At 43.5% G+C, this 143,442-nt stretch overlaps 5 protein-coding genes and 1 long non-coding RNA gene across 11 annotated transcripts in view; 4 read left to right on the top strand and 2 right to left on the bottom strand.

Annotated features, from left to right (window-relative positions):
- Positions 1-17,460, bottom strand: part of ATXN7L2 (ataxin 7 like 2) — a 22,930-nt gene extending 5,470 nt beyond the window's left edge. Inside the window, exons 1-9 of one of the 4 annotated variants that reach the window (XM_081195104.1) lie at positions 17,274-17,460; positions 13,490-13,558; positions 11,078-11,182; positions 8,730-8,934; positions 6,461-6,759; positions 5,331-5,413; positions 2,731-2,975; positions 2,038-2,230; positions 1,368-1,489 (exon numbers count right to left, since the gene is read on the bottom strand). In XM_081195104.1, the coding sequence (XP_081051230.1) occupies positions 1,368-1,489; positions 2,038-2,230; positions 2,731-2,975; positions 5,331-5,413; positions 6,461-6,759; positions 8,730-8,934; positions 11,078-11,182; positions 13,490-13,558; positions 17,274-17,415 (1,463 nt within the window). In that variant the 5' untranslated portion in view covers positions 17,416-17,460. Of the gene's footprint in view, positions 1-1,367; positions 1,490-2,037; positions 2,231-2,730; positions 2,976-5,330; positions 5,414-6,460; positions 6,760-8,729; positions 8,935-11,077; positions 11,183-13,489; positions 13,559-15,859; positions 15,954-16,909; positions 17,050-17,273 lie in introns of those variants that run through there. The other 3 variants (XM_081195101.1, XM_081195102.1, XM_081195103.1) reach the window with 3 other exon arrangements.
- An 84-nt stretch (positions 17,461-17,544) lies between these two features.
- LOC308587469 lies at positions 17,545-23,826 on the top strand. The gene is made up of 3 exons (XR_014008403.1): positions 17,545-17,567; positions 18,362-18,479; positions 23,465-23,826. It is a non-coding gene; the product is annotated as an uncharacterized lncRNA (long non-coding RNA).
- A 4,442-nt stretch (positions 23,827-28,268) lies between these two features.
- On the bottom strand, positions 28,269-47,106 carry SYPL2 (synaptophysin like 2). Of its 2 annotated transcripts, XM_081195105.1 has the most exons (6): positions 46,589-47,106; positions 46,313-46,384; positions 40,879-41,003; positions 35,252-35,456; positions 34,111-34,302; positions 28,269-31,722 (listed from the first exon to the last, which is right to left on the bottom strand). In XM_081195105.1, the coding sequence occupies exons 1-6, from the start codon at positions 47,078-47,080 to the stop codon at positions 31,594-31,596; spliced, it is 1,215 nt and encodes a 404-aa protein (XP_081051231.1). In that variant the 5' UTR covers positions 47,081-47,106; the 3' UTR covers positions 28,269-31,593. The 2 variants fall into 2 exon arrangements, with proteins under 2 accessions (XP_081051231.1, XP_081051232.1); XM_081195106.1 differs by lacking the exon at positions 46,313-46,384.
- An 11,546-nt stretch (positions 47,107-58,652) lies between these two features.
- On the top strand, positions 58,653-74,759 carry PSMA5 (proteasome 20S subunit alpha 5). Its single transcript, XM_081194225.1, has 9 exons — positions 58,653-58,837; positions 60,632-60,698; positions 64,010-64,136; positions 65,253-65,320; positions 66,857-66,964; positions 67,072-67,130; positions 69,856-69,958; positions 70,487-70,573; positions 74,481-74,759. Exons 1-9 carry the CDS (start codon positions 58,809-58,811, stop codon positions 74,556-74,558), a joined length of 726 nt encoding a protein of 241 aa, XP_081050351.1. The 5' UTR covers positions 58,653-58,808; the 3' UTR covers positions 74,559-74,759.
- A 5,869-nt stretch (positions 74,760-80,628) lies between these two features.
- On the top strand, positions 80,629-134,262 carry SORT1 (sortilin 1). 2 transcript variants are annotated; one of them, XM_081194164.1, is made up of 20 exons: positions 80,629-80,868; positions 107,265-107,324; positions 108,894-108,967; positions 113,316-113,418; positions 114,316-114,480; positions 115,830-115,903; positions 116,409-116,458; positions 117,272-117,399; positions 118,119-118,263; positions 118,817-118,972; positions 120,014-120,120; positions 120,820-120,922; positions 121,148-121,316; positions 122,747-122,937; positions 123,904-124,093; positions 127,450-127,566; positions 128,271-128,379; positions 129,097-129,203; positions 130,511-130,622; positions 130,864-134,262. In XM_081194164.1, exons 1-20 carry the CDS (start codon positions 80,686-80,688, stop codon positions 130,876-130,878), a joined length of 2,358 nt encoding a protein of 785 aa, XP_081050290.1. In that variant the 5' UTR covers positions 80,629-80,685; the 3' UTR covers positions 130,879-134,262. The 2 variants fall into 2 exon arrangements, with proteins under 2 accessions (XP_081050290.1, XP_081050291.1); XM_081194165.1 differs by having other exon boundaries at positions 80,635-80,868; positions 117,269-117,399.
- A 5,629-nt stretch (positions 134,263-139,891) lies between these two features.
- On the top strand, positions 139,892-141,320 carry LOC308587596 (galanin receptor type 3-like; the record flags this gene model as incomplete). The annotated part of the gene is made up of 1 exon (XM_081195262.1): positions 139,892-141,320. The coding sequence occupies one exon, from the start codon at positions 139,892-139,894 to the stop codon at positions 140,897-140,899; it is 1,008 nt and encodes a 335-aa protein (XP_081051388.1). The 3' UTR covers positions 140,900-141,320.
- Positions 141,321-143,442: the final 2,122 nt, after the last annotated feature.

Below are 143,442 nucleotides of genomic sequence, written 5' to 3'. Positions count from 1 at the left end.
GCCTCTGTGTAAGGCAGGTCCCTATGCTGCTGCATCTCTAAATAATGCCCATGTAAACAGGATGCAGGAATGGACTGGACCCTTATCTCCCTCACCCCTACACCCATGGGGCCACCCGTCTGTCAGTTACCTGACACCTCGGTAATGGCAGGTGACCCATTTTCACCTGCGTGGTTTGAAATTAAAACGAGACAGGCATAAGCAGACTGCGCGAGCTGCTTTGAAGCCCCGACAGTTGGCTGGTTGTTGTGGCTTCAAAGCCCTGTGTGTGGCTTTTTGCAAGCCCTGATGATTGTCAGGGTTTGCGAACAAGAGCGCACGGGGCTTGGCAGGCGGCACAGATCAGAAGTGCCAGCAACCCCCCTTTTAACCCTTGGAATACAATCCATTTTTTAATGTTGATTTATAAAGTTGCTGTTCTTAGTGCTTTATGCACTGACTACTTCGTTATTTTAGTATGAACCAGCCTGATAATCTGATGCAAAGGCAGGTTATAAAAGGAAGGAGATCTCAATTTCTGAATCAACTAGGTCAGTTGATTCCGTAACAGGGGGATTAGATTTCTGAACACAAGGATGGGAACTTCTAGGTGGTGTTGGACTCAGTAACTCCTGTCCGATCCAGACAGTGTGGCCTATGGTCAGGAGGTAATGGGAGTTTGAATCCAACAGCATCTGGAGTGCCTATCAGAACAGAAAAATGGATAAACACATGGGACAGACATGCAAAGGTTGGGGGGGGGGAACCACACTCCAACAAAATACCATATCTCATAAAAACACTATGTTTTGTAGCCTCCATTCTAAATATATTTAGACCTCACCGCTACCCTGCTATGTCCTGGTAAACAGCAGCAATGTCAAGTGTTGGGAAGATAGCAGGAGGCAATCGGGAGTTGACCCGCAAACAATCATACAAACTTGTTTCTCTGAAATTTGGTTTGTTTTCCAGTTGCTTTTGCCTCAGAGGACTTTATAGCGTCCCGAGGTGGGGTGGTGAAACAAACCATGGTTCAGAAGGGTTGACAGTAACACCAAGCCATAGCTAAAACAAACCAAGGTTCATAAGCCAATAACAAACCATGGCTTCAGACATGTTGGCAGTAAACAAGCAATAGTTAAGCTGCTGGGCAGAGTTCGGATGATCATATATAAATAAATTATTATTATTATTATTATTATTATTATTATTATTATTATTATTATTAAACAAACCATGGTTTAATAAACCCAGTTTTAATCAGCCATAGCTTAGTGTTAAGTGCAAACAAGGGCAACACACATGCCCATCTTCAGCTGTTTGCAAGGGGCAATAACATGCCACAATTCATCACAGGATTTTCTCTACTTCCCCCTAGGATTACTTACTTCCACATGTGTGAGCTGAGATGTCTCTCCAGCATGGAACTGAGTGCAGAGCAGAACCGATCCAGCCGTCGACTGAAGACGTAACATCCAGGGCTCACCAACCTGCTTCCGAAAGTGCAGAACTGTTGTGGGGAGATGGAAGCAGGGATAAAAGGCATTAAGAATATTAAATCACGCAAACGGCACGTTCTGAAACCTTTTGCAAATGGCAATGGGATGCTAACACCAAGAGAGTTGTTTCTTCTGCCCACTTCATCACCTGAGCAAAGGAAGGCAAAACATCGCCACACACACCCCTTCACACCTGGTCTCATTGATATCAACAGAACAAGAGCAACGAACCTAATCCTGGACTGAACCCATAGGTAAGTAGCAGAGGATTTGTTTAGCATGTGTAAGGTCACAGAGTTTAGACCTTGGTGTATCCAGTTAAAGGGATCTCAGAACTCAGGAATACATCTTCTTGGAGCCTTTGAGAACTTCTACTAAATGTCATTGGGTCAGATGGACCAGTGGTCTCACATGGTATAAAAGCAGCTTCATTTGTCCAAGCATCTGACATTTCCCTCCCCCTTGGCATTCTTCTTGCAAGACTTGGGGTAAGCGTTTTTCTCCAAAGGTGTAAAGGACCCATTTCACAGAGCCACACCAGTTTTAGCCTGGCACTTACCGCCTGGGGGCGTGGCGACCGCGTTGCATAATGGCAGTCCACCTTGCGGGAATCATCCACTGCGTCATCCTCACTCTCCTCGCTCGAAACCCGGCCGGTGCTCTTGGGTGCTGGAAAAGGGTAGAGCCCGTGGTCGACTTCGCTAGAGGTGGTAGGCAGGTCATCGGGCTCACTCTCTGAGGAAACCCTAGACCTAAAAGCAACACAGGAGGTTAAAGCCCTCTTCAAGGGGAGAGTTTCCTGAATCTGTGGTAGAAATATTACTGGCTTCCTTACTAGGACTAGCAACCATATGACCCTTGCTGCTAAGGAATTCTAAGAAACTTCAAAATTAGTGCAATTTTGAAAAATTTTGTCTGCCATTTGGATTCAAAATGGCACCCCACTGTATCCAAACAAACAAAAATCATCTCCTTGATCGCAGGAACTATTGTACGAAAACTGGTTATATCTTAAGAAGTGTCCAAATGTATGGCTAACAAACCACTTCCAAAACATATAGTAGATACTGAATATCTGTGGATAGAGCCTGCTTTTGCAGTGGTACAGAAGGTGGTACAGTGCCACCTTTTCTGAGGTCCTGTCCACATCTGTGGTTGAGCCAAAAAATCTCCCAGACAACTTTAATTAGAAAACTACACAGTCAACTTCCTTCCTGTGCTTTACCTGGGACACTATCTGCCCTTGTTTTACCTGGAAAGTGCACAGTGGGAGTAGGGTTGCTTTATTCGGCAAAGAGAGGTGTTGGGCAGGACCAGCGATGGCTGTGAGAGTAATGAGGAGTCTTGCGAGAGTCGTTCAGAAGGCGCTTCCTTCCTCACTGGGCTCTTGTCTTTGGGCGACTCGCCTTTCCTGGCATTGGCCTTCAGCTCGGCCACTAAGACGTCAAAGTCCTTGGCGCGGCCCTGCACCTCACGGCGCTGGTGGACAGAATGGATCTGAGGCACAGAGAATGGTTAGAGGCATCAGCTGACAAGCGACAAGCACATCCACCGCTGCAGGACTTCACGACATTCGCTTATGGAGGTGTGACAAGAACAGGGCTTTTTTCAGCCGGAACTTGCCGGAACTCAGTTCCAGCATGTCTCAGAGAAGAAGTCCATTTTCAAGCCTATTTTATGAGAAGCCAAGCTGTGACGGGGGATGGGAGAGACCGTCACATGGCGGGTGGCTTTTGAATAAGAAATTTCCTACGTGATCACTAAGGTGCTACAATGGGGAAACTGGTGCTCTCAACCACTGAACATTTCAATAAATCCAAGCGGCTGGCTCTTAGACAAGTGCTGGATGAACCACTGGGCAGAAAACAAGAGCTCATACAGTTATTAAATTGGATTTTAAACAGGCCCACCTGGAATAAATCTGACTTATGGGTAGAAGGCAGCTGATCATCAAAAAGGTTAACATTATTTACAGTGGCTGCAGCAAAAGCACACTGTGAAATTACCCAGTGTTGTCATGGGGATGACTTGACACACTGTGTTTAGCTTGCTTATGTTTTGCTGTCCTGGCTACAACTTCTGCTATGCCTGGATTTTACTAGTAACGCTTCATTATAGCACGTATCTCAAACTGCCCACCCAATATCCCCTCTGCCTGAATCAAATGTCCTGAATGTTTGGAACAGAGAAACCCCAGTTCCCATTCTTCACACAGGGTAGCTGGCTGTAAGAATACCAAGCTGTCTATATGGAGCCTTAAGACTACCTCAACCAAGTTAACTTGAAGCTACAAACTTTTCCACCTATATATGATACCTGGCTGCCTTCCAGAGAGAGATGAGAGGCACAATTCCCCCCGGGGAAATTCTCCAGAGCACGCTTTATTGCAATGTACAGGAGCTGAGCAGGACCATCCTCAGTGCTCTGGCACAGCTCCCATTTATTTAAGAGCTTTCCAGCAGATTATACCTTAGGTGACTCTTCCCCAACCTGGCATCCTCCAGACTCCAACTCCCATTAGCCTCAGACAACACAGCCAATGGTCAGGGATGAAGGGAGCTGTAGTCCAGCAACAGCTAAAGAGCCATAGATTCCCTGTCCCTGGGTTTATAGCAAAGTATTTTCCACTTGAACTTTTCTACAGAGCTGGTGTTGAGACACTGCTGAACTACAGTTCCCATCAGCCCTAGCAAGCCCTAGCAAGCATGGCCAATGGCCAGGGATGATGGGAATTGTAGTTCAGAAATATCTGGCAAAGGTTCCCCACACCTGCCAGTGAGAGTCAGGAGCTTCCACTTGATAGGGTGACCACTTCTTCTTTTTTTCTTTTAGAACCTAGTCTTGCTCCTATGCCTGACAGCAGCCAGACACAAAGCCACAAAGCAGGCATCTGTGTTGGCAGACTGATGTTGACGGCGCAGCAACAGGTAAGCCGTATCACAGCACATACTAGCCTTCTTGCAAATGCAGAATTCCTTCATTGGCCACTTGCTTCCAGTAACTCACAACAGTCTTAAGAGGAGGTAGGCAGCCAATAGGGCTCAGGAACCTGAATAAAGCTGGCAGATCAAGGGCAGCCAACTTTGTGCCCTCCAGATGTTCTTGAACTGCAACTCCCATCAGCTCCAGCCAGCATGGCCAATGGTCCATTATGGTGGGAGCCACAGCCCAACAACATGATAAACATCAACACCCAGAACTGAAGCTATGCTTGCAGCAGGGGACGGGCTATGCAGAAAGGCCTCTCTACCTTGGAAAACCACAGGCAGTGGCGGAGCAAGCAGATCGGGCGCCTGGGGCGGTGCACGTGCCCTGTGCCAAGGGACGGGGCCAGCTGCCCACGGGGCGAGGCGAGCTGGGGCAGGAAGCTCCGCGGGGCCTCTAAGGAGTCTGCCTGTCTCCTCCCACTCAGCCGCCCGACAGCTGAGGGAGAGGTGGCGGGCGGACAGTTTGGGGCAGCGAGGAGCCTGCAGGCCCCGCGGTGAGTGCCGCCCAGCATTTTGTCACCCCTCTGAGTGGTGACACCTGGGGTGAACCACCCCCACCGCACCCCCCTTCCTCCACCCTTCACCACGGGCACTCCAGCAAGGTGTGTTGACCAGGGAGGGGAACACTACGAAGCGCACACACAGAAGGGGCCTCTTTCCACCACTGAACAGGTGATGCCTTTCTGAGCATGGACAACCTTTTGCCTTCCAAATTTCCAGATTTAGCAAATGGAAAGGCGCCTTTGTCAGGCAAATGAACGGGCCCAATTGCGGGGGGGAGCAAAGGCTGGTCAAAACTCTTTCTTATGCTGAACTACTCTTTTGCCCCCATTTCACGCCAATTTCATCACATGAAGCATCATACCTTGCAGGTCAGTAACCGAGTGCAAACCTTCTTGGTTTCGGGGTTCACCACCCCACACTGCCTGTTTAGGTCACATTCTTTCCCTGTGGGAGCAAAACACAGAATTAAGATGCAGACGGGAAAACAGAAGACAAGACACTCATCCTGCCCCCCCCTATGTTTCTTGAGGCCTGGTTTTATGCCTTCCCCCTTCCAGTGCCTCAGCTTCCCTCTCATCATTCAAGGAAGCCCTTATTCAAAAACTCCATATTTCAAGGAACTCTTGACACCTGCTGTCAGACTAGCACAAACAGGTTATTTGTCCAACAATATTTCTTTTCCTGCTGCTTTTTAATTTTATTTTATGGGCATCCTGTGAGGAGCTCTGTCTTTAGCAATCACTACTTCGATGTGGGTGGCTCTCTTCTTATTCAGCATTTATTGTCCTGAGAAGACAAATACTTTGGGGTCATGAGAAGAAAAAAAAGATGGCAGGAAACTCCTCTTTCTGTCTCCCTTGGTCAACTGAGCCCCAAGTCACAGATTATGCACAGTGTTCCCCTTCTTCCCAGTCACCTGGAGGCCAAGTGCACAAACCTGGTCAAGAGATACTGGCTATGCATACCCAGCTTCAATTTGAAATGGGTCGCTTCCCCTTTTAAAAAAGGGTGCTAGTTGGTACATACACCTGGTCAGAGACTATCAAGCTGGCAGCTTGGCTTTCTGCTAACCCTTTCCCCCGCTGTATGCTCCCAACGAAGTAGCCCACCCAACAAGGGAGATCAATCAAAAGCATGCTCCAGATAAAAGAATCCAGAGATATGAGTCTGGTGCACTTCAGAGTCCAATGCAAATGTTCTATCCTAGTCCTCAAATACCTCTCTGGGGAGTAAACCACCGTTTCTCCCAGCGGAAGCTCGGAAGAACCTGGATTTTAGGGTGTGGCATGCCCAGGCCGTATTCCCTTTGATGCCCACTCTTCCAGAATTTGGGAAATTTGGAGATAATGCCGTGAGCAGTAATGCTACCAAACTGTTTGGCGATATCAGAAGCCAGGCCTGCTCTGCTGTGAAATGGAATACAGGAAGGAACCCCCTATGCCTTGGCTAGGTGCTATGTTGCCTCCAGATACAGGACACTACGGTACTCACGCGGCATCTTCTTCAGAGATTTCACAGCACCAGTCTCTTTCTCTCCCAAGACAGGAGCATTCTCCATTTTCCTGCTCAAGCCGTCAGTGGGTATGATGGAGTTGCCACTGGCCTTGGCTGACGTCAGGGGTTCTTTCGGTGACGCCACTAAGGAGGGCTTGCCCAGCGTCTCTTTTGAGCTGGCAGAAGACTGTCTGGGGGTGGCAGAGTCAGAAAGCTTTGGGGGGGCCTTGATCCCATCGCTGTCTGACTTTGGAAGGCTGGAGATCTTCTCTAGGTTCACAACAGGCACAAACAAACTGGAAGAGAGCAAAGCAGAGCCACAAGTCAGAAACATCGGAAAAATTGGTCATCTCCCACTTCAGTTGACCAAGGTGACACTCTTACGTCTTCATTGTTTTGGGTTCTAGCTACACTACTAACACAGTGTCTGGAGGAACATTAGAAGAAGCTGGGCTGATGCTCCAAACATGAAAACTGGAGCCTTAAGATGCCAGCCAAACAGACAGAGTGAATAAAAGGAGAGGCAAAGACAAGAAAAGAGCAGGTGCAGTTTCCACATTGGTACCACATGAATCTTGGAAGGCACGAACAGCCAAATCTCACAGGTCTTCCCAGTGTCCTGCAACAACAATGTGTCTGGCCATCAGCAACAGACCAAGATGAAGAAAGAAAAACTCTGAAGTGCCTTCAGATCATCTTCCTGGTATGCCCCACAGAGAAATTTACGGTCTTCAAATAAAAACATCTTGAAGGTCCCAGGCCACAGAGAAGTTAGGCTGGCCTCAACTAGAGCCAGGGCTTTTTCGGCTGTGGCTCCGATCTGGTGGAACACTCTGTCACAAGAGACCAGGGCCCTGCGGGACTTGACATCTTTCCGCAGGGCCTGCAAGACAGAGCTGTTCCACCAGGCCTTTGGCCAGGGCACAGCCTGACTCCCTCCCTCGGCAATCTTCACGGAGCTCTGGCCCAATGGTTGCCAGTGGCTTGATTTGAATTAATTTTATAATGAATGATTTTAGAGTGTTGTTTGTGTTGCACTTTTGTACTGTTTTATTGTTGTTAGCCACCCTGAGCCCAGCTTCAGTTGGGGAGGGTGGGATATAAATAAAAAATGTTGTTGTTGTTGTTGTTGTTGTTGTTGTTATTATTATTATTATTATTATTATTATTATTATTATTATTATTATTATTCCACTCACATCGGCAAGGATGCCCCAGTAGTGGACATTGAAGGGGGCTCCTTTCAACTTTAGTGCAGCCTTTAAACCAGGATTACTCCACTGTGCTGGCCATCTGACCTCATGAGTCTCTAGAAATAGACTGCAGGGGCTGGCAGGGGGGAGAAGCAAGCTTGCTTCTCCCCCCCCCCCGCCATCCCGCTATTCCCCGACCTGATCTGGAGGCTGGCGGGGGGGGGGGAGAAGCAAGCTTGCTTCTCCCCCCTGCCAGCCCCACAAGCTCGGGGGATAGCGGGGAGGCGGAGCGCCACCACCCCGCTATTCCCCGACCTGATCTGGAGGCTGGCGGGGGGAGAAGCAGGCTTGCTTCTCCCCCCCCCCCCCCGCCAGCCTCCAGATCAGGTAAATATACGGTAAGTTTGCTTAATTCTGCCTTGCTTTCCACAACAAACCTAGAGTCACTAAAAGTGACTAAAACCATCAAGGGGACATCAAACAGATTATATCCCTTCTTTTGCTTTTCAGATTCTTTTTTGTTGAATTTGTTATTTATTGTTGCAATTTTTAGTGAAGTTGTAACTGTCTCAGAGAAGGCATTTTAATACAAACAAATAAATAAAATAACCAGATGAAACTTATCAAAATCCATAAAAACACTCCCCAAAAATAACCTCAGTAATAGAATTCATTCAGACCCATCTATGTGTCTGCGCACACACACACATTAAAAACTACTTCTAGCTTCACAGGTCTAGAGGTTAATTTAGCCCTTATCTTTTTATACAAAGAACAAAAAGTAAAACTTTAGCATCCCTAGATAATAAAACTTTAGTATCCCTAGAGCTGCATGTAGATTCCCCGTACCATCTTACAAAATGGAGAATTACACCAGGTTGCACCTGCCATTCTGAAGGGCGCAATTTCTCCAATACCTCTCCCCCAGTCACCCCAGTAAGCACAGCACTGGGATACTTCCCCCAAAAGCAATGGAGTGAGATTCCATACAGCCCAAGAAGAATTGGTTGGGCTGTGCTCTGTATCCTAAAGCTCAGAAAGGTCCCCTGCCAACAAACCCAACCCCTCCTTACCAGAGGTTGTCCTTTGACATCTTGTCTGTCCTCTCAGGCGTGTGCTGGGCTTGACTGAAGGAGCCCTGGGACCTCTCCCGCCAGGACTTGGTGGATCCGTGACCTCCACTGGCAAGGGACCGCCCATTGACCGCATGGCACTTTTGTAAATTTGAAGAGGTCTGCACCCGGCCATAGAGCTTGCTGGGAGGTCCATGTCGTCTCTCTAGGTGGGAATTAAGATGCTGTTACTGAAAATATTGCAATCAACTATCCAATGCGGGAATCTGGATGGCAGCCATCATACTGCAAATGGCAAGTACTGGCCTGGAGTACAGAAATGGGAAGCAAAAGCACCCAATTTATGGATTTTATTCTAATACGAAATTTGGAGGTTTACTATTCAAATGGTGCTCAGTGCCAAATTTGTGATCCCCTTAAGGTTTCATGGGCAATGCTCCAGAAGCCCCATACTGTTATTAGAAAACTGTATCCACACCTCCGTCTCTCCTTTCTGTTGAGAACTTGCTGAACCAAAGTTAGTGGCTACATCCAGAACTTCACAGTTAGAGCTTCCTAGCTCCAATTTACCAAGTCATGCATTTTGGAACTAATCCTTTCTGCACCACAGAACTGTGAGAGGCGGGCTCCAAAAATACATCCTTCCAAGACCTGCTCCAAATAGTGGGTAGCAGACAGCCAAGCAGCTACTCTCTCATATAGCCATTTCCCACTTAGGGTGGCCCATAACCTGATCATAGTCAATCACCAGGAAGTAGGCACAGGGTCCAAAAGGGGGCAATCAGGACCAGCTGGAAATCTGCCTAATCTTAGCTGTCACCACCATCTATGTGTTGCTATTCTGTTCCTCGAGGCCTGATTCAGAAAGCCCAAGGGAAGTTGTGGAGGCAAATAAAATAAACACAGTTCATTTATATATCCTGCTTCTTCTCCCATGATGGAATTCCAAGATGGTGTGGATAGGGTTCCCTCATCCAGGTGCTCAGCAGGCCTAGACCTGCTTGGCTTCAGCAGAGCTGCGGCATCCTGCACCTTCAAGCCATGCCCTGGGACACAAATACCAGCCTACCCCACCCTCTTTGCAGGTTCCTTGGCAGGAGGTCAGACTGTATATTGCCCCCCCCCCACTCCATAGGGTGAGTCGCTAGAGCAGTCCATCTCCAGCCCCTCCGCTCTCCCCACTTCTTGCTCAACAACCCCTTTCAAAGGCAGGCGGATGGCCTTGGACAATCCCAGCGAGATTACTGCTCCCCCCCCACCCCAGGGCACCAGGCCAAAGGAAAAAGTCTGGATACGGACAAATCATTCACAGATGGTGGCGAGAGGAGGTTGCTTAATGTTAGATTTCCTTCGTTGTGCTTTAAGAACTTGGGAGGAGAAGCAGCTAGAAAACGGCTGGGCCTAAGTCACTAGTGTAAAGGCTGAAGGGAGAGAAGTCTGTTGGGAGGATGGGATGAAGGAGAGAAGGAACAAACGGTCCATTTAGAGCAGAAATGACCCATCTGCAGGGCAATGGTTTTCAGGCAGAGATATATTTGCCAGATCCTGTACCTGTTACCCTTTATGGCAGCCTTCCCCAAGTCAGTGCCCTCTTGACAGGTTCCTTTCTGTGCCCGCTCCCCCGCTGATGGGAGTGCTATGCTAAAACATCCAGGGGGCGCCGAGTTGGGGAAGGCTGAGTCAACCAGAGGTTCAATTTGAGACGTTCTCCCCAAAGCATAAGCTGAGCCACTCAGTTATGGCCCGTCTCCTTTCGAGATGGGACATCACAGGAACGTAGGAAATCGCCTCATACCAAGTCAAACCAAAGGCCCATCTAGCTGTGAATGGTCAACACTGACTGGTAGCAGATCCCTGGAATTTCAGGTAGGCGACTCTCACAGCCCTACCTGGAGATGCTAGGGACTGAACCTGCTCAGCAGGCAAAGCAGATGCTCTACCTGTGAGCTAGGGCTCTTGCCCGCAGCTCAAGTGTCTCTCCATTCTGATGTTACCTGATGTGTGTACGACCCTTTCCTAACTGCCTCCCCGCATTCTTTCCCCAAAGGGCAAAGTTGTGACATCGGAAGCGACCCTAGCATGACCAGAATTCTGCCTTTCCGTCTCTCGGGCTGCTTGCTGCCCTCGCAGCGGCTTCCTCGCTGGTTGAAAAGAAATTCAAGGGAAGACGACCTTCCTCTTCCCCCACCCCGCCCCCCATTTTCAGGAGGAAAACAGAAAAGGTCCTTTCAAGCCCAGGCACCACCCACTGGGCCGGTGCCTGAGGCGGCAGCAAGCAGCCCTAATTCACAGCTCTCCATCCAGAGGCCACAGAAATTCAATTGGCAGTTTTTGGCTGCTTCGCTTACCGCAATGCTTCTGAAAGGCTTGAGGTTTGACCACTTGGCCACAGTGGTTACACACCACCAGGTAGAACTCATCGTGAGCTGGGCAGTGACCAAAGATAGACATGTCTGAAAGGACAAGAGAGGCGAGTGATGAGAGAGCACCCTGGAAGAAGCCCCGTGAAACTTTGTCTGTTCTTCAGGCTCAGAAACACTTCAAATAATAGCGGTAACAAGACCCCACCATTAATTCTGACAAAAGATGGAACAAGAAGAAAAGTCCGCCAGGTAGCTTAAAAAGGAAGAGAGCTGAGAGGCACATGTTTGCGCCCCTGCCACAACTGTCTGGTGGGGTGGCACGAAGCATGCCTCACACTTCCATCCTCAGTTTTCCCAGCTGCAAACTGGGAATAAGTACCAGGCTGCTTGTCATGCAGGATTGAAAGATCAAGGAGACACTGACTGCAAAGCAGGTCATCCATTCATAATGCCAGAAGGAGCTTTTATACAGACTTAGACCATTGTTCCATCAAACAAAGCCCTCTTTGGCTGCCTCCCCAAGATTCTTCAAGCACAGATACAAGGAGTTTCATACTGGGCTCTTATAAGAGCAGAGCATGTGGTATATTACGGAGCCAATGCAGCACCTAGATGTGAATTGGGGGAACCGCTTGACTGGCAGCCCAACGCTCCAATGGCACCGAGCTGCACAAGCAAAGATATACACAATTATTTTACATGTGACTTATGTCAAGACTTATCTGCGCAAATGGCTGTCTAGTTCAGAGAACAGCCACTGGGCAAGGCAGCCTCCCCCATCCAGCCTGCTGGTTCAGGCACAGCCCACTTCTCCCAGGCCTGAGACGTGGGCTCACGTTTTAGCAAACACACACAAAAAGGCAGCAGAACAATCGCTTATCCTTGGGTGATGGGGCCGTCACACGCTCCAACTTTGTCAGGAGGCAGCCCCACCTCCTAGCACAGCTGGGGTGGCAGAAAAAGGGGAAAACAAAGAGACACAGACAGGCTGGGAAGCAATGAAAAAAGACCGAGGGCAGCAGGGCAGGGGAGGGGAGCTGTCGGGAGAGGAGGGGAGGGGCAAGGCTCAAACTAACTATGGGCTGAGGGTGAGCGCAGAAAAGAGCAGGACGAAAGCCCAGCAGAAGCTCATCTGGAAACTCTGGCCGGGGAGCTCAGTGGAGAGGACAGGTGGCAGCTCACATTTCCAAGGGCTCTGCTGAAAAAGCCCAAGGAGGGAGTTAGTGTGACCGATTTGATTTAGGAAAAATACAGGCCACCATGCAGGGGTCCCACAAAAGACCTGATATCCTTGGGGAAGTCGACCCTTCTTACCTTCTGCTGCAAGCAGGACCTTCCATTTGAATCTCCACCCTGCCCCCACCACCCAAGACTTCTCTGAGAAACACACACACAGAGAAGAGACTTTCTGATCTCTTGATTGAGGGTAGACAGATGGTGGCTCAGGGTCTTTCCCCCCTAACAATCATTGAGAGAGAGAAAGAGAGTGGAATGGGAAGAGTCAGCACATCTTCACCCATCCTACTATATTGGAGTCGCACCTGGAATCCTTTCTTTGCGATGAGCTGGTGAGCATGTTTTGCTGGTGGCCAGAGCACGGCTGATATTCCAGCTCAGGAAAAAATTTGGCCGGTGAGGCACAGACAGAAACATGGCTCATTTGCATGAGTCCATCAGCAGCTATTGCTCTGGCTGCTTTTTGTGACATGCTGTGGTCTAAGTCATATGGGCTGATCAGGAGGGAGGCTGTGGGCAGGAAGGGGTGGAAAGCCAAGGGCCTTTTGTTGTGGACGTCTCTTAACATCATGTTGCTAGAAACCATGGAGGCAAAGGGTTCTCAAAGCAAAGAAACATGTATGTGAAAGTTCCGCAGCTTTCGGTTATCCCGAAATGCTTGCTAAATCCCTATAACTAAATGTTGGGTATGGGACAGGGCTGCAGAGGATCACAACAGGACTCAAGGCAAAGTCCACAGACTCATTCATAGGTCATGGAAGATGCAATGTATTCAAGTCTAAGCTTGGAAGAGTATGAATTTCCTGATGAACTACGAGAGACTTCATCCATCATATTCCAAGACCCAGTCAAGGTTTTGAGCTCTAGTAAGGTATAGCCAGACTAGCTCTTGGGGCCAGAATGCCAGCCCTTGGTGGCGTGTGTGAATGCAGCTATCAAAAGGGATAGTTGTCTTCTGCTTTTGTCAGGATGCTTTCATCTAAGGGTCACTTGCTGTGTGAGAATGCAATGACTGCTACACCACACACACACACACACACACACACACACACACACAGAACTCCCAGCTGCCCTTGCACTTCTCTCTTCTGCAAAGCATTCACCAGACACAGGGCAGAGGTCTCAACAACTCAAGTCAGACTCAAAGAAGTCTGTTCTTACCTTCTTTAATGAGGGTCATTGCATCCAGCTTCTTGCTCCCATTCCTACCGTTTTCTTCCACATCAGACCCTAATAGATACATAGAAAAAGAAATCCCATCAGCAACACTAATAACCCTTTGCAGATCCATCATCCAACAAAGCTATTGAGAACCCATGACATCTAGACACATTAAGATGAATCATTCTCTCCCCCCCCACCACATGATTCGAAGTAACGCTTACATAGAAGCAAATCAACCTGAATGCAATGAGACTTACTAGGAAGTAAGCATGCTTAGGACTGCAGGCCTTAATAGGCTTGAAAAGAGCTCAGGAAAAGCATCTATTCCAGTCACAGCTTCCTCAAACTTGTCATGTAGTGTTATGTAGGTCACATTGTGACCCAGAACAGAGAAGATCTATCTGCAAGCCTCAGCAGACAGGACACTAGGACCAGTAAATCTGTAGATCAGGATTTCCCCTCTTCGAAACCCCATAAGAATAAACATAGCATGCATGGTCCTGACCCCTCTTTGAAATTTTTTACTATACATGTATACAGGCTTTGAGGAGGTATTTGCAGGGGTATTCTATTTTATCCTCACAACAGCCCTGCGAAAAAAGGTTAGGCCAAGCATGCAACGTGCCCAAGGTCACTCAATGAGTTTCATAGGGGAGCAGATTAAGAACAATCATTTCCATTTGCCCTAAAACTCCAGGTCTTAAAAGTTGCCAAGAGAACAAGGATCCCTAAGAATCAGTTCAGCTAACATGGCAGATGTTCCAGGGCTTCTGCAAACATACAGTAGTGGACTTGCTGAGTCTCAGACTCCACTGCCTGCTGCTTCAGCAGAACTGCTCTGCCAATCCGTATCAATCAAGAGGTGTTTGGAAGACAATGACAAGCACACAGCACCATCCCCTGACTCCTTTCCAAAATACAATGTGCAGGGTAGAAATGTGGCTCTCTCAACTCCACTTGAGACTAGCTGCTTTACAAACTCTTGTTTTCCCATTTCAAAGGGTGGCATTCAAATATCCACGGCCCACCAGAATTCTGTACATGCCCAGGTGTATATGCATGCAGAAAGGGGGCATACTTGCATGACAGGGGATGAGAGGCAGCTCTTTCTATTCCATATACCTTTCACATGAGCTTTTCTGCTCTGCTAGTTGGGAACACAAAGCTTCAAAGAAAGACACCCCAAGATGGACTTTGAAACGGAATCACCAAATTCCGAGTTAAAGAGATACCCCTGGTTTTTAGTTCCGGAAGCCAAATCCTTGCCAATGCCAAATTATATTATAGTTTCGATCACAACACCAGTGATATTTCCCTGGAAACATGTTAATGCTGACAAGCTTTTCATTATAGCAGAACCATTTTCTTATTATGCTGTGTTTGTGTGTGTAAGCAAATGCCTAGAATGATGTGGTTTGTAACCTAATCCCAACATGCATATAAGAAATCAAACACATGGAATTCAGAACTAATGTTTCCCCCCCCCCCTTCAGCTTTCACCAACCTGGTAGCCTCCAGATTTTTGGACTACAACTCCCTGTGTAGTCTGGGGCTGATGGGAGTTGTAGACCAAAAATCTGGAGGGCATCAGGTTGGCAAAGGCTGCCGTAACTCCTTCTGTCTGCACATCGACCTGAAGCTCACAGACATTCATGAAATGCCTGCAAACTCCTTGCGATGCAGATCAAATACTACCAATTGTGGGGAGGGATCTGGCACAAGGGGCTGATTTGTCTCCAAATTAACAGTGTGAAAGCAAGTAGCAGAGCTGGTCCCCAAAGTCCTGACTCCTGTGCTTTAACCATGACATGATACTCCACTTGCATTTAATAGATTTCACACCACATGGTGCCCTCACAAAGACAAGATGTACCTGTTACAATGCATCAACTGTTTCAGCATCAAAATACAAAACGGAAATCCAAAATAGCTGTGCGTTTGTTTGTTTTTTAAATTGCATTGACACCAAGAACATTAATCTCCCTCTCTCTTTAAAAAAACCAGAAAAACCCCTAACTGAATTAAAACGCACATACAATTAATCCCATACCACAACCTGTCAAGAGACAGGGTGGGGGCAAAAGGTGGAAACTAAGCAAGCTCTCCCCCCATCTACGAAATCCTTACCATTCCATATCTATTAGCAATAAATAAATAAAAACAATCCATTCAGACAGCAACAGGAAGCTGTCTGCAAAGGACAATTTACAACCTGCTTCTTAAATCCCTGAAAACACAGGAGTCATTATGTAAACTCTGTTGGAGCTGGAAGTAGATGAGGAAACATACGAAGCACTAACTATATCAAGTGCAAAGGGAAGATAATGGAGGGGGATGGGAGAAGCTCAACAATATAAAAAGCATCACCAGGGACAGCTCCGTTGAGTCTCACCGCCCCTTCTAGAGTCTGCCATCAGGCTGCACTTGAGAAAGTCAAACATTCTAGGGAGGTGCTCCCGAGCGGTTTCTAGGATTCCAAGGACAAAAATCACAAGGGGCCAATCCATCCACCCACCATTTTCATACAGATATACCACCACCCCCTTAGTAAAGGAGGGCAACAGAGCAAGGGACAAGACAGAAGGGGGGGAGCATAGGGATGCCAAATCAGGATGTCAGGGAGGAGGATGTGCAGTTTTTCAAGAGAAAAGGGGAAATCCTAGCGAGTGGTAAACTGAGTGGCCAGGTCAACAGTGCAAAACAAAAAAGAGCTTCATGTAAAAGGCAGAAGAGAAGATAGAAGGAAGGCAAAGCAGATGGATGGGCGGGGACCAGTTTCAAAGGCCTAGGCACAGATCCTAATGGAAATGGAACAACTTCAACAAGAGGAAATCCAGAAATGCAGCACAGCTGGGGGAGAGCAGCAAACGGTGGGTTGCTGAAAGCACTTTGAAAGGAATCAGTTGAGGAAAACTGTAACGGGATTTAAAGATCAAGACCGATGGGGAAAATGTGGTTAAAGAGGAAGAGAAAAAGAAAAGTGGTCAGGGGTCACCTAGAAGATGACCAAGACCCATACTATCCAGGGAGTCACAGAAGATCAAGAACCTTGCTGCCCACAAGTGTTCCAGTGGCACCTCAAGAGTGCGTATTATTTGGGGGGAAACAGAAAAAGTGAATATGTGGAGATCAGGAAGAAAGAATGCCCAGGTGAAATGGAAGCAGTCGACATGAGGGCTGGAGGTGCACGAGAGTCAAGGCGCAAATGTTAGGAAACCTGGTGAGATCACTATGTAATAAATAAATTATAAACAGACAAGTCACGCAGCCTTTACATAGCATGTTTCGGAGACAATCGTGGGCTCGATGACAGAAGAGATCAAAAGTCCGGGGAATCTTGCGAATATGGCTTTAAAAAGCACACACACAAAAAGCCATGCTCGTGTAATAAGGGATTAAAGTAGGAACGAGAAGCACATAAGGAGCTGGGAAACGCGTGGGACAAAGATCCTGCCTTGATCACAGCATGCCCCTGGTGAAATCAGGCTGGGGGAGAGGGGATTCCATTAGGGGGATCGAGAGATCCTAGGAAACCCGGTCGAAGCGGCAGGAAAAGGAAGGCAGGCTCCACCGGGCGGGAAGCGAGGCGGCGCTAGGACCCGGCGGCTCCTTTGTTTGGGGCGGGAGGGGTGAGGGAGGGGGCGCGGGAGGAGGAGGGGAGGCGAGGGAGGGAGGAAGCTCGACGGCGGCGGCGGCGGCAGCAGAAACGGCGACGGAGGGTCCCCTGCTCCCCGCCGCCTGCCGCCGCCTCCGGGCCCGCGGGCAGGGCGGGCGCGCTCACCTGTCTCGGCAGCGGGCGGCCCGGCCCTCTCCACCCAGGCGCTCCAGCTCTGCCCCGCGAAGTCATCGAGATTCGGCAGCCGCCGATCCACAGCAGCCATTGCTGCTGCTGCTACCACCGCCGCGCGTCCACGCACCGCCATCACCGCACGGGAACGCGCAGCCCTCCCCGCTGGCCGCGGCCCAGTGCGCAGGCGCCCCGCGCTCCGCGCACCACGGGAAACGTAGTCCTCGCAACCCGCGGCGCGCTCGCTCTGCGCATGTCCGAGAAAGGCCAGGGGCGCGAGAGTGGCAGGTTCGAATCCTTGCCTCCCTTCCTCGGCCTTCCCGCCGCCGCCAGCCATTTTAGCAGGACCGGGAGCTGAAAACGCCCCGAGTTGATGCCCGGGCTTCTGAGCCTACGCTGGAGTCTCGCCCCGAGAAACACAGAATAAAAGCCAAATGGAGCAGACCGAAGGGTCTCGCAGTCTGGCGTTGCTGCCCCCAGCGGCTGCCAAGTGCCTGCCGGGCATGATCAGCATCACACGCTAATCCACGGAGCTATCCAGCTGATGAGGGCAGGACTCCGATGCACTGCCTCTGACCCTGGAGGTTCCGCTAGCTGCTAGAAGTCAAGAGATTGTTCTTCTAGCGGTCGGTAGTTAACTAATAGCAGAGCCCTACTGAGTTTATCAAATTCCCTTTAAAGGTATGTAAGCTAGTAGCTATTTCTCCATCTGGAGGAAGCCGATTTTGTTTGTTTATGCAGGATAACTCTTGCACGCATTTAACTTGCGTGCATTCAGCTTTACACGCTTGGCAAAAAAATAATAAAAAGGGGGTGGAGGAAATGACTTTGGCAAGCCCCACCCACCATTGAACCCAATGTGTTTTGACTACTTGTGATTTTAGCTTTATGCACTTGCCCCAGAATGCAACCCTTACGTAAGTGGAGAGTCATCTGTACCCCATTTTGTCCGGCTTGAAATGAATCTACTGTACTGCCAACCACTGTTGTATGGCCGCAATTTCTAGCAGTAAGAATGTAACTCCGCTACTGGATTGGTCCAAAGGTCCATCTACTAGGCCAATGTTTTCTTCTCATGGTAGCTAACCAGATGTCTATGGGAGGGCTGCAAGCGGAACACTCTCCTCACTTGTGATTTCCAGAAGCTGGTATACAAGAACATACCATCCCCAACGCTGGAGACAATATAAAGCCATTATGGTTAGTAGCAATGAATGGCTGCTTTCCTCCACAAATTTCTCTATGCCCTCATTTAAAGCCATCACTACATCTTATGGGAGTGAATTCTATAATTTTAACTATGTACTGTTTGAAGTTCCTCTCAAAGAGAAAAACTGCTCTCAATCCACTTTCTCTACATCATGAATAATGTTAGAATCATGTGCCCACCACCCAAATCCAGTCACTTCCCCCTCTTCATAAACCAAAAATACCCAGGCACTACAGCCTTTCCTCATGAAGGTGATGGTCAATCACTTGTTTCAGGTATCTTTTCTGTACCTGTCCTAGCTCTAGGATTTACGTTTTGAGATGGGACGATCAGAACTGTACACTGTTTGAAATACAGACACGTAATAGCTGGCTGCTTTGTTTTCAGTCCTTTTCAAGTAATTCTTTGCTTAGAATATGCTTCCTTCCTCTCATAGGACTCCTTTAGCCATAAAAATGCCATGCATTTCTTCACACTCGGAGGGTAAAGATATATGCAACATAAAATATATGTTGTAGACATGCAGTTCTCTCTCCCACACATAAACATGCTGGGGACATGCTGGCGCCACACAGTACATGGTAGTGTAAAAGTCCCTACGCATAGCAAGACAGTTTATATAGGGCAGGTGAATTATGTTGCTGGGAGCTGGAGAGGTGTGGATAGAGCAGGGGTCAGCAAACTTTTTCAGCAGGAGGCCGGTTTACTGTCCCTCAGACCTTGTGGGGGGCCAGGCTATATTTTTTTGGGGGGGGGAGAATGAACGAATTCCTATGCCCCACAAATAACCCAGGGATGCATTTTAAATAAAAGGGCACATTCTACTCATGTAAAAACACGCTGATTCCTGTACCGTCCGCAGGCCGGATTTAGAAGGCGATTGGGCCGGATTCGGCCCCCGGGCCTTAGTTTGCCTACCGATGGGATAGAGAAACAGTAATGACTGAAGATTAAGGCACTTGTGAACGCCCCAATCCTAAGTGCATTTACTCTGAAGTATAAGTCTTGTGCAGTTAAGTGGAGTTTACTTCCACATCAGTGCTGTGGGACTGCACTGCAGCCAGAGCGTGCCCGCCAAGCAAGGTGCGCGCTCAGGGACGTCTTTCCCATAGAGCTTAGTGGGCGCTGCACCACAGCGCCGCCCTCTAGGGGCGGCCCAGCGAGTGGGGGAGTTGCGCGGCTTTGCCTCCCTTGTTGTGCGGCCTCCCTTTTCCCTGCACGCCGGAGCGTGCAGCTTGCCTCCCAAGCCCCGAAGAGGGTGGGTGGGAACGGTTTCGTCGGGGAAGCTGAAGCCTCTCCCAGCAGCTCCCTGCCAAAGCTCCCCACCAGCAAGCGAAGACCTCGCCTCTCCCTTTTCGGGCGGCTTCCCGGCAGGCAGAAGGGAACGCCAAAGCGTTTGCAAAGACTCTCCTCCTCACCCAGGAGCAGAAAGAGCTGCTTTGGCTGCTGCCCCTGCGACTCAGTCCGTGCTCTTTTCTGGAGACCCAGCTGAACTCTGAGCGAATTATTTCATGGGGTCTGCCCAAGGCGTTTGGCTACCCGCCCCCCAGACCCGTCCTTAGTTGTGCCCAAGTGCACTTTTATTTCTCCCTTTAAGTAGCGTGGTGAAATGCAGCGGGCTGCAAACGCTCCCCCCGCACGCTGCGTGTGTGGTCGTGGGCGAGGACAATCTGCTACTGTCCCGCCTCACCCACCCGCCCACTCACTTCGAGGGGATCAGGGAAGCCTGCGTGGGCGGGAGGAGCGGCGCTATTTCTGCCCCGGCTCAGCTTCCTGACCACCACCCTCCTCTCCTCTCCGTCGCTGGGTTAAATGCCCTCTCCTTCCTGCTTTCCTCTGTCCCACTTTCTATCCAGTAAAGGAAGGGGTAGGTTCCCCCCACCCCCAGCTCTTGTCTCTCCTTCCCTGTAGTGAAATCTTGTGGAATTCCCAAGCCCAGGTCAACAACTCTGGGGAACCTTTCCTTAAAAAGGTCAACAACTTTGGGGTCCGCCCCCCCCCCCTTAAAAAGGTCGACAACATTCTGTTCCTGAGAGCACTAGGCCTGCTCAGCCGGTCTGGATCTTCTGCCACAGAGACAGAAGGCTCCCACGGGTATGGGAAGAATTGCAAGCCAGGGAACCTTTTGCATCCCTGAAAGCTTTTCCACTGCTCCACAGACTTCCCCCCCACCCACACGTGAAGATCAATATCTTGCGTGCCAGCCAGCATCCTCCCGTCCAGCCTGCACAATGAATTCATCCATCACTTTGCTCTTTTCCTAATGAATATTTTCTCCCTTGTAAGGGTTGTTGCTAAAGTCTCTGCACGGCAATATTTCTCCTTCAGGATGTCACTCTGCTTAGGAGGCTGTGGTAGAGTTTAATAACAGGGCCTACTGCTGCTGCTGCTCCTTGGTGATTTTTCCCTCTCCCAAATCCATGCTCCTAACCCCCCATCTCCCCCACTTCAGTGCCAATATTTAAAATAAGAGTTATAATACATCTCCTCTGTGAGGTTTTCTGCCGTTAAAAGGTTATTATAATGAATCAAGATAGGCTTCAAAACGCTGTGGAATGCCAGAATTACATTGCAGGGAAGGTTTTCTTGCTTATATGCCTATGCACACAAGGTGCAAGGAACTGCTCTAGGTCCCTGCCCTCCTTACTAAGAATGCATATAATGCTGCATTTTGTATTACCTCGTGAAACTCAAAAGACAATGCTGTTCAGTACAGATGTTATTTCGTTTACGTCTTTTGAAGGCACCCACATACTAACAATGGGGTTAGCCTGCAGTTAGGCCTTTTAAACAGCAGCGGGAGTCACCTGCGGAAAGAACAAACTGAATTTCTCTGAAGAGGGTTTCGGGGGATGAAGCACATGGTCAGAGTTCATAGCAAGCTCTGCGGGAAGGTTAACATTGTAACAAATGCTTTTAAAAATGTGCCACACAGTTTAGAGATGGTGATAGTGCAGCAGTTTTTTAGACATTCATGCACGCAATGTCCTCTAGCCATGACACAAACCACATTATAATAAGGGGGGGGACACCCACATGCATTGTAGACCTTGAAAGTTCATGCTATAATAAATTTGTGATTCTATAAGATGCCCTCCTTTGCTATGAACCACAACCCCTCAGATTATTTTGTATTGTGATTTCATTATGGTTTGGGGTTCCCTGGTTGCTTTTCTTGTTGTTAAAGTTCATTGTGCTGTCTGTGTCATACTTATTTTGTAAATGCCAGTCATTCAGTTTGGAAAATTGGAAGGAAATTGACACATGGCAAAGAACACCCTAATTGTTGGGATTCTTTTGTTTGTTACGAGGTTTAAAAATATTTCACACAGAAAAGGCAAACACATTGTCTTTTTTCTTTTCTGCCTAACTTCCCCTTGATGTTTTAAATTTATATCCCAACCTTCCTCCCAAAGCAGCTCCAGGGTGGTTAGCAACAAATGATAGAAACAATAACAATGTTTTAAAAACTTATTTTATTGGATGATGTGAAAGTGTGCTTGATTGTACGAGAGAAATGCCTGCTAATGACTGTTGAAAAACATTTGTACATAAAATCTGTGGATTTCTTTCTGATAATCAAGCTGTAAATTATCAGAGTAGGCAATAGGAAGCGTTTCCTCACACAACCCATAACAAACTTGTATAGCTCAGTTGGTTAGAGCGTGGTGCTGATAACACCAAGGTCACAGGTTCCATCCCCATGTGGGACAGCTGCATTTTTGCAGGGGGTTGGACTAGACAATCCTCAGGGTCCAACTCGACAATTCTGTAACTCACTACCACCATATGTACTGAGAGTTACATAAATTCATAAAGGAAATGTCTCTGAGTGATATAAAGCACCAACAGTAACTGGAGCCTCCAAGTTCAGAGGCAGCTTAGTTTTGAATAGAAGATGCCTGGGGAGAACAGTTGACCTTCATGCCCTGACCGTAGCCTTGCCTCATGGAAGCATTTGCACAGCCACCGTTGAAATCAGAATACTGGAGAAGAGGGACCATTGGAATGATCCAGCAAGTCTCTCCCTCTGTTCTTATGCAGTACCCTGTGCCTGACGGAAATAAACTACACATTCAGGAACACAATCGGATAGGCCAGATTGGATTACTGTAATGCACTCTACACGAGGACGGTTTGAAATGTAAGAGCCCTGCTGGATCAGGCGAAAGATCCATCTAGGTGCACTCAGGTCTTCCTTGCAAATTTCCCATAGGCAACAACAATCACCCCACTTGCAATTCCCAGCAGCTTGTTCAGAGGGATATTGACACTAGTAGTAAAACATAGCTGTCATAGTGAGTAACCCTCAATAGCATTATCCTCCATTAATTTATCTACTCCTCTTTTAAAACCATCCAAGTTGGTGGCCATCAGCACATTGTCTAGGAGCAGATCCAGTTTAACTGACTGTGTGAAGTACTTATTTTGTCTGACCCAAATCTTGCATCCTTCCACTTTATTGGATGCACCTGGCTTATAGTATCATGCAGGAGACTTCAGATTTGAGCAGAACATGCAAGTCAGCATGTTAACCAGAGTATCTAAAGCATCACTTGAAGCCCTTCCCCAACTGCCCCTCCTGTAAAATACATCATGGGTGGACAAAACAGGCCAGAGCCTTTTGGTTGAACTGCCAGAATTTGGAATAGCCTCCCAAGAAGCCTACCTGGCTTCATCAGTTTACCTGTCAGCAAGCCTTTTGGGATGCTGCATTTAAACAAGATTTGACTTTTTTACCTGCTTGTTTTTAGTGATAGTTATTATTTTTTAAATATATTATAAATTGAACATGTTCATTTCCCTGATTAATTCTCATAGACAGGCAGGATATAAATATTGGAAACAATATAAATAGGACAACCAGGAAATTTCCTAGCATGCCAAACTTCATGCTAGGGATTATTATGAAAGGCACTGACACTGGAATTAAATTGCTAGTTTTGTAATGCCTTGAAATAAATCTGCCCTACAGCTAAACGTGGAATCCTGGTCACTCCCTTGCACAGAGTTGGAAGATGACAAAATTATCCAAATGGAGAATTCATCCTCAAAACAGCTACTATCCTATACACACCTACCCGTGTGAGTATAAACCATAAAAAAATTGGGAGTTACTACACGATTGTAGGCAGGTTTTTGTAATTAGCATTTTGTGTGTATTTCCTCAGGATGGCTTCTGCTACACTATCTGGCCCTAATGTGCTATAAAAGGGAACGTTTATAAATCTTGGGTACAGAGCTGCAATGGCACCCCATGCAGGCATTGGACTGAAATTTCCCTAAGTGCACAAATACAATAGGAGACCAGTCCCCTCTGTTTCGTTGCTCCACTTTTTGATTTCCTGATAATATTCTGAAAAGCAAACTAAGATAATAACACGCCTTGCCACTGTTGACACAAGCTCAAACTGCCCCAGGTTTAAGGAGGCAGGAAGAGATACCCATCAGCACACAGGATGTTGCAAAGCCACCAAGGAAAGCAAGATATATTTTTCTTAGTCTTTAATGGAAACAACCTCAACGGCTTAAGCATGTAGAAAATAATACTGTCAAGTTCTCCTTTCCTTTCTTCTTCCTCCTCCACCCCCTTTTCTTTGTTTAGGAAGGATGATAATACAGTTGTTGCATGCTGGAAACTGTACATTGTATAACCACCAAAGAATAGCAACAAAAAAACCCAAACCAGAAATGAAAGCAGAAACAGGATATCCTTTACAATGAGGAACATGCAAGAATCAGGGTTAGTGTTAATAGAGTTCCTCAGCAGAACTCAGGGTTTTTAATGCATTGCTCAGATTTTGATTTTGCCCCTTCTGGAAGACGCTCATGGTGCCAATAATGGTCTAAATGTTCTGGAGCAGCAAGGACATGTCAACATCTTCACTTTTTAAGGCACGGATAATACTTTCAAAGGCCACATGAATGTACAGGAGGGCAGGCATCTTGTTCCTTTCATGCTGGCAGCTGAATAAACAAAGCCTGATATTCATTCTCTAAATAGTAAATCAGATATATTTAAGTTCACAGCATTTGAAAAACCTGTAGTTCTTTTTTTTTTATTTGCCTTCTTGCTTCTGGGTGTGGCAGGTATGTACACAGGAATACGATCATCAAGATCATCTTCACAGGGTTTAAAACTATGTAATTTTATATTAAAACAAAAAAACTCCAAAAGCTCAAGCTCTCAGTTGTTTATAACAAGTGCTAAAAGGTGAGCAATATTTTCCAGGTTAACTGTTAATACATGGGGTCAAAGTAATGGGACAAACCCTTAAAGATACAACTCCAAGACACATCATTGTACTCACAGAAGATTTACCTGATAATACACACATTCAGTCGAATCAGTACTGTAATAGAATGGCCACATACAAACAATTGAAATTGGATAAAGCTATCGTGTCAGTTAAAAAATCCAGAATATAAAAAGTCTCTCTCATTTTGTTCAGAAAATCCTTTTGTCTAAAGTTTCCATTATTCTAAAACTTCACGAGAGCAGCAACACCCTATTTACTTATTTACAGTGCTTTTTTCTGGGGGTACGCATACCCCTAAACATTTTGTGAATCTTTGTACTTTTATCCATTTAATGTATTTATTTTTCCCAGTCTGAACTATAAAATGGTGCTTTTCTTGAGTCAAAATGACAGTACCTCTAAACTTTTTTTTTTTAAGAAAAAAACACTGCTTATTTATATATTAAATTTGTATATCTGAATCATGGGTATCCTTCTTGACGGTACAGTGAAGATGATGAAGACTTGTATACTGTACAATAGCAGATAATAGGAGCTGAGATATATTAGGCATTTCTAATGGGACCAGGCTGATGTTTGTGACTGAACTTGGGATTGTTTGATTTCTAAACTATTGCTGCAGCAATTGTTTACCTTTGGATTTTTTTTTTACCGCAATTGCCAGTTGCAATTGTATGTTTATATATGGATATTAAATTTAAAATGATCAGGCTAGATGTGTATGCATTATTGTTGCAATCATTTGTGTATGCTGTACAAATAACATGCCCCTTCTTTCAAACAACAATGCTGCTCCAAACCAGTTTGTAAAAATGAATGTGGGAATTTGAGCAGGGAAACCTGGGCTGAAGACCCAGCTCAGCTGTGAATGCAGCTGAATGGACTGTGACATGGTCATAATCTAACCTAAGTTCCCACATGGAAATGAAGCTGACCCAATAGAATCAATATCAGAACACATTTCTTGTCAATGTGCCAATGAGACTCTTTTTGTTCTCATTATTCAGTCATCGTTTCCCCTTGACGCTCTTGGCATCACAGGAGCGAAATTAGCCGAGGTAGGGAAGATCTCTAAATTTCTCTGGAAAGCAACAGGAGACAGAGGATGCAGTAGAACACAGCATTATCTGAACCATTTTGCAGGGAAGCTGATAACATACATGATGCCTATTTATGCCGCAAGTAAAGGAATTTGGCATCTACAATAGCATCTGTAAAATCCTTCAGAATCCTTAAAATTTCTTACCTAAAAAGAAAAAGCAAGTTTCTAGTCCTCATAATACCAATCGACTTAAGAGTAGTTATGGATCTGCTGGTGAGCCAGAAACCAGAGGTAAAATTGGTTGAGGATTTCACTTATTTTTACAAACTTTCTTGTTACTTTTCAGTTGCTCTGAATCGGTTTCTACTCTTTCCTAATTCTATATTCAGCAAGAGAGGGAAAGAAATAAAACAGATTTAAACCTATTTTAACAAAGCAACAATATTTATCCACTTCAGTATTTGTAGGCGTTTTCTCGGTTTGATTTTGTGTGTGTGGAAAAATCAGTGCAGTGTAGTACAGAATGTAAAAATGTTGGTTCACTCAGCCTTGATGACCCTTGTCTTGTCTTTCCTTCTCTCCCACCACTCTATGCCACTGAGTTATTGTAAGGAAAAGAAAGGATAGCCTTTCCTCCACATATAGGTCCAGTGCCGAGGAAGAGTAGGACAGAAACCTGTAAATGGCTATCTCTTGTTTATTCATCTCTCAGATGAAGTTCTGGTGGCTTTTGAAAATCTCTGGATCTGACTACTAAAATCATTCCAACATAGTTATCAGTGGAAGAAGAAATTGTGCTTTCAACTGAGTACAGACAGTTATTTATCTAGAAGAACAGGACTTATTCTTCTTTACCACTACTGCAGTACTAGCCCTAGTCCAGCATTGAAAACTCATGGAAGAGCTGCAGGATGCACCAGTCAGGGAACTAGACAATGAATTTACTGTCCCCCTTGGAACAAGAACATTCCTAGGAAACTCTTTACTCCACACAGAAGCAACTAAGCCCAGTGCCACCTAGTGGCTACCCTTTATAACGACACTATCCACACAACAACCATACAAATCTAAAGGGTGCATGGGAAATGCCTCTCTGCAAGTCAAAAAGACACCTGAAGTGGCTAAAGTAGACTGCTGCAATCAATTTCTAGTGTAGTCAGTTTCACATCTAAGAAAAAATTGTATTTTTTCTTCTTTCCAATGAGGATACTCAACTCCCATTCAAAAACAAACCCTTCAATCTTTAAATTTCCCAAATGCTCTGGACATGGAAAAAGAAAGGATGTATTATTTATCATGGATTCTACTCACTAAGCATCCCTATCAGTCACACATCTATCTACTGCATCTATCTAATACTAACATTTTTGCGGGTTGCTGACCTCTCTGTAAGCCAGCTTGGAGTAAGCGCGCTACTACTCAGCAACCTACTAAACTAGTTTGAGCAGGGACTATGATGGGACACAGATTAAAGGGGTGGCATCCCAATAAATTGTAAGTGTCACAGAACCTCCTCTCTCCTTCCACAGATTTGCTTGGTGGGTCCTCTAAACCAGGGGTCAGCAAACTTTTTCAGCAGGGGGCTGGTCTACTGTCCCTCAGACCTTGTGAAAGGCCGGACTAGGTTTGGAAGAAAAAATAAAAAGAATGAATCCCTATGCCACACAAATAACCCAGAGATGCATTTTTAAAAGAAGCACACATTCTACGCATGTAAAAACATGCTGATTCCCAGACCGTCCGCGGGCTGGATTTAGAAGGTGATTGGGCCGCATCAGGCCCCCGGGCCTTAGTTTGCCCACCCATGCTCTAAACCAGCGGTTCTCAACCTATGGGACCCCAGATGTTGTTGGACTACAACTCCCATCATCCCTGAGCTCTGGCCTTGCTTGCTAGGGGTGATGGGAGTTGTAGCTCAACATCTGGAGGCCCACAGGTTGAGAAAGGCTGCAAACCCTCTGGAGTAGATTAGGGGATGGTGTGGCAGGCATGTGGTGGAAGATGAGGGAGGGGGCGTTCTGTTGCACACGCATAATGACTTAGCTGGATTCAACCAAATATATATCACAAGCAATTGCATGCCTACAATATCACTTGCGGGTCTTTATTACCTATTGTCTGCACAGAGTCTTAGAAAGGCAGAAATCATCCGTCAAAGAGATATGAAATGTCGGGATGTGCATTTGTTCTCTTACATTAATATCACAACCTTTCTTCTGTCATGGAACCCAAGGCAGTAAATGCATGGCGCCTTCCAGGCAATGCCCAGACCTACACCTTCAGACCATGTCATATGTTGGTGTAATGTATACAGTGCCACCTGCGGTTGGTGCAGAAGAAATGAGGGCTCCCAAAAACCTTTCATGCAGCTGATAGCCAGCATAGCAATAAATAATCAAGGAGATAACGGTATTTTATGAACCGGCCTGCAAAAGAGATCAAAGTAGAAACAGAAGGCAAGGACAAAGAAAACCAGCCCAAAGTCAGCTCTCCCTCAGAGCAAACTCTCTCGACACTTTATTAGAACCATACTAACAATCGTCAGGAAAGGAGAAAAACATGCAACATACCGCCACTAGAAGAGGAAATGATTGAGAGAACTGGGAGACCATGCCCAGGGCTGCTGGTCTCTACTCCACATGGTGGCATTTTCAGGACAGGACAGAGTATATTTTTGGCATTCCCTTCATTGAGCATCACTAACCACACCACTTCTCACACAGAGCTCTTGTACAGATTCCACACCTGCTCTTTTCTCACCCCTACTCAAAACAAATGTGTGGGGGAATCATAGGCCACAAAATGCAAAACTAGTACAAGCCGAGACTGACCCTTCCCCTTCTTCCAGTTACAAGTTCTGCTGGTCCCCAGTGATCTGCTTGAAGTCTGTTTTGTGGGGGCTCCATCACAGAGGAGGGATGTGTCACGTCTAATACGCAGCTAGGAGTCTGAGAGAGTTAGTCATACAGGATAACTGTGGTTTCAATGCATCGGGTGTATCCCAAAAAAGTAGAAAACCCACAAGGGTGTGAAATATCCTGCACCTGCTGTCTGCTCAGCTGCTCCCAACAGCCCTCTCCTGTGCTGTGCCAAATGTAGTGCTACAAGGCTACTCTATATATTATCTCTCTTATACATGGATTTATAGATAAATACAGAGAGAAACAAACTCACAGGAACTTGGGCCATGTGGAAAGTGATTTGCATGATCAATGGTATACAATTACCATTTCTTTTCCTGGAACTATTACTGAGGCCTTTATTCCTGCTTCTAGTATCCATCTACATAGAATATTTCCCATGTCTGAAGCAGCATTCTTTAGGCTTTGCCCACGGCTTAGACACAAAGGTCAGGTCTTCAGCTGGTATGCACCACGCACTGTCAATTTATACTAGCTGAGGATCTTGGACAAATCTTTAAGAAATTAGAAAATATCCCTATAAGACACAAATGCGATACAAGATACACGTATCCTAACTTGGGGAGATATGGAGGGTTGATCTGTTTGTACACTCAAGGGCTACAGTGGCTGTAATGGTCAGTTATGGAACACACTACCATGCCAGAAGCTGATTCCTAAGCCTACTATTATAAAGTAGTAGCTTGTGGCCAGAAACATGGTGTGAATGGTGATGTTCGGTGAGTGGTTTTTAAAAAAGAATCACTGGGGAAAGTCCTCCTAAAAGACAGTTGGACTGAAAACTGGAGAAAAACCGCCCTCCTTCTAGCTAGTCAGCTTTCTTTTTGTATTGTACCAGCCCTTATGTTGCAAGAAAATCTGGACACTGCAACACAAGGGATGATTGTATGCTTCAGTCTTTGTGGCTTGACTGCAGACATGCCAGAGGATTCCATAAAGGCTGCTGTTCTGTAATGCTGGGGCAAGGGCAATAATTAAACTAGGGAAGAAGAAAATTACAAAATGTACAAAGAGGGTCTTCTTAGCGTAGAGGTCCCACACCTCATGAAGCACCATTAATATTTTTCCTTCTGCAGGAGAGAATTCCTCTCTCTCAGCACAAGGAGGAGAAAGAGAATAAGGAAATAAGAGAAAGTCAAAGACCTAACAAGGTCTGATATGAAAGATTTAATCAGCACAGAAGAACTCACCCTGCAACTTGCTACACCCCAACCTCCCAAAAAACTAGTTTCCCCCATCCAATATTAGACACATGGAAGTACAGGGATCTAAAGATTTGGGGTGCTTCTTTTCTATTTACTCATATAAGTTTTAGAAAATAGGCAACTAGTAGAGTTTGGAGTAAATGGCAGGCCAGGCTCCAGTCCCTTGTTTATGTCAATGGCATGATCAAAAGATGGAAGAAAATATGACAGCTCTCTTCACCTGAAAGTATCCGCTTCGTATACACAATAACAAAGAGTTTCTATGATTTAAAAATGTCAGATTTAATACTGTCCTAAACTGGTGGTCCCATCATTTGCTAGAGGGACATCCAGGGATACTGGAAGCTTCCTTAAAGATTCTCATCTTCACTTGGAGGCCTGGGATGCCTCAAGCCTCCATCAGAAATCTACAAGCAGCTGCCTACTGCCACACTGGAGTTAAAACGGGCGTTGGCCCGAGATAGTGGCATACATGAATTCACTGACAAACAATCCACACCACAAACTTGACAGCTCATCTGTTCCTGTTACCAGAGTGTTCAGAGGCCAGAACTAAGGTCATTAACCACAAATATTCTCAACAAAACAACAAGTTGTACAGAATTCCACCCTTCCCCTGCATGTTTGTCAACCAGAAGCGAATGCCCCAAGCCTCTTGGGCCCAAGTTTTATATCAAACTATCCTAGAAGCTGAGAAAAATTCCTCTAGGTTTTCATATTTAAAAGTTTGCATTTTAAAAATAGAACAGGACCTCAGAAGACACTGAAACAGGTATCCAGGGTTCACATCCTCTGTGTGGGGAAGGGTTTGCCTCCACTATACACACAAAAAACACAGGGAAATGGAGACCAAAAGCTGCCGATCAGCTCATACTGGTGGGAGTCAGCACTTGTGGCTCAATATGGACATAGTATACATCTGTGCATGACCTGAGAGGAAAGAAATAAAGGCACCAAAACTTTGCTGCTCAAGAGTGAACAACCCATCTGTGGGCAAACAGCAGCTCCAGCTTTCATCCAACTGAATTTAAGAGAAGCAGAGAGATATTTAGCACATTCATACCCCATTATGCAACAGAGAGAAACGCAACACACTCCTTCCTTCAATTGTATGAAAGTAAAAATATTCCCTTTGTATTTCTCCTTTATTTTGCTGCTAATCCCGGTGGCATATTGCCGCTTCTGCTTCTATTATGGCCGCAGAGTCGAAGGTGTACTTAATCTCAAAGGTGCTTAGATGTCCCAGGTTCTGTAGCACTAATGCCTTGGCTATCTCTATGCTGTTATCCAAATCTACCTGCATTTCTCATTATAAAGTGGTCTAAATCAAATGGGAAGGAACAATGCCACACACCCTAGGACTGGTAGTAGCCAATGTTACAATGCACAATAATATATGTTTGTAAAAAAATCTGAAGGCAGAAGAGGTTTTTTTGTAACCATGTACAGTCTGTGTATCTAGGACCACAAGAGGAGCCCCTGATTTCAGCCAGAGGAAGGCATTCCAGAATAGTCAGGAGAGAGAGATGCCAGTATGACTATTGGACAGCAGCAACAATTGGCAGAGAAGGCGTATTTCCTGCCCTGCTGTGAAATGGGATGAGCATGTACGTGAGACAAGGCACTGTTCCTGGTGGGGGAAGAGGAGGCTTCAGGAGTGAAGGAGGAGAGGTTCCTTATTGCTTATCAACAGCTCCTTGTTCAGCAGAGCTTTCCTTGTTGGTGGTCTGAGCATGCCAAGGGGTCTCTTTAAAAACAAACCAGCAGTTTCCAGCCCACAGTATAAAGTTGACAAAACCAAACAGCTGAGAAAGAAAGAGAGAAGTGCAGAGTTAATGTAGAAGCACTTGTAGCCGAGCTATCTGAGCAGACTGTATGTTGTAGAGGAGTGCAACCACTCTGGGCTGGAGCCAAATAATGAGGCAAATTGGGTTGATATGGAGCTCTTTTAACCCTTTCAGAGTCAAACTGCGATAGCAATAAAATGCCCTAAGCTGGATCAGTGTGTTACAAAACCTCATGTTGCTCTGTTTTTCAGTGCCCTATATGCCTATGTTTGTCTATGTTTCTCTACTCTAGGTCCTTGGGCTTCGCAAGAAGCAAGTTTGTCTAAATGCTGACCTTGGAGCACTGAAGAGCTGTGGATGTTTTTGGTGGTTTTTGTTGTTGTTAAAGCAGAACAATGATTTTTTAAAAAGAAAGTTAGACTCCGTTTCCCTCTCTCTCTCTCTCTCTCTCTCTCTCTCTCTCTCTCTCTCTCTCACACACACACACACACACACACACACACAGTCTGCTGCTCTGTTTGTGGCTGAGGGATCCTCAGCACTCTGCAGGAAGTATTAAGGACAGCCTCACCTTCTACCTCCTATTGGAGGACATAGCATCCCAACACAAACAAGCACTGGGAAAGCTAAGCTGGCCAGTGTGAAGATGCTAATATTTTCATCAATGTACAAGCAAGAATATACACCATTTGCCCACCTTTTAATTATTTTAAGGTATGAAAGAACAAGAGACAAAATCGTCTCCCACCCCCAAAAGATAACTAGATTTTGGTGTTTTAGCCTTATAAAAGCATTGCCCTAGTATGGCTTGTGCAGGAAAGTGAAACCCTTTTACTTTCCCTATAAAGGCTCCCGGGCCTGCGTTTTGGTAGAGTTAATCCACTTTGGAGGGGCTCCTGTGCTTTCATCTGCTTCTGCCAAAAGGGGAAAAAAGTTTATAGCCATTTTTAGATTTCCCATAAGAGTGAATGGGGAACACAGAGCTCCATTTTATACAGAGCAGCATAAAACCCGAATCACAGTTTGAAGTGGACAGAGAATCAAAAACAGATCCTAATTGTTTTTATAAGCAGATACAAAGCAAATTTTAAGGCCCATGCAAAACCTTAGTATGCTCACATGTTCTTCCTTAATGCCCTTTAATTTTCTTCTGTCTACTTCATCACTTTGGTCAACAAAGAGTAAAAAGTCAAATTTTCACTAGTTTTCAGTAAGTGTTTGTGAACAGTAGTGACTGGTGATTCTCATCCACATTTGTGAAGGCAAGGACCAAATGAGGTCAATAGTTATTTTAGAATCAATTAATCCATTAAAAAATGGCCTTGAACAGATGCCCTGTCTGTTTGTCTGTTCTTCAGGGGCTGAAATCTGTAGTTAGGTCATCACTAAGTTGCATATATTTTAGGCACTGCTGTACTCCATCACATATGCAATTTACACCAGCAACCGCTGTACCAGTACTTATTTAAGTACAGATTGGACAAGACTGTTGCCAGTGCTGAATAAAACTGTGAAATGCCCATAATTAAAAAAGAATCAGGAGCTTTATATTCAGTACATGCAGACAGGCTGTTCTTCATTGGTGTACACATCAAGAAGGGCAAGACTTCTGAAAGATGTACTTGGGAAAGAAAGATACCAACTGCATTTTTTTTAAAGGTTAAAATCCACTAGTTAGTAGCTGTTTGTTGTGTCTTGCTCCACCCCGCCGCCGCCGCTACGGCCACGCACTTTCCCCCGGAGCCCGCGCTGCCACCGCCACCACAGCCGCCACGGAGGAAAGAGGCACGGGGACATCGCCCAGGGCAAGGCGCGGGGCCGAGACGGCTGCGCGAGGAACCTGGATGGTGCTTCTCCTCCCCCCCTCTCGCTCTCCCTCTCTGCTGAAGCCAGGAGAGTCTTGCTCTCCCGGCTTCAGCAAAAGGAACCTGAAGCCTCCGGAGCACAGCAGGACCTCCCGCTGCATTCCGGAGGCTTCAGGCGGCTATCCCTGAAGCCTGGAGAGCGAGAGGGGTCGGTGCGCACCGACCCCTCTCGCTCTCCAGGCTTCAGCGAAAGCAACGTGAAGCCTCCGGACCACGGAAGGAGCACTCCCTCTGCGCTTCGGCAGATTCGCGTTGCTATCGCTGAAGCCAAGGAGCCTGCATTCGCTCCATAGGATGCACACACATTTCCCCTTAATTTTTGGAGGGAGGAAAGTGCGTCCTATACAGTGAAAAATATGGTACATCACTACCTGTAGCTTCAAGTTACTCAAAGGGTATGAATGTATGAAGTTATGAATGTGTATGAAACTAACCGAGCTCTATTAAAATCAGTGGAGCTACACTCTATAGGTTCCAATGCAGCTGAAGCTCTGCCATTCCCGCCCCCCCCCCCCAATATTGCTCCCCAGACAACTCTTACCACAGAGATGTTGGCCAGGCCCATAGAAGGTGTGGCCCCAGCATTGCATACAGCAGTTTTGAGTTGACACACTGACATGGCAGCAATGAGACTGGAAGGCCGCGTAGCTCCTTTCACATCTGACAGACCTTTGCCCCAAGCTGAAAATGCCACTAGCCAGAAAAAGGTAAATGAGACGGTCACACAGAAGTCCTAGGGGGAGGAAAAAACAGAGAAGACCACAATGGCTCCATCTCATAGAACAGACTGCCCTCCCTATTCCACCCAAAAGACGCAAGCATTGAGGGCCCTTGATGTTGGGTCATTGCTCCATTCCATCTCTCAGGCCCTTCACATGGTGGGTCTACATGTGCCAAAAGAGCCACATCCAATTTTTCCACAGCTACCTAAGACACTCTTAAATGATCTGCAAGCGATATGGGGTCATAACAATTCAAGTGGCTCCACACAACCCCAAGGGGAAGGAGTTTAATGACAGCATTAGATAGATAGTTTTTAACTAGTCTTTGTGCCATTGGGGGGGGGGCAGGAATGCTGTTCCAACTAAAGAAGGCCCAAGATTCCACCCTAAAATGAGGGGTGACCAGGGTAAAGGTTCCTGTACATTAAATAGTTGGGTAGAAGTAGGAATTCCAGAAGGTGCAGCTTGTCATGTTACAGCACTGCAGGAAAATACTTGTACAATGGTACCTCAGGTTACATAAGCTTCAGGTTACATACGCTTCAGGTTACAGACTTGGCAAACCCAGAAATAGTACCTCGGGTTAAGAACTTTGCTTCAGGATGAGAATAGAAATCGTGCTCTGGTGGTGCGGCAGCAGCAGCAGGAGGCCCCATTAGCTAAAGTGGTGCTTCAGGTTAAGAACAGTTTCAGGTTAAGAACGGACCTCCAGAATGAATTAAGTACTTAACCCGAGGTACCACTGTATATCAGGCACCATCCAGATCCACTCAATGCATAATATGGTTGTGTGAGCTGCTCCTCCGGATTGTCCCAAGGATAAACTGAATTAGCGAGTTTAGGGAAGCACTCCCTATTTGGATAGAGAGAAGTGTCTCTTATCCAAGGAGCGTTTTAGAGACTGGTTCTCTGGGGTTTAGGTCCTGCATCAAAGAGCAGAGAACCAAAGTGAAATCTTACCGCAAAAGGAAGCTTCTTATTTTCTTTGTAGAGTGAGTGAAACCGTAGATAGACTGCCAGAGCTGCCATGGTATACAGGAAAGAAAAAACACCCAAGGTCACAAAGAACTCAGCAGGTGCTGAAAAGTCTCCCAAGAGATGCAGTGTCCTTTTAGCAGTAGATCCTTCAATACAGTCTGGCATATCAAATGGAACCTTGTACAACCTGGTCAGGATGAAAAGGAAAGAGAAAGAAACATGTTTGGTACGACTTAGCACATCTGGTACAGAGCTACCTCTGACAAACAGGGGTGAGGGTTGAGACAGATGATAGCTTTTAAGCGAGTTAAAAGTAGTTGAGATTTATTTTGCCCCACTCTCACTCTCAGGTCAAATAGATTGTGCAAGGTTTTTGAAGCAGAACAAAACCCTGCAGCACCTGTTTATCAAAGTGAGATGAATGCACACACCAAACAGCAAACAAACCCCTTTCCAAAGTTCCTGTAGCTCTCTGGGAAAAAACACCTCAAACCAACAACCACAGCCTAGCTCCAGCCTTTCCAGGATAGAATCATGTCACTCTTCTCATTGGGGAATAAAACCATATCTGCATCTTTGCTTATCCTAATCAGAACACACTTATCGTAAGGCCTGATGACAGGTGGTGCCTTCTCTATATGGCTTGCTGCGATAGTACATTTCACCCTTACTCTGATGGAGCAAACCTCTTGGGTACTTATACAGCTTTCAAAAAGATACATGTGTGGTAGAGATGCTTTGACATGACTTGAACAAGACAATTCCTTGAAAGAAAGAAAAATAGCACCTCTCTGTTTTTAATTACATACTTGAGCTTTGGGGTACACTCTGTAGGTTTCCTCTAAAAGTATTAAACCAACTTCCTACCAAAACAGATACAAGGTGGAAACATCTATGAAAGACACCTCCTTCCTTGAAACTTACTGGGACTGTTCTGGCAACTACCACTTTGCAGGATCAGAGTTTTTTCCACCTTCTGCTTTCCAAAGACTCAGCTTTCCAAAGCAGTGACTTGGCTGATGCACAGAATTGCAATTTTCATTTCATACCCCATCTTCAAAGAGACCAAATATATCAAGCGCATGGAGCGCATATTAGCTGTTTGGATATAATTTTTGGTCACTAAGAAGAGCTATTACAGTTATCCATCTAGCTGCTATCGGGTGGTATAGCACCAGCAGCTCTCTACATTATATAAATAGCCTCTAGCCTTTTCCCACATGTGCCATTTGAACCAGGCTGGCACTGAAGTCAGAAGTTCTGTAGCTTGAGCCCTCAGCAACAGCTTCCAACATAAAACTGTGTTTACCGACATTAAAATCAGGAGGTTTCCACATTGCAGACAAGAACTATAAAGCCAATCTGCTTATCTGCAGCAGATCAAATGGTCTGCAGGTTATGTGAAGCTATTCTGCTTATTTTAATAAGCAAGAGCCCACAGAAATCATCTGATAATTTAGAGGGTAGAAAAAGGCAGCTATGATTCCAATGAAAAATGCAAACTTACCATGGGGCTTAAACAGAGAAAAATTAATGTTTCCAAGTCTGTCTAATCGCTAGCTTTTTATGTTTAACATACCTCTTAGAAAAGACATTTTTAAGCTCACAGGCTGCAGTTTAAGAAGGATCTAAGGACTTGTCCAGATAGTAATTTAACCATCAACACCTAAGTATATAGGGCTCCCTGCAATGGAGGCATGGCCATGACAGAACAGGTGTGAATTCCACCCCCCCAACCAAAAGGTAGCAGGGTTCTGTGATATACTAAAACACGAATAATAATCTAGAAGTCAAGCAGCAAGAAGAGCTCAGAGAATGAGAGCAAAAGCCTCCTTCATCTAAAGTGCTTCTCAACTCATACACAACACAATTCATTATTCCAAGCGACTGTTCACCAGATACTTCATTCTGTGTTTTCTCTGTTAGAACCACTACCACTCCTCCCAATTTGTTCTTCTTGTCAAAGGCATCTCAATAGACTTCACAGACTTGCCTCTATTTATAGCTATCAGATGTTGGCAGGGAAGCAAAGTTGCAGAGATAGAACCATGCTCAGATCCTACATACACTGAGTGTAAGATTGATTTCATTCTAACTTTGGCCATGTCTGTACTCATCTGACAAGTCTTGTGGTAGATCCCTAACATACAAATCATTTAATATTGCTAACTTCTTACTTTCCAAGAAAGGTAATCTCCTGATTTGGCATGGCAAAAGGACCTATGAATGCCCCCCACAATCTGACCCAGTCTCTTGTTTTTCGCAGTGGCATTGAACCCCAACACCACCTAGACTAGGACTTAGCAGAACATAGATGGTGGAAGGGAAAGAGGAGAGCAAGCAGCAAAAAGGAAGGGAGGGGTTATTGGTTTCTGTGCATTACTGTCTTGTCTTTATTATGCCTTTTGTGCTTTGATCCTGTATTTTCATGCTGTGAACTGCCCTCAGATCTACAATTGAAGGGCAGCACACAAATTTAATAAATAAAATAATTTTAAAAACATATTTCACATGCTTATATGTCTCTCAACAGATGACAGACGCATCAAGTCAGTTGCAGCTTTTAAGTTTGCTATGAAGGGCATAACCCTCCTTCCCAAAACAAATCACAGAGCACTGAGAATTTACAAGTACAGTGCTGTCCAGACAGCTTTCCCTATGCAGGTCCTCCAGCAGTGATTTTGAAGGGGTGTGTGTGTGTAATGACAGTCAGTGTGGGGGTTTTTGCTTTGGATTAGTTCAGAAGACAAATTCCTGCTAGACTCTGATCTGCTATTCCTCTGTCTAGCAGTTATTAGCACAGAGATCTTATTGTGTCAGGTGCACCCATTCATTTAACATTTATTAAACTCTCCAATGGTAATGCCCTTAGAAAACTCCTTCCTTATCATTTCAGCCCTGAGCGATCACCCCAGTATCAGTGGAAATACAATATAATGCATTTAAACCCACACACACACACAAAAGGAAGAAGGGGGAACTCAAAACACAGTTGAAACAACACTGGCTAGAGCTCCTCCTGAAACAAGTCCAAGGCCAATGAAATCCTCCAAGAAGTGTTGGTGTGTTGGGAGGAAAGCATCCTCATCTCCTCCTTGGTGGAGGAGCATTGCAGCAACAAAATTGCCTGCAACCAGGGAGTCTCAGGAACCTGTCCATTTTAAATAGCTATGCTTGGACAAGCTGGAAAAGGTGATACTTGCCTTAAAGGGCACCTAATGAGGGAAAACAGGGGGGCTGGTTGCGCTGTGGTTTAAACCATCAAGCCTCTTGAGCTTGCCAATCATAAGGTTGGCAGTTCGAATCTGCACGATGGGGTGAGCTCCCATTGCTTTGACCAAGCTCTTGCCAACCTAGCAGTTTGAAAGCATACCAGCACAAGCAGATGGAGAGGTACTACTGTGGCAGGAAGGTAAATGCCGTTTTTGTGTGCTCTGGCACTCATCAGTGTGTTCTGTGCACCAGAAGCGGTTTAGTCATGTTGGCCACATGACCTAGAAAAGCTGTCTGTGGACAAACGCCAGCTCCCTCAGGCTGAAAAGCGGAGATGAGTGCTGCACCCCATAGTTTAATTCAACTGGAGTTAACCGTCCAGGGATCCTTTACCTTTTTACCTGAGGGAAAATGCCCGGGACAGATGGACTCCTCTGATATGTTCTGGTGTCCTGGGGAAATGGGGCTGCCCACATTCAAAACACAACAAGGAATTAGGGGAAATTAGGATATGCCCAACAGGGAATTATGGGAAATATTAAACTGATGACCCAATTCTACAAACTCACTGCTTAGAAGCAAAAACATCCCAATTAGCAGTGTTCACTCATGAGGTTCTCTGCAGATCACCAAAAATGGCACATTAACACATTTTCTAACTTATCTTGCAATGTGACAAGAATTTCTCTTCATTGCTAACATGGCTGACAACTGATTTTGTCAAAAGCCTATGTCCAAAAAGGGAGCATAAAATAGGTAGGCGTATGGCAGTCTCTGACAAGTGGATAGAAGCTGAACCCTATGTATCTAAGGGTGCCATCTCCCTTACATTCCCATTAACAGAACTATGTTCTACAGTATCTTCTTGATGGCAATGTCTGTTTACCTTATGATGCTCACATAGACAAACATGTCAGAAAAACTAACAGTGTCTTTCTCTGGTTCTCTTAAACAGTATATTTAAAAACAAAAAAGTCACATTTGAACTTGCAAGGAACAGGTCTGATGCATTCTGTAACTACTTTCTTTTGCTAGCTTCCAAACAATGGGTGAGTTATAGTCCATATTAAAGCAAATATATATTCTATTTCATTGCTGATGCTTTTACTGTATTTGTTATTTGCTGTTATTAAATGTGTTGCTTTAATTAATCTGCATTTTAGTATTTGTAAGAGTGGTGTGTAAATGCTTTGATTGGTTAAATAAATATGTTACTTCGCCTTAGCATAACTATTCTTCTGTGAGCAAATTCCTACAACATTGGGGGTTGCTTTATTTAGGAAAAAGGTCGGGGAGCAGGACACACAATAGAGATGTATAAAATTAAGCACGGTGTAGAAAAAGCAGAGAGAGAGAGAGAGAGAGATTTCTCTCCCTCTCTCAGAATACCAGGACCCAAGAGTGGCTTGCCTGGTGGGGCAGAGGCAGAGCAATGCTGCTACGTAATGGCAGGGTGATAAGGCAACAAGGTCATGGCTTGTGGACAAACCATAAGAGGCAATTCAGAGCTCCTACTGGTTTGTCCTCACAACCCCAACCTCACCATCTCATTCCTACCAGTAAGTGGCAGTGATGCCACTGCCAGCAGGCTTCTGCAATGAAGAAGATCTAGAACAAACAAAGATCTAGTGGGAGATCTAGTACAAAGTAGCCCTTCCAACTCTGAGTCACCAACTTAGATAGCTTTGAAAGAGGGTTAGGCAAATGCACGGAGGATAAGGCTACCAGTTGCTTCTAGTAGCAATGTCTATATGCTACTTCCAATATCAGAGGCAATAAGCCTCTAATTACCAGGTAATGGGGGTAATGAGTAGACATGGTCAATTATGTGTGTGTCCTGCTTGGGGACTGAGTGAACAGAATTGCCTGATGAGATGGTCTTTTGGTTTGATCTAGTAGAGTTCCCCTCACGTTGGAAGAACCATAAAACTAGTTGCATACACCCCAAGGGGGACTTTGTGTTTGTGTTTCCATATCGGTGCCCCTGTATGCTGCAGAGCAAACCAGTTCTGAAATCAAAACAATTTACAAAATTGGTTTGAGGTGTTGCGTTGGGGGCGGTTGTTCAAGGTAAATTAGGGGGAAAGGAAATCTTATTAAGCCTGCACAAGCCCTTGGCATGCCTAACCCCAATAAACCACACAATTCTCTCCACCCACCCCCCCAATGTGTTTTGAGTCATTTCCTAGAAACCCAGAATTTTAGAGTTGGGATACTCTGGAGTTTATCCAGTACAAGCAGAAATTTTGCAACTAAGTTTCATTTCTTCAGGAAGCCTTTCCAAACACAGGCAATATGAGGTGCTAGAAACAGAATCATAAGGACCATGATGTACCTACAATGTCCAGCTCCACATAGTATCTCCCAAGTTAACACTCAGTAAGACTCCCATTTACCTGAAAGGATATCCAAACTGCACAGTGATAGCAGTTGTCTCTTTAGGACTCTCATTGCATTTCACAGTAGCCCCTGTTTCTGCACTGAAAGAACCACAGGCTCCAAAGGCAAATATGGCAAAGAGCTGGAGGAGAAAGCAAAGGAGTTTAGAACTAAATGTGTCCTAGTTGGTAGCAAACAGTGGCACAGGCTCTGGCATCATGCAGGACAACAGATCTGGCATCAGCTGCTATGAACTATCCAAGACCTAAAAAAATCACAATCATCCAGGCTTGTCTTGCAAAACATTAAGATCAGCTCACATGCAAGCCACAATGATAAATGCCACAATCCATGTGCAATCCATGTGCAAAGCTAGCCAATTAATTGGGGGGGGAGGAGAGAAGCAGGCAACATATTACTTTTCATTGAACTATTCATCTTTAATATAATACAACCCAAGATACCGGTAGTTAAATATGGTTTTTTCTTTTAAAAAAATATGCTTCTCATCTGGGTGTGTTATCAGTAACCTCCACAGTACTAAGTACCTCTCCACTACAATGACAGTAACAAATAAATGTCAAGCTGGATTATGCAGAAAACCAGATTGTGCTAAGGTTCTTAGGTAGAACTTACTGGTTTAAAGAAAATGAATCTTGGGAGTTTATTAATTTCTACAATTATCTGGTACAACAACTGAAAGAGGTCAATTTTTATAAAAATTAAAAAGTAATTTGGTCCAAGTTCACCACCAAACTATATACCAAAGAACAGTTGTTCTCTACACGTTAATAGTTTTTTATTATCAGTACCATTAACCAAGAGTTACATACAATCAGCTCAAAAGCAAATGCCAATGCATTACAAAGCAGAAGTCTGAAACTTAAAATCTCTCTAAGGGTTATTCCAGTTTAGCATATCATGCCAACCAAGAATATACATGCACCGAGATCAGTATTTTGTTTTGCTATTAGGCCCAAGCATGTCTACATACCGACACAGGCCCATACAAACCTAGATTAGGCCTTTTAAGATGCTTCAGCATTACAACAACAGCAAAAAGAGTCAGCCCTTGCCCCTCTTTTGGTGTATCGGTGCTGCATTATGACACCTAGGTGGTACCAGTGGACAACAGGCCCAGCAACAGCTCAGTTGATAGGATCAAAGCTGCTAAAATCATTGCATATAGCATTCTTGAGAATTAAATGCTCAAACATGAAAGGAACTTGCAGGCAAGGGATATAGCTTTAGCGCTAGTCACTCGTTGCACCACTACAGCTGAAGAACTTCAAAACTTGGCCGTCCAAATACAAGTGCAGGGAAAATGAAACCTATGTGAAATCTGCAAACAAATGAGGTGGGGGCCAGGGCTGCAGCTGTTCATATTTCCGACTATGATGGAAGCATAAATAAAAAATAAAAATAAATTAATAATGCATTATTATTCCACAAGGGAGCAACTATTTTCCATGACCTCTGTTTCTACACTTGTTCCTGCCTTCTGAGAAGCCAAGAGGCCTGGACTAGTGAGTTTGGGCCAGAGAAGTGATCACTATGGCATCCTACATCGCTGGTAGAAACTGAATGAAGCGTCAAGCTAAAAACGTCATCGTACAGCAGGGGTAGGCAACCTAAGGCCCGGGGGCCGGATGCAGCCCAATTGCCTTCTCAGTCCAGCCTGCGGACGGTCCAGGAATCAGCGTGTTTTTACATGAGTAGAATGTGTCCTTTTATTTAAAACGCATCTCTGGGTTATTTGTGGGGCATAGGAATTTGTTCATTATTATTTTTTTCAAAATATAGTCTGGCCCACCACCTGGTTTGAGGGACGGCGGACCGGCCCACGGCTGAAAAAGTTTGCTGACCCCTGTCCTACAGTCTGTTCACTAGCCAGTCACATCAACCGACTCCTCCCTCCAGAACTATATAATCCTATCTAAGATCTACATTCATTCAGCAGTTCATGACAGCACCATACTACTCATCGAAGTACTGTATCCATTATTTCCAGGGGTGGAGGGGGAGCTAAGACCAAGCTGCAAGCATAATTGACTGAACTTAACAAAGTAAGCAGCAACAGTCCAAATGCTGAACTGGTGTAGATTTGAACTACACCCAGTTTGGGCCAAATACATAGGCGCCGACTCCATGGGGCTTGAGGGGGCTCGAGCCCCCTCAAAAAATTTTTTGGGGGGGCTCAGCCCCCCCAATAATCTCAGGCGGGCGCCCTTCCAGCAGAGCGCCGCCGCCGTCCCCCGCCTCCTCCTTCGCCAGCCAGCCAGCCGCGCGCCCTAATCGGAGAGCCCCGGCTGGAAATCCCGCGAGAACAGGGGAATCCCGACTGGCCACACCTCCCAGCCAGCCAATCGGCTGGCTGGGGGGCGTGGCTTGCCCTATTTAGGGCCGGAGCCACTTTATTTGCATATTCATGAGCTTATTTATTATTCATGAGCTTTCCCGGGCCCCCCCAATATTTTTTCTAAGTCCGCGTCCCTGGCCAAATATGTGGAAGAAGTGTAGAAGGAAATAGGGACTGAACTGAAAACAAAGGCATTAAGGGATATGGCCTCTGTTTCTACTGAGATCCTGCCCTTTGTTTTCCAGGTCTATAAATTGGCAGGACACATAAGAAAAAGATTTTATATAGGATGAATAATGCTGCAATAGAGCAAAACACCACCTTCACCGTACCATCACCACAACAGATGGCCTGATCAAGTCATGCACAAATGCTTCCACAATCATTGGGGGTGGGGGGAGAACATGCAAAAAGAGATCCTAACACAGCACAGGAAAACTACTTATTTAATTATACCATGCTCCTTCAGGAACTATTTGTATTATTATCCAAGCTGCATAATTGGATGCTACTAAGACTATTTATTCCATTCAAAGAATCCAAAACCCATTTTAAGATCTCAAGTCTGGTGCTTGCCTTACTCTTTTTTTTAAGGGGGGGGGAGGAGCCATCAATGGATGCCTCTCTCTTTTTAAGTCACATACGTTTTTGGCCTATGCCCCCAAATGAAAACCTCTTAAGACTGATTTATACCACCAGGCAGGCTATAGAGACTTAGTGAGCTATAGAGTTGGCCAGACAACATAATGGAATGTGAAATGTAATCTGTTGCTTATACAGTGGTGCCCCGCAAAACGAATGCCTCGCAAGACGAAAAACTCACTAGATGAAAGGGTTTTGCGGTTTTTGAGCTGCTTCGCAAGACGAATTTCCCTATGGGCTTGCTTTGCAAGACGAAAACGTCTTGCGTTTTTGGCAAGTTTGTTTCCTTTTTCTTAACACCCTTAATACAGTTGCGACTTGACTTCGAGGAGCAACTCATAGAACGCAGTGTGGTAGCCTTTTTTGAGGTTTTTGGCGATTTTTGAAGCTTTTCCAAAACTTTTCCGACACCGTGCTTCGCAAGACGAAAAATTCGCTAGACGAAAAAACTCGCGGAACAAATTAATTTCGTCTTGCGAGGCACCACTGTAGGGAGAAGAGCCATATTCACAAAAATTGAGGTGCACACAGAAATAACCAAATAGGCAAATACTGCACATCAGAGAAGGCATGGACACTAATACTGCTTCACAGAAAGCAAGTCATTGTGTTGTCATTAGTCTTTGATGCTGTATTGTTCCCATGATCCACTGCTTTAATCGGCCAATTTTTTCATGCGGTCCCCACTGATGCAGGTATGGGAAGCTACCAGGTATCACTGGACACCAGCTGCCAGCAGTCCCAACCCACTCGGCCAGTTGTCAGAGATGATGGGAGTTGTAGTCCAATGACACCTGGGGACAGTCTGGAGAAACAGGAAATGTTGCCTTGCCCTGCCTGCCCTTGTCACTGCCATACCTGCTGGAACTGGTGTTGCTTCTCTGCCTGCCCTCCCACTGGTGTGGAAGCTGCGCCAGCACTGGCGCCAATTTTGGGTGAGATCTCGCCAAAATCACACAAGATCTTGCACACTCTGTAAGATCTCTTGCAATTTCAGCCAATACCAGCATCGCATCTGGTGCCTTGGTGGCTCCTGCCACCTGAGGCAGGTGCCTCAGTCTGCCTAATAGCAGAGCCTGCTGTCTGAAGGGCAACATATCCCCCATCCCTGTCCTATAGCAACACCTGTAGAGTCAGAACTGTGCTGGTTGGAGCTGATGGGACTTGAAGTCCAAAGTAGATGGAGGACACCAGATTGGAAAAGGTTCTCTTATGCTCTTCAGCATTTGTGATGTGTCCACACTGACCTTCAACCTATCCAAGACTGCACTTTCTTATGAAATGGATGCCAGCTCAGTTCTGTTTTGTTACTATCAACCCTCTGCCTTTGATTTAAGTTTTGTCACCAGGTAGCTGTCGAGTGGGGACGCGGGTGGCACTGTGGGTTAAACCACAGAGCCTAGGACTTGCCAATCAGAAGGTTGGCGGTTCGAATCCCCACGATGGGGTGAGCTCCCGTTGCTTGGTCCCTGCTCCTGCCAACCTAGCAGTTTGAAAGCACATCAAAGTGCAAGTAGATAAATAGGCACCGCTTCAGCGGGAAGGTAAACGTTTCCATGCGCTGCTCTGGTTCGCCAGAAGTGGCTTAGCCATGCTGGCCACATGACCTGGAAGCTGTACGCAGGCTCCCTCGGCTAATAAAGCGAGATGAGCGCCGCAACCTCAGAGTCGGTCATACCATCTCCTTTTGGCCAAAAGGGGGGTGGGATCCACTTGAAAGACCTGTCATGTTGTGCCAACATGTGCATTTAGTGAAAGTAAATGCAGGTTCCATGTGTTACAACTGTATTGTGGAGCTACTTAGGGAAAAGTACATATCTTAGAGTTTTTCTTTTCTTGTAGGTGAGAACAAGGGCTCTTCCCTTTTCAAGAAGACATTTAGCTCTAAATAAGGCTCATTCAATTCTCATTCTTGCATTTTCCTGGCCACCCATTAATCTTAGGGAAATACCCCGAGCCCCTCCAACCCTTGGGCTCCAAACTGGGGACTAAATAAGACCAGGGCTTCTAAGCTCCCCTTGGGAAGCCTGAGAAGAGAGCGAATCCGTGAGCTCAGGGACAAGTTAAGGCGCGGTATGTGCAGGATCAGAACTCCAGAAAGGTTAAACCCGCCCGAGTGAAATGTGAGCGCTGCTAACGCCAGCTCCCATGCATACCCCAGTCCACGAATCCAGACTCCTTGCACATAGAAGGGCTGCCTTAGAGGGCAGGCACTCGGGCGTCTCCCTCCCGCCTCCCTCCCAAGTCTGCCCCTGCACGCCGCCTCCGGCTCGCAGCCAGAAAGTCGGCTCGCAGGGTCCCACCGCCGGAGAAGGGACGCCCCCTTTCTTCAACTCCCCCTGATCTCCGAGGGCCTGGTCTCTCAGCGCGTTTGCTGGACGGCAGCGTCACCTTCCTCTCTCTCGCACCCCCCCCCCAAAAAAAAAGGTTGCACGGGAGGCCGAACTTACCCACTCCAGCACCTTAATGAATCCCAGGGGCTCCTCCAAGCGCCCCCAACGCAGCCCCAAGAGCAGCTGGGCCTGGCGAGGGAAGCAAAAAAAGGGGGGGAAGGAGGGAGAAACAAGGGCAGGGAGTTCAGGTCAGCCAGGAGGGAAAGCCCAAAGAAGAGGAGGAGGGAAAGGGGCGTCGGAAAGAGGAGAGAGAACAATGCGGGGGAGGGCGCGGGGGAGGGAGAGAACAGAAGAGCGACGGGGAGAGAAAGTAGCCAAGAAAGGGCGCCCTACCACCGGGCTCTGGGACTCCTTGTCCGCCGCCGCCGCCGCCCCCCTCTGGGCTCTGGGCTCCGACATTCTCGGCGAGGAGCTGCTGCTGGTGGTCGTCTGCACGGCAGTGGCTGCGGGGAGCGCGGCTTCCTTGCTTCTCCGCCGCGCGGACGGAGGAGTGGTCCAGGCGAGGGGAGCCGGGGCTGACGACGGCCGGGGCTGCAGAGGCGCCTGCTGCTGCTGCTCCCTCCTCCGCGGAGCTGCGGGGAAAAAAGCCCCGTCGAAAGTCCTGTCAAACTCGCAAGTGGAGGCGCGGGTGGGGAGGGGGAGAGGGAGCGCGTCACGCGGCGGCGGGCGCACATGGAGCTTGGCGCCCCCCCCCCGCGGGCTGTGGGCGGAGCCTCTTGCTTGGCGGCTCCGCCTTCCCCCTCGAAGGGACGGGCGGCGAAGGCGATCCGGATCTGCTCTGAAGTCTTTCTTAAGCGGCGTCACTCGTCTCGAGGGTTGGGACATGCTGGTGGGGCTTCTTGACTGACAGCGCAATCCTAGCCATATTTGTTCAGGTGTAAGCCCGGCATTGTTATGGGGGTTGGACTAGATGGCCCTAAGGACCCTTCCAGCTCTAGTAAAATCAATCAGTGTGGAATCAGTGCTTTAGGTAACGTGGGGTTAGGATCTCAGCCTCAGTGCGGGCACAGAAAGACCACCAAACTCTGATGAAGTTTTGAAAGCCTGGTTGTTTCATCCAGTAGCACCTTAAAGACCAACTAAGTTAGTTCTTGGTATAAGCTTTCGTGTGCATGCACACTTCTTCAGATACACTGAAACAGAAGTTGCCAGATCCTTCTACAGATAGGTAGCCGTGTTGGTCTGCCATAGTCAAAATAAAAAAAATTCCTTCCAGTAGCACCTTAAAGACTTAAGTTTCCAGTAGCAACTTCTGTTTCATTGTATCTGAAGAAGTGTGTATGCACACAAAAGCTTATACCAAGAACTAACTTAGTTGGTCTTTAAGGTGCTACTGGAAGGAATTTTTTTATTTTGACTATGGCAGACCAACACGGCTACCTATCTGTAACTGGTTGTTTCAGTTGTGCTGTAGCACTTATAAAAAAAAAAGGTGGCTAATATCTACTAAACTAAACTAAAAGCATGTTAAACTCCAAGCAGCAGACTTTTAAACCAACGTGTTGTACTGCTGCTGTTTGCTTAACAAAATTCAGTAAGAAATTTTGTTTTCAAAACACACAACTGTTTGATGGGGAGGAAACCATGTAGGTGACTTGCCCCCACCCTTGGCTTCCTGTTGTCTGTCTTGTTCACTTTTATGCAAACCAAGAGCGCCAGCCAGCTCTCCTTGTTGCTTATCAGATATAAATATTTAGTTGGATTGCGTTCCTGTGGCCCCAGACCAATAAGAGTCAAATGGAAGAAGGCTGGACTTGGGGGTGTTTGATATTCTTGCACAGCTCTCTACCAGAATGAATCTGTACATTCCTCGTCCCCAGTGGATTCATCCTACTCCCTTCTTCCTTTATTGTTATTTATGAAGGCTGGTGGTGTGGGGCTGACTACAGTCATAATAGCAACAAACGTGCCTAACTAGAGGAAGTATTTCATATTCACCAGGAACAAAAATGCTAGGAAAATGGGTTGCATCCAAGTAAGGGTTACTTGGAGTAGACCGACTAAAATTACTGTACCTAAGTTCATTTCCATTAATTACAGTGGTTCTGCTGTATGTGGTTCATGAGTATGGCTAACATTCGATGCAATCCTCTGCAATACAGAATTTCTAGTAGAGTAGACATGTTTGTCTGTTGCAGGAAAAACAACACGCCTTACTCCAGCTTGTGCAAGGGAAATTCCTTTCCTTCTCCTCCCTCTACATGCCCCTCATACCCCTCTAACCTGCTCTGGGTTTCCCCCAACCCTCTGGAGCAGTGTGGGGAAGTGTGGGGACAGATGGGAGGAGGAGAGGGAGGGGAAGTTTTGTTGTAAGAGCCAAAGTCTTTCCACTTGTGCAATGACTTCGTTGGAGTCATCATTCAACCCAACCCCATGTTGTTTTTCTAGCAATAAGTATGTAACCCTGGAGAAGTGACTGGTGCCCCATCTAAGAGGCTTCTCAGTTGTAGGTAGTACGGTATCTTTAGTCACAAAAATGTGGCAAGCTTTTGTGTTCTCTTGAACTCCTCAACATGGAAGATGTTGCACAAAGGGGATGGTTTTCTTCGTCCCACCACTTTGTGTTACATCTTGCCAAATGAAGAGTTCTGGAAAACTCAGAAGGATGTCATGTTTTTGTGCCTTTGGGGTTAGTCCTAATAAAAGGTAAACCTAACTACAGACTTTGCAGGGTGTATTTTTTTATCATTGTCACCTTTGTATTTTATCTCCCAAGGGAGGCTCAAAGTGGCCCTGAATCCAGTGTCATTTCAGCATCAATCCTTTTATTTGCCCAGGTATTTTAGGTAATATGTTCTCCAATGTTTTACTTTGCTATTGTATCTCTGCTGCTATTACTTTTTAATGATTTTTTAAAAATTTTTTAAAAGGTTACTGTTGAAGTTTTTTTGCATTTATTGCAGTTGTGCTTTTAAGGTTATTCTTAGCCACTCTGGGTGGTTTTTCACCTGAAGCGTGAAGAAGTAGAGAATATTTTACAGAAATAAAAATAAACATAATAACTTGAAGACAGATATGTGGGTCCTGCATGACAGATGGGAAACTAATACACATTTATAGTTGTGATTAAGCTATGAGCAGTGTGACATTAAATATGTTAATAAGATGAATGGGAATGTGCTTTACTCACACCATACTGGAGTGCACATCTGGATGCACATCTGCATCCTCTCTGTGTTCAGCACTGCACATCTGGTTCCTTATCCAGCATCAGAAACCTGTTTACACAGATCCTGAGACAGCAGAGGGAACAGGGGGCCTGATCCATGAATGGATCTCCTTTACTTGCAGGAGGTGTCTGAGTTTTTCACAGCCACAACTTTAAACTAACCATCCCACACCCGGGATGGTTCTCCCAGCACAAGTGAAAGGATAGTAATGCCAGCAAGAAGGTAAAGCTATTTAAATAAAAGTCCTAACACCTAAATCTTCACATTTCTGATGTGTACAGAATTTGTACCTACTACCATTTGGCTGACATTATGTTATCTGCGTGTCTAAGATTGCTATCTTTTTTCCTAGCAGCTCTCCTGAGCATTGACAGTGGTGCCTATATTGTGCTAGTAAAATTAAATTCTGGAAATTTGCATAATGTATAGCACCTAAAATGTCAACGTGTGTCTTCCAAGCATTTTGATGCTCTGATTCTGCACAGCAAGCTGCCAATTCACAACAGTGCTATGAATCTGTTCATTTAAAAATCAAATATGCCTATTTCCCAGCTCAAAGGTTTTCTGGGAGGCCTACAAAAACATAAACTTAACATTCTAGTGTAGCAAATCCAAAGTTGAGCCTCTGAGCACCAACTCAGCTTATACAGCTTGGTATATTTTACAAAACCATAAATGACAGTTCAAAATATAGTATTTGAGAATAAAGCTACCAGAGGAGTCTTGCCATTTAGCAGGAGCCAACCAGCCTGCCAATCTGGTCTCTCTCCAAACGGAGTTAATTATTTTCTCCCTGGTATCAGCTCATGTCATTCTATTAATAAAACAGCAACTTCAGGCCAGGATTTGATTGGTCAGTTCATTTGGACTTTATTTTCAGAGGTACTAAGCTGGTGCTGGTAGGAGCTATGGTTTGTACTCCTGTAAAAATGAAACCTTAGTTTTCCAATTGTGCTCTGAAAAGATGTGCCATCCAGCCTGGCATTGCATAAATCCACTATTTGGCATTCAGAATACCCAGGGTGCATTTGCTGATGGATACTTATTAGATTCAGAAAACTGTGACATTTAATCTTGTTAAGGCAAGTGAGAAACAGAGGCTGCTCACAGTTGCGGCCAAAGGACATCATAAAATATCATGGTTAGTGGAATCTAGTTCTTTCTATAGCTGGCTGTACATAAATGCATGAAACAGGAAGTTGCTCTTAATCTCCTCGTGGAACTTTGAAAATAGAGGACAGTTACCACTAATGAACGTGGCAGGCTTTTATACATAATTCTCCTTTTGGCCTTGTTCCCACTGAAACCCCTCCATTCCCTATCATAACTGAAGGAGCAGCAGATGTGGTCAACCTGAGACCATATTACTGTTTCAATCAAGCACTCTCGAATCCACACATTCCATGGTCTAAAGAGGGTCTAAATCTAGGGTAGTCACATTAGCAAGATCACTCCTGTAAAAACACTGTTCCCTGACCAATGCACTCAGGTCTGTCATGCTGCATGTGCTACTTACTATGGAATTCCCTGAGATACATCATTCCTTAATGGGAGGAGTTTCTTTTGGGGTATTCCCCTTGCCATATATGGTGTGGTGCTTCTACCACAATTCCTCCAGCATCAGAGAAGACTCAGTAAAATTATTATGATGGTGATTATTAACAATAAGCAGCCACACACATCCTTCTCTGCCCAGCCAGACCCTGAACAGCAGCTTTATTCTCCCAAGAATGCATGGCCAATTTGGATTGTCACTTTTTCTCTGGACGGGGCTCTGTTATCAAACTTCACTTTGTGCAGAAATCAACATGTTCTAGTTACTTTCATGTCCATGCTGGGAAAGGCTGCTTGTGTTTAAGTGGTGCCTGCCAATGTCAACAGATTTTCAGTCAGAAGAAGCAGTTTTGTGTTAAGTCTTGCCTGTCTCCATAGCAGAAGCTGGTGAAAAAATATTTTTCTCTGCTCCAGAACTGCTTTCACCTCCAGAAATACAACAATCAAACCCATATTAAACTGTGAAAGAGTTGCTAGTTTACAGTTCTTCTGCATTACAATATCATCCACACACACTGGAAAATTTACCAATGCCTGTTTACCCAAAGGATCAGCAACATACATAGCTAAACTTGCTTTAAAAATTCTATAACTTTTAACCAGTAACTAGGAATAAAAAGCAAATACGTACACCATATTATTATTGTCAGTAATAATATTTTATATGTCACAGCTGCCATCCTTGGCTCCTTCAGGAGGAAGGGCAGGATATAAATTGAATGAATGAATGAATGAATGAATGAATGAATGTATGAATAAAAAGAATAAATAGCTGTTATGTGACCCTCTTTGGTACACTTTTATCCCTTCCTTTCAGAGAAGTTGAAGATGCCTGGAAGATGTGTCTTCAAAAACTCATGACAGACGGGGCTCTAGCAAGTCTCCTTCAGACTGGTGTTTTATTGCTGGTATATTTGGCCTCATGGTCCTGACACAATCTTTTCTGGAGATCACTCATAGCCGAGTAAGATTGTCTTGCATGCAAACAGTCTTAACAGTGAGTCCATAAGTGACTGTGGAGGCCAGTTCTGGATCCACACGTCCTTCCACAGTGGGGACATAGGTTTCTGAGTGGGAGTTGATCACGGTGAGGGTTTGCCAAGCGTGCCTTCCTCTTAGCTTGTTTCTCCTTTTCGCTCTGAGTTTGAGCATCTTCAAAGTCCATGACACCTTTGATAAAGGCTGTTCTCTAATTGGAATGCTCGTAGGCCAGTGTTTCCCAGTTATCAGTGCTTATACTAAATTTTTTTATATTTGCCTTGAGAGTGTCCACCGGTATTTTTCTTTCCATTCTTAAGTTGGGAATAGAGTAGCTGCTTTGGAAGACAATAATAATAGTGTATTAGTGGTGGATTTTGTCTCATTCAGTTTGTTCTGCAATGCTTTCTCAATGCTGAAGGGGCTACAGACAGACAAAAGTGTGGCCAAAAATAAAAACATTCGTGATATAAAAAGTTTGGGGATTTCAGCAAGAAGTTACAGGATATGCACTGAATGGAAATGAAGCAGCATGATCACTCCAAAACTGTTGCAAGAGCAAACTATTAAAAGCAGGATTGCATATGATTGGCCTGATAGCAGCATAAGCACAAATAATCATGAATGCAAAATAAAAAAAAGACATCTGGAAAGGCACTCAGTCCATGTGTACCCACTAGCTAGTGTGGGGTTGAGACTAGTTTTCAGGTTTGTATATGTGAGGTAGAGAGAAAAGGTTCTGGGGGCAATATAGCATAGTTATTGAGAGAAAAACAGATTTGCGGCTGAATGGAAGAAGGTTCCTTAGAGAGGCGCCAAGTGGATGTTGTTTGATTCTGCTGGACTACAGTAGATGCTAACAGGTCCGTATAGTTAAAGCCATGGTTTTCCCAGTAGTGGTGTATGGAAGTGAGAGCTGGACCATAAAGAAGGCTGATCGCCGAAGAATTGATGCTTTTGAATTATGGTGCTGGAGGAGACTCTTGAGAGTCCCATGGACTGCAAGAAGATCAAACGCATCCATTCTTAAGGAAATCAGCCCTGAGTGCTCACTGGAAGGACAGATTGTGAAGATGAGGCTCCAATACTTTGGCCACCTCATGAGAAGAGAAGACTCCCTGGAAAAGACCCTGATGCTGGGAAAGATGGAGGGCACAAGGAGAAGGGGACGACAGAGGACGAGATGGTTGGATGGTGTTCTCGAAGCTACCAGCATGAGTTTGCCCAAACTGCGGGAGACAGTGGAAGACAGGAGTGCCTGGCGTGCTCTGGTCCATGGGTTTATGAAGAGTCGGACATGACTAAATGACTAAACAACAACACAGTAGATACTGGTTTACAGACTATATTTGATTTTGCTTGAAAGCCACTTAGGTCCGTCTTTGATGGAGAATAGTGGGGTGTAAGTTGTTAAAATAAAAATAAAATTGTATGCTGGGCTGCCAGGCCATTACTTCCCTCACTGTTTGTATTGTTATGAATTTACAGCAGTGGTGAAGGTGGGGACAAACTCCCCATAATCTCTTCATTGAGTGAAAGATCAGAATTTAAGCAAACTCATACATTCCTGAACTTAGCAAGGACTGAGAATAACAAGAGCTAACATCCTCATGAGGCCAGCCTGGGATGGTGGGTTGAAACCATGGTGCTGATGGCCAGTCATTAGCTCCCAAATGGAAGTCATCAACTAGGCAGAAGCTCTGCCAAGCACAGAGGCAGGTTGTCCAGATAACAAGATTTGATGTCACTACTGGAAGAGTGGGTGTCCTTTTACAACAGAGGTTTGGAGAGCAGGGGTTTCTGAGCAGCAGGAACTGAGCAGAACTCCACGCAGGGACTGAAGGGCAATAGACATGTTTGTTGGCAGGAGCAGACTGTTGCAGGGAAACACAGGGATGGTGCTTAGTATGCCTCTGGATCCAGTGCTGCACTGGTGGTAAGTACAAGCCTCTCTTGGGATGTAAATGCTGTGAACTCTCCCTCTGTAAAACTCAGGTGTATATATGTGTGAATACACCATATTTCTAAGACACTGTAGACTCGATCAAGCCTTGATTTGCCAATGGAAATGCAACCTTGGTTAAACCAGGGCCAAGACTCCTGGAATCTTGTTCAGCCACTCAGCCCTCAGTGGATCCACCTTTTCCCTTGCCATGGTCACCACTGCTCTCTTCCTTTGGATCCAGTCTACACTGCTGTCTGGAAGGAGAGGGCAAGACTGCGGTTCCTTTCTTTTACACTTATCACTGCTTACATGCTTGGAGAGGAGGCAGAGACATCAAAGAGGAAAATGAACAAGGCCAGAGAGCTGGCAGTGGGCTCTCTGCTGATGTATGAGCCTCAGCAGGTGCCCATTCAAGCTGACCACTGATGCCAGCCCTGAACATAGTATCATTAAAAAATATAGTAACACCTAGAGTGCTCTCTCATTCAAAAGAAACTAAAACCTGTAAATGTTCTGAAATTTCTCACAGCTTAGAAAAGTGTTGTGTGTTTGTGTGTAACATAGTAAAATTGTTTCATTGCAGAACATCTTAATAAATAGGCAATTGTGAGAAACAACAGTGATTACAGTGATTACATCCATGTCACAACCACACCCCTAGGATGGCTGTGAACAACTTGAATTTGTCAGCCTTAGATGATATGCTGAAGATCACAGGATCTAGATAGTGCACAGGCATTAAGAAAATTGGAATGCTGCACTCTTGGTATAGATTCTCAACATAGGAGCCAACTACTAGGGGCCGAGGTTTCTTTCCCCCCCCCAATAAAATATATGAGGAGCTACCCCTTCCCCCCAGTTGATGAGCATTGCCATTCAAATGGTGAGCATGTGCTGTGGCTTGTGTTGGATTAGTGGGATGGGTCTTACCTGCCCCCTCCAATATTTTATTCAAGTTGGCGCCCCTGATTCTCAAATATTATTTAAAGGTCAGAAAAAGTGGATCCACATACATTAGTGAGAGTCTCTTTCACCTGAGTAAGTATTCTAGAGTACAGAATGTTAAGGAATCCTCCTGAAAAATAAATGTTTGAGGTTAGGTTGTGTAAAAAGGTTTCATTTTTAAAAGCACATTTGAGAATTGAAAAAGGTTTGCAGAAGAGTAGCTGTGTTAAATTCATAGCAGCAAAACCTTAGGAGTCCTGCATTACCTTTATTTACTGTGGAATGAGAACAGGATAGCCATAGCATCAATTAGAATGCCACCATTTTATTATTTCAATTTGCTCAATGGTCAGGACTGAACACTTACTTCTTGATTCCCCCTGCCCCCCCCCCCGGTCAAAAACTGAGGCACAATGACAATTGCTTGCTTAATTGAACAGCAGCAACCCAAGAAGGAAATGAAAGTTGTTGCTGCTTTAATTTAGCAAGGTGTTTTATAGGGCAATCCTACCATGTCTCTATCCTGAAGCTCAATGAGACTTACACTCAGGTACATGTGTCAAGAATCACAGCCTCAAACTCACATCTTTCTGTGCTCAAACATTCTGTGTACAGAGAGAGTATACAGTATAGCTATTTCTGGGTCACTGGCTGCACTGTCTCAGAACTTGGTAGTAGGCTTAGATTGTTATTAATTTCCAGGAAATGTGGCAACCCTACCCTGACTTTGCGCTAGGACTTAGTATAGGACACAGAAAGTCAGCGACATACCGGTACATCTATCACTCCCTTTCCTAGATCTTAACCTCTTTTTGCAAATGCAGCTAGTGTTCTAGGCATCTTCTTCATACAGTAAATTTAATGTTTGGCAGACACCCTGGACAGCACAGGGTTTTATTATAGGCTTGTATGTAATGCAACCTGAAACCCACATGTGAGCCTCCTTCTCTTGAATCGCTATTTAAGCCTTGGACTTTACACCTCCAGCATATTTCCTTATGTGATAGAACAGAGTCCTCCTGCTCTGCTCTACTTATGGCTGGCTCAGCATTCCTCCTATATTTAGGGAACTTGGGCCATGAAATTAATGCTTGGCTTTAAAAATAGGATATTTTAACATTTTTTAAATGGTGGCTTGTCATTTTGAAATGTTCTTTGCAAAGACGAGCCAATTTTACTGAACAGAAGTGGTATAATATGCCTTGTTCTGGAAGGTGTATGCCTATCTTACCAGGAGGTCCTGTACTACAAGGAAGATCTGGATTCATTATCTGGATTCAGCTATGCGCTTGAAGATGTTGGTTTGATTTCAAGACAGTGTTATTAGCAGAAAGGGGGTTGGGTTTCAGAAAAGGTCTTGCTGTGTAACTTCAGGGAGAGAATGGAAGGGAGTCTTTGATTGAAAACCTATACACACTTTTCAGGAGCAAGTCACATTGAACTACCAGGTTACCATGCATCACATCAGGCTACAAAGCAGTAATTTTCAAACGGTCACTTGGGATCCCATTATGGATCAGTGGCAGATTGCCAACTGGGCAGGTTGCCAGAAGCAGGAGTTAGAACATGATGGCACAAGAAACTCCGGGAGGAGTTCACATTATGAGACTGAATAGATGGGTTCCACACAGAGGCAACATGCCATTTGTGAGTTCTCATGCATAGGTCAGTGTATTCTACCACATACACATGGTGAAGTGTATACACGTTGGCAGCACGCTGGACTAGATGGACCTTTGGTCTGATTCAGCAGGGCTCTTCTTCCGTTCTTAACATGTAAGTCCTACTGCATTCAGCAGAGCTTACTTTTGCATGTATGTGTGCATTAAAAGGAAGTGGGTGGTGCATGAGGCACAGTACTAACAAAATAGGTATAGGAGAACTGGTATCAGGCACCGTGGGTTTTATAACCTGGACCACTAGCACCAGTTCCCTAATCCCAGCACCATTATCATAAAAGGAAAGTGCAGGTACCAGTACCTTAGTCTTCCAAGAAGCTTCATCTGGGGATTTTTTTTTTTTTAATGTTGAGTCAGGTGACCCACAGGCTCCAATGACATCCCTTTCACCCATATTTAACTTGATGGACCTCTCCTTTTTGAGCAAGCTGTTGTGAATATTTTATCTAGAGTCTCTTTGCTTAGTTCTAGAGCACTGCTGCAAAATGTAAGGCCATTGTGGGTCCAAAGTGGGGGATCCCACAGCATCCTCCTTATACTATTCGTGAATTACTGAACTGTTATCCAGGCAAAAAAGCAACTTCCTTAGCAGGGGCAAGGGGCTGACGTAACAATGGTTGTGTTACCACATGCCTCAACAACAGCATCCCGCCTGCCAAGGTATGTGGAATTGGTAGAAGGTGAAGGGAAAGGACTCTTGGCCGGTTAAGTCCAGTCAAATGTGACTACGGGGTTGCAGCGCTCATCTCGCTTTCAGGCCAAAGGAGCCGGTGTTTGTCCACAGACAACTTTCCGGGTCATGTGGCTAGCATGACTAAACCACTTTGGGCTCAATGGAACACCATGAAGGAAACCAGAGCGCATGGAAACAGTGTTTACCTTCCCGCCACAGCAGTACCTTTTTATCTACTTGCACTGGCGTGCTTTTGAACTGTTAGGTTGGCAGGAGCTGAGACAGAGCAATGGGAGCTCACTCCCGTCGCAGGGATTCGAACCGCCGACCTCCTAACTGGCAAGCCCAAGAGGCTCAGTGGTTTAGACTACAGCGCCACCCGCCAAGGTATGTGGTATTGACCATTTGCCATTATTCGTGGAGAAGGGGACCTGAATCAATTGAACTTTAGGTGATGCTGTTGTGGGAGCTGTTTTGGCATGTGTGGAGATTTTGTAAGGCAAAGAGCTGGACAGTTGGGAGCAGCCAGAGCATCCTCAGGTTGCGTCAAAGGATGGATGCTGATGATGGAGTGCAGTTGTCTTGCAGATACAGGATTTAACAGTCATGGTGAGGGGCATTTTAGAGTCTCCTTCTACTGCTACTTTTGGCTTTCTCTACCATACTCTTCAAACTCTGAGTTCTTTCAGTGCCTGTGGCCCTTGAATTCAACTTTCCCTGCTTCCCAACTGTGGATCCTTCAGCCTCACAGAGTCCTTGAATCACGATGAATTTGAGTATGCTATTACAGCTGAGCAGATATGGGAGGGGGGACATCCAGGGCTGGAAGACTATCATAGCTCAGTGTGACACAGTACTATATCTGAGTAAGTAGAGCACATGGATAAAGTCCCAGATTCACTCCTTGGCATCTTTAGCTTAAAATACATTAGGCAGCAAGGCTGGGAAACACCTCTGACTGGGAATCTAGAGTTTTGTTTTAATGCCATTTGTATGCTATCTTTGGTTTTTTTTGTTTTTGTTTTACTTGTTGCAAGTCGCTTTGTCACTTTTCACTGTGAAAAGCGATGAAGAAATTTAAATCAAAATCATAATCATAATAAGAGTGCCTTTGTCAGTCGGATGGATGAGTTTATTTTGCCAGTTCTGGGATGGGTGAGTTTATTGATGTCCCTCAGAATAAGCTTGTTCCTTATAAGCGTTGAGTAAAAAAAGCATTTTCCTCGCGCACTACAGTGGCACCTTCCGATCCACCGCTGCTTCTTCTTGTTCTTCGGCGATTTCCTGTGGCTGATACTGTAGAAGGAAGGGCGGACTTGAGGTCCCTCCACAGACCATGGCAACCATTAGCCAACCAGGGCTCGGTACGAGTGTTTCTGAGACCAATAGCACGACGGCACCGCGAGAAGTGGATTGGCCGGCGAGCCGCAGCGCGTACGGCGTGACGTTCAACGCATGCGCGGGGCGACAGTGGCTTGTGAAACCGGGTGCTGTGCTGACAGGGCCGCAGCCATCCCCGGCCTAGCGTGGGGGCTCGAACTCGGACCTGCAACTTCCGTGCCTCGCGTGCGCTTAGTTCTTTTCCAGTGCAGCCGCCGCCGCCGCCAACATGTTTCTCACTCGCTCGGAGTACGACAGGTGAGTGCGAGTAGGATGTGAGGGAGCGCGGCCTGCGCCTAGTCAGGGGCTGAGTCACTGCGGGGCGGCCTGCCTGCTTCAGCCTTCGGGTGCCGGCTAGAGGCGCCTTCCTTCCCTCCCTCCCTCAGGCGCCCCCTCCCCCTGCGAGGGTCCATGGAGGGCGGGGATGCAGGTGGCCTTCGGAAGTCTCTGCTCCCCTCGAGAGACTGAAGCGCCTCGGGCCTGACGTCCAGCCGAAGGGCGTGAGAACAGTCGCTTAGCCCACCTCCTGCCAGAGAGGAGATCGCGGGAGGCGCCATCATCACGCTCGCTTGAAGGCAAGTCGCCTGGGAAGCGGCGTGGTCTTAAGAAGATGCCGATAAACTTGGGATGCCCACCCTTGTTCTGCTCAGCAGAAAGAAGCCCGTTGCAGTAGCAAGTTGAGGGGAAGCAACCCCGCTCTCCTCTTCTGGGCTTCTTTTTTCTCCAGCCAGGTGGGAGGTGAGGACAGGCATTTATGAAGGCTAAATTGGAAAATTCCGTCCTGCAGAAGTAATGCACCGACTACATCAATAAGAGAATGAGTGTTACTGACTCTGCGCAGGTTTCAAGTTATTTTCACTTGTAATGTAGGCTGATCACAACAAACCTCCTCTTCCTTTTGCTCCCCATCCCCTCTGCCTCCAGGTCCAGTTTGTCTTAAATATGCATTCTCAGTGATGGGCAAACATGAGTTGTGAAGGGACTTGTGTCCTTTAAGTTGTATGCTGTTTAGAAAAACATAAAGTTAACCTTGTACTTCAATGCTGGCAAAATTCTCGATTGTGCCAGTCTATAACTGACATAACTTGTGTTGTGCAATGGTAGCTTTGTATTATCTGAACTGTTGCAGAGGCAAGGCCTCAGCAAGTTTCCTTAGTCATAGTGATGGAGTCTTCTAGCTTTTGCTTTCAGTTGCACCGATTTGACAAAGGTTATAAATGATTCATCATACTTAATAAACTGAAACTAAACAACACTTCTGTACTTATATGACAGTGGGCAAATTAACTTATGCAGAACGTCTCAAATTAATTTGTTGAATATTAGGTAACATCACACAAACAGCTAGCGAATGAACACTGCTCAGTTCCCTGTGATACTTAGGGATTTACAGTATAAGAATTTTCCTTGGGTGCACACTTTACAAAATAAATTTAGTTTTAGCTCATATTTATTTCTGACTTCAGACTCTCAAGTGCCAAATTCTGGCTTAAATCTCCCCCCCCCCCCGGAAAATTGGTTGCAGCTTGACAAACCTGCAAGATGAAATTGAAAGGTACTTTAGGTATTTTTGGTTTTCCCCAGGTGAGGTTGGTGGCCTCTCATTTATGCAAGGTAACACAGAACATTTGTGGTTATAGAAATCACAACTCACTTTAAATGATTTATTCTGCCTTTAAAACCCACACTGGCCCTTGGTAGATTTTGCTATAGATGCACAAGCATTGTTGTAGATTATTATTTTTTGTTCGAAAACTGGAACGCTCACTTCCAGGTTTCAGTTGTTCAGGAGCTGATTTGTTTGGGAGCCAAGGCGTTTGGCTTCCAATGTACGACTGTATTTAAACACTTACACACCTGCCCACTCACTGAAAGAAGCATACCTAGTTCTTTCTTCTTACAGGATATAGCAACATTTACTTCTGTTTGTAAACTTCCTGACACTTCCAAGAGTCTGACTCATTTTTTTCAGGTTGTGATAGTAGGAACACTTACTTTTGAGTTACCATGCATAGGATTCTGCTCTGAGTTTACTTTTTCTTCCAATTTCAGGGGTGTGAACACTTTTTCTCCAGAGGGAAGATTATTCCAGGTGGAATATGCCATTGAAGCTATAAAGGTACAATAAGCATTTGAGTCTCTTCTGTAAATATCACCTCTCAGTTTGTTGGTGTAATGTGAACAATGGGTTAAATTATACAGTGCATGGTCTCATGTCTTGAGGAGCATACCCCCCTGGATGTTTTGAGATAAGAGTGCCAGGTGCACTGGGTTACCATAGCAACACCAGTAAGCTTAAATGTATGACTTGCTGATTCATACACTCTCCCATTGGTTCAGGAAATATGCCTACATGTAGAGATGGGTATAATAGTCTCTAGTGCATTGCTTTTATTATGGTCTTCTCCATGTCAATGTCTCGTCCTGTTACATGATTTGTTTCTATCACTGTCTGACTCAGAATCAGTGAGGGAAAGAGGCTGTGGGTTTTACACAGCAGTTTTAGCTACCATGGTGATAGTGTTAATGGATCTCTCTGTACACATGTATCTTGACTGCAGAGACCAGAAGAATGGTATGCAGTAGATAATAGTGTTTAGCTTTGTCTTATGTCTGGTGACAATAAACACTTCGTTACTTTGAATCAGTGTTAGGAACTCAGATATATAAGCTAATCATTAAATGACACCTTAAAGCTAGGTTATGGACACCATCATTTCTATACCACTTCATATTTTAAATAAAAAATCTCAAAGTGGTTTACAACACATTAAAGCATCAAGTAAAACTATCCAGAATAAAACAAATTCAAGCTTCAAGGAAAATATTTCAGATCCTTCTCTAAGAGACATTTTGCTTTCACCATATTTATTTACCTACTTAATTTTAATAGCTGCCCCATAGCAGAAGTACTCTAGGAAGTGGTTTAGAGTGTTGGACTTGGGAGATCAGGGTTTATATCCCCACTCGGTCATGAAGCTCACTGGGTTACCTTGGGCCAGGCACAGCCTCTTAACCTACCTCACAGGGCTATTGTAGGGATTAACTGTGGGGTGTGTGTAAATCATGTAGTCCTTGGAATATAAATGTAATAAATAAGCTCTTCTGCTTACCTGCTTAAGAAAGCTGGAGAGGCTAGCCAGCTGAAGATGTCAGTTGCCAACCTGGCATCCAGAGATCTCCACATGGTTGCATTTGGACCCGCACCAGTTGCAAAATGTGCCTGGCATCTGGCCAATTTCTAACACTGCTTTGAACTGTGTGAGAGAGGAGGTTTTCCCATAATCAGGGACTCTGGAAGAAGGTGTTCTTCTGAGGACTCTGCTGGGGCTCCCACATACTCTGCTGATAAATCATACTGATTGAAGTATGGTGAACTACCAACTACCAGATGGGCGGGATATAAATAATAAATTATCATCATCAACATGATTATGACTTCCACAAGTCATCAACAAAGTCTGGATGGGTTGAAATGGGGAATCTCAGAGCCATAGCTTCAGAGTGAGGTGTACAATTTGAGCAACTTTATCCAAAGCTTGTGCTGCTTGTTCAGATCACAGAAGTTTAGATGGTACAGACTGTGAGCAGCTGTGCTTGCTTTGGTTTTGTTGTTGTGCCTAACCTGGTGTTCTTTAATTGTATTAATCTGCATAAAATTAGAATTTTTGTAAAATGTTAAACTCATTAAGACTACAATCCTATACATACTTACCTAGAAGGGAGCAGGTCTCATTTAACTTGGAACTTACTTCCAAGGAGACAGGAATAGGATTGCACTATTAAGTCAAGCAATAAAGTTGATGTCTGTATACCTTAGATGACGACTTCTGTGTACAGTACACTTAAATTAAATGGTACTTCTTTCTATCATGCTCTGCATGCAACTAAATTTTAAGAAATCAGTAATTAATGTTCCTTCTAAGAACAAACACAATCAGACTTACTTAATGTGAGCTTTATATGGTAACTAGCTATTTTGGATCCACTAGTCCTTGCAGTGATGGGCTGTATTGGGCGTTGGAACCAGTACAATATATTTGTGCAGGCCTATTAGAATCAGGACACAACAGTTGTGCATTCATCATTAAGTACCCCACATTTACTCTTAAATATGCTTCCATCATTAAGAAGAGAAGCATTAAAAGATTATGGTAATGACACTTAGTGACTTTAAGAGTCCAGCAGGGACTCCCTGTGGCCAGAGCAAGTCTTAGCTTTTGCAATCCACATATTTTCAAACACTGTTCCCAGTTCATTTCTGCTCACTGCATTATCAATAATCCTTGAGTGCTTCCAACTGTGCTATTTTGCAGTTCAGACAGAGAAAATTTAACTTGTAACATCAGTAGAGAGCTTATCTTAGATAAGCCACTGTTTTCTAACTAAATGTATTTGTATAAAATATTTGCATTGCTTTGCATAATTATAATTTTTTGCAGTAAGCTAAAGACCAGTTCACAACAATGCCCATGTTCTTTCTTTGTGTTAAGACACATTTATTCTCACTTTTTTCGTACTTTGATATCGTAATTTAACCCGTGTGCAGCTGTACTTACTTTTTGTGCCTATTATAGAGTTGTTATGATTGTTCCCTGTTTTATTTATTTATTTTGTATAAATGAAATAAAATTTTTTTTTATCAAAGGGGAAAAAGCACCTCTAGATGATTTAGGCCCCAAATACCTCCTTCCCCACAGATTGTCTTAGGTGTGATTATCCATGTTTGTTCCACCATTTTCAGAAATTAGAGGGAGGGATCTGGGAGAGGACATTCTTTGCTTCAGGCTCTAAGTTGTGGAATTCCCTCTCCATAGAGGTGCACCAGGCACCTTAACCATTTATTTTCAATTGTGTGCTGAAGAAATACCCTTTTACTCTGGCCTTTGACACTTGAGATACAGTGGTACCTCAGGTTAAGAACTTAATTCATTCCAGAGGTCCGTTCTTAACCTGAAACTTTTCTTAACCTGAGACACCACTTTAGCTAATGGGGCCTCCCACTGCCGCAGCGTGATTTCTGTTCTCATCCTGAAGCAAAGTTCTTAACTCGTGGTACTATTTCTGGGTTAGCAGAGTCTGTAACTTGAAACGTCTGTAACCTGAAGCGTCTGTAACCCAAGGTACCACTGTATATGTTTTAGGACCCCCTCTAGTTGTGCTTGTAATTTGTTTTAAGTATTTTTAATGCTTCATTTTATATTGTTGTAACCCGCCCTGGAACCTTATGGTGAAGGGAAGATAATAAATTGAATAATAATACATATGTAGGTAAAACATGATTATATTTTTTTTCTGATATTCTGAATCTGATTATCACCAATTATGTATGTTAAGATGTGCATCTCTTAAGTATATAGATCAGATACACCAAATATCAAAGGTGGTTGGTAGTATTAATCTTTTCCTCTTTTCAATTTTTTTTAAAAGCTTGGTTCCACAGCGATTGGAATTCAGACAGCAGAAGGGGTTTGCTTGGCTGTGGAGAAGAGGATCACCTCTCCACTTATGGAACCCAGCAGTATTGAGAAAATTGTAGAAATAGATGCTCATATAGGTAAGGGTCACAAAATCTCACTTATTTCTACAGTAAATCATGTAGTGTGTGATGCAGCATGTACGTGAATAAAACTCTTCCTCTGCGAGTCTCTTAGTGATAAATTATCCTGTAATGCACACTACAAAGTTATGTGCAGACTTTATTTGGTGGGGAATTAATATTTAATGGTGGCAGTCACTGGTTTTCCAGGCTCCAGGCCAGCAGGACATAGTTGCAGAAGTAGGAAGCAGCAGCTGTAACTTGCTTCTGGTTGACCTCACTAGTGAAAGTGTGTCCCCAAAATTAGAACTTGGAGGGCAGGGAATTGCAATGTAAACGCTTGATCCTGAGCCAGCTTCTGTGCTGGAAGCTCACTGATTGGACCACTAATGTTAGCCTGTCCTCTACTCAAGACAGTTTCTTGCATAGACACGCACACACCACAGTAGAAAACTAGGGTGTATTCTTAAATACATTACATTTTTATACCTTCCTTTCCTTGTATTTAATATTAATATCATCTCTTCAGTATGGATTTTTCCCTAGTACACCATTAACTTTTTTACTGTTCACAGACAATTGTTTGTGTTTTTAATCAACTCTGAAGATGTAACACTGGTATTTTCATATTTCTAGTAGCGCATGAAGGCAGTGTTAGAAACTGAGGTATGAAAGCTAGGTGCTAAATGTGCCCATAGTTATGGGCACAACTATAGAATGTCTAGGTACGCTTTTTAAATAGTGAGAATACAAAGCTGAAAATGAATGAACGGAAGCTAAAATATTATGTTCATTTAATCCTTCCCCTGCCCATCCCCCCTAGCATTCTTAAGAGCAGTGCTTTTTTCTGGGGGGATGCAGGGGTACACATACCCCTAAACATTTTGTGAATCTTTGTACTTTTGTCTATGTACTGTATTTATTTCCCCCAATTTGAACTATAAAATGGTGATTTTCTTGAGTCAAAATGAGAGTACTCCTAAACGTGTTTTTAGAAAAAAGCACTGCTTAAGAGGGTGTATAGTTAAACTACAGAGTTCATAGGGATTTTAAGTTACTTGGGAAATTGAAACTTTTTTTTACTTCTTGCAAATTGGATCCAAAGCTGACTAAAGTTTGTGTATCTCTTTATAGGTTGTGCAATGAGCGGTTTAATAGCTGATGCAAAGACATTAATTGACAAAGCAAGAGTTGAGACACAGGTAAAATTTAAATGTTGATCCGTGTTGCATCTCTCCCCTCCTCCTTTTGTTAATGTCAGTCATTTATTAGCAGAACATGGCTAAATAGAGCTGAATATAGAGCAACTTGAATCTCTGTCTTTATCTAAGGAATAAACAAAATTGAAGGTTAACTTTGAAAGGTCAGCATAGGGTTTTCTTGTTCTTCCTTTATCAATATATTATTTCCTGTTTACCCTGAATATTAAAAAAGTCTAAGATGTAACAGGGTAACCTATCATTGTGTTTTTGGAAGAACCTTATTTAATATGTAGAAAATACATACACTCTGAAACAATCCAACACTATTCTTGCCCTCTTTGTTCTAGCCAATGAGCTCCATCATTTTGCTCAGGTGGTGGTATAAATCCTTTCTAGGTAGTTAAGAAAGATTGAGGGGCCTTAATTCCCCTAACTGCATAGGAGTCACCACTCTATGAGTGACTTCTCTGTGACTCGGATGATGTTTAAATGGTCCAGCCAGAGGATGCTGTGGTTGGATCTTTATAATCTCCCAACCTGTATAGGAACTGTTTATGAAAAACAGCTCCCGGTGGCTAGAGAGACATTAAAAAGCATCCTAAGTAAGTAAGGTAAAGGTAAAGGTACCCCTGCCCATACAGGCCAGTCGTGACCGACTCTGGGGTTGCGCGCCCATCTCGCTTAAGAGGCCGGGGGCCAGCGCTGTCCGAAGACACTTCCGGGTCACGTGGCCAGCGTGACGAAGCTGCTCTGGCGAGCCTGCACCAGCACAGCACACGGAAATGCCGTTTACCTTCCCGCTATAAAGCGGTACCTATTTATCTACTTGCACTTAAGGGTGCTTTCGAACTGCTAGGTGGGCAGGAGCTGGGACCGAACGAAGGGAGCTCACCCCACCGCGGGGATTCGAACCGCCGACTATACGATCGGCAAGTCCTAGGTGCTGAGGTTTGTAGAGTTGATGTACAGTATCTCGCCTTCGTCAGATAGTTGGGCTATATGATACTTAGGTGTTCTAAGAGGAATGGCCAGCTGGTGGCCTATGAATCACATTAATTATTTCCCCAATTCCTTGTGACTCCCTAATGGCACCACAATGAAATTGGCATGTGAAACTTTTGTGTAATTCTTCCCTGGTAAGCACATTCTCACTTTGTTCTGTTCGGAGATACACATGATTGTTACTTGGGGAACAGTGCTGCCTAGAACAAAAGTCAGTATTTTAGGACTCTAGTGCATAATGGGAGAAGATGCACCCAGCATCCTGAAGTGTCTTCTCAGGATTGGGGTTAGGGACCATTTTAGGATTTTAGCTTCGGGGGGGGGGGCAGCATGCTGAGCCCTTCTTAGCCAAGTTGCTTCCATAGAGTGGGGCCAATGACTAGCTAGCTCTCCAAGAAGAAAAAATTGGCTATTGCTCATTGTAGCAGTAAGATCCTTTATTTGATTTGTTGTAACTTTGCTCTCTTTGTGTGTGTGTGTGAAGGAAAAACTCTCATGAAAAGTTACAGAGTTCAACCTGCTCTTTTGTCTTAGAATCACTGGTTTACATACAATGAAATCATGACTGTAGAGAGTGTGACACAGGCCGTGTCCAACTTAGCATTACAGTTCGGAGAAGAAGATGCTGATCCAGGTGCTATGGTGAGTAGGTGCTTGTGCCAGTTATATTCTGCATGCACATCTTTGGCAATTGGCTTACCCAGTTACTCAGCCATTAAAGTCTTGATCCTTCTGTGATTATGTTCCAGTCAAGGCCATTTGGTGTGGCACTACTCTTTGGAGGAGTTGATGAAAAAGGACCACAGCTGTAAGTTGCCCGTTACTTCTTTCACTCTTGTTTTCTTTGTATGTTCAAGTGCAGTGTGTCTACCTGTTGTGCAATTGGTAGGAAATGGGGTACCCTTTTGAAAAAAAGGGGGGTATCTGACACCTTGTGAGATACTGTGTCAGTAAATAAGTGGCAATACATTGGATTGATATTGCAAGATGATTCAGAATATTGCAGCAGCATCCTAACCATATTATGCTAGCATCTGTCATAATCACTAAAGTTTGAATAGCGGTGAAAAGGTTGGGGTTGGAGACTATTACCCTGTAAGCTGCTTTAAAGATATTTTTCCGTTGGTGCAAACCAGCTACAATAGTGCAATCTAAATACGCCTGATGCAGTTCAGTAACTCCTTATGGTGCAATTGTGGTGGACAGGCAGGATAACATGATGAATTTTGTCACAGTCAAATGTTGGCTTGGGCTACCATATGCCACTGTAGGTATGCCTTATCTATAAGATCGGGGTGCAAGAGAAGTCTACTCCGTTCCTGTTCTCAGAGTTGCCTAAGTGGTACATTGTTACACAGAATGTGACACTTGCATAAATCCCGAATGTTTGAACATGTAAACATTCAGAGTGAAAAGGGGAGTATGCAAACAATCTTTTCTAAAGGACTAGCAGAGCTATTGGTAATATAATATCCGTAGTCTGCTATGACATTCCTTAGGTGGGGTTGGGAGAGCATTTGTAACCAGAAACTGTATACTTCCAAGCTCCAAGCTCTTTTTAAAGCAGCAAGCCTTCCTCAGTTTTGTAGGAGAGAGAGCAGTATGAACAAGGGTTGAGAGTGTGATTAAAACAAAGGATGGCACTAAAAGATAAGAGAGTTGCAATCTAAAATTTCAAAAAATGTTTGTTGAAGCATTTTTCTTAACTAAATATATGGACCATGCATTCAAGATCATTTGCATGTGCAAAATATTCGTAAGTACTGCTAGCATTAACCTGAAATCAGAATAAATCTGCAAAATAATAATTGTCTGATTATCTTTTCAGTAGTCATCTCAAGCATACACCCCAATGCCTTCTGTACTGTATTTTACTTTATCAGCCAGTTTGTCTCTTGATAATCTATTAGAATTGCAAGTGATACCTTAAATTCATTCTCAGAATGGTTGAACATTTGATTCTGACTAAGACTTGAGTTTTTTGCACTCTTCTCTTCCCTTTCCCACCCATTACCTCATTCCCCATTGTTAACATTATCTTTATGCCAGTTATTTGCCATTTGTTTTGTTTTTTTTAAAAAAACAACTATTTAAAGACGATGAGTGGTTTAAAGTGCAGTCTGTTCTGTCTAATGCTATAACAGATTGAAATATTGCAGGAATATAAGTACAGTTGTCTGGGGTTTGAAGTCACCTCCATGGAATTTTCATCTTCTTTCTCCCATTGAGGTGTATAACGTGAGAGACTCCATAGCCTCTTTGGAAATTTTGGTCCACACAACTGCTGTATCAGTTCTTGTTCTGTCACCTCATGTTCTGTCCATCATTTAATTTAATTTATTTGGGAACATACATAGAGATCCTTCAGGCAATTCCTTAAACAGGCAATACCCTTTTAACATCTAATGAATCAAAGTCCAGTCCTGTGAAAGCTCATACTCCTAATTTAGTTTGTGGTTTATTAGTTAAGTAAATAGTTGGTCTTTGTAGCTCCTTAAAGAATAATATGGCCCTGAACCAGAATACAGTGGTACCTTGGGTTACATATGCTTCAGGTTACAGACTCCGCTAACCTAGAAATAATACCTCAGGTTAAGAACTTTGCTTCAGGATGAGAACAGAAATCGCGCGGCGGCAGCGGAAGGCCCCATTAGCTAAAGTAGTGCTTCAGGTTAAGAACAGTTTCAGGTTAAGAATAGACCTCCGCAACGAATTAAGTACGTAACCAGAGGTACCACTGTATGCCATTTGATATGTGATTATATTATATTATATTATATTATATTATATTATATTATATTATATTATATTATATTATTAGTGTATGTGTGTGTGTGTATGCGCTCTTTTGGAGGGTTCCATGACTAGCTATTTGGAGCAGGATCAATTGCTGGAGGAGAGCCAGGAAAGACCAGTTTCTGTGCAGAACACCACACAATGCTCTATAGATTAAAATAATCCAACTATCAAGATTTTAACACTTTGGCTGCCATGCACACCCATGACTGGTTTGCATGTAACTCTAAACTATGTGCTTCTGTGAGTCTGAGCAAAACCTTGGGCTTGAGGATTCCCCTCTCCTCCTCCTGTGTGGCTGAGAGGAGAAAAAAAAGTAGAATTAAATATCACTTTTCCTAATTGCTTTTTATGTTCAAATTAGGAAGCTTATTTTAAAACAAATCCTGTAGTTTATTAAGCAAGCCTGCTTCATAAACCATGGTTTGACTATGGTTTGTGTTGCAGTTGACTAGTTTTTTTCAAGCCACATTTCCTGCTTCATGTATAACAAGCCAGAAATTGGTAAATTTAATCCTTTTTTCACCCCTCTTCCTTGGCCATGTGGGAGGAAAGAGTGCTCAAGCCCCAGGTGCTGCTCAAGCTCAGAAGCTTGTGCATGTAGTACTGAATCACAATAGGTCAAGTTTATAGACACCTCTTAATCCTTGAAGTATCATGCTTTACTGTGTCTCTTCTAGAAAAGTTCCTTGTCCCATTAATTTTCTACTCATCCCCCATTGCCTCTTCTTGTGTAGGTTTCACATGGACCCTTCTGGGACGTTTGTACAGTGTGATGCAAGAGCAATTGGATCAGCTTCAGAAGGTGCACAAAGCTCTCTGCAAGAAGTTTACCACAAGGTAATAGGATGAGAGCTGAAAAAAGCATATCTTGATTTTTTTGTCCCATAGAACACTCTTTACTGCAGTTCCCTGGTGGAAGAACAGAGGTAAAAGAGACAAGAATGACAGTTCTGCAATTGACACGTGGTCCCTAATCTTTCTATTATGAAGGTGTAGTAAAGCAGCTGGTGCCTCCTGATGTAAATGGAACACTACATTTCTCAGTTATAAAGTTATTCTTATAGTAGTAAGTTGTGGGCAAGTATGGACAAAGATTTCTATTAATACTTCTCTAACAAAGGATTAATAGCTAATTCCATACCAGCTCTTCATTCTAAACCACTCTGTAGAGCAGTTATTCTATCCAGGCATTCATATACAATGTCATACCAAAACAAACAGGGAAATTCTTGTGTGCCATTACAAACCTCTTTTAGCTTTTGCTAAAACAAGCAGATTGTTTGCTATATGGAGACAATCTTGGTATAGAGATTTAAAGTAGCCATGTGTGCACCAGTGCTTAACTTTCATAACTTCTCTTTACAGTCAATGACACTGAAAGAAGCAATCAAGTCATCCCTTGTCATTTTAAAGCAAGTTATGGAGGAGAAACTGAATGCAACTAACATTGAGGTATGTATTTTGCTCTTTTGTTAAAGGCAAGCATTTTCCACCTGTATCTACAGTATGGGAACAACAAGGCATTATGTCCCTTAGCTAATAGCTGCTTCTTCAAAGGGGATTCATGTCTTTGCATAAGAACATAAGAAGAGCCTGCTGGATCAGGCCAGTGGCTTGTCTAGTCCATCATCCTGTTCTCACAGTACCCAAACAGATGCTTTTGAGATGCATCTTTAAAGATCTCATACTTATAACTGCAGCTTTGATAGTTCTGACACCCTTTAGCCTTGAAGTGAGTGTTCTTGCATCCTCTTGCTCAAATAATAGCAGCCCTAACTTCTTATCATCTTGGTGCCTTTTGAGAGGCTCTTTAGCATTGGTCACTACCTTGGTGCTTCTCTCAATTTCTATAGCTGATTTTTATAGAAGCTAGAGACCATTCCTGTGGGAATGAATGCCCTGGTTAAACTGTTGTGGGATTCTGAAAATTCATTTCCTGGCAGATTTTTTGAAAGTGAAAACAGAACTCAGAGTGTTGTTATATATTGTAATACCCTGCTTTTTCCCTTGAAGGGACCCAAGGCAGCTAGTTAAAATCTTCTGTGGTGAGGACTTGTAGAAAATGTTTTATACTATCTAGAGAACATGCCTGTTTGCCATCTTTAAGAAGGAAGTTTCCTTTGTTCAGCAGTGCTTTCTTGGCACTCAAGTTTTAGATGGAATAAAAATTGTGTGACTTCCAAGGTTTTTCTGTAATAAGATCTGAAGCAATGTTAAATCTCCAGTGTGAGTTTTCAATACAGGTTCAGGGAGCAAAAGTTCTGTGTGCACTGAGGGAAAATCTTTGGGCTCAGAAGCAATGTACATTATTACAAGTTGCAAGATTCAGGGAAGCCTCTATGCATAGAGATGCATGTGTGAGGGCTTCCCTATTAGATGCCCATGCTAAGGTGTGGATGGTGGAAGCAGGGCTGTGGTGGGGAGGGGGGAAGCTATGCAACAACAGGGGGTGGGCTCAAAGGTGCAGTACCTTTTTACACACTGCCCCTTTATGTGAGTAATGTGTGATGTGGGTCCTAAGTGTCTAGTATCATGAGAGGGGGAGAAAAAGTTGTTTAGCTACACTTTGCACTTCTCTTTAAATCTCTGATGTCCCCCTTTCGTAGTCTGCCCCTGCAATTAAAAAGCACAAAATGCTTTAAAGAATGTGCTTCTGATCACATCTAACATGGAGTGGAGGCAGGGAGACTTCTGTATTTTTAAACGTAGCTCTGTGGACTAGAAAGAGAATAGCTTAGTGGTAGAGCATCTGCTTTGTATGCAGAAAATCCCCGGCTTGATCCCGAAATTGCCAGGTAGGGCTGGAAATGTTTCCTAGCAGAAACCCTGGAGTGCTGCTGCCAGTCAGCAGAGACGATACTGAGTTAGATGGACCAATGTTCTGAGTCGGTAATAAGGCAGCTTTTTACATTCACATCCTAACCTGCCTTCACTGAAGGAGAGAAATAGAGTTGAGTGTCATCTTACTCTAAACTCTGAACATCACCCAGCAGTTTTCTTTAAAAAATTAAATGCTCGTGAACAGAATTGGGCCCTGAAGGACCCTATATCATGATTAAGAGGCTATCACTACCATATTCTGGAATATTCTGACCAGCTAGGAGCAAAACCACCACAAAACCATTCTTTCAACTCCCAGCTTGTTCAAGTGACTGAGAAGGATATCACAGTTGATAGTGTTGAAAGCTGCTGATTGTCTAGGAGTTTCAGCAGGGTCACACTCTCAGTCTCCGTTTTTCAGCATAGGTCATGTACCAGAGTGATCAAGGCAGTTTCTGTTCCAAAGCTGGGCTTCAAGCTAATTAATAATATTGGATAACAACAACAGATTGGTTTCATCCAGATGTTTTTGGAGTTGCACCACTATTAGCCGCCCTTAAGAAGGGTTGTTAGAGGGTTATTTCTGTAGTATGTAAACAACGTACTGTACTGTACAAAAGTAAAGAAAGTCACACCTTTCTACAGTCATACAATTTTATAATTCATTCTAAAAATGAGCCTAACATGTTTATTCATAGAATTACTGAGATAATGTGCTTCAAAGCGCTTCACATACAGTATTCATATTAGGCAGTGGTGGCATTATTGAAAAGCTGTGAGATGCATCTTCATTGGCCGTCTTCTTTGCCATCCAGCCTACCAGTATTTTGCCACTTTGGGTTGTATCTAACACTGTTGGTCTGATTCTGCAACAGACTTAAGCTTGTGCAATGGGACTTCCTCCTCCTCCTCTTTCCTGTAGCTCCCTGTGCACCAACAATATGCTGCAGAGGGTTGGGGGACCCTCTGGAGCAGATTTGAGGGACATGAAGTAGAGGTCCCATTCAGAACACAACTCCATGCAGACAGCATTTTGACAACATGGAAAACCATACTAAGAGCCTATCTGATTTGTTTGCATGTATATATATATATTTAAAAATATATATACCAGTGTGGTGTAGTGGTACCAGATATACCAGAGAGCCAGTGTGGTGTAGTGGTTAAGAGTGGTAGTCTCATAATCTGGGGAACCGGGTTCGCGTCTTCGCTCCTCCACATGCAGCTGCTGGGTGACCTTGGGCCAGTCACACTTCTTTGAAGTCTCTCAGCGCCACTCACTTCACAGAGTGTTTGTTGTGGGGGAGGAAGGGAAAGGAGAATGTTAGCCGCTTTGAGACTCCTTAAAGGGAGTGAAAGGCGGGATATCAAATCCAAACTCTTTCTTCTTCTTCTTCTTCTTCTTCTTCTTCTTCTTCTTCTTCTTCTTCTTCTTCTTCTTCTTCTTCTAAAAGGAGCCAAGCTCCTTGAGCCATCTCTTGACTATGCTTCAGTTCATACATTTTGAAGGGTCTGCACCGCCTTTGTGTGCTGGAGATTACTGCCATCTCCTTTACAATGGGGATGATGGTTAGTGCAAAGCGGGCCCTGGAAACGCCCAGTAGCATGGAAATTCAGTTCATATGACTCTTCCCACCCCTTTTTAAAGGGAATTACCAACAGTGGATTCAAGTGCTTTGGAGAAATGGGTTGCACAATAAAAGCCAGTACTATTTTTCTAGAAAAGAGGTGCCAGAATTCACCATGAACACCTTCCATGCTCTCTTAGAATGGCACCTGAGAGGGGCTGGAACTCAGTTCTGGCAAGTTCCAGCTGAAAAAAAGCCCTGATAAGAGCTATCGTGCTCATTTTGATAAAGGAGCAGCTGAATCCAAGCATGTTCAGTAGAGGCTTCTTGGTTTTGCCTCTGCTACAGAGAAATAAAGTACATTAGAAGTGTCACATATCCTGTTTCCCTGAAAATAAGATAGTGTCATATTAATTTTTGCTCCCAAAGATGCGCCAGGCCTTATTTTTAGGGGATGTCTTATTTTTCCATGAAGAAGAATACGGTACACATTTATTGTCGTAATTGTGAGTCAGCCAGACTCCATCAGGGCAGAGTGAGCAGCAGGCGGCGGTGCAGGCTCTCTGATTTAAAGAGACCTTGCACTGCCTGAACAGCTCCGGCTGCACTGGCCAATCAGTGAGCTGCGTGGCAGAGCCCGCCGCTATGGGCTACGGTCCAGAGGAGTCAGACGCCTTACGGTAGCTTTGGGGGCCTTATATTCCGGGGAGGCCTTATGTTCGGGGGAGGCTTTATTATCGGGGAGGTCTTATTTTCGGGGGATGCCTTATATTACAGCGAGAGGCAAAACTGGAAGTAGGTCTTATTTTCCGGGGATGTCTTACTTTCGGGGAAACAGGGTAGCTGTTCAGGAATCTGGTACGTGTTAGATTGGAACAGTCCATGAGCCAAAAGAGTTCAAACAGTGATCTGTCTGCTGTGTCTTCTTAATGTACATAAGCATATGTAACCTTTTCCTCCTGTCCTTGCAGCTTGCAACAGTGCAGCCTGGGAAGAAGTTCCACATGTACACAAAAGAAGAACTTGAAGATGTCATCAAAGATATTTGATGAGGGAGAGAACCTCTCCAAATGCCTCATTCCCTGATCACAGCAAACTGATTCTTCAGTTTTTTTCCAGTGCCCGTAACTTTATTTCAGCAGCAAGTATGCCTGCTCTTAAACAAAGGCTCAAAATATTTTTTACAGTTTCTGTACATATAAAAGATCTTCAGTAAGAGGAAACTAGAATAAATCATTTTGTTACTCTTATGTCAATTCTTCTATAATAAAAGTTCTGGGGTTGGAGGAATGGTTCAACTTGGTGCTGGACCAAACTGGAAACGTTGCAACAGCAAGAGAGTGGAAGTACAATATCCCAATGAAAATTCAGGGCTCCCTTCATACAGTAGTATTTCAGAATGCGACTCTTAACTTCAGTTGACTGCTTATTCAGTTCATTCTTTTAAAAAACTAAATCACCTCCCATCCTGACAACAGTGACAAACATCACTGATACAGTATGCTGTGGGGAAACATTTTAGACCCCCAAATCCCTTTTTCATATTGCAAGATAGCACCTGAGTAAGTAGCACAGTTAAAAAACTAACTTTCTGGGCATTTATACTGTTCACTACAGTTAAGATTACTGTATAGCACTTCACTTACGTGGGGCAATTTTCTGTTACCTTTCTAATCTAACATTACTGTGCTGAGCTGTCTTCCTTTTCTGGGCAGCATTCATAATCAAACTCCCAGACATGTAGCCTTCAAAATCCACTTCTGGAGCTCCATTTCTAGACATTCAAATGGCATAGCTCCCTCGTGTGGGAACACATGTTCTTAATGAGTCAACAGAATTTAGCCGCTAGTGAATTGATCTAGTCTTGCACCTTGTATCTTCCTATGGGAGAGGATATGCTTCTATCCTAGATAAGAACTGAATTGTCAGACAAATAGGCCTGCCAATTTCATTTTTTAAAGTTTTTAATAAACTATCTAGTCTGACTTGCTTTTTAGATATTTGATACTGTGGCCAACTGGCTTTATTTTCACTTTAGAACAGGAGTGCGTGGTAACTTTGTGCCATGCCCTTGTTCATTTCTTTTTGTTGTTCTAATGCATATCAGCAAGGCTAGAGTAATCTAAGCTGCTGTGAGAACAAACAATGCAATATCAAACAGGTTGGGTAAAATGGGAAATTGTAGGATTACTCATTCAGGAAAGTTAAGAATTGTCTGTCCCATTTAACAGCTTGGCAGACAATATTTGCCTAGCAGTCATTGGTACTTACAAAAATATTTTGCCAGAAATGAGAGCTGTAATTGCATCTTGAACACAGTTTAGATTAACACAGAAATGATTGTGTGTGCCCTTAGTGGCTGTACTTTGGCTGAGCAGAAGTTAATGGTCTTAATGAGCAATAAGCAGAAAAAGGACAGGCCTATGCTGGGCTAGGTAATGACCTGCATAGCAGGTGGCTAGTCTGTGCCTTCTGCTTATCTATAAGAATGGATACATCACAGGATAAGCTTGAATGGGTGCATTTTAATGCCCATTTGGAATATAGAACTGTTGTTTTTCATCTAGCGCTTGCCCTGTGCAAAAAGGAAAACCTTCCCTGGCACTAAAGACAAAGGCTTTTTATATTCTGCTTTAGGCGCTGTTGCTGGTACCAGAGACCATGTGATCATACCATGATTTCTCTCAAATCAAAAAGCAAGACTTTGTTCTCATCGGTCTTTCTATGACCGGAAGTGATTCAATTTTTGCCTACTACAGTCAGATCTTGAAAAGTGTGTCTCCTTAGCCCATGAGAGACTCTGAAAGTAAATAATCTGTAATGTAGCTGTAGGTATGCCTGCCTGCACATTTCAAATGCAAATGAACATGGGCAAATAAGGTAGGAGGCTCACTAGTTTTTGAAACAATTATTTTGTCCTTGGTCCAAGGTCAAATACTGGACTCTTTAACTGATCTAAATCACATTTTTTATGTGTACAAGATGCTGAACTTTTCCATGGTGCTTTATTTCCTCATTTTCCTGGGTCAGCTATTGGTTGCCTACAGGATAACATGTACTACTTCCATATCTGCAGGATCTGTTTCACTATATGCTCCAATACTCATGGAACATGCTATTTTCTTGAGGGTTTATTGTACCTGCTTTCTGTTTTGACAATTTTTAGATACATCATATTAGGTGTCCATAGCTGATGCTGACCAAACCAAAACACCTGTGCCAAATTGTGTTTTCTATAGTGTATAGTTTGATTTGGTTGCTTGTACAGATGCATTTGTTCTGTAGCCATAGGTTAAAGCAAATACATCAGTTCAGTTAGCGACATTATTGGATCATCAGCTGGTTTTTGCATCAGCTGTTGTCGAGAGGTACCAAAATACTTTGGATGTATTGAATATTATTAGAATATATACATATCCAATTTTTGTGCCCTTGTGCATCCACCATCAGTATTACAAGGTAACGTTGCCAAAATTGCACACTTTTAGTCTTTATGACCTTAGATGCTAAGGATCTGTGTTTCAAAGTGACTATCCTACAAAATATAAAGTATGAAAAGTGGCCATTCTAAATAGTGATCTGTGGATACAACCGGTCAACCCCAACTTGGTCCATTAAACTCTGTGGCTCACAATATATAGTAACTGGGATGCTCCATGTCTGGGTGCAACCAAGCAGTCTCTGAACTGTAATTTCATGCATTGTCATCTTTAGAAGGTTGACAGGTATTTTCAAAGATAATTGTAATCTTTGTTCTTCATTCTTTTTCAGTCTTGTTTTTCTGGTGATACTGTTACAGGAACATTTTAAAAGCCTTATTTTAAAATCCTTATTTAAAAAAATACATTTCCTGATTTCCTAACAGTTCTGGAATATTATTACTACTGCTGCTGCTGCTACATAGGTGGTATCTAGCTAAACAGTTCTGCTAGAGCAAGCACTTTTGGCTTCCTTCTCCCTCAGTGGCCCATAAATCTGTTCTAGGAGGTTGGGGGGGGTGGACCCACAAGAGAAGTGCTAGTGGAACTGTTTAGTAGGATATTGCCCTATGTAATTAATATTTCCTTTGCAACTCAAGGTTCTCCAAGGTGACTTTACTTAATGCAATAGAGTGCAGTGGCATTGCAACTGTAGTTTTCCCTAACTTTTCCTCCCCCCCCCCGACTGCCTCCAATGTTGAGTAAAGGCAGTTTGTTCCTGGTTGTGTGCTTCTTTCTCCATCCACCTCCCCACCCTAGGACTCCAGATGCAGCAGCTGTACTTACCTGGTACATTATATAATTGTGTATTTCTTTTCTGGGGCAAGTGATCAAAATCTTCAGAAGATTACCATCCTATAGCGTGGCCACTTGCAACCCTGATAGGTTTGGAGATTTGGTGGCAAAGTTCTTAATTGTCCAAATTATTTGTCTCTAGCGTTGACATTCAGAATATACAACTGTTTTCTTTGGTTAATTTCCACTCTTTTTTGTCCATAATGCTATGTAATACTTTATGTGAAATAACTATACACTATTTCAGCAACTTGTGGTTCTTGCATGTAGGTTTCAACTCTTCCCCCTCTCCCATGAATTCATGTTGCAATGCTTCTGTTATGTGATGGTTTCCTGAAGCCTTTACTTTCTAGCTATTTCTAGCTATAACACTTGTTAACCCATTGCTTGCTAGGAGGGCTGCAGTGTTCCTGGGTCTTCAGTTGTGTAAAAGAAAGGAGGGTCAAAGTAAAGTCTGTAGATGCTCCATCTGGTTATCAAACTACTTAGCAGCACTCTACTTCCATTCCTGCAAACAAGAGTAGACCTAGTAGATGAAGGTTCAATGAAGGCATCTCATGAAGTCTGTGCCTTGGTTTCCTCTGTGACTTGGATTAAGGATACCTTACTGTCCAGCCCATTAAAAATAGTATTCGGGAATGCAAGGATTTATCATTTCTGATAACTATCATTAAGTGCTCAGTTTCTAACATCTTCGTTTGTATGTAACCTTAAAACTTCATTTTGCCTTTAGTTTGAATTATATATGGTGATACATGATCCAGCCAAAATAAGCTTTGTTCAGTTTGAAGGAAGATTTAATTAAGTACGTACTTTTCCATTGTTATTAATGGAGGTGGAATGTACTTAACTGTGTTTAACTGAGAGGTGTGTTGGCAGTTTACCAATACCATTGTCCTAAAGATCAGGCTTTAATTATGTGGAGTCACTACTTACGCTACATTTTGAACTTGGTTGCAGAAAATACATACCGTATTTTTCGCTCTATAACACGCACTCGACCATAACACGCACGTAGTTTTTAGAGGAGGAAAATCCGTAGGCATGCCACCCGTAGGCATTCCCTCCATAACACGCACAGACATTTCCCCTTACTTTTTAGGAGGAAAAAAGTGAGTGTTATGGTGCAAAAAATACGGTATATACTGCATCATCTGTGAAGGGCAGCTGTGTCATGAACCATTGCTTTTCTTTAAAGTACTCATAACTAGGTGTCTGCCTGCCCTGATACTTTTGTGATGGCTATTTTGATGTGTCTGCATTTTTGTTAGTAGGACACATTATACCTTCCTCTTCATAAGAAAAAAGCCTTCAGTACTGTGAGAGCAGTATAAGGAACATCATGTGCCTGTTTGTGTTGCTCGTTAGCAAAATGCCATAATTGCCGGCTCTATGTCAATGAGTGAAGAGAGAATAAATATTTAATGTATCCTTTGCTCTGTTCCAATACTAGGGCTTCACACATTTAGTCAAGCCATTTTTATCATTGAAAAAAGGAAAATGAGGGAGAAAGGGTGTTCAAAATGTTCTGTGTGTGGTTTTTTGACTCTGGGATTATGCTTTAACCATACTGCTGAGACAATGAAGTAAAACAAGCATCATGGAGGAATAAAGAACTTGGATCCTGGATGCACCAAGATAGAATATACTAACTCCCAGAGCAGCAACCCATGTTAACCTACTGTGGAAAAAAATATACTCTAAAATGCTTGGGGCACTCTAAAAACTCTAAAGACACACTCTAAAAGCACAATCTATCCACTTCAGTCAATGGGATTTACTCCTCAGTAAATGGGTGTAGGTTTTAAGCCCATGTCTTGCAGTACTGTACATTTTAGGCATATTGGGAAGGATCTAAATACCATTTCTCTTGGTATGCTTTTGTTTTTCTTTGGAATATCCTTTAACACTCAATATGGTGGAAGAGAAAGTCATTCAAAAATGACAAAATCTAAGTGACAGACCTGACCTTTTCTTTTTCTGTAATTTGACCCTTGCTTTTTCGCTTGCTGTTTTCACTTGAGTCTTCAACAGAAACCAAACGAGGACCCTGTGCTCGTTCAAAGCACATCTGAAAGAGAATGGCTATAAAAATTGCCTGACTCAGAGATCCAAACTGATAAGCCAGTAGGACTTTGTGCATATCTTTTAGGAAGGCTAGCAGGTGTCCAGAAGGCGAGGTGATTTAACTGCAGAAGAGGATTTCAAATCCAGAATGGCTCACAGCCTTGCCCCCCAATGACTCCTTCCCCCAAAGGACTAGTTGCTTGCCCATATAAGTGGGCAAATGTAACAAATACCAGTATGTGAAAATTGGAAAAAAGTCTCCCTATCTTGGTCTTAATCTCCATCCCAAACGCTCCGAGCCACTCCAAGAATCCCTAGGACGAAAGCAGCATCGAATTTCCGCCAATTAAAAAAAAAGCCTTAGTGCCACCCTCTTCTAACCAATCGGAGCACAGCAGCGAGGAGGCTAAGATTACTCCTAGGAGCTGTAAGGGGAAACGCTGGTAGGCAGCTAGCCAATGGGCAAGGTGCTCTCCAAAGTGGGGTGATGATGCCCAGCTAGAGAATTAGGAGGAGGAGGCTGGTGTTAGGAGGTAGCCAATGGCCACAGGGGGGTGGGGGCAGGGTTGGCTGCTGCGCCGCAATTGACAGCCCTGTAAACCACTTAGAAAATAGAGGCTGGGGTCGCTGCGCGAATGGCAGAGGAGCTGTCAGAAGAGGCTTGTCTGCTGTATGAAAGGGAGATAAGAGTGCCACCTCCCGCAGCCAATGGCTTTGGCATACCTGAGCGGCGCAGCCCAATCGAGGCGTTGGTGGGCGGGGCGGCGGGGGTGAGCCGCCTCCGAGCTCTGAGGAGAGACTTCTGTGGTGGAGGTTGTTGTCGGCGGAGGCAGAGATGGAGCCGTCGGGCTGGATGCGCGCCGGGATCCTCCTGCTGTTGGCGGCCCCGCTCTACGGCCGCGAGCTTCGCTTCGGAGCGGGAGCGCCGCCGCGGGTCCGGCGGGCCGAATCCGAGGGAGTGTGCGGCCCGCGAGACGGCGGCTTTGATTTGGAGGTGCTGGGCAACAGCACCCACCAGGTGAGAAGAGAGGGGGGGGGAGCGGCGAAGGAGGCGAAGGCGGACACGGCTGGGGGGGGTCGCTCTGGCCGGTGAGGGGGGAGGCAGGTGAGGGACGCGGGCTGGAGCTTGACGCAAGTGCGGGGAGGGAGACGCACCTGAGGCAGCGTCAGCCTTGGCCTCGCCTCGGTGCCCCAGAACTCTCACAGTCGGCGCCTCTGAACATGTGCAGAGTGCGTTTCGCTGACAGCCACGTAAGATACGGCAGCAGTTTTTCAGGGTGGGACTGGGCTCCCAGGCCGGTTAACAACGTTGCTCAAAAGGAGGGTTGAGCCCAACCACCTCTCTCTGAGGAAGCAGGCAGCATTAAGAAGCAGGAGTGTGCCTGTTTGTGTTGGAGTGGTGTGATGCAGCTCATATGTGGAGAGGAGGAGAGAGAGAGAGAGCCACACCTGTAGAAGTGAGAGTGCAGAATGGCCAGGTAGTTGTGTAAGGACGAGAGGGACTGGTGCATAGGTATAGTGAAGCAGGACAGATGGAGAAAGGATGCAAAAGGAATGGGTGGACTCTCCACTTTCCCCAAATCAAATGAGCACCCTCAGGACTGCTTTGAGGCTTTAAAATGTGGCAGAAGCTGATCAATGGCCTCCTCTGCCTCATTTGGCTTGGTCCTGAGAGCATTTCCCCCCACATTTGTGGGACCTTCATAGCTGAGAATCATTGACATTCACAGACTAAAGGCTAGTTTACAACACTGCACACAGCCACTGCGTTTTGTGTTAAATGCTGTGTTCAGTATAGGGGCTGACATTCATGTGACCAGCTGCAGTTGCATGGCAGGAAGTTTCTAGAGTTTGACACCAACCCATTTCCCCAAAACTCACTGCTATACACGTGAACAAGCCCTAAATTGGTGTGTTTAGATGGTAGAACTTTTTCTGAAGGGGTTCAGCTTCAGTTGGCTCTGCAGCAAATATTCATTGGCCGCCCTGCAAAAATCTGCCTCTTGTTAGTTTTGTAGTCTGTTGCACAAGGATTCCCTTCAGAATAAACAAGTTCTGCTTGATAGTCTGCATTTAGTGACTACATAAATCAGGGCATACTGGTGCATAAACAGTTCACCTGAATCTACCACGTATGGACTTGGCACACAATTTAACTAGTATTTGCTGTGCTAACTTAAAAGCTGCTGAAAGTGGATTTAGGGTTGACATGGCAAAATCCCTTTGAATTGTTAGTTGAGCTTATGCTGAAACACTCATACAACTGCTTCACTGAGTGATGAGTATTACATAACTCTTGTTGTAGCAATTGGCTTGTGAATTGCCCCTGACAAGGAGGAAGAATGATGTAGGAGATGGATGTTAACCAAATAATATGGCTTTGTTGCCTGACTCCTAAGTATGAGTAATATGGCTGGGGTTGTTCCCTGTTATATCAACCTGCCCAAATTGGACTCTGTAATATCTGGATGGAACAGAAATGTGTGCTCCCTTGTCATGTGTCTCAAAAAGGGAGTATTACTGTACTTTACTAACCCCTACCAGCCAGCTGCTCTCAGAGAAAGTTTATTGATGGTATGAGTGGCAATTAACTCAAACCAATTTCCTCATTTTTAGCCAATCATTTCTTACTACAACAACTTAGAATCTTCAAGTTAACTTTACAGCCTTTTTGTTAAGAAAGAAAGAAGTTACTGGTTATTCCTCCCCCTTGATCTCATTACTTTCTTATCTATGCATCACCATTTATTTTCCTTGGCTGACTACGCATTTCTTAAAACTGAATTCTGAAAAAAAACAAGTTTCTGCTTCCTTTCTCTTTTTCCTGCTTTACATTTTCTTCTGCTTGGTGGGTCTACTATTTCTTATATCCCTCAAGCTTGTAATTTTGATGTTGCATTGGAGTCTTAATTTCTCTCCCAGTACTCACTCAGCTGCTAAATTTCATGGTTTTTATCTTGGTTATATTTATAACATTCACAATTATCTCTGTCTTGATGCAACCAATAATTTTGTGTTCACTCTTGTTATCTCTTTAATACTGTAAGTTGCAACACCTTTTGCTTAGGCCTCTTCTCTCAAATCTTTCTTTTGTTAAACTCACAATAATTTTATTGTTGTTGTGACGACCATGTTACTCATTTTATCTCCATTAATTTTGCTTTTTCTCTCTACTGCTGTGTTTTTTTTGCTTTTCTCTTGACCTCTGTTAAACCAAAATTATATTCTGTTAAACCAAAATTATATCCTCCCAGTTCCATGCATTCTCATTTGCTGCTCCCTACCATTGGAACTTTTTTTTAAAAACTGGATGTTTGCCTAGCTCGTTCTGTTGGTGTGTTTAAAAACAAAATACAGTGGTACCCCGCAAGACGAACGCCTCGCAAGACGGAAAACCCGCTAGACGAAAGGGTTTTCCGTTTTGGAGGCGCTTCGCAAAACGAATTTCTCTATGGGCTTGCCTCGCAAGACGACAGCCCATAGGGAAATCTCCGGGACAGCGGGGAAGCGCAGCGCGTCTTCCCCACTGTCCTCGGACCTCCGCCCGCCGCGCGGCATCGGAACGAAGCTCCGATGCCGGGCGGCGGGGGGGGGGAACGCCTCCTCCCGCCGCGCGGCATCGGAACGAAGCTCCGATGCCGGGCGGCGGGGGGGGGGGAACGCCTCCTCCCGCAGCGCGGCATCGGAACGAAGCTCCGATGCCGGGCGGCGGGGGGGGGACGCCTCCTCCCGCCGCGCGGCATCGGAACGAAGCTCCGATGCCGGGCGGCGGGGGGGGAACGCCTCCTCCCGCAGCGCGGCATCGGAACGAAGCTCCGATGCCGGGCGGCGGGGGGGGGAACGCCTCCTCCCGCCGCGCGGCATCGGAACGAAGCTCCGATGCTGCCGCGCGGCATCGGATGGCTTTCCTGAAGACTTGGGGTGGGAGGAGGGTTTTCCTTCCCACCGCCAACATTCAGAATGCTGTTCTGAATGTTTGCGGTGGGGAGAAAAAACCCTCCTCCCACGCAAGCCCCGGGAACAGAGGGAAAGCGCTGCGCGCCTTCCCCTCTGTTCCCGTACCTGTCCTGAAGGCTTGCGGTGCGGAGAAAAGCCCTTCTCCACACCACCAGCCTGGCAAGCGGTTTCCCTAGGAACGCATTAATTGATTTTCAATGCATTCCTATGGGAAACCGTGCTTCGCAAGACGAAAAACTCGCAAGAAGAAAAAACTTGCGGAACCAATTAATTTCGTCTTGCGAGGCACCACTGTAAGTTGAGTATTTGCTGTGTCATTTAACTAATCATGCACATCTTTCTTTCCTCTCCATTCCCCTTGCCTTACTTAAATGGTAAGCCTCTTGTTGTATAAACACTAAGTGATAAATAGTAGCACAATAGTAGATTACATGCCTTATAGCCTCTTGTTTTTGTGCCCCATAATGTGTTTTGAAGCCAATAAATTCATTGCTTTAACAGGGTTCTCAAAGGGGGTGGGATAAACTTTTTATAAAATGTGAGGAAGTTTTTCCTAGGGTTGAACCTAAATATTATCCTCCTGTAAATTAAACCAATTAGATCTAGTCCTGCCGTATGGGGAAGTAACAAACTCTTCCATGCCCTCTTCCATGTGACAGCCCTTCAGTGAGTCTGAAGGGTGCTGTCATGTCTTCTTTGTCTTCTCTTCTCTAAACTAAACATGCCTAGTTCCTTCGACTAGGGTTGCCATATTTAAAAAAGTAAAAACCAGGACACCCCCAAATTGTTGAGCTTGTTTTTAGGAAACCACCGAAATTGTGGTGTTTTTAGACAAACTTTTTTTAGACAAATGCCAAATTGTGATCTGGGACATTTCAGAAATTCCCCCCGGACGTCATTTCCAACTTTGAAATCCCAGAAATGTCTGGGAAAATCCGGTTGTAGGGCAGCCCTACTTCAACCTTAACTAACAGGACTTGTTTTCTTTATTCTGCTCACCATCTTTGTTTCCCTGTTCTGAGTCCATTTTAGTTTGTTTACATTCTTCCTGAGGGGTGTTGCCCACGTTGTGGTCTCAAATTTCAGCAGACCCTGTGCAACACCAAAAATTGGTGCTCCCCCCCCCCCTTTGCACTCCATTCTAAATCATAGTTGCAGCTTCCCCTGTGGCACCCCTGAAGATCTATGCTCAGTGTGACTGAATTGGTCGTGTTCCCGTAAATCCGCCTCTGGTGTCCAGAACCATACATTGTGTTCAGAAGGAGGTCTGACTACCGCAGAATAAGGTGGAAGAGTACAAAGTGCCAAACCCTCCTCCCCTTTCCACCCCACAATCTCCAGCAAACTTTTTTACTTCTCATGAAGCAAGTTTTAAGTCATTACATATGCTTTGAGTGTTCATCCCTCTTTCTTCAATTAACCTGCTTGGCTATAAACTGATGATTATGCTGATGATTGTGGTGAATTGTAATTCCTTCAGAGACTTTAATCTGGGTGGATCAGGAAGAACGGTCCAATCACAGAAAATAGGGAGAGTTTCATAAGCTCATCAGACAAGCAGGAGTTTTGTTGTAGTAATCTGCTGGGGGAGCTGGATAAGTTTTACCCCTCTTCTCATGTTCTGTTCCTGATCACAATGACAATGCACATTTCTTTCTCAGTGGATTTCTCATAGCTTAGCTTTTCAACTGAAATGTATTGCTCCTAAGAGGGGAAAGGGCCATATTTCCTTTCCCTGAGACATAGATAACAGCTGCTATGCTGTTTATATACTGTAGTTCTAAATAATATTGCATGAATGAGCTAAAACTCTGGTAGAAGCAGTAAACTACTATATCACAGGGCAAATGTAATGATACCATGAAATAAAGATTAAGAGGATGCTGCTGGATTTGGTGAACCTGAAAATCTTATCTGCCCTGATCATTTCCTGTCAGCAATGTTTAAATCCCTGTTATAGTCTTCCCCACGTAGCAGTTTATGCTGTATTTCCCCTCAACATTTGATACTGTTTGTAAAATGAAGATAAAAAATGTGTCAATTTGAGAAGAAGAGTGCCCAACACCAAGTGTTCTCTGCTTTTCTAATATAATTGGGTGTTGTCATTTTGCTACTCCACCCTGCATCCCATCCCCCACCTACCACACAGGACTGTCTTGCTTATGGTTTGTTATATTGCCATATTTGCATAGGTACATGTACAATTATCTTAACTGTCAGTTTGTCAGCATGAGAATCCTATAAGCAGGAGGACACTGATTAATTGAATGAATAAACAATTTAAACAACGCATAAAACCTAAAAGTACTGTTAATTATTTAAAACATAAAAGAAAATCTGATTATTCCAACTCAGCACCCATTTACCAAGTGGAATGAGAGGAATGCCAATATGTAGTTATTTTATAGATTCTTATGGTTACTTGCATGCATTTTTATTTATTTTGCATTCATCATCTGGCCATTTTACAGAGCAAAATGTTTCTAATGTATTTGAAAATCATACTAATGCACATTATCAGAGCATTAAGGTCTATCTAAAACAGCTGGTCTATATATAATCCAAAATTGTAGAAATAATGTTCAATTTTTCTCCAAGACACTTTCTGAGAGACACTATAGGTTCTCATTCTATGCATTCACAGCTGATTTGAAATAGGAAGAATTCAAAACAAACAAAACTTCTGTTTCATACTTCTTCATGGCCAAGGCACCAAGAAGCCCTCACTGTTTATTTCTCTTTTTAAATAGAATGGAGAAGACAAGGAAGTGGGAATGGTACAAGCAGATGCTTATTTGTGCTGCATTAGATCTTGCCTGCTGAGAATGCATTCAAAATGCATTCTTTACAATGAGCTGGCTGTTTGTTTCCTGAACCTGCCATATACACAGAAAGATCCCAGGATTTATTTATTTAAATATACTTCTTGCCCTCTTGGGTTTAGGATAGTTTACATTTTTAAAATGTTTCTCAGTTGATACAAATTCTCCTGAAACCTCATGGTGCAATGTGAAATTCAGCAGCCAATTTCACCTACTTCTGTTCCTTTCAGCCACTCTACCCCAAGATTAAACCTCCATTCTCCAGTTCTGTCTTCCCTAGCTCTCATATCTCTTGTGCCAAAATGTAACAAACAGGAATGAATTGAGTGTTCAGTGTTAACTTAATGTCTTCTGTCTTCAGTAGAACTTTGCAAGGTGGAGACTAGTATTTGTTACCTAATGTACATCTACTTGAAATTCTTGAATGTTGATTAAACCAATCTTTTTGAGAATCTTAGCTGAAGAAATAAGTTATTCACTTCTAGTCCACAAAGCTTTTTCCCCTTTTAGTACAAAGCTTCTGTGAGGCTTGGTTCTATAATAAACAAGTGTCATAAGAATTTGGTGTCTCAGCACAAGAAATAATGTGCACTGTAATTGTTTTCTTTTGGTGTCCGTTTTGTCATCACTGTGATAGAATAGATGGTGCCTGTTGGAGACTAGAGAGCCATTCTTGGCTCTGATACTTTCCTTTGGGGCTTTTGTACATTTAAAAGGAGTGAATTGCAAAAGCTGATTTCATCTTCAGCCCTCTGGCTCCAGTTTTGGATCAAGTGTATTCTTCATATCTCTGGGGACCTTCACTCATACAGGTGCATACAGTTGAAACTCTCATTACCCTAAGAACTTTTACGTACAGGAGAGATTCCATTATACTCCTCCTTTAGTGGCTTCAGCGCATTTATGTGGAGTTTTGGTTTTTTGACCCCCCCCCCAAAGCCTCTATTGATTGGGATCCGATTTAGTGTTTTACGTCACTTACATTCTTTCGCCAAAATTCAAAAACAATCTTATGAACTGGATAAATGGCTTTTCCAGTAGCCAAATATATTTGGACGGAAATATTTGACTAGGGGAAACATGCAAAAAAGTGCACTTAATGTGGCTTAAATGTTAAAGGTAAAGGGACCCCTGACCATTAGGTCCAGTCGTGACCGACTCTGGGGTTGTGGCACTCATCTCTCTTTATTGGCCGAGGGAGCCGGCGTACAGCTTCTGGGTCATGTGGCCAGCATGACTAAGCCGCTTCTGGCGAACCAGAGCAGTGCACGGAAACGCCGTTTACCTTCCCGCTGGAGCAGTACCTATTTATCTACTTGCACTTTGATGTGCTTTTGAACTGCTAGGTTGGCAGGAGCAGGGACCGAGCAATGGGAGCTCACCCCGTCGCGGGGATTCGAACCGCCGACCTTCTGATTGGCAAGTCCTAGGATCTGTGGTTTAACCCACAGCGCCACCTGTTACGTTCCATAAATTCAACATTTAGCTAGGAAATTACTTTTACAGCCATACCTCGGCATACAAACGCTGCGGGTTGCGCGTTTTCGGGTTGCGGACCGCGCCGAACCCAGAAGTACTGGAACAGGTTACTTCTGGGTTTCAATGCTCATGCATGCGCAGAAGCACAAAATGATGTCACACGCATGCGCAGAAGCGCCAAATCGCATCATGCGCGTGTGCAGATGTAGCACTTCAGGTTGTGAACGTGCCTCCTGCACAGATCACGTTTGCAACCCGAGGTATGACTGTATTTGAAATACTTGTAAGATAAGACAAAGCAATTCAATAACATACTTTTACCTTGTTTAAATTTTGTTTTTCATAACAGTTTTGACTGCTTTCATTGAACGTGCTATTATATTTATTTCCTTGGTATAAATGATCTAATTACGTCTGTAAAAATCTATCTTGTTTGACTGGTATTGTATTAATTATTTTATGAAGCAGTTGCATTTTTAAATAAAAAAATTATATTGAAAAAATGTAGCAGTGGAAAATTTTGTACCCCGCACTCATATGAAGCAGAGGACTTTATATAGCGTAGTGTCTGTCCCAGAAGAGTGTTGAGTGTGCCAAATGCTGCTGTTCCTTCAAAGATATCCTTTCCCAGGTCAATGTTGTGATTATTCTTAAATCCTGTATTTCTACTTGGGTACAAACACATGCCTCTTTCTCAATAAAACTTCCTAGGTACTGACCTCCCCCCAGTGGCGTATCGTGGGTTGTCAGCACCCGGGGCAAGGCAAGTAATTTGCTCCCCCTAACCCGTGGATTTGCGCCCCCTACCCCGTGGATTTGCACCCCCTAACCCTAACCCCCAGATGTTGCGCCCGGTGCGGCCGGCCCCCCCTGCACCCCCCACGCTACGCCACTGCCTCCCCCGCCCCATTGCAACATGTATACATGCACAGTAAAAAAAAAAAAGTCCAACTAAAGGTTAGGCCACTCTAATACCTAATCCTGCAAACCTTTGATGGCTGGTCTTATACAATAGCTCTTACAATGTTCTGCTTTTTGAAAGTTAACTTGAGAAAAGTTGCTTATCACATATATAGAAGGTCCTGTGATGTTTAGAGCACATGTTTGGCGCAATAACTTAAGTTTAATTCTCACTGATATAATCTAGAATGAACCTTCTGGTATGCTTATCAGGAGAATCCCTGTTAATTCCCTTGTTGCAAGCAGCTCATTTTATTTTGCAATGTGGCGTGATTATTCAAATATGATTACAAGTCTCTACTCCTAATAATAATTTCACTTTGTTGTGAATGCTATATGCAAAGATTGCTTATAACCTCAGATGCTGACAGTGGGTGATATCCAACTAAGATGTACTCAGAGGAGCCCCATTAAAATCAAGAGTTGGGGCTTATCCACACTTACCTTTTGCCTTGTTCTTTCCAGGAAGAGGTCTGTGCTTGGAAGAGGTCTGTGCTTAAATGCTCTTATGTCTAAGCATCCCCACCCCCTGGTGAGCTTTCCGTGCAAAAACCAGCTCTTTAAAGCTCAATCGGTGCAAGAATCAATTCAGGTTTTCCGTGGATTAACATTTGCTCCAGTTGATCTTTAAAGAGTGAGTTTTCATGGGGAAAGCTCTAGAGCAAAAAAAGGGTGCTTGGACACAGAGCTTTAAATTGTGGACTGTGCCTGGAAAGAGCAGAGGGAAAGTAAGTGAGGATAAGCTGGCTATCACCCAGTGTATTGTATGGGGACATACAAAAGAATCAGCTTTGATCTGTGGTAGGGAGCCAATTCCTTCAACATAAAATGTTTCCATTGGCTATTTTGCTGTGTGTTAGTAAAACCAGCTACAATTTCCTTTTTTACATAAGTGTTTTTCTGAATGATGTGAAGGATCCTTCAAGTGCATGTACTAAACTATTGTTAAGTCTTGTTGACAATAGTGGAGAAGGAATCAATTTTTCATGCTCATTCTTTGCTGGATTGGGATGTAGACATAATAGGGCGGTTCTATAGAAATACACCATTTTGTTACATAATATGTGACCCTAAAGCTATTTTTAATAAAAGCCATAGTCAAACTTGAACAACTTACCTGTATTTTTAGATCCCTGATTAGTCATACCATACTATGAAACTGAAGTTGGTTTAATAACTGAACGGGAATGTAGAGTATAGATTCTAGTGTAAGTTATACCAAAAGTTGTGCATTAATGTTTCCTATTTGTGTGACTTCACAGTGAACCAACCTCATGTTGCCACTTTAGTTGCCATTTTCAGTCATGTTGGGTTGCTGTTGTGCCCCATCTTGACTTTCTCTATATTACCTGTGCTTTTGTTTTTTTCATAATCTAGAAAGATGGTGGTATCTGGTCAGCATGTTCTCCACATAATTTTCTGTGGCTTTTTGTGTTAAAAAAGAGTATTCTTTTTGTGGGGAAGGTATGAGTTTTGTTCCACTGCCACATATTGTTGTAAACGTGAAAAGATCAAAAGCAAAATTGGGATTGTAATGCATAACTAATGGCTCTTCCAATGGAGTGGAATGGAAAAAGATATTGACAAAAGCCAGTTGACATCCCTTTTAACCTCTGAGAGCCCATCTATTATAGACAGGGTTGGCATGTCACAGTAAGTTGTACTGTGGCTTCTTGAAATTACATGGACTCCTGGAGAGGAGCACACAGCTGATTTGATTCTCCCTGCTTCTTTTTACTGCAGCTCTGCACTTAGCTAAAACTCAGTACATAACGCTAGGGTTTTGTTTTGTTTAGTCTTGGCATGTTGCTAGAACTCTCTAGGTAACCATGAACTCTCACCAAGGTTTGTTCTTTGCTTACTGTTTCACATGAAGCAGCCCATAACAAAGGAGCAGTAGTTGATCAACCTGCTTTTGCACACAGTCTCAACAAAATACTGCTTGATTTTTTCTATTTGCCTAGTATATCTTCACCAGATTCTGTAGAGAGAGGTACTCCACTTGCTTTTTTTTTTAAATGAAGTGAGATGCAAAGCTGTTGGTGATTTGTGTAGACCTGTCCTGAAATATTCCCTGCTTCGCCAGTGGCAAATGACATTTCACAAATGCAACTAGCAACACTTGCTGTATCATAGTATAGTGAACATCTGGTGCAGAGGCAACTAATAAGAATTGAGTCCTAGTGTTGAAGCTTCCAGTTTTGGGAAATACCTACTTCAGTATAGAAAATGTTTTAGAACCTTGTAAGAACTACCGTTTATGGTCACTGATACAAAAGCTGCTTAGGACAGTGCTATGTGCCATGACTCCTGTGAAAAGTGCCAGTATTTCATGCAGCAAATGTAACCAGTGTGAAAGCAATACAGTGGACGCTCGGGTTGCGAACGTGATCCATGCGGGAAGCACGTTTGCAACCCCCTCAGTGTTCGCAACCCACAGCGTCATTTATGCGCATGCACGGGTAGTGATTCGGCACTTCTGTGCATGCGCAAAGCGTGATTTAGTGCTTCTGTGCATGCGCAAGCGCCGTAACCCAGAAGTAACCCATTCCGGTACTTCCAGGTTCGGCATGGTACGCAACCTGAAATCTCACAACCCGAAGCGCCTGTAACCCAAGGTATGACTGTGAATCCATAATGTACTCAGTGCAAGACATGCACTCTGTCAGTCACACATGTGTACATGCCTTGAAAGTCGGATTAAAACAGCCTTCCCAGGTGCATTTTGACCCCCATACTTAACAGCATGGGACATTTATACTGTCATCTCACATAACATTTGTGTTAATGCTGCTGGCAAAAGTGTTTGGTTTTAAAACTGCATTATGTAAGAGTATCTGAAAGGAAATAACATTTCCCCTCCTAGCCAACAGGTTGCATATATATATGCAGGGGCTTTCATTTTTTCCTGTAAAATGGAATTGCACACATCATACTATGGACATTACTCTTGTTCATAGAAGAGAATAAGAAAATCATGTAGTTCATGCCATTCTGTGCATTACTGCATTAGATTCTAATGATTAGAGCAACATCCTTGTCCCGTATTTGAAAAGCAAAACAATACATGGAAAACACAAGAAAATGAGAAGTAGTCCATATGCCAATGCGACATACTGGTATATCTAAGAGAGAGATACTTGGGAATGCTGTGTGCTTAAATATGTAAAGCAACCTTGGTTTTCCTAGAAATCGTTTTGCAATCATATCCAATCTAACCTTAGTTTCAAAACAATTGTAAGCCATGATGGCTTCACCTTTAATAAGATGGGCAGTGTCCATGGATTCTGGCTCAGTTTGTTGGACAGACCGGTTTTTCAGGGTTTGAACAAGTTTCTGGGAGTGCTGAACTTCCTTGCAATTAAATAGCTATCCAATGTGTTGTAGAAGAAACAGGGCAGCAGTGTATGTTACCAAACACTTGGAGAAACACATATTTGCCAAGATCATTATGGTAATATTGGGGGGTTCTTTTTCTCTCCCCACTCCACCCCCACCTCAGCCACCACGCTGGACTTACTTCTGGCCCTGGACTTGGATGTAGCACAGAAACCAAGAAGAAGCATTGGGTGGGGAAGGTTTAAGCATTTCCCTTGTTTCCATGTTCACATTACAAGGCAAATGCAGGGTTGGGGATTCCATTATTGCCTCTCAAGGTGTAGTTATGCTCACAGTTGACTAAATGAAAAGATAGACTAGTTTTGTCTAAAATAATTTCATTTTCTTCTGCTGGTCTGGGGAAGAAACTATAGCTGAACATATCTTGGTCACTAAATATTTGCAGTAGAAGGAGAGAAGATTGTTCTTTGTGGTCTCTGTGGAGTCCCATGTATGGGTTCTGTGCTTATACCCAGCCAAAGTCTAGGACTTTCTAGAGCAGGGCTGGGAACTTGTGGCCGTTCAGATGTTGTTGGACTGCAACTTGTTCCTGACCGTTGGCTAGGTTGGCTGGGGCTAATGGGAGTTGGAGTCCAACATCATCTGGAGGGCTACAGGTTCCTCATCCTTGCTCTAGGGCTAGATGATTAATATTTTTGGTGGGAGGCCTGCACTCTGGGCATATTCTCAGGAGGACCATGACCCTTGCATTTCCATTCAATTCCTCCTTGGCTGCAGCAGATTAAACTTTCTTTCTCCCCCCCCCCCCCGGAGGAAAGTTAAAATCTAGATTCCTTTCTCTTTTCTCTTGTTCAGTCTACAATGAGTTTCATTTTGTTTCTTTTGGTGATTCCCTATGCTTGCTCATGTTTCCGTTAGTGTTGACAGGAGTCTTATGATACAGTGATCTCTCTCTCTCTCTCTCTCTCTCTCTCTCTCTCTCTCTCTCTCTCTCAATGAATATTTTATTGATAGAGTTCTCTATTTGTAGCAGTGAGTTCCTTCATTTGGACACTACTGCTGCCACCTTTGCTTTAGTGAGTGGCACATTGTGACACCTTCCCTCTTTGTCAAAAGTTCAAAAGGCAGACACATAGACAGGTCTGTCCTGTCTTTCTATGACCTTCTAGTAGCTGATTCTTGTGATGAATGCTGAGGCTCAAGTTATCAGGGCTCCACTGTGACATAACTCTGCTGCATCTCAATCCTTTCAGTCTTGCTACTGACAGCGGGTGGAGCTGTGGGTTAAACCACAGAGCCTAGGGCTTGCCGATCAGAAGGTTGGCGGTTCGAATCCCCGTGACGGGGTGAGCTCCCGTTGCTCAGTCCCTGCTCCTGCCAACCTAGCAGTTCGAAAGCACGTCAAAGTGCAAGTAGATAAATAGGCGGGAAGGTAAACGGCGTTTCCGTGCGCTGCTCTGGTTCGCCAGAAGCGGCTTAGTTATGCTGGCCACATGACTGGAAGCTGTATGCTGGCTCCCTCGGCCAATAAAGCGAGATGAGCGCCACAACCCCAGAGTCATCCGTGACTGGACCTAATGGTCAGGGGTACCTTTACCTTTACTGACAACTGAATCTGCCATGGTGGACTGTAGAGCTGTTGCAAGTGCTGTGGTGGTTTCCTCTAGTGAAATTAAGACACTGTCCAGTGTGGCAGTTGGCACACCCTCTACAACAAGTGTGCCTCTGGTCTTACTTAGTGCTGACTGGTTTGGTATCAACAAACCTTGTTGTGGAGACAGTTGCTCTGATGCTTTGACTTGACTCATCAGGTGTGGAAGTCCAAGTGCATACCTTGGTACAGATATCGGCCTAGGAATTCGCCTTGGAGGAACTTTCCCCATTGCTGGACAAGTACATTGACACAAGTACATTGGTATGAAGGGCCAATGATAGGTTGTCATATTTGTCACTGAAAGCATGACTAAAAAATAAAATAAAAGAAGAAGGGCAAGGGAAGTAGGGGATTATCTCAGAACCAGCATCTCTAGAGATGGTTTCTACTCAGTCTTCTGCTGTGTTCAGGCTATTACTATCTCAGATCTTAAAGAAGCTCCAGTACATGTCTCCACTGAGGGTGAAGTTCAGGATCAAACCCTTCCTGAATGGAGTATTTACTCACTTTGACAGTTCCACCATCATTCCTGGTTCTGTGATTACTACTCTCTGCAGCATCGTTGTTCCCACAGGGTTTTTGTCCGCCCCCCCCCCCGACTGAGGAAGTCCTCACATGCTTCCTGGTCTTGCTTCTAGTACAGATTGCTGCCACTTTGACCCCTGGTTGTCCCTGGGATCCTATTGTCAGGAAACATTCTCATTATTCGTACTGTGATCTCTGTTGTCCTTCAGTACCATAGAAAATTTTGGGAGCGATAGTGTATACTATGGATTATGAACTATGCCATTACATGTCCACTTTTAACTGGGGACTACTTTCCACATTGATCACATGGCCTTCAAAGTTACTGTCACCTCATTTGAGGCATTGGGAGTGATGCTGGGAAACATTTGATATGAAAGGTTTGGGCGAAAGAATCTGGCCTAGGATATCCTGCTGATCTATTCTAACACTATTGGCCTTTTAGATGAAGGTTCTTTCCTATAGGAATAGGAACTTTACTAGTGCTTTTAGCACTTTACTAGTGCTATCTGTATTACCAAACAATGTTCTTGCCTTCCTCTATGTTATGGATGGGAGTGGGACTAACTGTTGGGAGGTTGCAGGGCTGAAAATTTAATTGTAGGAGTTCTGGGTATGAGCACTGGAGAACGTGGACACATCTAAAGAGGGGAAAAGGAATAAAAGTAAAACAGTTTAAATAACTGGCCGGATAATAAAAATGTTCTGAGTAGATAAATATATTAGAAGCTGGTTTGTAGTGATGTTATAGGCACCATTTACTCCATCACTTTGCATTAGCATCTTTACAGCAACTCCAGCAACCCTAATCTCTCCTCGCTGCATGCAAGCAATATAGGGTAGTAGAGCTGAAGAGGAATTCCTCTACTAGTCCTTGCTAGACGAGTATCTTTGCTGGGTCTAAAACAGACTCCATGATTTTACAATATGCTCTAGTGTCCCTGAAACATTGTGAAGCTGAGCTGCTAATGGCCCTGCTTTGTGAATTTTGTGGTGATTGGCAAAATAAAGTGCTAAGTTGTGATTTTCCATTCTCACTGAATGTTAACTGAGCTATCAGCAGTATGTGTAAAGAATCCAAGACAACAATATTCTTTAAATGTTTGTTTTGTTGTAGATCTTTCATTCTGTAGCTACTCTTCTAAAGATATTACTGTTTTATTTTGGACATATTTCACAACATTTATATACTGTTTGATTGTAAACCTCAAAATGGTTTACATAAAAACTTGCTGGGCTCTCTTGTATAGGTAATCCTTCACTGTGGTTGCAGCGATCTGGATGCAGTATTTATGTCTCTCAGCACCTATAATGTACCTTTTAGTGCAGTATCTGATTTGAATTAGTATTCTAACTTCTTAATATTGCAAGACTTCTGTTCTAATTTTTGGTTCGGTTGTTTTCGTTTGCGAATTACCACTTGATCATTGATCTTCATGTGGAAATGTGAGGAACTGAGACATTAGTCCTGCCTACAGGGGGAGAGAAATGAATCTTTCATAATTATGGAGCACAGTAGCATTACTGCTGTTCAGCACACTATCTGTTCTTGTAAGTACCACAGTGGGTGATGTGATTAAAATACAGCTTAATTCCCAGAGTATATAACCTCATAAAGTAGTGTTGCTAAGGAGGGGCAATGATATTATAAAACCAGACGAGAGTATTGGCTTTATGCAATGGAATTCAAACAATTTCCCCACTGTATTCGTAGTTGCTGTTGTTATTTATTCAGTTTATATACCGCCCAATACCTGGAGGTCTCAGGGCGGTTTATTATTGAGAAGTAGCAGGCAGAATTAGCATAAGAGCAACAAAGCAAAGTTTTACTTAGATTCAATTTAATTTGAGATGTTCTAGTTCTGTCTTTTTTTAAACTTAAAAATGTTAAACTTGGTAATAAGACCATTTTCCCCACACTTCCACAACCTGGCAAATTAGCACTGAGCAAGTCATTAATAGCTTTTAGATAAGGATTAGACAAGATCATGGCCAACCAGATACCTGTGAGGAAACCCAGAAAACTCTCCTACTAGATGCAGAGGTTTAGCATGCTCCATTGCTGATAAAGATTCAGATCCTGGATATGTGACTATTAGGTGCAAACATGGGGTTGTTAATAAATAGTTATCCTTTATTAGGCATAGCAAACCACACATTATCAAACAGACACCGTATACAAATTGTGCAAAATACGAGCTCAACATAACAAGGTTTGTCCGGGTCAGATCTTTAACTCCAGAGAAAATCAATTTGCATAAATAATACAGTACAGCACTACCTCCCCTACTTTAAAGACATCTCCACTCCTTAGGAATGTTGAGCAAAGAGCAACGATAAACACAACCCCAATTAACTCCATAGTAGAGGAAATTGAAGAAATAACAAACAGTATTCAAGATTTGATGCGTGACCTGAACAAGCCTAGGACAAACCCCCATGAACCTGCTAACGTGGGCAACAGGAATACGAACAATGATAGGTCTGGGAAAGAGGAGCTACTGGCCTTTCTACAGGAGGAATCCCCAGTAAGAGACTCACCCAACCAAGAAAGGTGTTTGCAGACCAAGGAACTGGATCCAACTATACGCCGAATCAACATGTATGATACTATAGATAATCCATCCACACCTCTATCCATAGAACAGACTTTGCCCACAGTTATGGAGGAGGAGCAAGCATGATCAGAAACTACACAAAAATGTCTGGGGGACTGTTTGAACTCAATCAGAAGATGCACATTGGGAAGCTGGTCACTCCGAGCGCTGAGCTGCGATTGCCCCCAGCCGAGGACCAATCAGAAACCTTCCCGATAGATAACATGGGGTTGTTTCAATACCTCATTTTCAAGTGATGGCATTCAGCATAGTTCCCCTGATGTAATCACTCTTTTGTTTATATTCTTCCAAGAAAATATGTTGATAGAACTTCATTAGAAAACCAGATAGTGTAGTTGCCCTCACTGTTTGTTTGTGCTTCTTGGCTTCTTCAGTGGAGCAGCCAACATTGTTGAGCTTTTGTTAGGAGATCGCCCCCTAAAGTTTTAGGGGCAGGCTTTGGTTTGGAGGGTGATGGAACCTCAGTTTATTGAGTACTTTCAATGCTTTTCTATAATCCCCCCCCCTTTGGCTATGTCCATGATCACACATCATTTAATTACAATAATAGGATACATACAATGGAAGACACTTTATTATAGAGATTGTTTTCAGTATTTGATAACTGGGATGTTTACTATTTCCTTTCTTCTTACTGTACACCCACAGAAATGCATATTTCCATAGTCTCTCCTTGCCTGTCTCTTGGTTGTGTGATGGAGAGCTGATTACTCTCAAAGTGGTAGTGATTATTTATCTTGACAGCAAAGTAATATGTTGGAAGTTAGTTGGTGGTGGACTGGACAAAGTATTAAAACTGCCAGTACTGTTGGGAACCATCTTTGAGGGAAAATTAGTTCCTTTGTGGAATGTCTTTTAACCTTTTAATAAAAATTTTGGTGCATATTTGCACATCAATGTACTCCACATTGTTAATTATCAGTAACTGAAAAACAAATAGTTAAAAAAATAAAATTCAGTATGATTAATAATAAATTATTACCAATATATTCTATTATATATGTGATTTATAGGGGTTAGTTAAAGACATCTTCTAATCCAAATTAAATATATTAAATAATAAAAAATATGTGGGCTTGATAATAAATAGAATAACTACTTTCCTATATCATTAATAAATGCAACCTATTCCCTTCTGTGGGATTTCTAATTCTTTCTTTAACATAGTTACCAAGTTCCAGCAGTATAACATCTGTAAACCTTTCACTAGCTTTAGTGCTTAAAGTTAATTTTATTATGCTTAATTGTTTCCCAAGTTTCATTAACAGAGCCATCTTACTAGGTCCCCAAGTGCTTTACATGACTTTGCCTCTATGTGGAGTGTTTTCATGAGTGTGGTGAGGCAACAGCACAATCTATACCATGGGTATTCTCCAAGTCTTGATTGAAAATAGCCTTTGAAGCAGACAGTGAGATGTGAATTGTGATTAATGTATTTTTCCATGTGTCTAACATGCTGGCGTTCGGAAAAACATGGTCAGAAGCCTGCTGAATTGGTTACTAGAACTGGAGACTCCCGGATCACTTAAGTATCTGGAATTGCCAATACCACTAAACTGAAAGCTCTTTGGGATACAAATTGTAAAAAATAAATAAAGGTGCTGTGCTCTCAGCTGACACCCATCTTGATTGGGAACATGGATTTGACAGCTCTCGAAAATATAATTGGGGAGACCTCACATGTCCTTAACTGCCCAGTTGATTTCTTGCGTATCAAACTTAGGTCAGAAGCTTTCCTAATTTGTTTTTGAATGTTGCCAACAGGACTGACAGAACCATCTGCCTTCCATTTAATTAATTAATTAAATTTGTATACCACCCTTTACCTTTAGATCTCAGGGCGGTTCACAACACAAAATTGTTCATGGCACAACACTCCTGATAACATACCTGTAGGGTCAGATAATATCTGTTAGGAAAGTCAGTGAGTGCTCTGAGATGCGATTGATCCACTGTTGCCCCTCTGTAATTAGGTCTGGCAGGAACTTGTTTTTCTAGATTTGTGGGGATAATTTGGCACTGGTCGCCTCCAGACTGTATTTTGTGGGACATACCAGATTTGCTCAGTTAAAGTAGACTAATGTGCACTAGCAAACCAAACACACTTTAAAGAAAAGTGAACTTTTTATGATAAGGAGAGTGACAGAAAAAGGATAATGATCAATTAATGCACAAACAAATCAGGGTGAAATCTCATCATATACTGAATTCCATATAGCCTCTACACAAACAAATCAGAATGAATATCCAATAAGGTGCAGATACTATATAACAAGTATAGGCAAACTCCGGCCCTCCAGATGTTTGGGACTACAATTCCCATCATCCCTAGCTAACATGACCAGTGGTCAGGGATGATGAGAATTGTAGTCCTAAACCTCTGGAGGGCCGGAGTTTGCCTATGCCTGCTATATAACCTCTCTGTGCAAGTTTTGTGCAAACAAATCAGGATAAATTTTCAATAAACAGGTCATATGGAAATGACCATTGTTACCTATAAGTAATAGATTATCATCCTAATTTATTATTGGAAATTTTTGATTGAAGCGTAGTGCAGAAATATTTTGTGTAAATGATACAAGAACTCAGTTTTCTTGTACTGACATGTTTAATTATTGAATTTATGAAGGCTAGATTAGTAAAAATATGGGAGGAAAAGAAACAGCCCTTTTAAATTGAAGTATTACATTCCAAGTGTTTAACTTGAATGTTTTGATAGACAAGCAATTCTCAGTTTGTCTGAAGGCAACTAGCCATTATAGCAAAAAGGCTAAGATCCCAGATTATTTGGACTGTAAACTGGTGGTGGACATTGAGTGTGAAAATATTGTTGAGTAACATGGGTATTGTTTCTGACATCACAGGAGACACACTGCTAATGCTGCTTATGAATGTGTCTAATTTATTGTGCAATTAATAAACATCCATTTTATCTTTATTCTTCTTTCTTGCTCCATTTCTTTCACCAGAAGCTCTTTCCTAGTTTGCCTGTGCTGCTGATTCTTAATTTTAACTCGGTCAGTAGTTTGACACTTCTCAGCATCGCTAAACATATCTCTGAACCAGATATGGTTCCGATTCATCGAAGTGCATTGACATGGCCCCTTCTGTTTCTTTATTGAAGGAGCAGTTTGTACACAAATAGTTCTTAGCAGCCTCTCCCTTCTTCAGACTAGTTACTAATTACAGCCATGTTTCCATAGCTAAGAAGGATAATTTAACCCCCTAGCATCTAATGATCAGTTTCTCACTCAGTTCTGCTTTCATAGCTGATACAGTTTCTTTGCTTACCTCTTTCTTTTATTGCTGTTTGTGCGTAGCATATTACAGGATGCAGTTTTTGGTAACCTTGCTCTGTACCTTGAAAGTAAAATAATTTCAGTAATCTGCAAGGAAGTCTGGCACATATCTGGCCCTGGCCATACAAGCTGACTCTGATTCACATGCTTTGTTTTGGGAAGTTTCCAGCCTTGCTGAAACTTGTTTGTGCCTCTTCTACCTCACTGTGTGGAGAAAGTGATGGCTGAATTGCTGTCCGACCTAGAGATATGAAGACTTGGTGGAAAACAAGGGAGGAATGGTTTTCTCTGCTCCTCCACCAACGGGCCAGAAATAGGACTAATGTAGAAAACAACATTCTGAAAGAGATGCTGGTTGAAATAATTTGGAAATAAGTGGTTTGGAATTACGGGTTGTTTCCAAAAGTTTCTTTCCTCCAGAGAGAGAATAAGCTGCAAATCTCCTTTGAGAGAAAGGGTAGGAAAGAAATTAAGGGTTGAACCCAACTTAAGTCATGCTCATAGCAGATCCATTGAAATCATTACAAACGGCTAACTTAGGTCCCTTGATTTTAATGGGTCTATTCTGAATTTGACATAGTTGGTTTCCACCGCAAATAAATATAATATTTTTTGGACCCAAAATTCAAAGATAGCAAATAACATTGCTACTGTGTGACCAAAGTAGAAAACATATGCTTTGTTAAATTAGTATACTGATACTTGCATATTGCGGTAAGCCATAGTCTGAAACAAACTAGGACTTACTATGAATGAGGAACGTGCTGGTACACGTTGCTTAAGTCACACACCCTCGTCCCTCCTCCTTTCTTTACCAACCCAGAAAGAAAGAAACTGTGTTGCATGTGGATCATGTGATCGGCTTAGTGCTACATGTGAATCAGGGCTGTTGGTTTGTTTCCACACAAACCACAAGAGAAATTCAAGGCTTGTTTGTTTATTCTATGGCTTTCCATTATGGTTGAAAATGATCATTATCTCTCCAGCATCCCAGTTTGTCTGCAGAAAAATGGGGGTTAATATTGGATCTCCAGGGACATGCATCCAAGTGAAGTTGTTCCTTTGTCCTTGTCATAAAGGGAAAGTGTATGGTTAAACCTCATACCCAGTTGTCACTTCTCTTTGAAATAAAACACCGCAACAACTCTATGAGCTGAGGTACTGCATCACGTTGTACTTCTCCAACATGCATATTAATATCTAAGTGGTAAAATACCATTTAGAAAATATTCTAGTATCTTCCCACTGACATTTGATTTGGTACAGTAAAGAATAAACAGCACAAGCCTTGTAGATGTCAATTCGTATATTAAAATAATTGCTCGTGAAAGTAATGGTGCAGGTTTTTTTTGAAAAGTCTCAATGTTGCTTGCCATCACACAGCCAATATATTCCACCAGTTTATCCATTGCCACTGTTCCAAGTCTTTAAACAGAATTCTCTCAATAATGAAGGATTAGGATCTTTCCAGTTCATAGTGATGGATAACTTAGCAGCTGCTATTAAATTCAAAACTAATGCTGTTCCTGAAGTTCAGAATATTTCAGATATCTCAATATTTAACAGGTTGCAAGGCAAGCTATTACTTGACTCCCAGTTTTATTTGTGTAAAACCTGAGCATGTGACCCTAGGGAAAGCATTTTTGAAAACACACTGTGGTCTGCAGTAGTTATTGTCTTTTCTCTTTTCCCCTGGGAACCAACAATTGCAACTGGATTCTTGAGCACGATAGCTCATCTTGTTTGCTTTCTAATCAATGTGACCTGGAAAAGCAGCATTTCTAGCACACATATTTTTTCATGATACGTTTTTGGCTGCTTTCACAGATCTGCACTGATATTGGAAGATTTTTAAGGTTAGCTCTAGTATATACTCCTAGTGATGCAGTTGGTAAGGCAGGGCTTGGTTAGCCAGCCTTCTGTTTTCTAGTTTACAGCAGTATCTACACCCTGGCTAGCTTTTCTGACATCTTTTAACTGAATAACTTTCTAAAGAAACGCCTAAAGCAGCTGATACTATAGTGATATTCTGTTATATTTTACTCCAAGAAGACCCATTTAGCTTAAATAGAACACAATAAGGCATACATGTATGTACAAAATATTTTTTAATGTGATCCCATTGATATCCCAAGATGAAATTGTGCAGGTAGCTCTTAGAAATATTAAATAATCAATACAAATTATTGAAAAATTGTAATCATACAAATTTTTTAATCCCTTGAAAAAAATTAAATTTTGTAACTTAAAATTAAAATTTAGAGTAAGTCCATCATGTGACATATTATATTAAAGTTCATGAAGTTCTGAAGAAATTGGTCTTTTTAGTTTTGACGCCTCTCAGTCGTGGGCTGAGCTGTTAAGGTTTTTGTGTAGTCCAGCAAGGCCAAAATTGTCATATTTTTGAAATTTCAAACCCTAGTAAATAAAAAAACAGGATGAGATAAAAAAAATTAAAATTTTAGATTTAAACTTACGGTAGTTTTGATCATTCAACAAGTGTACAAAATATTAAGAAAATTAGATGACATGAAGTAAAAAAGTTGGATCACTGGAAATGGAATGACCCTGAACATTTTGGGTCCCAGGTGCTTGCTGAGCAGTGAACAAAGCACTGTGGCATTCACAGTACTGCAGGAAACTTTGAGCTTAATTTGAGGTGGCCTTTAAATTTCTAAGGTGAGGCCCTCTATGAAGATCTACGGTATTTTGCACTGTATTGCTTTCTGTGTTAACATTTGACACACATTGTGGTTGGTGTATCTCTTTGCAACCATAATAGCGTCTTCTGTGCTATTGTAATAACCTTACAGTGCAAGATTAATTGTGATTGAGACCCTATTAAGCAGGTGTTGGCACAGTCTCAATGGATGTCAATTGTATAGGAACTTGGGCTTGAAGTACATGTTACATTGTTATTATTAATTAAATGTTTATACTGCTGTATACCTGCAGGTCTCAGGGTGGTTCACAAAATAAAATTATAATATAAAAACACAAAATACGCAATCAAAATATAAACAGAAACAGCCAAATAACTCCCAACACATAAAAATAGTTTGTTTTTAAATTAAAAAACACAATTAAAAAACAGTTTTAAAAATGTAAACACAGTTCTGTGATTTCTTTCATCTGTGTCTAGTGGTGTTTTATATATACATATATAAGGCTGCATCTGAGTAGAAAAGTGAGATGCCTAACTACTGTTCAGTGCAAAATTGCCCACTCCAAGCTGCTTCCCCCCCCCCAGAGGAGTGGGGAAGGGAAACTATGGGGACTATTTCCCTTTTTGTCCTCTGCCTGAAAAAAGTAGTTCGGGAGAGGTGATTTCAAACTAAAAAAGGACAAGAGTGGGGAGTGTTAAGCAGCACACCTTTCATGTGCTCAGACTGGCAGGCTCCTTTAGTTTTAAAAGCAAACAAACCATGAGGAAAGAATCTGTACTTGGCATACCATGTTGCTTGAGCCTTGGCTACATCATGACAGAATAATGCTGTTTGCTTTTGTACATGTGTCAAAGGTGCTTCATTAGTAAGTTCTGTTGAATCTTTCATCTATTCTCCATTGTTGTTATTTTAAACTTGAGTATTTTTTTACTTGCTGTGAAGGAAGCCTTAATTTAAATGTGTCATTCACCTACATTTAAGCAAAATCAAAATTTTGCAAAGTCAAAAAATAATACATGTGTGAAAAGAAATGACATTCTATTTTAGGGTAACTTATGCCTAATTAATGCCCTTCCACTGCATGGATATTTATGATTTGCTGGAGGCTCTAGGTGTCCAACAGAACTATGAGATGGAAAAAGGGTGTTTTAAATGGCCCCAGGGTCTTGTCCAGGAGCTGTCAAGACTCTTTGGTGTGGTGTGACTCTGAACTCAGGCTTCTGGTTTAGCAATGGCATACAGATAGCATAGAATAAATAATCATGCTAGGCACCTTGAGTACACTGAAAGGACAGTGAGCTTCTTGTAACAGATATGTTGGAAGTAACAGGTGTGCAGCTTGTTTTGCTTTTAGGACAATGAGCCATTATGTGTTTTATATATGTAGGCATGCATATCTGTGGTACGACAAGGTTAAGGTTCACAAAATGTTTAAAAACCATATTGTCAGAAAAGCAATATTTATGGTCTGGACAAAATATAAAGACTTATTAGAAAATAAGACCCCGAGGTGGCTATCACCAGTGGAGGCTAAGGCCCGGAAAAAACCCAATATGGAGGCCGGCTGGCTGAAATATTGGGAAATAGTTGAAAAAATTGGAGATAATTGGAGGTTGCAGAGCTATGAAAAACTAAAGAATAAGGTGCAAGATTGGTTTCACTATGCTCAAATTCATGAGGTTTTTAAGATGGATAAAAAAACAGGATTCCAGGTGGAAAAATCGAAACTAGAGACAGAATTGTTAGAACCAAAGACTAAGTTATTATCAAGAATGTATAACTTGCTGCTTAAATGGAATACCCAGGATGAGACAGTTAAATCAGCCATGATAAAATGGGCTCAAGACATTGGGTACAACATTATGTTTGAAGACTGGGAAAGGTTATGGACCACCGGTATGAAATTCACGGCATGTAATGCTTTGAAAGAAAATATTATGAAAATGATATACAGGTGGTACATGACCCCAGTCAAGCTTGCTAAGATATACCATTTGTCTGATAATAAATGCTGGAAGTGTAAGGAGGCTGAAGGGACATTCTTTCACCTTTGGTGGACTTGTCCAAAAGTGAAGGCCTTCTGGGAAATGATTTACAATGAGTTAAAAAAGGTGTTTAAGTACACCTTTCCTAAGAAACCGGAGGCCTTCCTCTTAGGCATTGTCGGCCAAAAGGTGTTAAAGAAGGACAGAACGTTTTTTATGTATGCAACTACAGCAGCAAGAATTCTTATCGCCAAATATTGGAAGACTCAAGATTTGCCCACACTGGAAGAGTGGCAAACGCAACTGATGGACTATATGGAATTGGCCGAGATGACTGCCAGAATCCGAGATTTGGGAGAAGAAACAATCGAGGAGGAATGGAAAAAATTTAAGGACTATCTGCAAAAGTTTTATAAGTTATATGAATTATAAAAATTCGCAGGATTTGGAAAGGTTAGCTCCAGTAAGAGAGTGTATGATCTATGAAGCTAGGTAATACCAATGAAAGGATTAAATGTTTAAATGTTTAAAATGATATTATATTTGTTTTCAAAGTAAATGGATAATAAGTAATTTAAACTCAAAACGCAATGATTGGAAAGTACAAAAGAAACACATGAAACAAGGTAATAATTTGCTGATAATTTTATTGTTAAGAATGCACTGTGTGGGAGATGTGGGGAAGCCCGATAGAAGACTGAAATAAGCTCTGAAATGATCCATCTTTTTTCTTTTCTTTTCTTGATGTCTTTGCTTCTTTGTATATTTGACTGTTTATCTCTATCTGGAAAAAATGCAATAAAATTTTTTATTAAAATATATATATATATATGTAAACCACCATGTGATCTTTGGATGAAGGGCAGTACAGAAATTTAATAAATAAAATAATAATAATAATAATAATAATAATAATACAGTGGTACCTTGGGTTACATACGCTTCAGGTTACAGACGCTTCAGGTTACAGACTCCGCTAATCCAGAAATAGTACCTCGGGTTAAGAACTTTGCTTCAGGATGAGAACAGAAATCGTGCTCTGGCGGCACAGCGGCAGCTGAAGGCCCCATTAGCTAAAGTGGTGCTTCAAGTTAAGAACTGTTTCAGGTTAAGAATGGACCTCCGGAATGAATCAAGTACTTAACCCGAGGTATCACTGTAATAGAAGAGTAACCAAAGTGATCAAAAGCTCCTGGTGGTAACATAACTCAGGGATTTCCAATAACTGCATGGAATGGTTTGAGGAAGTCTCTACAAAACCATGAGGCTAGTGCTGCTTCCAGTTTCTCTCTTACACTGATAGCTACACCTTCATTGGTTACAGAGACCAAAATTATATACAGTACTATATTCTGCACCTCTTCCTTATTGCTTGACATGTCAGCTTGAGGGATTTTATTATGAACAGGATTGTGGGAGGAGTCCCTGCATGCACTCTCTTCCCCAATTCTATGGAGTCAGCAAAAATCCAGTGATATCCTGAGTAAAAGGACTGAAGATCCATATGGCAATATATTAAATGTCAGCAAGAGACATCTAGGAGAGGTTATTTTGGGTCATTTCCTTGTGAGTGTTAAGTTGTGGGCGAACATAGCAGATGACACAGTGATTTCTCCAGAGAAGCTCTTTATTGTAAGCTGGACAGAACTGAACAGCAAACAGCTCAGCCGGCCTGCTTTTATAGGCAGCCAGCTATCAACATTGTAGCAACAACAACCCAGGGTTTCCCGCCTAAAATAACTGACGTGGACCTGAGTGAAAACTATCTACACTATCCCCCTGCTGGCCCAGGGTGAGAACTTTAGTACATAACAGTGAGAATTTCATCCACTCAAACCCTTGCATAGGAAATTAAATCTGAACCATAGTAGTACAAAGATGCTGTTGGATCAGCTTCTGGGTTGTATGATGTGTTCCCCGAAGCTCAGTAAGCTATTATTTTTCAAATAGGGCACATATGAGGCAATGTGATTATAAAGATCCTGAATTTGTGTCCAGGAACTGCTTGTTACCATGATTAGAGTGAAGGGGAAATTGGGAGAGACTGTTTCCTTTCTGGCACTGGATGGAAGACTAGAGGACTGAATTATATTTCTAATTGCCTTTACAGCGTGTCTTCAATGATCTCAGTGGCTCAGTGACTCTATCCTGGATTGGTGACAGCACTGGGGTAAGTAATACAGATAGGTTGAACGGATTTTTAAATATTTATTTCGAAAGGAACAAAAGCACAACACGTGAAATAATAATTCCTCCAAGTGCATGACTCAGTACTCCCAATAATGGATAGTTTTACTTTAATGTTCCCACATGGAAAAGTAGGGTTGTTCCTATTTGATGGGTCATGAATAATGATCCTCTTCAGATGTAAGTGTTGCAAACCATTTGGGTTCTTCTTTTAGCTATTACCTTCCTACTCATGGCCAAGGAAGAAGGGACACAGTGTAGGTGTTGTGTATATTGGGTGACTCACTCTGGATTTGGTAAGAAGTGTCTAACTGCCCATCCAGACTTGAGGTGAGAATTGCTTCAATACTGAAGTCTTGACAGGAGGAGGAAGTACTCACCGCCTCTTTCTTCACATCCGGCACAGAGAAATGCATCTCTCTTTGAAAGTGTAAGCAACAACCAATGTTCCAGGCACACTGAAGAATTGCACTATATAGATATTGTTGGTTTCTGCTTCCCATTTCTCCCTCTGCTGCATCCTGTTGCATGGCTGATACCAGGTGTCAGTTGAGGGAGAAGGAAGCGTAATAGAACTAATATCTCAGCTGAACTGCCGGAGTGGTCCAGCAGTCCATCTCTTAAGACTCACCCCTGCCTCCATTATTTTTTTTAAAGTAAACTATTTATCAGCAAACTTCCTCTTCTGGTTAGAGTTTAGCTGTTTCTGCTTCTTGCCTAATGGCTAACAGTGCAATGCCAGTCATGGCTACTCAGAAGTATTTCCTATTGAATTCATTGGGGCTTAATTCCAGGTAAATGGGGTTAGGATGGCAGTCTTAGAGAAACACGATAAGAGCAAGATAAAATTGGATTCGGAATCCAATTTTATGACAACGTGTGATAATTCCAAAATGCAATATGATGTGCCCTAACTTACCAGGTTTACCAGGCTGCTGATATACAAAGGGATTATGGTACAATTTTGGGCTAAAGTAACATCTTTTATTTTATATTGTTCTGTAGAGATTAGCTATTTTATATTGTTCTGAGCTATTAGCTATTAACTAAGAAACCTGTGTCAGGCCAATTATGTATACCAGGGATTAAGCAAGTTTTTCTCTCTTAGGGAAAAAACACCTTGACACTTCAAGCTAGGATGTCAAAGCACGGGTGACTTTGTTAAGAAGTAGCTTTTCTAAAATGTCATCAAACAGAATAAAAGAAGTTGCAAAGATAAGACATAGCATTAAAAAAAAAGCAAAATGAATTCTAGTGAATGTTGGTGTATTCAGCTGACCTTTATAAATCCTTCCCCACAAGTTTATAATGTTTCTGAAACATTTTTTAAAAATGTGTTGTGATTTGTACGTGTGATGAAATATGCATGACAGCAACCCAACATGCCAAAATAAACCCAGTTAAAATCATAAACTTGTGTTAGCTCAGCGATGTACCCCCAAATATGTGAATTTGTCCTTATTGGGATGTGATGGTTACCTGGCTTTTAGACAGTGTGCATGCTGGCTGTTGTTCTCAGACTATTGTTGCTAACAGGTTTCTCTCTTTCCAGGTTATTCTTGTGTTGACCACATTTCAGATACCTCTGGTAATCATGAGTTTCGGGCAGTCTAAGCTCTACAGAAGGTGAGAGCATTGTGTTGTGAATGTCTATGAACTGAAATGCACATTGTAATGAAGCCCAAGAGCTTGCTGTTGATTCTTATATATGAGGATTTGTGAGCAGCCTCACATTGCCTATGTACAGTGGTTAGGGACAGAGCTTCTAAACTAGTGATAGGTCACCCTCTTTACAAAGCCAGTGATGAACAGCAGGTTGAATAAGTGGTCAGTGTTGCATCCTGAGGTCTATCCTGTCTTGGGGAGAGTCTAACTTTCTGACATGTAAAGAGGCACAAGCTGACCAAAAGCCCAGGAGCAATCATGGAGGGATTTGCTGGTTTAATAATAAGTCATATACTAAGTGGTGTATTCTTTGTCAGAGGTAGTTATCTCTGCCTTTTAAACAATGGATATGGTACTTTATTATCTAGCTTGCCTTAAGGGACTGTAAGTAAGCCATCCCCCTTCTGCCGGCCTGTTGGAAATCCTACAGGAGTAAGCTCCTTACTGACTGCTGCTACTGGTGTCAAGAAGCTTGAGAGGGTTTGAAAAGTTCACCTCTCTTATCTTTCCCCATGCTTCCTGTTGGGATAGAGCTTGTGTGAACCACAGTCCAAACTGCACTTTCTTTAGGTGTGGTTCCTTGCCAGACAGAAGCCAGACAGATGTTTCCTTCCTTGTTTCTTTGGTGTGGCTGAGCTTCTCTTTTTTAGCAGCTGGAGAAAATCAGTTGCACCACAGACAGCAAGTCTTAAGAGCAATTCCCTTTGGCTAGGAGTAGCATCTGCTAAGAGTGGTGTGCAGTGGTGGCACCATTTTTCCCAGGCGCATTGGGAAAGGTAAAGGGCAGCTGAGAAGTTCAGGCACTCACCAAATTTTGCTGCCCATTTCGACAGCTGGAATAGGCTTACAAGTGACCCTGCTTAAAAAATGGATCACATATGCAAAGTGTGACAAATTTAAAATGCCAGGTATCCTGAGAAAGAGAACTGGGAAAAACTCTAGCCTTTGTTATTAGTTTAGAAAAAAATTAGGCACCCTTTGCCATGTGCAGGTCTCTAACTCGAGGCTTCTGAAAGTGTAGGGATAGCATGGCTGGGTAGAGTTAGTCTTGCAAGAGGCCAAGACTTCTTATGGGAGTCTTGGCTGGTTACATGTGGAATTCGTAGGGTTAGTTTGTACATTATGGCTACTATATAGAGCAAGGAGCTTCACACTGAACAAGTCCCTCCCTTGGAATATTTACCTGGCCCTGCCTTTGTTTTCTTGTGGATGCCAGGCGAAGTCCATCCTGCCCTCTTGGGTGTTTCCTAGCACATGATTACTTTCACTAGTGTTTCCTCCTTTTAGACTGAATGCTGTTTTGTGGATTTTTAGTAACTGGCTGTCGATAAACAAGCAACTTTCTCTGCTGAGGGGCTTCCCTTTAATAAATGATCACCCTTCCACCTCCATTGATTCCCTGGCTTTGAAGCTGGAAGTGCTTTACATCACTACCTCAGACGCGTTCCTGTTTAACTCTCTTACAAGTTGCCAGAGAGCTGTAAACATGGGCAGCTGGCCCTGGGGAGATGGTTTACAAACCAAAGTTCAAGGAGGAAGTGCAGGTGTCCATTTTGATGAGTTGTGTTAAAACATTCAATATAAAGTGAGTAGGGAAAGTAATAGGTTACCTTAAAAAACAGAGCATAAGCAGCAATGTTCTAGCTAATTAAAGACCAAGTACCTTTTTTCAGCTTCAGCTAGTATGCTAGGTATGGCTGTTCTGGGACAGGGATAGCTTGGCCACAGTGGTGCATGATTTGGTAACCTCTGGACTGCACTATTGCAGTGCACTGCATGTGGGCATACCCCAGAGGTTGGTTTGGAAATTACAGCTAGTGCAGCCCAGCTTTTGGGCAGAACAGCTCTGCACTAGTGTATTACAACAGTGCTGAAAGCCCTGTACTGGCCACCAGTACATTTTCCAGCTAGGTACAAGATACTATTTTTTAGTGTACATAGCCTTAAATGGCCTAGTACCAGGTTACTTTAAGAACTGCCTTGTGCACCAACCAGATCACTGTGATCATCTGAAGAAGCTGTCCTGCCTGTTTCACAGGTATCCTGTATTAGTTTTTACATGTTCAGATGTTGCTACTATGGTAGGGTTGCCATACATCTGGAATATCCCAGACATACCTGGAACACTGCAGGCGGAAGCAGGGTCCAGGCAGAAAATCCGGGGTATGGCAACCCATATCAGCATTGTTGTTTTTGCGATTTTCCCGAAGCTCAACAATTTTTGTGCCTAGATTTTTACTTTATGAAATATGGCAAGCCCACAGTATGGCATAGGCGCCGACTCCATGGGGCCTGAGGGGGCCCGAGCCCCCTCAAAAATTCGTTTGGGGGGCTCTGCCCCCCCAATAATCTCAGGCGCCCCTCCAGCAGAGCGCCGCCGCCGGTTTGGACCACACCATGTTTCAGTGAAGGGGAGGAGGAAGAGGAAAAAAAGAGCTTTAGAAGGATATCGCTCTGCACTCTTCCCCCCCCCCATCATCATCATCATCATCATCATCACACCCCACGGCCATCCCCTTTTCTCCTCCTCCAGCCACTGTCTCTCCTCCCCTTCTGTTTCCATTCGAAACGTCAAAGAAGAAATTGCTAGGTGGAAAACACGCACCACCATCTGACCCGACCGTGCAGCCAATCAGGAAGCCGCTCAGCGTTTTTGTTTGTTTTAAACGGGGCTGCAGCTAAAGCCACTTCGCTTTCGGCCTGCTGCGCTGCCGGGGAACAGGTGTGCGTGGCGCAGAGGGAGCGGGCGGCTTCTTTTCGGCCCAAACCGGTCTCCGCCGGTGAAGGGGAGGGAAGGGAGGCGGGCCGAGAGCGGCCCTATCGGGGCAAGGCTGCGAGTAGCGGGCAGCCTGAACTGGAGAGCTCGCTTGCACGTATCCGCTGCACGCATTTCCGCGTTGAGGGCGGCGCTTGGAAGGGAGACGTTGCTGCTGTCAGGCGAGCGGCAGACGCGGCGCAACAGCCCCCCTTTCGCTTCCCCGGGTCGGATAAGAGTGAGGTCTTCTCTTGGGGTGGGGGGCAGGGGTGCCAACTTGAATTAAACGTGGAGGGGGGGAGAGCAGGAAAGTCCCGCTCCACATAACCGATCACAAGATGCAGCGCATGTACGCCATTTGAATGGCAATGCTCATCAACTTTGGGAGAGCCTCGCCACCTCAAATATGTTATGGGGGCGCAACAGGACTTCGGCCCCTAGAAGTTGGCTCCTTTGGTGGTGGGTGTGGAGAGCAGGAGCTCCGGAGGCGCTTGCCAAGCTGGGCTTGTCTAGCTTTCCATTGGAAGCCGGCCTCCCCAGCCGTGTTTTCGTCACGGGGCGTCGTCAGCTTCTGCCCGCAGAGCCCGGAGGACGTCAGCATCCCACTAGCCGAAACGGAAAGCAAGGGAAGCTGGCCACGCTTTTTTCTGTTAAAAATAAACAAAAATAAAACGATTTTTACTTGGTGCTAAACTAGCAAGGAGCCCGAGAGAGATCTCTGGTCGCCTGAGGTTCAGCCTTCTTCTCGGGAGACCTTACCTCGCCCGGGCTCCCCAAACCACACTGTCTCCTTGCGCAGATCCGAAGGGGGACGCTGAAGGATCGCCAAGCCGTCTCAACTGCAACGTGAAGAAATCATTCCCCGCTTCCTCCCCACCTGCTCCCTCGCCAGCCAGCCAGCCAGCCGGCCGCGCGCCCTAGCCGGAGAGCCCCGGCCGTCCCCGTCGCGCAATCGGCTGGATCTCCCTTCAGCAGGCCGTGCTCACAACTCGGCCCAGGGACCCCCCAGCAGCGGATCTCCGGCCCAGCTGAAGAATCCGGCAACAAGCTCCCTCCTCCCCAATCGCTCCGCCGAAATACACTCCAAAACCCCCCAGATAGGCCGCCGGCCGCCAAGTCTCATGGCGCCCTGAGTGAGGGTCTCTCCCCAACACCGCCACCTCGAACTGCGTTCTCCCGGCTACCCGAGCGAACCAGCGGCAGGACCCCGGTATGGGCTCCCCCAATATTTTTTATAAGTCGGCGCCCCTGCAGTATGGTACTATGGTCCTGGTGTTTGGGTGAAAAATTCTTTAAAAATCTCAACAACTTTGCGAGTGTCAGAAACTTTACTACAAACATAGGCTCACCACATTATTGAAACAAAGGTTACGAGGGCTGTTAAGTGACCTCCACAGGGTGACCATAAAATGGTTTGGTTCCTTCTATCATTTTTTTGGTGTGTTCTATTGTTTTAAGAGGCCTCCAGACACAAATGGCTGCATCTGCAAAACTATCCTGTACTGAGGAGCTTTTACACTTACAATGTCTTTTTTTTTTTTTTTTGCACTGTAGTGAAGACTATGGGAAAACTTTTGTAGACATTACGGATCTCATTAACAACACTTTCATCCGGACAGAATTTGGAATGGCCATTGGACCAGAAAATTCGGGGAAGGTAGGATATGGGCTTTGTTCCTATTTCTCCAGCTGCTTAACAAGTTTACAGTGTTGCACAATATAGCCTAGTTGTCCATATCATATCATATCTATGGAATACGGATTTCTGCCACAAAATCTCTACCTACCTACCTATCCACCCTACTCTCCACTGACTTGCTATATGAACTTGAGGAATAGCATCCTGCTTGATGCTTCCTGGTTGCATGTTGGAGCCATTACCTGCTTTTTCCAGTTTACCTGATTGTAGATTAAATCAAACTGTTACAGTACCTACGCAATCACACAGTGTTCTAGGCATGGCTGCGTGATTTTCACAAAGTCTCGTCCTCAGAGCAGCTCAGTTTCCTTGGCAGAACATTCTGTAGTGCACTTTACAAAGTTTGATCCTAAAGCAGGTTGCATAAGACATATTTCTAATAGTCAAATGGTTGGTGGTGGTTTATAGGGTTTCTACTACTTTTTCTGGACTCGTTAGTTTGCTGCCGAAACAGAAATAATGTTTACACCAACATTATTGGTTTTATTCAGGTCATCACTGTTTCCTTTGGTCTTTATGGGTTTGGTTTATTCCCACATGACTTCCAGATGGATGTGAGAAAAAATGTTACATCCTTTTAGATTGTATTAAAAAAAATGGAGTTCAGCTAAGCACTCATATCCTAGTGAAGCAGTCCCTTTGCACTAATTTGCACAGCAAACTTGCACAAGGATCATAAGCACAAGAAACACTGTGAGGATTTCTGTTCTCCCACACAGTTGGGATTTTTATTCTGGTTTCTGCCAACTTCAAAACTGCAATGTTTCAAATAGCTTCAGGTGACTTCTTTATTTGTGATAAACTAGAAGCACAGATATGTTGAGAAGGGACACTGATCTTTATTTTTCTGACTAGGTGATACTGACGGGGGACAGACCTAGACCATACCATACAGGAAGAATATTTCGATCATCTGATTTTGCTAAGAACTTCCAGTTGACAGATATTCCTTTCCATCCTTCAACTCAAATAATTTATCACCCTCAGAATTCTGATCTGTTGTTGGCCCTCAGTATTGAGGTAAGGATTTGGGAAGAATAGAGCTGTTGGTTCACTTATTCACTGGTATAATTTAGGCACTGAATCTAGGCTCCAAGAAGCCATTTAGGGCTCCTCCAGACATCCTTTTTATTATGCATTCATGATGATTTGGACTTACAATGGTATTGGGGCTGTTATTCCTGATCCCACTTTCAATACTGTTTAAACCTGAAAAAGTTCTAGAGTGGGTACACTGCTTCATTTTCAGCTTATCCCATAATGTCCTGTTGAAATCCTTGTAACCTTTTATACCCCAAATGTTTTGCTTTAGTTTTTGTCCTGCTTTTATGGTACTGTAGCGCAAGAGTACTGCTCCAAACAGCAATAATGGCGTAATACTGGGGAAGCATTGCAGAACAACTAATAAAGTGGAATGATGGATGGTCCAGTATCAATCCACCACAATTGTTGCATCAGTGACATGTTGCAGAATTCACCAACTAAAAAGCTCCAGTCTGGAGAGACTCTTAATGTATGTTTGGGTGGGTGGGCAGGAGGGCTTGGCTCTTGTGTGACCCCTTGTGGTAATAATTGGCAGCGTCATAGTTCCTGTCTCATCAATACAGCAGTTGTATGGTCATAGTTACTGCTTTGCCCTAAGTGCTGTGTTACATAATGAAAGTGTGTGGTATATTTTAAATGAAACTCATTGCATTGGTTGCATGAAGTTCTTTTCTAACAGGACTATGAGATTCTGTATATAGGTGAATCAAGCTGCTTTAAGAGATACAGTCTGACTCAGTGGTAGAACTGAAGTACGGAAGCCTCAGCTGGTCAAGAAACTGTGTCCAGACTGTTACTGCCTTCTGTTGTGTTTCTGGCCCCAATTCAAAGTGTTGATAATGAACTTTAAAGTCCTAAATGATTTGACACTAGGATGTTTAAAAGATTGTCCTCTCCCATATGAGCTTTCCTGCCCTTAAAATCTTTTATGGAGGTTCTCTTCCATGTCTCACCAACATCTGAGTTGTGCTTGGCTGCACACAATTGAGCCTTCTCTGTGGGCTCACCAACACTTCAGTTACTCTCTAAAGGGGAGTCACATCTTGACCCTTCTCTGATGGTGTTCCACTGCTGTGCAAAGATGTATCTTCCGGCAAAAAATTGGTCTACCAAATTGCTAATCTTATTCTCTGTGATATGTTAGATATGTTTTCTCTGCCTTACTGATTATTTTACATTTTATTTTTTAATATGTTGGTTGGATTGTAAACCACCTTGAGCATTTTCAATGGAAATCTGGGCTAAAATATTTTTTAATGAATATTTTTAGCTCAGACTTGAAAATGCTAAGCAGATGATGAATAATCCTTTCTTAATGTTTTCAGGGCAGCCTGTGGGTATCTAAGACCTTTGGTGAGAAATGGAAAGAAATACACAAAGATGTTTGCCTGGCCAAATGGTGAGCAGCTGAAAAACAAACATGTTCCCCAGGGAGAGTTAGTAGTTTAATGTTCTCTTGATTACACTAGAGCTGGCTGCTTGCAAAAACAGAAAGATAACTCTCTTTGGGATGAAATTCTCTTGGTCCCTAATAGCCCTTCTTGTGGTCATGTTTGTATTGTGTGCTTTTTTGGAAAAGTTGCTGTAATGCCTTCTGCATACACTGATGTTTGCACTACTTGAACACTTTGCATATGCAGGAAGAGCTCTATATAAAGGGGCAACTTGGTAGCTGTGTGTTAAATTTTCCAGCTTTGGATCATTTTCACCTTAAGGGTACTAGGGCTATTTGGAGAGTAGATCCAATAGCTTGGCAGTAGAGCAACTGCCTTCTGTATAGAGGGTCCCAGATTTCATCCCTGACTTTTCCAATTAAGTGGCTCTCTGTTGCCAGTTGTTGAATTAGCTAGCTTCTTTGCTCTCAGGACTTTGCTCTCAGTGTCCTTCCCCTTGACTTTTTCCAGGGGCTCTGGCATGACCATTTTCTTCACCACATTCCTGAATGGCTCTTGTAGTAAGTATTCCCAAGTACAAGTAATAATGATACATATTAGTTGTTTAACAACTCACTTGTGGACAGTCCATTTCTGAAGATGGCTTCAAGTGCTGGTTCTCACCCATTTTAAACAGCTTGGGAACACAGTGTGTAACAGACACCACTTCTCTCACTGAGCATGCTTAAATAACACAATCTTCACCAGAGGCCCTAATGTAAGCTGGATGGCTTTAATCAGTTATTTTTACTGATTATTCTGATGGTGTTGCTCAAATTTTGGGTTATGTTGGGTTATGTTGAGTTTTATTTTGTATTTTGATACTGTGCATTATTATTATTATGAGCCATCCTTGGAGTTCTGCTAAACCGAAGAGCAGCATACCTATGTGTTAAAAATGATCAGCACTGTTCAGGCTAGCCAGCACCTAGCATGGCCCTGCTTTAAAGAATGAGGACTTTGAAGCTGTTCCCCCCCCCCCCCATTTGCTCTATAGCACCTTTCACACATTACTCATATGAAAGGGGCACTACATGTTGAAGCAGTTGCAGAGTCCAGCCCCAAAGGCCTACCCCCTGCATGTTTGACCATGGGTGCCTGCAGAAGAGTAGCCTATGCAATTAGACTTTTCTTTTGCAGATTTCCAGGCTAATTGACATTTCAGGGACATTGGGGGGGGGGGGTTAGGGATGGGAAACCACAGGCTCATGGGGCAGTGGCCTTGCAACCCCTTCAATGGATGAAGTCTCTTTGCTGAAGAGGGCTTTCATGAAGAGGGCTTCTCTATCTCTCTAATCGGGACAATGTTCATATACTTCCTCTTTCACAAGAAGCTGATCTTGGGTTACTTGAGCTGAAAAGGACCAAAGACTTTGGGAAGACATTCAAGACTATAGGAAGCAAAATCTACTCCTTTGGTCTTGGAGGACGCTTCCTCTTTGCATCTGTGATGACAGAAAAGGTAGGAAATTCACTGTTCTCTTTTTCTATTTCCATAGGCCCCAAGAGTTTAGTTTGTAGTGGGTCCCACCCCTCTATGACAGAAAGCAAAGGAACCAGTGTTTGAAGAATGTTGATGTATATGAGTTCATTTTTAATGCAAGTGGCTTTTTCTAGTCTGAGGGCCATTTTCATCCTTGGCCAACTCTCCAGCTGTAGAAGTGGCCAGAAGTGGCTGACTGATCAGCATCCAGGCCAAGGTTTAGCACCACTGATTTTTCAGTTAAAAAAATTGGGCAAGGTAAACAGCCCTGTCAGCAGAAACCCTGTGCAAGAATTTATACTTGTGCAACGGAGCTTCCCTCCCTCCACTCCTGTGCCCCCCAAAATTTGCTTGGTGGGATGTTAGGATAAACCCTCAAACAGTGCAGAAATGGCAACATGGAATGCCTGTACAGATGGAACAACTGGAAGAGCTTGATGTTAAATTCCACTCAGGAATTTCACTCCTTAATAAAGATAACAGTTCACTATTCACTGAGGAAGTGCCCCTATAGCTCCCATCCCAATATATAGTATCAGGTCGATAAATAAGGGAGTTATCGCAGGGGATTATTTATTTAGTATACTATCAATGTAGTGTGAATTTCTGGTATCCGTCATGGAATAACCTCCTATATAAACACCAATAGTATCTAGGATGTGGTAGTAATTCAGCAACACTATCATTGCCTTCACTAGGGCAATACAAGACGAATCCATGTGTCACTGGATCATGGAGAAACCTGGAACATGGCACAACTTCCTTCAGTTGGACAAGAGCAGTTTTACTCTATCTTGGCAGCTAATGATGACATGGTGTTCATGCATGTAGATGAGCCTGGAGGTGAGAGAAGGGAGTTTGGTGTAGTGTGTTCTTAAAAATCTTAAAAAGATCTGAATTTCAACATGCATTTGATGTGAGTAGCAAAACTTTGTATGGTTCATGAAGAGAACCAGCTCTTAAAATGTGAAGATGAACAGTATAGCATATAGGCGCCTAAGGTTAATCCTTGAAATAACATATATGCGCTCATAATGGTAAAGCATTTGAATCATACACTTGGTGAAAAGACTACCGGATCATCCCTTAGGGAAGGACAGTTGTAGTTGCATCCACATACTTGAGATCCTGGTGTCTCCCCGCTGTTCTCACCCTTGTTCTGTCAAGAACCCTATGGCCCTGTTCATTTGTTTCATATAGTCCTCATTTATTTCCCAATCCAGTTTATTGTAATAGTTTTAGGCAGCTTCAAAATTGACATAAGCATAGGTCTACCAGCTTTCTAGACCTGGTAATCTCAAATTAATGGTAATGTTGATAATACTGAGATGAGAGCCCCGTTCCTTAGGGACTCTTTGGAAGGACCCCCTCCCTGCAACTGTTGTTTTTCTTGCAGATACTGGGTATGGGACAATTTACACCTCTGATGACCAAGGCATCATATATTCGAAGTCCCTAGAAAGGCATCTCTATACCACCACAGGGGGAGAGACGGACTTCACCAATGTGACCTCCTTGCGAGGCATCTACATCACTAGTGTGCTCTCGGAGGGTAAGTACTCACTTTCTGCATGGCGTCATGGGGACTGATGGATTTTAGATTGGCTGTAATTGAAGATTGAGGAATCTGTTAGGAAAGTAGCTGAAACTTTTCAGTGAAATGGAATTGAGGCATTTCTGGGAGATCCATTTGGGAGATCCATAATGCTTATGTTTGCTAATTTGTTTGAAATAGCTTGTTTTGAAGCTAGGTTTTCTCATAGGTGTTTTGACTAAAGGAAACAATCATGTTACTGTCTTAGTTTGTCGAGGACAAGTTCACTTGTCTTGCAGTACTGGTCACAATTCTGCTTTTACGAAATTAATAGGAATAATCAACATTGATCTGTTCCTGTGCTGAGTGAAGTTCCAGTCTGAGTGAAGTAAGGAAGCCAAACTCATATGTTAAACTGTGTTGTAAGGCTGACAGTTCCTATAGATGGGAATTGGGAGTGTCTTATTTGAAGCAGAAAGATGACACATCTGCACAGGGGCTGGAGCTTTAATATCAAACTGTGAATACTGGAAAGGTTGTCCCTGAAATAATGGCTGATGACCTGACATTGAACTCAGCCGGTGTGCTGCAGGAGCCAACCCAATGAGTCTCAATAGCGCAGTGTGGTTTGCAGTCTTACTCTATTTTCAAAGTGTTTGGTCCTCTTTTGCAAGAATGCTTGGAATGTTTTTGAATGCTTGGAATGTTGCTACATGACATGGGAATTAAAGCATCCACTTTTTAATTATAGCAGGTGGCATTCAACCTTTGCATCCCATTAATGAAAACATTTCCACTTGTGCCACAGGGCTCTCCCCGCCCTCCACCTTCAGCACTTACTCCACACCCTCCCCAAATATAATCTAGAGGGTTGGGGAAACCCATGGAACAGATTTAGGGGGCATATAGGAGGAGGAGAGGGAGATAATGTTCCATTTCACAATAAAATCCTTCACTGATGGAATGCGAGACTTAGCACTGCATTGGGTTTTACTCAGAGAGTAAGTATGTTGTATAGAATTTATTGCACAAATACTTACATTTTCTCCTCTCAATCAGATAATTCCATCCAATCGGTGATTACCTTTGATCAAGGAGGGGAGTGGGTGCACTTGAGGAAACCTGAAAATGCCAAATGTGACTCAACCGCCAAAAATAAGGAAAAGGTTTGTATGTTTATATATTGGATGTAGGATGATATTGTCAGGCCAAGTTATAGTTCTAAGTTACTTGTTTGGAAGTTGGTTCTACTGAAAACTATGCTTCCTAGTAAATTGAGTGTATGACTCAAGTGCAAGATTAGGGTGTGGTGGTACAGGGTGTGCAAAATCATAGTTAGAGACCAAATTTATAGGTCTTGAAATAGCATTAAACGTATTAAAGTTGCTGTAGCCTTTGTAAATATTCATTAGGAAATTGGCTTACCAATAGTTGTATTATCTCATGTTGCGTGGTTAGTGCATCTAACTTGCAATAAAATGAAAAGTAAAGCATATCTTTAGGGATGTTTTGCAAGAGGAGTGGAATGCTCAACAAACTTTGTGCAGTGAGCTGGGCCCAAACTATGCAACAGAAAACAGTTTGTAATTCAGCCTGATTTAAAACAACAACAACAGAAGGGAACAGGCTTACGTGTGGAAGAAGCTGCCTTGGGCTATGTGTTATTCAAAACACAGTTTGTCAGCTAATAAAGCTTGGAAGCTTGGGCTCAGTTTGCCTTGGATTTGCACCAGTAAAGGTTCTCCTTTGTGGCAATTCTGTTGAAATTCAAGCACTTTTGGTTGTTTTGCTTTTAATAAGACCAAATATGTTAATGCTTCACCATTTTGCCTCCTTTTCTTATTGGGGTTGTCTTACATTTACAGTGCAGCCTTCACATCCATGCATCTTACAGCATCTCCCAGAAGCTGAATGTACCAATGGCTCCTCTGTCTGAGCCCAATGCTGTTGGAATTGTCATTGCTCACGGTAATGAATTATCCTTATGCACATATAATACGATGTAAGATAATTGGCAAAGGATGAGGCTTTACTTGGGATTGTCTACTGGTTTCTGTATTTTACAGATCTGTTTTTTTCCTTCTTTTGCCAGTAAGGGTGGGTGAATTTAGGAATGAATACAAGTGGTGGACCTTCATGAGAGAACTGTAGTGTACTTATATCCATTGTATTGGCAATGGCCTTGTGTTGCAGGAAGTGTTGGGGATGCCATTTCAATAATAAACCCAGATGTTTACATTTCGGATGATGGCGGCTACACCTGGGCACGGATGCTTGAAGGACCCCATCACTATGCCATCCTGGATTCTGGGGGCATCATTGTGGCTGTTGAGCAAACGGATCATCCTATCAATGTGATTAAGTATGCAGGAACTTAATTTTGTTAATACTTCTATGGTGGGAGGACATGAGAAGTTCAGTGCCCACTTCCTCACTGTTACATCACCTGGAACTATCCCGATAGAACAGTATTACTCAAACTTGGGGGCCCAGCTGTTTGTTGGACTACAACTCCCATCATCCCCAGCTAGTAGGACCAGTGGCCAGGGATGCTAGGAGTTGTAGTCCAACAACAGCTGGGGACCCAAGTCTATGAAACACTGCTGTAGAATGATGTAAAGGAAGAAACTGGGTTGCTCTCAATTTAGAATGTTTGAAAGGAATGAGGCTATCCTAACCATGAAGCTGTTGCTTGTGAGGAGTGATTTCAGAAGAACCACTAATTTCTATCCCTATTTACATTTTTAAAACAAGCTCTCATCCAGAACAGGCAGACATAAATATGTTTGGAATTCCAGCTAGGATAAAAGAAGAGGGATTATGTACTCCTTGCCCCTGTCCACTTCTCCATTGCAAATCACTTTTTCCTGGCACTCATTTGTAACGAAGTCAGGGTCCTATAATTGTAGACTTGGAAGGCACACCAAAGGTCATCTAGTCCAACCCCATACAATGCAGGAATCACAGTTAAAGCATCTGTGACAGATGACCCTCCAGCCTCTGTTTTGAAACCTCCAATGAAGGAGTGCCCACCATTTTCCAAGGGAATTATAGCTCTTAACAGCAAGCATTTCTTCCTAAAGTTTAGTCAGAAACTCCTTTCTTGTAATTTGAATGCATTGGTTGAGGTCTTAAGGCCCTCTGAAGCAGGAGAAAAAAAGCTTGTTCCCTCTTCCATGTGACAGCCCTTCAGATATTCAAACATGGCTATCATGCCACCCTCTCAGTCTCCTCTTTTCCAAGTTAAACACACCCAACTCCCTAAACCATTCCTCATAAGGCTTGGTATCCAGCCCCTTGATCATCTTGGTCTCCCTCCTCTGAACACATTCCATCCTTCTTAAATTGTGGTGCCCAGAAACGGACACAGTACAGCGGAACCCAAAGTGGCAAGTACAGTGGTACCTCAGGTTAAGTACTTAATTTGTTCCGGAGGTCCGTACTTAACCTGAAGCTGTTCTTAACCTGAAGCACCACTTTACCTAATGGGGCCTCCTCCTGCTGCTGCTGCGCCACCGGAGCACGGTTTCTGTTCTCATCCTGAAGCAAAGTTCTTAACCTGAAGCACTATTTCTGGGTTAGCGGAGTCTGTAACCTGAAGCGTATGTAACCTGAAGCATATGTAACCCGAGGTACCACTGTAAGCATGTAGTTTAGTCTAATATTCCTGTCACCTGTCTTGCATCCCCAGTATTTGAGAGTAGCTGCCTTAAGCTTTGTTAGGATTTCTGTCAGTCTAAATTAACCACAGTGATAATGCCAAACCTCCATTCCTAATTTTATCTGTTTCAGGTTCTCCACAGATGAAGGGCAGTGCTGGCACAACTATGTTTTCAGTAAGGATCCTATGATGTTTACTGGCCTGGCATCAGAGCCAGGAGCAAAATCGATGAATGTTAGCATCTGGGGATTTACAGAGAGCTTCCTGTCTCGTCAGTGGATCTCGTATACTATTGATTTTAATGATCTTCTCAACAGGGAGTGTGAGTGATCTCTTCCTTTATAACAAATAAGAATGCTAGCCAGCTGCTTGTCTTCAAATTGTCTTGCCTGTATCTGTGAATTTAAAAAATGTGATGCAACTAGAGCAGGGGTCAGCAAACTTTTTCAGCAGGGGCTGTCCCTCAGACCTTGTGGGGGGCCAGACTATATTGGGAGGGAATGACTGAATTCCTATGCCCCACAAATAACCCAGAGAAGCATTTTAAATAAAAGCACACATTCTACTCATGTAAAAACGCGCTGATTCCCTGATGTCTGCAAGCTGGATTTAGAAGGCAATTGGGCTGGATCCGGCCCCTGGGCCTTGGTTTGCCTACCCATGAATTAGAGCATCTTCAATAGGCTACTGCTGTAATACTGTGTTTGAGAATGCACAGGTCAGGTCTTTTAGCTGCCTCTTCATGTGTAATCCCCACAAAAAAGTTAGTTCCTCCAGTCATGAGGAAGTTTGCCTCAGTTTAATTTGGAAATTACTCAAGTTCTTTGTGGGCGGGGGGAGCAAAACTTTAAAACTTTTCTCCAAGATAATTTGGAATATCCCCCCCCCCCCCAGCTAATGTAAGGGCTCAGAAATATTGCACACCCATCTTCTGTTCCTTCTCCCTCTCTGAAAAAAGCCATTTATGCCAGGCCACACTCCTCTCTCTTCCTTTTCCTTACCTTTAATTGGCAGCAGAGGAAGGAGAGAGGTTTCCTCCCTCCCTCCCCCCTCTTTTTGTTCTGTTGCAGTGGGTAACAGGGTGGTGGGGCATGGGGAGCCATGTGATATGTCCTGTCCCCCACAAAGGCTGCTGCACTTGAGAAAGCTACAGGGCAGCTCCCCTTAATTCCAGAGAGTACCCGCCCCAGTTCTGTGGCTGATTGCACCACAGAATTCTACAGAAAAGCCCACAGAATTTTAGTAGTTTTTGACTATCTCAGGCATCTGGTCATTATTCCCTCCTTAGGTATGGAGAAGGACTACACAAAGTGGTTGGCTCACTCCAGCAATCCCAATGACCCTGCAGATGGCTGCATATTGGGCTACAAGGAGGAATACCTGCGCCTTCGCAAGTCATCTTTCTGTCAGAATGGCCGAGACTATGTTGTGACCAAGCAACCATCTGTCTGCACTTGCACATTAGGTGACTTCCTCTGGTATGTTTGGAGAGTTCCTCCCATAATCTATTTCCATGGCTGTGTTTTTTTCTGTTCTGAAATGGCCTGGGGAGTGACCATACTCCCACCCTGCCACCTTTCAGCTTCACTGAAATATTAAATCAGACTCTGCAGTTCGTTTTCTGAAATAGTGAGATGGGGAAACTGTGGCCCTCCACATGTTGGACTGCAGCTCTAATCAGCCCAATCAGCATGATTAATGGGGTCTGCAGCCTAGCTGCATGGCCACAGTTTCCCCATTCCTGACATATGTAGAATTGTGGTTTTATGACTCTATAAATGTGAGGTTTTTCAAGGAGGCAGTCAACATTGATTTAATATGGTGAAACTTGGGGGTTCTCAGAAGAAATGCCACATTTTGCAACCCAGATTCCATTTTCAGTATAACAAGATGTGCAGGTTAATGATGGTCTATTTTCTGTGGCTGAAGGAGCATGCAAGATTTTAAGCAGGCAGATCTTTCACAAACAGATGTCATGCAGTTGCACATACCTACGACATTTATTTGAGACAAAAGTGGCAGAAATCCTCTTCACTAAAAGAAATCATACAAACTCATTGTTTGTTCAGAACCAAAATCTGGCTTTGGCATGATCTGAAGTTCTCAGGCAGGAACTGGGGTATTGGGAGAGGGGCAGCATTAGGGACAATAAACATATCCCACACTTGGGCTGTGTGCACACCATACATTTAAAGCACATGACTTCCCCCTGAGAATCCTGGTGACTGTGATTTACCCTTCACAGAGCTGCAGTTTCCAGCACCCATAACAAACTACAACACCCAGGATTCTTTAGGGGAAGTCATGTCCTTTAAATGTATGGTGTGCACACAGCTTTAGACCATGAGAAGTTCCTACTGAGACTTCCTGTGGTTCAGGGTCTTAAGCAGATGCTGCTGGCTTGTTCATTCTTTTCCTTGTAGTCTCAGGCTGGGAACTTGATCATGAAAATAAGCTGCATCTCAATGGCTTCTCATTTAAGCCGCTAGGTTTTGCAGTAGTCACGTCTGATGTTCAGCTTTGCTTGTGTGTGCTGCTTTGAAAAGGCCCTCATGATAACTTCTGTAGGGAGCATTCAGCTGTGGAAAAATGAACAACGAAAAGGGTGGAGTGTAATTTAAGAAGGTGGACAATAGTGCAGACGTTAGGGAGCAGAACTGTGTTGCTGGTAGCTTGTTCTACTGGACTCTAGCATGTACTGGCTCATTCTGACGACCTGTTTAACTGAGCATTCATCCTGATTTGTTTGCACAGATATAATGCTGCACAACATCAGCATCTCACACTTTCCAGTGCTTTTCCCCATCCCTTTTGTTACCAGAAAAATCCCAGGGTGTTTTGGCAGGGTGGGGGGGGGATTGTAAGCAGGTTTATTGTGCAAGAATGCCAAATTCACTTTAACTGCACAAACTGAATTTGCTGGTATATGATTAATTCATACCTGAAAATAACAAGACTGAACATGGCCTTTGCATCCCTTAAACTTGCAGAGCCATAGTCCAGAGTACACAAATTACTGCAATAAATGTGTGTCTTGAACAGTGCTGGACTTAAACCTAAATGGCTTCTTTTTTAAAACCACTCAAGGGGGCGGTGTATGTGTGAACTGAGCATGCCTTCAAAAAGAGCAAGGTGGGAATAAGCAGATATTTCCACTAGCACCACCTTATGAGATGGCTAAAGCACCTTGCTTTTCTCTTGAAATGTTGTGTAAACAAAAGCACCACATTCACAGCAACATGGACCTCATTTTGGTTTCCAGCTTGGCAGGACTTCCTGGAATACCCAAGCTTTAAGAAGCTGTTTTTAAAAGCTGAAATTTTGTGCACACTTGCAGCCATGGAAAGCTTTCTGTATTCTGGCTTACATCCCAGCAGTACTTCCTGGTATACCCATATGGCTGCTGACATCACATAATTATGTGGGTGTTCCAGGATGTTTTGTTGAAATGGAAGCCAGTGTAAGTTCTAAACTACTTCAAGTGAACTCAGTGAGGAAAAAGAGGGTTCCTTAGCCACCTCATATGGTTGAATAAGACAAGCAATGCGCACAAACACAAATTTCTACAAACGTAGCAGTGATGAAAGGTGCAGAAAACAGCTCCCCAGTTTGCAAAGGGGGAAATGACCTTGCAAAATTGGAGGACAAGTTTTAGCCTAGCACTGGTTTTTGAGTGCTGGGGAAATGGAGAGATCAATCTGGATTTCTCACAATAGATTTTGAGGCTGTACAAAACCAGTAATAACATTAATGTCAGTCTGGTTGTGGGGTTGTTTTAGAGGGCCCTAGAAAGAATCAGTACCCAATATTTCTATCATCTTCTCCCACCTGCTGTTGGTTTTTGAATATTTAAAAAACATTTTCATTCACAGCCAGTTTATCAAGCAGCACTGAAATGGGTTTCTGTTCTAATTTTTCAGTTTGCACGGGTTCATTGTTGACACTGAATCTGCTTTCCATTCAGGGCCACATTCATTGCCATGGATACGTGTGCTGCATATTAGGAAATTAGATTGCTAATGCTTGGTAGGAAATAATTCAGGGTTGGCGAACCTGTGGCCTGCCATTTTTGGTGACCCACAACCCTCTTTTTTTCTTCTGGCACCTCTTTTTATTTTTTTTTGAAAAGCTCCACATCTTCCTCTGGTGCAGTGCCTTTGTTAGGAGCTCCTAAAGGAAGGAAACAGAAAAGTCTTCTAAAACCTTTTCTCTTTCTTCTAATCTCTTCTAACATGGGAACTATTTATCCCTATGGTGCAGTGTCATTCAGAGTTAAGACCTTGAAGACATTTTTCTTTTCCTTGCTATTACAGCACTAGGGTAGAAGAAAAGCCCCCAAGCTAGCAATGGGAAGAAAAAACGCAGGGAATTCTCCCCTCTGCAGCCCCAACTTAGCCAGCATTTGTCTTCTTGTCTGTTTGGTGGGGGTGTGTGTGTGTGTGTGTGTGTGTGTGTGTGTGTGTGTATGTGTGTTGGCTATACCCACTGCAACCACACTCACTGCTGGCATGTGGCTCTTGGCAGAATGGCTAACCCTCAATGCATCCATTGGGCTGAAATGCATTTGCCACCCCTGAAGAAACTGGATGCTCCTTCATAGGGTAGTTTCTCCTCCTGAATGTTCTGTCAGTATAATGGGCCAGTGATACAACTAGGCATGTGAAGTATTATCACCAAATTCCTGAATAACCATTAAAAATGTATAATTCTAGTTTGAGCAACCACATACTAGGTCTTTTAGTTGCAGCAGTAATGAAGTGATGCATGAGTCGATACGCATACTGTGTGTGGGTTGTTAACGTCTGTCTTTCTACTCCTGGGATTTGTGATGCAGTGATTTTGGCTACTACCGCCCAGAAAACCATTCCAAGTGTGTGGAGCAGCCAGAGCTGAAGGGGCACGACCTAGAATTTTGTCTATATGGGAAGCGAGAGCGGCTAAAGACCAGCGGGTAATTTTCTATGATTATAATAGTATTATTGATGGAGGAGATGGCTTGGTCCTGTGTGTATTTGTTTTTATAAAACAGATATATGTAGTCTACTGGGAAGAGGACTATATTCTGGTGCCCTGCATATACGCTGTAAAATTATTCTCTTCCTCTCTCTGAGCACGCTGTGTTTCTGGAACAGTAAGAATCTCCCTTAGAATCAAAATATGCCCCTTGCTCTTGTGACCATGGCACTATATCTTCCAGTAGAAGATGTAGTATAGCCATCTGTAATACATTTAAGGTGGTTCATTATGTGTTCTGTATTGGGTGGGGAGATAGTTCTCTAGATAGAACTATCTTGGCTTATAAATTCTGTGGACCAGAAGCAGCTGAAATAATTTAGCATGACATGTGCATTTATTGTTTGAGGATTCTTGACTTTCATGTCATGTGACTTCCATGTTTTCTTGGAGGCCACTGCAGCCCTATAGACCTGACATGCATACCCCTTTAGGTGCCCAGCCCTGAAAGAACCATGGCTTTGGGGAATATCAGACAGGTGATTTGAGGATACCCAGCCTGGCAATGGTGAAACCATGTTCTCAACTTCCCACTGATGCTTGGACATGAAGGGGTTAGCTAATTTTAGGTGGCTTGGAAAGCTGTCACTAATAAAAGAAGCTTCGTAATACTAGATTATTGAGACTCTTGATGAATTTCAGATATCGGAAGATCCCAGGAGACAAATGTGTTGGTGGGGAAAATCCCATCCGTGAAGAGACTGATCTGAAGAAAAAATGCACTAGCAACTACTTGAACTCAAGCCAGCTGGTAAGCTTTAAAAAATGCAGAAAGAAAGTGGAGCAAAGAGATAAAGAGAGGAAGGGTGGGCAACCTTTCTTTTCCTGTCAAGGGCCATATTTCCTTGAGTTATTCTGTTTGAGGCCATATGCTGGCAGGGGAAAGCCACTGGTGAGTGGAATCATCCCTTTTTTCTCTCTGAACCCCCTTCTCTTTTTCCTCCCCAGTGTGCTAGAGTGGCAGATCACTCTTGTCAGAGGCCTGCACTGATGGCTTTCAGGGGGTCAACTGAAATTGGGCTGGGGGCTGCATATAGTTCAAAGGCTGCAGGCTGCCTATATATATGAGAGGTAGAAAGAGAGTATTCTAATCAATGTAAAAAGAGTGCTTGAAAAACAGCCCATTTGTCGTTAATATTTGAGAAGCAGTTTTTCTTAAAATTCTTTGCCAATATTAACCTTGACTCTGTTCAAGCAGTAAAATGAATGAGCTTTCCAAATTGGCTGTTGAAGCTGCGGTTTGGCATTCTGAACTAAGTAGTCAAATTTCACCCTTTCCAAAATCAGCTGTTTCATTCTCTCTCCCCAAATCTTTATAATCCTCCTGTGATCCATGCAGGACAAGAGAGTAAGTTATTGAGGTAGGGAGAATATGCTAGGAGAATCATTATAGAAATGACTCAGTAATCAAAGTGATCTAATAATTTGTCATAAAATCTTAATGCATCTCTCTCTTTTCTTTCTACAGTCTACTTCCTCCAACTCCACTCCAGTCATACTGGCTGTAATAGGCTTGATGCTTATGACTGCTGTAGCTGGAGTAGTCATCATTAAGAAATACGTTTGTGGAGGAAGGTGAGCCTTGGGAAGGGATTGGCAAGATCATTCTTACTTTTAACTATTATTCAGTTATTTTTATGCTGCCTTTCAGTGCCAGAGACTCTGCCACCACAGCTCAGAATTAAGAGCATGAAACCAATTCAAAACAGAAAAACAGTAGCTATGTAACATAACACATACATATAAAACAGCAGGGGTTGTAACTATAAAATCACCAACCTTATTCAGTTTAAGGCAGATTGGGATAGTGAAGTCAGTAAGGCCCATTTAAAACAAGCCAGAGAGGCTTCTGTGGGAAGGAGTTCCACGGGGACAGGGCCATCACTGAAAGGTGCTCTCATGTTTGTCGGCCTGATAGATCTTAGTGGTGGGCCTGTAAGGAGGGTATTTGTGGCTGGTCTTAGAGCCCAAACAGAAGTGTAAGCAATTGTTCAAATTACCAGATCCCAAATGGTTTAGGACTTTAAAACTAACAACCAGTGCTTTAGATTGGACCTGAAAACACATTGGCAACCACTGTAGTTAGTACAGATAAGGCTTTATATCAGACTACAGCTGTTTATGGGGGCCAAGCAGTCTGCACTAGCTGGCACTTCTAAATTGTCTTTAAAAGCAGACCCACGTGCAGCACATTATAACCCAATCTGATGTAACCAGGGCATGAATTACCATAGCCAGGTCCACTTTCTTCACAAAGGAATCCCACTGGCAAATTGAGCAGAGCCCATAAGGAGTGCCTGACAACTGATGTCATGGGTACCTCCATAAACTGCTCTGAGTCCAGGAGAACCCCTAAACTGCAAACGTGATCATGGCAACCCTGGTCACACATTCCTAGATCAGCAGGCTTGCCTGCCCACAGTACCTCTGTCTTGCCCGATTTTGAGCTTCGCATAGACATCTAGTTAGCTGCTGTGAGAAGAGGATGCTGAACTAGATGGGCCATTGGCCTGATACAGCAGGCTCTTATATTCTTGCCTTCATCCCTCATCCATCCCAATACCTGTTCCACAACTTCGCCAGGAGAGATAAAACTACATGCCAGCTGCAGACCCATGACACTTTAGCCCAAAATGACAGATGGATTCATATAGCATTGTTGCACTACCAGTTTTTTTTAAAAAAACCTATATAGGCTCTAAAGATACCCAGTGTTTATTGGCTTAGACCAGATAAAACAGCCAGAGAAATGGTGTCTCAGCAGCAATCCATATAAAGTTCTTCCAAAAGTCTCTGGACGTTATACTCACTTCTGTTCAAAGAATGTTGATGCTACCGCCATAGGGCCAAGTTCATTTCATGTGTGTTTGTCATTCCCCTAGGTTTCTGGTTCACCGATACTCTGTCCTGCAGCAGCATGCGGAAGCGAATGGCTTTGATGGCGTTGACACACCAGATGCCAATAAAACGGGCTACCATGATGATTCTGATGAGGCAAGTGATTGTAACTGATGTGTATGTGTGCACACCATGCATCTTTCTGAGCAGTACATGTTGGCTTAGAAAGATAAATTTGAACCCCAAGCATGTGATTTTGGCTTATGTCACTTTGAAAAAGAAACAGCTGTATATCTCTGAGGGGCTAAGTGGGTTGTATTTGCCACAGCAAAACTGCAAAGAATCATGATCATCAAATGTTAACAAGAAGTATTATCTTCCCCTCTTTTCTTCCCAGGACCTTCTGGAATAGTGATATTGCAGATCTAACTAGAATTGGATTCACATGGATTTAGATGCTGCTACAGAAGGGCACGAATGCAGACGGTTCATTTTACTTCTAATTTGAATGCCTTTTCTGTATCCAAGGGATTCTGTGTTCCTACTGCTTCCATCAAACTGTCTAAAACCAAGAAGGCTGCAAGAACTGCTTTGGGTGGGTGGGTGTAGAAGGGGGAGATACTGCAGCTCTGAATAAGGAAGAAGGGAAACCTTTTTTAAAAAAATATATGTAACTTTGTTTTAATCAGATTTCTTTTTCCAACTCTTAAAGGAAAACTAAATAGGAATGTGAAAGCAACATTTCATTAAATATTAGCATTACTAGGTACAACATACCTTGCTACTAGGAGAAGGCTCCAAATCCCTGGGTGGGGGACATGTTCCACTCCAACACTGTGATGACACTGCTTTGAAGCTGTTGCAGTGTGAGCAGCACTTCTCCTAGGAAGCAGGGCAATGAGATGCTATGGCAGGGACTGAGAAATCTAACCAGCATCCCGGGGCTGTGTGCCAAAACAGGGTTGCTTTTCGTTTTCATTGAAATGTAATCAACTGGGCAGATGTGTGCCGTGCAAAGCAGAGATTATTCCAAGGCTAGGAGCAACTCTGTGGCTCTCCGATTCCAAGGAACTAAACTGTGAAATCGGCATGTGTGTTGCCATAAATCTAAAAAGCAAACGCATGGGGGGGGGGGTTAAATTTATCAACTGTAAGACTAAGTATACAGATATTCCAGAAATATGACTTGTTTAGAATGTTATGAAGGAACAGAAATTGTTTGCTTTAAATCGGGTTCTTGAAGGAAAGTTTATTTGCGCTACCAGCAGCACCATGATGTTATTAAGTGTTTCTAATTTTCATTCTATTTTTAGATTATACATAGATCAGTGGTTGCTACACATGCACCGCTTTGCTACTGTGTTTTTCCGACTTCTGTTCAACAACACAGTTTGACTGTTATGTGCCATGTGGAATCATAACTATTTCTCAATATTTTTTGGGTTCACAGAGGGTATTGTGACTTGAACCTTGAGTAAATTAAGTTTCTTGAACTCAGTAGCTAAAAGTTGGCCTGTTGGGGTGTGAATTGGCGATGGAGACATCCCACTCCAGTAGCTATTATAGTAAGATCCAAGGGATTCTTACTATAGGGGACCCATAGAAACACAAAGTATTGAGCCAGTGCGTGGCATAGGTAATATTCGGCTTTGAAGGGACTGAGATGCTTGGAGAGACATGTTTGAACTTGAAAGACCTTCATAACATTCAGTAATGTATTTTCTTGAATTTTGGTCCCCAGTGGTACTTTTTACACTTATCTTAGGACTTTGTTCTATTCCAGCATAGGTGAGTGATTAGTCACAATTTATCCACACTTCCCACTGCATTTTCCCAGGGAAAACCACTCTTTTGTGCTTGATCGGAGCAAATGACAGTTTGGGTTCGGTTGCTAAAGAGTGGTTTTCCCTGGAGGAAAGCAGCAGGACAAGAGGAAATGTGGATAAGCCCCTAGACAAAATATGATTCCCCACTCACCTGTGTTGGGAGCGTGGCAGGGTCTGAATACCTTCCACATACCACCTGTACCCTTAATCTTGCTATGAATGCCTATACTGGAACTTGCCCCACTCTTCTTTTATTCCCCAAGTGTTCCTGCTGGTGAGGCAGCACTACCAGGAAGGTCTCACTGGAGGTTTCAGGCTGAGGCTGCCTTTGCTCCCTTGTGGTGCTAGGGCATGCATCCAGACACGAGGAGCCCTGGGACACATAGCATATTTTCCCCAGGGTCTCTGGTGTGTGTGATGCTTAAGGACCACCTTCCCCTTACCCAGCCCCAGTACTTCCCTAAGATTATCAGAGGAAAACTTGCTGGTAATGCTGCAACCTGCTGAGTGTCATCCAGCGACAGTCTGGAAGTGGTCCTTCTCCATAGTGGCATCTACCCTCTGAATGCCACGCTCCGCAATTTTTCAGGAGGCACTGACTGTTGGGTATTTCCACCATTAATCAGTTTAGCTTGCCTTTCTTCAAAGAAGCAGGATTTGTTAGATATTCAGTGGCTACCAATTATGCCCTAGTGGTTAGGACATGTTGCTAAAGTCACAGAGCTTTCCACCCCTCTTTTTGGCAATAATGAGAGTCAGAAACATGAAATAAAGTGTCTGTCCTGGATTTGTTTTCCCCGCAGTTACTTTGGCATTATTGTGCTTTTTTATTGGGCCCTTACTTCCTCCCTTACATCACTGCATCATTTGATTATATCTCAGGGTGTCATTGTCTTCCTTGGTACAAAATTATTTTGTCCCTTGCAGAAGGTACCAACGAGGAACACATGGCAAGGAGGAACGTTTGTCCCTGGAAGATACTTGTAGCTTATTCCACTTGTTGTTTATTCTCACTCCATTTGGTACAGAAGCACACTTGCATGTAAATAAAAGTGCTGTTTACAGTCAATGTTAAACTCGCAGTAACTCAACCAGGAACTGAAGGGGGCTCAATAACCTTGTGTCTGACAGCTGCTCCAAAACCCCTGCTCTTAACATATTTGAACTTCTTGTGTACATCTGTTCTGTGCAGAGCCAGGTTCAAATCGCTTTACTATCCATGTGATGTGGCTGAAACTCTTTTTAAGTGCTGGGCTGGGATTGTGATGGAAAGCCTGTAATGTAGCTGGTGGTGACCTTTTCCATTTCACTGAGAACATAATCTGACTACTTACTCTTCCTATTATATGTCCTATTTTCTATGTTTATTAAAGCATCTCTGGAAGGGTGGTTAGGTAAGGGAGTCCATTACTGGGCATGACCTGTTCCATTGCTCCATTTCTGTTGGTTCCCCTCTCATAAGACACTATACATTGTGGCACATTGGCTTATAAAGTGAGAGCATTCAAGGAACTAGAAACCTCAATAAACTAACCAGGTCCTTGTTACTGTCACACACTTGCCGCCCTACACAACAGTAGCCTTGTCCTCCATAGTGTTGAGTATGTAGGTAACACTGCATCTTCGTCACTGCTCCAAGGGTGCTGCCTAAGTGACAAAGCAGTCCTGGAAATGTTGCCATTGCATGAGCTTTGAAGTATCATTGTCTCCCTGATGTGTCTGTAAGGCAGACCAGACCAGACCATGTGCATAATGGCTGTAAAATATAACATAACAAAAAGCCATAGCTAATACACTCCTCTACACATAATTTCTTAAGATGTACAGTCTGAGGCAAGGTGCAGAAGAAAAACAAAGGAGCCATGTATAGAGTTTGTAAATAAGCCTGGCTATATTATAAATTTGTACTGGTATTTTTCTGTATATTTGCAATATTTGGGTTAGAAATAAAGACAAAAATTGGGCTTTTATGTGGTCTGCCTTTACTCTTGTGAGTGTGAAACCTTGCTGAAACACGATCATAAGGAACAACATACATCATTTAGCCATTTTTTCAGGGCTGCTGCTCAGCACCGAGCAACTTAAGGGCCTGCTGGATCAGGCCAATGGCTCATCAAATCCAAAGTGGCCAACAGGATGACTCTGGGAAACTCTCAAGCAGAACCGGAATAGTTTCCAGCAAAGTTTTCAAAAGAATTTCTCCCTCTGACTGCAGGCAGAGCACAACCATCATGACTTGTAGCCGCTGATAGCCTTAACCTCCATGAGTTTTTCTGACTCTTTTAAAGACTTTCACTACCTCCTGTGGGGAGTGAGTTCCATAGGTTAATCTTATCCTGAGATAAACATAAGAAGTAAAGGTGTAGTTTTTCCTCTAGGACTGGCCTGTTCATGTGGCAGACTAAAGTAGCTGCCTCGGGTGGCAGAATCCAAGGAGCGGCACTGCTGTGGGCATCCTACCTTCCCCCAAAGAAGTGGCTGCAGTGGGTTCTGGCAAGATCTTGGAAGAGCACTGCAGGTACCCCACCTACCCACCGCTGCTACTGCAGAATTGAGAAGTGGCAGGTTTGGGGTTCCAGTGAGATCTCACAAACAGCCCTGTGAAATCTTGCCGGAACATGTAAGTCACTGTGCAACCCCAGTAAGCAAGGCTGCAATGGGGTTGTGTGTGCAGGCTGGTCCTTCCCTTTTTCGTCTCTGACAATAAAATGGGATAGGCAACCCCTGTCTGTCTCTATGGTTTCTAGCACTGCCTTTCCTGCCCTGGATATGGATGGGAAAAGAAGAGGCAATGAGAAGGCTGTCTTGCCACCTTATGCCTGGCTGTCCTTCACTCGCTCAGCTACCTTGTTGGAGGTGCTGCAGTTCTCTTTCCCATGTGAACAGCCTGCAGTGTTTCGTCTGCATTACAATTTCCCAGATAGTTCTAGAGGTTGGAAGGTGTGTGTGTTTGACCATTCAGCCCAGGGTATATCTCTAGGGTGTGCTTTTGAACCTTGCAGAGTTTCATTTTCCCTTACTCTACAACCTGTTTTAGTAAGATGATGTGCCGTGAAATTATTTCCTTGGACGTAAAGTAAAAGCTGCTGCTGACTATTTCAGTGGCAAAGCTTTGGAATCTGTAGACTCTTCCACAGTAAGGGCTGGCAACATTGGCTCAAAGCTTAGCTCCATGTTTTCCTACACAGATAGGAGGGCTAAGAAAAGACACTGGTACTTTCTCTCTCCCCCCCCCCCCAACACACACTTCTGACACCCAGCACAGGCACCTGTGAACTCCTGGCATCAGATGCACCTTAAGGGCATGGCATGCCCTTCATTTCAAGACCCTAACCTATTTCTGCAGTTGCTTGTATGTCCTGTGCTAAGAATGTATTTGCTGGTATATAGAGTATTAAGAATCAGAAAGTGGCAGATGGGGAACTGGGGACCTGGGCTGCTGCTTTTCAATGCAAAGAGAAGCAGTGGAGAAAGGGTGACACATCGTGAGGATATTGTTAAGCTCCCCCCCCCACCCCCAGTCAGGGTTCCTAGAGGTGTGCATGCCACAAATCAAGTTGGGGACTTCAGTACGTGGGGAAGATTTTTAATTCCTTCTGCAGCTGCTACTTTGTCTTTGTAAGTTAGGCCTCCCCAAGGATTCCAGACCCATATTTGCTGCTTAATGTCTTATCCCATTCTGAGGATCAAGCCACACAACCACTTTTTATGAGCTGTTTTTGTTTTATTCTTGGCTCTGATTTTTCTTATCTCTGTGGTGTTCTTCCACCCCCCCCACCCTGTATCTTCATCTTGTGCTGTATGTAAAAAATAGATATTTTGTGTGTGCCTGAAACGTAGACCTAATTTTTATTTATATTTGTATCTGCCTGCCTATTATCTGTCTAAACTTTCTCTATATAGCCCCCCCCCCCCGCCTGGATAGTTTGCTTGAAACAAACTTACACACTTCACTAGGAGAGTGAAGTTAGCATAACAAGTTTACCTTTGCTCAGAGCATGCCATGTGCACAGGGGAAAAGCAAAAGGTGTGAGCCTTGAAGACATCCACTCTGAAACAAAAACAGGCAGCGAGACCTTCATTAGCATCTCTCCAGTGGCTGGAACAGGCTGGGTCATGTCACGAGTTGCTTTCCACCGGCCAGCCCTCCAAGACATCTTTTGACTAATAATGTCAAAAACTGTGTGACTTGAAATATAATACAGAAATAGATCTACTTGAAAAATGGAAGAGTCATTTGAGAACGTCTCCTTTAAAATCTTGTGGCCCATGTGGGGTCAAGACTTGGGGACCCATCACAAGCATTCTCATAATCCTTTGACTGCATATACACTGTAAAAGTTTGATAGGCAAACATTTAAACAGAATACAGCTGGCCAGTGCTATTTTTCTAGGAAAAAGAGGTGCTGGAACTCACTGTGAACGCCTCCCTTGTTCTCTTGTAATGGCAATGGGGTCCACCTGAGAGGTGACAGAACTGAGTTCTGGCAAGTTCTGGCTGAAAAAAAAGCCCTGCAGCTGGCCCATATTAAGGGGAGGGGAAAAGATCAAGTGACTTTTTGCAATGCCTCTTCCATCCCCTAACTCACTCTTCTATTGCAACACTGCAAGTTTGCTTCCTGCAATCTGCCTGTTGTTTTCCGTTTTAAAAGGATGCCCTTTTCAGAGTTTCTTTTTATTCTAAAGGACAGAATATGGCACCAAAAGAATAAATGGGAAATTGCTCATGTGTACTGCAATGGATATGAGTTACATCACACAGCCCTACCAATGACCTTCTTTTCCATAAGGAAAAATGAAGTACACCCCAAAGTATAGCACCTCTTTTTGGCACACACACCCCTTTAAAAGTGGACATTGTTGAATTAGCAAATGCCAGATCCCAACTATAAGGGTGAGCTCATTGGCTACATGGGATCAAGTGTGACTAAACTATTTGGGGGACTCTAATCCCCAAACCCACATTGCCACTTGTTTTTCCAGTACTTGCTTGTATTGTGAGTTGTTCTCTGTAATCACTGCATTTCTGTACTATCCTGTACTAGGTTCCTGTGTACAAAGAACTAATGGCAGCTTACATGTGGTTATTCCATCAACTACATGTATGAAAAAATATACATACCTGAAGGTACTTTGCTCTGAATTTAATATTTTTTTCAGCTACTTCCCCCATTCCTAGATGCCTTTAAATGCTTGGTGATGGTGCATGTCTGCTCAGCAGAAGCCCCTGAACCCTCGCCCTTTTATCAATCTGTTCCCAAAGGGATGGTCCCTAAACTAATTCTAATAGTAATAGTTCACTTTCAAGAAGTTAAGTTTTGCCAGCAGAGATGGAGGGGTAGAATGGCTCATTCCATCCTAGGTTGATTTCTGCTCTAATATGATGAGGCAAATGATTCTCTCTGACTGAGCTGGCTGCCTTTGGTGCTCAGATGAAAGAGTGCTGATAGGCAGGTCTTCTTTAGTGGCAGCATCAGTAAGAGAGCATCCAAACCACTTGGGCTGTGTGTGTTTGTGTACCTAAGTCAGTCTGCAGAGGTTCTGAAAAGAGACGGAAGACAAGGCAAAAGGAAAATGCTCCTGACTCCAGCATAATTTACACATCCATTTGCTTTGCTCTCTAAGTGGTATCCGGTTCAAACATCAGCAGTGAGGTATGATCCTTTGCTTCCTCTCATTGTTAAATCCTTAGTTTTAAAGTTACCCTTCCAGATTCTTGAACTTGTCCCTCCATCCTAAACATGTTAAACAGTAGAGATCTTAGAACAGAGTCTTGTTCAGATGTGTTGTTCACACTAGGCCATTTCATATGTGTCCTACAGAGGATGCATTTCTTTGTGGGAAAGAAAGAAGATGATCTCAACATGCTATTGGTGACACAGAAATGAATCTGATATTTTTAAAAAATCTATTGGATTTGAAAATCTGTTGGACAGAGATTGGGTCCAGGTTCTTGCACTTTCAAAGTATGATTACGCAGAAGTCTGTTTTTGAAGGGGAGGGCAGTAATAATCTTCTGAGCATTTTATATATTTATTTTTTACATTTCTATAGAATCCAGTAATGAAAGTTCTTTGCACACTTTACAATAAATTACAAAGATCTAAATGAAACCACCTGTTCTGTATCTTACTATGTGGATTAAAATTCAAGTAAAGACTGTTTGTATGGAGGCTCTGTTGTGAAACTAAAGTCTGTTCTGAGAACTAGCCTTACAAGCTTCAGGCATAGCAAATAGCTCATCTGTCCCCAGAATACACAATCCTGGTATGTTTTGTTGAACCTGTATCTAGACGACTTCTTATGATTCTTTCCTGCAAGACCCACATGATTATTAATTTCACTTTTCATGTAAATTCTTCATGGGTGTTTTTCCATGGAGGAAAACACTTACACTGGGTCACTGCTAGCAATGCAGGTGTCTGGTGATCTAAAAGAGACTTGAGTAGGAGCTCATTTATCCATGTTTGTTATTCCGGCCTCTAAGCCAGACCTTGGGGTGTGAATCCTAGTGCACTTTTCACTGCAGGCTATACATGGAAGTAGATGTGCACCATACTGTAGTCCTCCTAGGACACTGTTCTTTGCACAATCATAAATTCTGGGTTGTAGTTAAAGCCGCTGTTTTACTTGTGCAATGGAAATAGCATCTTCCTGCACACACACAAAGTAATACAAAACAACCCTGAGACAACAACAACAACAACTCAAGAAAACCAATTAAATTTTACATGGGGTTTTTTTTTGTCCTAGCCAATGAAACAGGATGGAGTAAAACATTTCCAGCAAAAACTGATCCACTGAAGTGGTCATATGTGCCGAGACAGAATTTTCTGTTTGAAAACAAATAAAAGAGCCTATGGAAAAATAAACACCATGTAATCTATTGATTTATTTTGGTCACAGTGGTACTTTTTTGGTTTCTTTGTCCCATCTAATGTTAATGTATTGAGGTTAAAAATGCTCTGTGCCTTGTTCAGACACAAAGGAAGCAGACTTAAATGCCCTTCTGACAAAGAGAAACCCCTGGAGAAGCCCATTTGCTTGTGTGCTGTGGTCAGCTGTGCATGCTGCATGGCTTGTATATTGCAGTGAGTGCCTCCCTATGTGTCAAAGACTCACAATACACATAACTTTGGAGGAGACAGACTGGAAATGTGTGTGTGTGTGTGTGTGTGTGTGTGTGTGTGTGTGTGTGTGTGTATCCCTTTGGTCAAGTACAGTTGACAAGCAAGACTCCCACCATAAATTTGAACTCTGCTGAGCACATTAAATAAGGAACACTGGGCAGAGATGAAGTACAAATGGAAAGACTCTGTTGGCACACACTGACATTCGAATAATTAATGCAGACTTTCTTCCTTCTTCCTGTGCAAGCCGTAAGTAGAAAGTCAGGTGTCTCCTCTCACCTTCCTTGCCCCTTCCTCATTCTTAATAGTGCAGATTGCTTTGAACAAGACTATCATTTCCATGATTATCCCAAATGCTGCATTTCAGAGTGCATTGAAAGTCATATTTTTGTTTCCAGGGAACAGAAGAAAGACTGGCAGGCTGCTAGGAAATTCTATGGCACAGACTAAATAAGTAACTGATGCTACTATGGACTCCAATTCCAGTGCAGGGAATGGCACCAGCTCTGGCTTGAGCGACCTTTTCCTCCATTATAGCAGGAATGTGTTTGCTGTCCTCTATGTCCTCTTCTTCCTCCTGGGCATGCCTGGAAATGGCTTGCTGCTCTGGATCCTTTTCCGAGGTCTCCAAAGAAAGAGCGGCAGCCACATCTCACGCCTGACGGAGCCTCTCTTCCTCAACATCGTGATCCTGGACCTCCTCTTCCTCCTCTACAATGCCCCTGTGATGTTTGGCAACATCCTTTTCAGGGACTGGCGCCTGGGCCGCCTGCTGTGCGTCACCAACCACAGCTTCTCCATGTGGGTCTCCTTTGCTGCCTTCTATAGCATGCTGGCCATTGCGCTGCTTCGCTATACGGCTATCCTCCACCCTATGAGAGTGATGCCCATCTCCCAAAAGCAGATAGCTATCGCTTGCGGGCTCATCTGGGTGACCTGCCTTATATTCTCCACTCCTCTCTGGATTAATTATGAGATCATTCACGTGGAGGGGCAGACTTATTGCGTGAACCAAATGGCATGGAAGGAAGTTAACCTTTACCTGCAGCTCCTGGGAGGGGTGGGCTTCCTGCCTCCCACATTGCTGATGGTTTTCTGCTACTTGAGGATCATCTGTACCCTCAAGGTTAGGAGGGGGCTCTCTATGCACACAGCCTCCAGCCTGCAAGTGAACTGGCGAGCTTCAGTGATGGCTTTGGTCACCATAGTGACCCTGGTGGTCATGTGGCTCCCATATTGGCTGGTGATTTTCTTTATCAAGTACGACCAGTTGCTAACCACAACCCCTATGTACTTGGCTTATCACCTGACGTCTCTCCTGGCCTTCGCCAACCGCTGCATTAACCCCATGATCTGCTTCTGCCTTTCTTTCCAGTTCCAGGCCAGGCTGAGGAACCTCTTTAGGCGGGTAGGAAAGGGAATTCGTCAAGTAGGTCCTATCCATTTGGGTAAGATAGAAGTGTTAGGTAGCACGTGACTAAGGTGTACAATACGCTTTGCTAAAGTTGTGTGGAACAAGAATTTATTATTTCCTGTCCTGTAGCCTGTCTGAGGGATCCCTTACATCAGCGCTGGAGGGCCACCGATTCCCTGTCCCTGCCCTATGTGACATACACAGAGCCCATAAGGAGAAAATCATACGTGGTAACTTAATTAGTTGTACAGTGGTACCTCGGGTTACATACGCTTCAGGTTACAGACTCCGTTAACCCAGAAATAGTGCTTCAGGTTAAGAACTTTGCTTCAGGATGAGAACAGAAATTGTGCTCCGGTGGTGCGGCGGCAGCGGGAGGCCCCATTAGCTAAAGTGGTGCTTCAGGTTAAGAACAGTTTCAGGTTAAGAACGGACCTCCGGAACGAATTAAGTACTTAACCCGAGGTACCACTGTACTCATTTAAAATATTTGAATCTACTTCTAGAAAAAAAATGGTAACTCCAGGAGACCTTTAGTTTATGTTAAATCCTGTCTAGGGGCTTCATTTCCTAAAATGCCTTATGAAGCATTCCGTTGCATTTTTGATTCACATTATTGATCAGTTGCTTTCTGCCAATAACATATTGTAACTATAACTTGATACTCAGCTCGTATCCATGCAGAGAAGGGCTGCCTTCTGTTTGGACTACCAAACGACACCTTTGAATTGGTGATTTCTGACTTGTTTGTGCCATTAATTGGACACAGATTCATTCCCAAGGAATATGGTACGTTCGTTTACCTGAAATGGTTCTAGTAGCAGCAACAGACAGGGGTCACTGGAGAGAACATTAATTGTGCTGAAGCTTCCGGGCTGGGAATTAAGAGTCCCTGAAATAACCTTTAATATTTAAGCTGAGAAATCTATTGACTTGTAGAATGGGCTAATGAGGTCTCAGTGAGAAACAAGAGTGTGGTTCATTTTTCCTCTACCATTAACAGCCAAATTATCCTATACAGCATAATTACCTGAAGCTCCCTAATGTGAAGAAGATATAGCTCTTTTTCTTCCCAAACCAAGCTTCTCTTAAAACTTATCATTATTCTTTTTTCCCATTGCCTTTATATCCCATCTTTTTCTTTGCAGAGAACAAGGTGGCATACATGGTTCTCCCCAGGGCTGTTTTTCAGCCAAAACTCACTGGGACTCAGTTCCGACACCCCTCAGGTGGGTGCCATTGCCATTATACAAAGGAGGCATTTATGGTGAGTTCTGGCACCTCTTTTTCTAGAAAAATAGCACTGGTTCTCCCCAACCTCATTGAATCCTTACAACAACCCTGTGAGGTAGGTTAGGCTCAGAGACTGTGACTGGCCCAAGAACCCTGGTATCCCAGGTCCTTGTCCAACACACTAACCACCATACCACATTGTCTCTCTTCTACACTATATGCCAGAATATGGCATATCCTATGACAATTCAGGGACACGGGTGGCGCTGTGGGTTAAAACACAGAACCTAGGACTTGCCGATCAGAAGGTCGGCGGTTCGAATCCCCATGACGGGGTGAGCTCCCGTTGCTCGGTCCCTGCTCCTGCCAACCTAGCAGTTCGAAAGCACGTCAAAGTGCAAGTAGATAAATAGGTACCGCTCCGACGGGAAGGTAAACGGCCTTTCTGTGCACTGCTCTGGTTCGCCAGAAGCGGCTTAGTCATGCTGGCCACATGACCCGGAAGCTGTACGCCGGCTCCCTCAGCCAATAAAGCGAGATGAGCGCCGCAACCCCAGAGCCAGTCACGACGGGACCTAATGGTCAGGGATCACTTTACCTTTACTATGACAATTCAGCAATGATTGTCTTGGTATTATGGAGAAATTAAAAATGCCAGTACCCTATTCAATACAATACAAAGTATCAAATGGTTATGCCTTCTATCCAAGCCTTCCTCAACCTGGTGCCCTCCAGATTTTGTTGGACTACTTTTCTCATCATCTCTAACCATTGGACATGATGGGTGGAGCTGTAGTTCAACAAAATCTGGAGGACACCAGTTTGGGGAAGGCTGTTCTATGCTGTAATGGATTTCATGTACAGGCATAGCTTGGAAAGAAACTGCTTGTGCGTGGGTACACTACGATTTTGCATTTCAAACCTGTCATTGCTTCTAGCTATGAAGTCTGGGAACCTTGATTCTGTAAAGGCACAACAGGCATTTAAGGAAGAAGATCAGCATCCTTACAAAGCAACAACCCGCACAATTATTTTTACAATTCTTCTGTTAAAAATTCCATACAAATGCAATAGTAAATACATCAATGAGAATTAACTAATCAGACTCTGAAGTAACACAAAAGTCCTACAAAGGTTGCTAACCAATTCTATATTTCTCACAAAAAAATGGGGAAAGAGAAAACATATTTCTGCTTGCTGTCTCTTAGGCAGACATGTTTAGATTGCATTCTTATACACGCTTAACAAGGGAGTAATCCTCAGTGAACTCGGTGAGACTTACTTTTGAGAAGACTGCCATAGAAGTTCTTCACTGTGGAGCATAGAGCTGATGTGGGCAGGAGCCAAACTCAACACAATTGAAACTGCTGTTC

This window comes from Podarcis bocagei, assembly GCF_964188305.1.
Source record: "Podarcis bocagei genome assembly, chromosome: 5".
NCBI lineage: Eukaryota > Metazoa > Chordata > Lepidosauria > Squamata > Lacertidae > Podarcis > Podarcis bocagei.
This window is presented reverse-complemented; position numbering and strand designations above follow the sequence as displayed.

Coding starts and splice junctions, on each gene's coding strand:
- SYPL2 (XM_081195105.1), bottom strand. CDS start 47,080: ATGTCCCAACCCTCGAGACGAGTGACGCCGCTTAAGAAAGACTTCAGA. Junction 46,385..46,588: donor AGGAGTCCCAGAGCCCGGTG/GTAGGGCGCCCT, acceptor TTCCCTCGCCAG/GCCCAGCTGCTCTTGGGGCT. Junction 34,303..35,251: donor ATAAGAAGCTTCCTTTTGCG/GTAAGATTTCAC, acceptor TCCTCCCCCTAG/GACTTCTGTGTGACCGTCTC.
- PSMA5 (XM_081194225.1), top strand. CDS start 58,809: ATGTTTCTCACTCGCTCGGAGTACGACAG. Junction 60,699..64,009: donor ATGCCATTGAAGCTATAAAG/GTACAATAAGCA, acceptor TTTTTTTAAAAG/CTTGGTTCCACAGCGATTGG. Junction 70,574..74,480: donor TGAATGCAACTAACATTGAG/GTATGTATTTTG, acceptor CTGTCCTTGCAG/CTTGCAACAGTGCAGCCTGG.
- SORT1 (XM_081194165.1), top strand. CDS start 80,686: ATGGAGCCGTCGGGCTGGATGCGCGCCGGGATCCTCCTGCTGTTGGCG. Junction 114,481..115,829: donor TGTTGGCCCTCAGTATTGAG/GTAAGGATTTGG, acceptor TAATGTTTTCAG/GGCAGCCTGTGGGTATCTAA. Junction 127,567..128,270: donor GAGCGGCTAAAGACCAGCGG/GTAATTTTCTAT, acceptor GATGAATTTCAG/ATATCGGAAGATCCCAGGAG.